The sequence below is a fragment of the Pezoporus flaviventris genome, unplaced genomic scaffold (assembly GCF_033815535.1).
Source record: "Pezoporus flaviventris isolate CSIRO_AGI_PZ_B2104156 unplaced genomic scaffold, CSIRO_AGI_Pfla_v1 ptg000007l, whole genome shotgun sequence".
NCBI lineage: Eukaryota > Metazoa > Chordata > Aves > Psittaciformes > Psittacidae > Pezoporus > Pezoporus flaviventris.
In genome coordinates this window covers 66,858,368-67,002,546 of record NW_026892555.1, presented here as the reverse complement: position 1 = coordinate 67,002,546, position 144,179 = coordinate 66,858,368, and the positions used below count along the sequence as shown (strand labels likewise).

The 144,179-nt window shown below is 41.1% G+C and overlaps 2 protein-coding genes across 2 annotated transcripts in view; both read right to left on the bottom strand.

The window, feature by feature from the left end:
* Positions 1 to 42,683, bottom strand: part of LOC133267105 (band 4.1-like protein 4B) — a 75,138-nt gene extending 32,455 nt beyond the window's left edge. The window contains exons 1-5 of the mRNA XM_061449077.1: positions 42,557 to 42,683; positions 27,326 to 27,451; positions 23,775 to 23,849; positions 16,027 to 16,094; positions 3,209 to 3,313 (exon numbers count right to left, since the gene is read on the bottom strand). Of these exons, the coding sequence (XP_061305061.1) occupies positions 3,209 to 3,313; positions 16,027 to 16,094; positions 23,775 to 23,849; positions 27,326 to 27,382 (305 nt within the window). The 5' untranslated portion in view covers positions 27,383 to 27,451; positions 42,557 to 42,683. The remainder of the gene's footprint in view (positions 1 to 3,208; positions 3,314 to 16,026; positions 16,095 to 23,774; positions 23,850 to 27,325; positions 27,452 to 42,556) is intronic.
* A 14,260-nt stretch (positions 42,684 to 56,943) lies between these two features.
* LOC133267104 (band 4.1-like protein 4B) lies at positions 56,944 to 140,129 on the bottom strand. The gene is made up of 16 exons (XM_061449076.1): positions 139,729 to 140,129; positions 89,511 to 89,615; positions 76,895 to 76,937; positions 74,606 to 74,684; positions 71,615 to 71,659; positions 70,753 to 70,805; positions 66,488 to 66,608; positions 65,777 to 65,864; positions 65,149 to 65,237; positions 64,380 to 64,449; positions 64,038 to 64,207; positions 63,841 to 63,950; positions 61,841 to 61,871; positions 61,318 to 61,351; positions 60,214 to 60,281; positions 56,944 to 57,469 (listed from the first exon to the last, which is right to left on the bottom strand). Exons 1-16 carry the CDS (start codon positions 140,008 to 140,010, stop codon positions 57,322 to 57,324), a joined length of 1,536 nt encoding a protein of 511 aa, XP_061305060.1. The 5' UTR covers positions 140,011 to 140,129; the 3' UTR covers positions 56,944 to 57,321.
* Positions 140,130 to 144,179: the final 4,050 nt, after the last annotated feature.

Sequence of the window (144,179 nt, the reverse complement as noted above, 5' to 3'; positions counted from 1 at the left end):
ACAGAAGCCTGCTATGCCTGCTTGACAGACACTTCCAGAACAGAACTGTATTTGGTTCAGTGCTACTTGAGGGCATCATGCCTGGGCAACACAGTACTTCAAAATTATGTGACATACACAGCCTTATGGCGTGTTGTTTGGTGTGACAGCAATGGTTTTCTATTGTGCTATAAAGCTATGGTGATTAATGTTATCTTTCCTATGTTTCACTTCTTATTTCCTTTGGGTAAGGGTACAATTCAGTCTCAAAGCATGTACAATACACTGGTTTTATGCTGGAAAGAAAATGCAAAACCTTTTGGACCTGTTCAATAGATATTTTATTAATGCAACAAGTCAGTGTTGGGCTATTGACCTAGTTAATCTCTCTTTCAGAAACATGTAGCTGGCATTTCCTCAGTCCTTTCTCCCCACTCTCAGCAGGAACGCACTGGCACCCTCCCCATCCTTGCTGGGTAAAGCTGCTCTGTTGCAAACAAGAAAGTGGAAAATTGTCAAGAACTTGCCAGTTCAGAAAGGCTTCTTAGCATCTGGGAACCAAAACTAAGGGTAAGAGTCTAGTCTTATCAGTCATCAAGATATTAGAATGCTAGCTATAAGACTGAGAATTGCCCTTCACTGTATTCCTTTCGCAATATTCCTTCACTGTTTTTTTGCATTTCCCTTGTTTGCATCCCAGAAACAAGATAATTTAAATTGAATAGAATTTGGGTCTAGAAAAAATTTAGAAAAAATCACAGCCTGTATTTTTAACTAGGGAGTCTTCAGCCCTATACATGGCCATAGCACAGGTGACATCTGTGGTTAGATGTGTTTATGTGCTGTTTCTCATGGTGAACACTGTACAACTGAAAATCTACATGAGGGCAAGACATGCTTAAAAATGGTTCCTCAAAAACTCAACAACCAAAATTGAGAATTCACTCCTGAACACATTATTTTTCTTTCTTTTTTTTTTTTAATATATAAATCCAATGTTTAAATGTCACTTCTCAATGTGTGTATAATAAACACCATTGCCTTTTCTGCATGAAACTGCTTCTAGTCTCCTTTCCCCACCTGCCTCCACCACAGTGATTGTCACTTCAGGTCTTGCCTGCCTGGATTCTGCTTTTCCCAGACACTGCTGAATTCTCCATGGTACTGTTACTCCCAATGGCTCCTGGCATCTTTTCCCTTCTCTTTGGGACAAACTCGCACTCATTTTCATTTACCCTCTCATCCTTTCCCCAGTACCATTCTGCAGGTGCCCAGCAGCTCTGGGGGACCAGATGACTGATCACATACAGGAAAGGGCTCAGTCTGGTCTGGAGTTTCTCTTTGTCCTTTAAGAACAGATTGGCTAAACACTTTCTCAGACAAGAATGATCTAGTAATAGCTGATTCTGCTATTACTTCAGGGATGATGCCTTGAGGTACTTATTTTCACTATTCTCTCCTATGGCCTGTGCCTCTCTTTTGGTTGTTACTTATTGGTAAACATGCCTTCTCCACCCCTAATATACCCTACATACACATGCCTGTCTACATAGAATAACCCTGTTCTCTTTGTTTTCCGTGTAGCAGTATTTGAGGACCAAGTTTAACAACCTGTTTAGGTTAAAACTTAAATCAAAAACTTCTCCAAGTGTTCTAGAAAACCTGTGACTATAGCTGCAAAAGGACATGAATTTCCTTACACATCAGTGTGCTCAAAGAATAGGATCAGCCCCTGCATCCTGTTCATTGCCTGCCATATGATGAGCATCAAATAATTGGTTCTCTCAGTGTCACAGCCTTTTCCTTTGCTGACTGCTATCTACCAGTCCCTCCATTATATAAAAATCTGAAAAAAATATCTTGAAATGCATGGGAGATTTCCTTCTCCTGGCTTGTAGAAAATGAGGTAGTAGAAGTGATGTCTCATTCAAGAAAAGCACACTGCTGTCTGGGCTGTGCTGGGCAGAGTGAGTGAGCCGGCTTCATTCAGGCCTTGGGAAACTGCTCCTACCAAATGCTGTCAAGTTCCTGTCACACATTATCTTCAGGATTAGCAAGCAGTGAGGAAGCCGGGTTCTCTTCCCAGCTTGAGTTGTCAACTCCCATCTCATTTTCAAACCATCCTGGCTGATGTGTCATTGTAAGACAGAGCATGCTATGTGGCTGCAGACCAAGCTGTGGCTGTGTGTTCCCATATGTCAGCTTTGGTCTCTCTGACAAATACCAATTTGGCTAATTGCTCATTTTCCTCCTAGTTTCAAATTGATTCATTTCTCTGTTTTTTCTCCTAAATAATTTTTTAGTTTTGGTGATGTAGATTGTTTCTTTTTTTTTTCCATAACAAAAGCCAGTGTTCTTAAGATTGAGACAGAAAATAATTACATATTGATATTTATTAGAATCCATCTGGAGAAAAGGAAGATGTTTGCTAATGTTTCTATATACTTAGGGACACTAGAATTTTAAATTGCTGGAGGGACTAACAGTTGCCATTCTGCATAGAACACACACGTATTTTTTTCTTTGTTATGGCACTTGTACTAATAAATCTGTTCTTGTACTAATAAATTTATGCTGACAATATTCCTTTTTTAAACCCTAGTTTCCGGTGGTGTTGTCTGTCCCTTCATATGAATGACCAAACAACAAACCTATTTCCACATCTCTTCAGTACTTCACACCTTTAGAGACTCTAAAATCAGTTGACTTATGTGCAAATGGATGCTAAAGCCCTATGGGCACAGATCACTCTTGCCAGGACTAACTGTAGCTCAGCATTTTTGCTTGTGACAAAATCACACAGAGGGAGAGAGGGTGCACTTTTCTGGGAGGGAATGCCTGGCAGCACAGCTTGACCATCCAGCAAAGGCAGTTTTCCTCATTTTGCAAATGGGGTTTCAGTGAAGCAGACGGAGCAGCTCGCTTTAGCTCACATGAGGTCTTTGACATTTCATGTGGGAAAAGTTTTTCAACTTGTAATCTGTAAACTCAGAGAAAGGCAGAGGGCCTGCAATTCTGAGGGTTAGCAACTTCTTAAGGACAGCAAATGCATTTCATATTAAAAGTCTGAGGATTCTCAGTGTTGAAAGGATTGGTATCAGTATAAGATCATTATCATGTAATTGCACTCATGCCTTTCAGAAGACATAGCTAGAACAGTAATTAACATCCCCCTGCATTTTCAGCTGTAGTAGGCAAAACCACAAAGATAGTGCTATGCGTTACTCACAAACTGTACTGCCTTGTTAACTTCCTCACACGAGAAACTTTAACCTCCTGCTTCTCTGTAGGGGCAGTTGATGGCGTAGTTTCAGGTCGCACTGGAGCTGGACTTCTAAAAATAACAAGAAAAATACATGTGGCACAGTCTTTATTTAAACTACTTCAGGCATATCAACAAAGTTCTAACTCATCAGCACATAAAAGTGGCAAGTGCCCAGTGAAGTTCATCCTTTCGTTCCATTTATAGTTCCCAGGCCAGTGTGCATGAACAGAAAAGGATGTGTGAACTCACCCTCCTGTGCATTGCATTCCATTTATAAAAGCAGCAACTGATTACAAATACAGAACCTATGTAAGAGACCATGTGGAAATGTCAATGTTTCCAGAACACAGCATTTTAATGACAGCCCAGCAATTCAGTTATGTCAGAAATGTTTTTGCAAAAAAAAATGCCTTTAACATTTGTATGAACTATTTCATGAATTGTGAAACCTGTTCTGATTAAAACAGTTTTTACGTTAAATTGAACATTATTGTGCTTTTGAAAGAGCAGCTCAATGGAAATAAACTAATCTGTTTGATCCAAGAAAAGAATACTTACTAGAAACATAGCAAAACTCAGGTGTGTTTCAGATGCTCGTCAATGTGAAATATCCTTGCAGAGCTCCAGCAAAGGATAGAAATGGGAATGAGGAGACCCACATAAAAGGATCTTCTCTTTAACCATTTATCAGTAGAGTTAACTAGGGCTTGAATAAAAATTGCATAAATACAAGACCTTCATGACCATTTCAACTGTAAACTTGAGTGGCATGAAGACACATTAAATGTATTAAATACTACTTTTATTTGAAGCAATACATTAGGATTAAATGCACTGTATATGTATTACAAATGCTATAAACATAATAAATATTCCAATCATTAAAGGAGTAACTTGGAAGTTTTGATTAATCATTTGTGAAATGGTATTCTGCCATCTAATCTGAAGTCAGACACAAAATTGGTACTTAAGTAGCCATACTGATTGCTGGTGGGGCTGCTTGTGCACTGAGGTACATTCCACAGCTGCCAGAAGTGGCACAGCATTGTCTCTAATATTATAAATTTGGGTTGGGTTTTTTGAGTCTACTTGCATCTTACTGGCCTTCTAAGACCATAACAAGATAAGCATATTTAATCTTCATAGTTGCAGTTCCCTCCAATGCCCATGTGGGTTTTAAGCTTCATTAACTCTCTGATAACTTCTGAACCTGGTGTCCAGCTACAACAGAACCTACTGGGATGGCACAGCCCTCAGGTTATATTTTTTAGTCTTTAGGGAGGTCACAGAACATAAGGTAGAGCAATGGGGAGTATGAAAGTAGAAAGGACATATATAAATCGTATACGTGACTCCACTAGTTCCACTTCTCATGAACAATTTTTGGCTATTTTTTTTCTGCACCTTGACAGCATTAATTTCAAAAAGTCAGCAAGATAGCAGCAAGATTCATATTTTGCCCCTTCCCAAATTCCAGTTCCAAGGTCAGTCATTTATAGTTCAGATTTGCAATAAAATTAATGCAGAACAATCGGGCCAGATTTTGAGACCTTTTGCTGAGTTTGTTAGGCTGGTAAATAAGGGGGGGATAAGAGAAGAAAAAAGACCAAACGATCTTGTTTTAGATTTGAAGCCAGTATATCTAATCTGGAAATCTGTGAAGCAACATCATGATGGAAGCTCACAATGTAATTTCATGAAGTCAGGCTTCAGAATGGATGATGGCTCTGTCTGTTGTTTTCTTAGACAACTTTTGCTCTGCCAAAGGTAGTTTTTGAGTACTGAAAAAAAATTACTAGTTCAATTTACCCAAGGTGACTTTCAATTCACATTCTGACATAAGCAGGATAAATAGATTAAAAGCCATTTAACAATTGGATCTGATGGTCAAATCCTCAAGGGGTGTGAATGTTGTAATGCCATTACTTTCAGCTCAAGTTTTCTGAAATACATTAGCTGAAATCCTTGCTCTGAATGAGGAGTCCTCACAATTCTCCAACACCTTTGTAAGAAGGTACTTAAAAATTTTAAACTTTTTCATCACCCCAGTGAAAGCAGGAACAAAACTAGTGGTATAAACTAAACTAAGTTGAGAAACGTTTCCTCAAAATGGTAGCAAATGATGCTCTATCAATGGGTTAGGAAACAGCAGAGTGTGGGACAGCAGAGCTGTGCCTTTCTCCTGGTATTTACCAGGCCTCTGGGAGAGACCCAAGCACCATTTAACTGCACATTTTGAGAAACTGCAGGTTAGCTAGGGTGTAAATTGAAGCTACCTCTGAATGAAAAGGAGTAGTGGTGATGCCTCCATCCAAGGAGGCCATTACCATGAGACGAAAAGCTAGTCTAGTCCCACCAACTGCAGAGCTGGATTTTTGTCCTCATTAAAACCTTGCTAGGTTAGCTCTTTCCACAACAGCCTAAAAATCCTGTGACAGCTCCTGTTTCATCTGTAAATGCTCTTCCTCAGTCTGAACATGTTCCAAACTGTTGCTACTGTCACATCAGCAACCAGATGCAAGCAGTGCCCAGCTTGATCAACTCAGAGCCTGATCTGTGCTTTAAAAATGGCAGACTTTTAATATCACACAAACTTGAAAAAGATCTCATTGATATTTTTGAAAAAGCAGCAACTATAAAGCAGAATAACATCCATTGTTATCTTTTGAATTCTACAGCCAGAATGTATTATCTTATATGGAAAAACTTCTTTTCTTGAAGAGAAGCCTTGCAATTATTTTGTCTACTTAAATAGAGTCATTACATGCAGATATCACCATTTGTAGTTTACAGTCCCATATAGACTATATAGCTTGAACAAAACCTGAAGTGTTGAAAGATCAGTGGGACTCAGACTTAAAAAGAAAATGAAATGTGCAGTATATTGCATTTCCTTTATAAGGTTCTGTTTCATTAATTCATAACAAGCTTTTTTCCCCATAATGGTATCCAACCACTACAGTGTAAAAATGAAGGTACCAAACCAAGACAGAGTTACTTCATGATCTGGCACCTTACATAAAAATCTGTCCCTTCCTGGTGAGAATGACAATAACAACCACAAATGTCAGCATACAGTGCCAGGTCATCAAAAACTGCCTGGGCATTGAGAGCCTCAGCATAGTCCTGAGCAGCAGCCAGCACACCTTACTTCACACCTACTTCAGCCAGTTTCACAAGCCTGCACAGAAACATAAACAAGTCCTAGAGAGAGATCCCCTCCAAACCCAAGGAATTTGGGTCTTTTTCTCAGAGTAGCAGCCAACAGGGCTACTGAAACCAAAACTGCTCACAAAAAACATACACTGTGGGACATTTCAAGTGACCACAGATGTCCACTGACTTAGCTTGAATGTTCCTTGGGGACATGATGTACATGCTTGCGCCGAGGGGCTCCTGGTGATGCACCCCACCCTCAACTCAGCTGTAATGGGGAGACTGGGTGCTATGCGTCTGCCTGCACCACCTCTTTGTGTACCGTGGCTTCTGTAGACTGACATGCCTCTTTGTCCCCTGCTAAGCTGGCTCTGGGCAGACCTCTGTACTTGTTTGAAATGTGGCAAGTGAACCATCTGGGAGCAAACAACTGTACACCTAATAAGCTGAAAGGGATAAAATGACTTCTCTTTCCCTGGAGAATCCAGTTCAGAATTTTAAAACCACTAACGTTTGCTGGGTGAACCCATTTTCTGCATTTGTCTTTAACAGGTTTTATCCTCTTTGCTTCTGTTTGTGCCTATTTTGCCACCTGGAACAATCTCTCTCCCTCCACCCTCCCAGACTAAGGTAAAGGGGTAGAGATTAAAAGCCCCATGATTTATAAGGATACAGCCATCTGCATGAAGACTGACCTTTAGGTGCTGATTCATGGGGGAACAAAAACAAACAAAAATGCCCACAAAAAAATGCTGGCTGATTTTTTGCTTCAGAACTTCCTTTGAGTGGGAATATGGTAGTGAAATCTTGGGAAGAAGGAAGACTATCTGATAGATTCATTGTCTTATGCATCAAAGACATAGCCTAACGTGCTAAGGGAACATACACAAGCATGCACAGCTTTTCTGTGTTCTAAGGATTTCACACTTCCTTCTTTTCCAAAGTTATGGCCATCTGAAGTTAAGACACAATAATTTGTGCTTTTTCACTTTGATAAAGTAGCTTTTCTCAGAAGACAGGTTAGCTCTCCAAAATGTTATTTGAACATTTGAAAGCTATTGTCATCATCAAACTTTCTGAAGAAAGGTTTTTTTTTTTTTTACCTTTTTTTTATATAGATTGCAGCTGTACATCAAAGCTCCTTGCTACAGAGCAGCAGCCTAATCCAAAATCAGTTTGTGCGCTTTCCTTACCCTCACTTGAGCTCTGTTTCTTTTAAAGCAAAAAATTCCCTCTTCTGCCTTGCCCTTACAATGAAAATGTATCTGCAGTCTAGATGAAAATGTGATGTTCCTGTGGTCCAACAGACAGATAATGATAATACAGAAAATGTTCTTCTCCCCCAACTCAGAATAATGTCGCAGGTCAACACCAGGTATCTAAGGTCAAACTGAGCTACAAATCCTACCTCTCCATACAGCAATCAGGGCAGCCACTGTAAATGCTGTGGCTTCCATTGAACCTAGGTGCAGTTTACAGGACACAAAGAAAGAAATGCACCTCAAGTGGGGTATTTCATCAGTTTAACCTTATCTGAAAGGTCTGAATATTGCTCCTTGTTCTGTAGTTCAGAGATTAATAGTACAATTACAAATAATTCTGCAGCATCTGACTTCAGGCAACAGGTCAAAGAGGTCTTCAATACTTGGAATGAAGTCAAAGAACATAACTACGTGTCCTATCTGCAATCTTTAATGCAAGCTGGCATGCAAAGGGTATGCAAGAGTTCAGCTTGAAGTTATGACTCTGATGCAGAAATTACTGGATGAAGTTCCTGTAAAAAGCCAGAGTAACAGATCCATTAGCCTTTCCACTGGATTGAGGCCAGGCTGATGTATATTTAGCTATTCATTTTGGTTTTGGAAATGCTGGTTGAAATTTTTCAGTTGGAGAATTAATGGTTTTTATTTTTTAGGGTAAAGATTAACTGAAAAAGCAGCTTTTTAAAAGCAATCAGTATTTGTTAGGAAGAAGCCAACTTAGATGTTTTAAGTTTTCCTAGAATATTTCACAATCCATTTAGAAGGAGATATTTAAATGTTATGTTTCAGACTCTGTCTCTTAGAGCGAAGTCCATTCTGATTCTAAGAAAACACAACCTGCTTGGATTCACTGAAGCTAATGTCAGGTAAAACTAAGCACATAATTTTTGATCATCATCAATTATGACCTGCCTAAAAGTTCATTTGCATATATCTATTCCTCCAGGGAACTGAAGTCTTTGGAAGAAACAAGCTGTCCAGAATCATGCAGGTGACATGCTTATTCTTAACCTCCAATTGCCAACATGGACATCTCCTACCACAGTTCTCATTGGACAGCTGGTACCAAACTTCAGCTCTATGATTCTTAGAAGCTACCTACCTGGAAACTGTCCATGGTTAAGGCCACAGACTCAAAGACCAGGTGTCAGTTTCAGTCTTTGTAAGAATTGCTGTCAGATACCATGTCCAATAGAGCTTTGTGGGACACAGCCATCTCTGTCAATCAAAATTTCTAATTAAAAATCAGTTCATGTTCCTTGAAGTCTTGACCAGCTGGTAAGCAGCTGTACAATAAATTCCACTTCTCTGAGAGATCTGCTACCACCTCAGGGTTCTACTTTTCCTTCTTAAAAAAAAAAAAAAGGAAAGTTGTTTTTTTTTCCTTAAAAAAATGTTGTCTTGAGGACTCCTGTGATTCCAAAGAGTCCTAAATCAGTGTCACTGATTGATAGAAAAAGTCAGTGCACGCAGTACATACTGTTGGATAATGTAGAAAAAAACTCCCTATGAATACACTTATATGCTGTTGAAAAGCTACCCTGACATTCAGTGGAAGCATATGTATAAAGACAGATACTGAGGGCTAGTTTCAGATCCAAAATGTGTCTTGATTAGGCAAACCAAAAGATGATAATTCAAATGCTAATACAATATGTGCAGGTGAGAAATGAAAGGGAAAAGCATAAGAATACAGACATTACTTTGAATGACACTCCTCCCTTTGTGATACATAAATGATACACGTAAGAATAATCATCACTTTGGTCAGGAAAGGTGTAGGATGTATTCACATAAACTGAAAGGCAGCCAAACTCAAAGCCTGGTGTACAGCAGATGCGTAAGCCTCAGCAAGGGAATCACATTGACAATTTGTATGAGCAAAGCTTACTCTGCATTGGGCATTCAGAAGAGTGCCTGCTATTAATTCTGATTCATCTGTACCCTGTATAACTTGATATAATACTTTCCACCCTTCTTTTCTGGTGTGCAGCATCATCAAGCTCTGTGAGATAACATTTAATTTTACATTACGTGTTGAGCAGCTCCTAATATAATTAGTCTTAATGTAATAGTGTAATTTGGTTTTGGATGGGAAGATTTACAAAGAAAATTAGAATAGATGAATGCACAAAGCTCCAGCTGGTGCTTATACCTACTCCCACAGAAGAAGAATATTGCTATTTGCAATCCTATGAAAGATGAGATAATTCGGATAACAAGGATCAACAAAGGGTGATGCAGCAGTTGGTTGAAACAGAAAGAAATCCACAGACAAATCCTGAACCATGTGGGATGTAAAGCATGCCAAAGCTGGTAGCAATCCAGAAGCGTGCTATACGGGAAAATAAATATTGCAGTCCATAAATGTACCACATGGTGCAAAACAGCAAGTGGCAACAGCAACAAGAACAGTAATAACTGACCAACCAACTTGAGGGCTTCAGTTGAAGAGGGCACTTGACTGAAAACTACTGGGCACCTGCTTCAGAAATGCAGGAATTTGTGTTTGCACAATTGATCAGTATTCTGCATAAAAGGCTGTATGACTTTCATCCTTGGAGGTTTTCAAAATCCAGATAGACAAAGCCATGGCTGATGTGATCTTGTGTTGGTGAAAGTCTTGCTTTGAGCAGAAGGCTGGACTAGATGACCTCCAGATATCCCTTCCAATCAACAGTTCTACAATAAATAACTAAAATTTCACAGAAACAATGTCAATTACTATTTACATTTTCCAAAACCCAACCTCAGAAGAGTGTATCTATTTTAACATCTGGATAGTCTTGTGTGTGTAACAGTAAATAGCTACTCACAAAATGAAGACTAACATTTAGTAAATGAAGAAGGTGTTAGTGTTTGCATGTACCAGCACTTGAAGACCTTCAGCCAGCTCACCTGAATCAGACATACATCATGTCTAAGCTTTTCTGAGCTTCAAATGACCATGAAGAAAAAAACACATCATGAACAATCCTGTTGACCGCTAATTCCTGTTTTACCAATTTAACTTCTGTTCCTTACCAAACTTTGTTTAACTTTAGGCATTTTTGATAACATTTCCACTTTCTGAGTTGTTCCAAGACGAACACTTGGCTTGCAAACAGGGTATTCCCAAGGACAGACACTATTTTGACTGGTTCAAAAGTATTAGCAGTTCCTGACATCTAGACTATTTTGGTCTAATACTTCACTCGCTGGAATCCCTGAAGAAGGCACAGCAGTGTTAATCTGGGGATTACATTCAGGTATATTTGAAGAAAAGAATAAAATAGGAAAGTGTAGACTTTGTATTAAATATAGTCAAACTCTGCATGTGTGAATCTGTGTGCACACGCACACGCACACGCATATACATGCTTTAGGCTTACCCAGATGGTCATAGCCAGAGGGAAAACAGACACTTCAAAGAGTCTTCAGGAGAAGTTTGTGTATAGGCAGTGGGAAAGTTATACAGATGGTGCTTCTGTCTGGCAAAGCTTTGAGGAATAATGGAAGGAACTATCTTGATGGGGTTCTGTGGTTAGCCATATATTTATTACATTAAACAAATGAAGCAGGCTCACAATTAAGTGGTAAACTTCCGGACAGAAAGTTCAAAAGGTTATCTTTCTAGCAGCACACCCCTTACTAAGAAATGGGTGAGGTTTACAAAAAGGTGAGGAGGTGACCATGTGATTCACATTCGCTTGATACGCTGCAGGAGAGAAACCTTTGCATCCCTCATCAGTAGACAGGCTGGATCTCTTGATCACAGGAAAGTGCAACTGGAGGTGATACAAAACGCAATTGTTATTTTTGTATTTCCTACAGTATTTTATACTTACTTCATTATACAAATGTTCTGGCAGGCAGCCTGAACCCTGATCTCTCAAGGCTAAAAGAACCAAATAAAAAAATCCCATCTGGAGGCAGGTGATGAGATCCTTACCAAAATTATACATAAGAACATGCAGTAATCTCAAACCTAAATTAAATTAGATATCTGATCAGTGAATTCTCCCCGAACACTTCTCCCTCAACACTTCCATCTGGACACCAACTCAGATACTTGGGTGTAAGGAAGTTTCTAACAGACATGGAGATACCTCTGTTAAATCCTCATAATCCCTTCTGGCCCATTCAGCACCATGACAGATTCTTCTCTTACAACACTAAAGAAGAAAATGTTCGTGTTAGAAAGGCTTTTCTAGCACTAGTGGAAGACAAATTCCTCTCCTTGGTCACAAAAAGGACTGATGTGATCACTGCTTCCCTTGCAGATTTGGGCCCTACATCCCAAAAGAAGTACCACTAAAAATCACTGCAAAATGACTGTCATTGTAAATTCCAAATGAGACCAATGTCCACACAAACATATTTTTACTATATGTCTTAGCAAAGCATGCCTCACTAAGCAAAGTAGTAACTGCAAACCAGCTGTATCTCTTCTTGACTAAATACAGGCAGTATAAAAACCAAAATAATGCAAATACATAAATAACTTTTTTTTTTTCAGGTATTTCTTATTCTGCAAACCAACATTAAGTTCTGCCTTGTCCAAAGTGCTTATGCCTCAGCTATATAGCTGGGCTGTACTTCTCTGTACATATTACTTGGATATTGATGAAGATGTGCGTGCTTTCAAGTCTGTTACAACAGAGCTGTAATAAAGCCATGTCTAACTCTTCTTGGTAGGACTCCTGTCTCTTATCAGGATAACTTGCAGCTCTCCTGCTTAATTCGCTTTTGAAATTCCCTTCCTATTAGTTGCTCTCATTTACTTTGATCATGTGCAGCCTGGATGGATCCAGCTTAGGTAACCAGATGACTTCTACTGTCACAGTGCAGGTCTGCTGCTCTGCTAGGGGTTATCAGCAAAGCAGCAGGGTCAGCAAGGGGAACGTACAACTGTGTCCCAATTCATATGCACTATATCGGTCTTCACTGAGGCTTAAGGAGAGTGTAAGCTAGGACAGTGTAGCATGTACTGGGTTACTGAGTCACTAGCTTTTTCTTCAATGAATGTGGGGACCAGCACTTGAAACAGTGTGAGAGAAAAAAAAAAACAACCCTATCCAGAGGAGGGAAAGGACATAAAGCAACATACAGCACTGCTTTCCAAACGCAGGAGGAGGGAGGACCGTACTCTTCTGTGGTCCCACATTCTCCCACAGCCTAATCTGGCATGTACAGGTGAGCTATTAACAGAAAGATCAGGAGACAACCTTACACTTCCAGCCTTTGCACCAAACAACAGAGCAGATTTCACAAGCTTTTCCCTCCTGAAAGCTAACAAAACAGTGCAATTTCAGCTTCAGCTGTGGTGTTTTTCCCCATATTTAAACTGATTTAGAGATAGAAGTATCTGCAGTTTGCCAACAGAGTCAGAAAACAGGTGAATAAACTGACTGACACATGGCAACTTCGCATAAACACAACATAATTCCGAGGCCATGCCCAACAAAATGACTGGAGACCTGCTTGCAGTGAAAGTGGCTGCACCACACATATATATGAGTAATTACTAGTTGAACCAGAACTAATTCTACAAAGAGCTATAGCAATTGTTAGCCAAATTGAGTCTGCCATGGCAGATGCTAAAATAATTGCTCAGGGGGATTACAGGCCATATCCAAGTAGTTAATTCATTGGAAGTGTAATCTTCAGAGTGGCAATGGATGAGCAGACAAAATGGTAGCAAAGAGAGCACAGATCTTTAATCAAACAAGCACTACTACCCTTCTTCCTCACCTTCTATTTCCCTATTTGTATGAAGAATTCATACTTCAGTTAATGATCAAAACTGCATATGTTTGCTTACTAGGTAGCCTGAGCAAACTTCCCAATGGCATGGGTTTGGAAAATATGGAGCATTTTGCTAATGCATTGTACAGTCATCAGTAATGAAACACATGAACTCATTGTCCCTGCTGTAAATCCCTTGCATAAAAAGGGTATTTATTGTTAAATAGCTCCAACAGACACTGGTTTCAACTGGTAAGATATTTCAGCAAGCAAACATCCTCAAATATTCACACAGGTGCTGTCCACAGGAATGTCTGCATGGGTTCTTGCAGGAATAAAAACTATATTCTACAGGGAGGGCTTTTGTACAAAGGATATTTGTGTATTTCTCAACTAAAGAAGAGAAAAAAATCCCAGGTGACTTGTCTGATCAGTATGAACTAACCCTTAGCTCTACTCAGATGCAATTCCTAGCAGAGCAAAGGCTTATTTGTGTCCATCCAAGTCCACAAAATAGAGGTTATAGAGGATGTTATTAGCAAAAAGGTCACATTCTGGCTGTCTGCAAGAGTGCATAAGTCCCTGCAGAAAGGAAAGCCACTTGGAGAGAGAGAATTGGTTAGACACTGAATTTACTTTGCATTATTCTCTGAGTTTTGAATGCACGCTGTTAAAATTGGTCTATCCCTGAGCACTGATTACTTGTATATTTGTACCTCCAGGACACAGACACAAAGCAATAAAACAATACCATATCATTTGGCAGAACTGACGGTAGAGGAAACAATGCTTGACATAAACCAGATAAAAATAAATATTAGACAAATATACACCAGTCTACTGCATACTGAGAACTCCAAAGTGGCTTTTATGAGTTTATAAGCTTGGATGTGTGCAAAAGAAAACAGTAACATCAGCTTTGCAGCCAGGTTGCCATCCTTACTCACGTTGAATAGTATTTCACTTCACAAAGCATACATTTACAGCTCAGCACGATGAAGCAGGAGAGGATCCGTTACCAAATGTGAAATAGAAAGCCTTTTCTACATATGTTATACAGAGGTTCAGCATAAGAATTTCAGAAGGTAAGGAAAACAAGTCTGCAGCCACTTTCCAAATCACACAGGGCTTTACAGTCTAGGTCCTCCTGAACTGCTTCTGGAAGTGACAGCAATCCAACAAAGGCTGTTGTGGCAAAGACAATACATGAAACCCATTTCTATTAAACAAAGAAATAGGTCACTGTGTAATGTATGTGATGAATTTTCTCAGTGGACATAAGAAAGTGTTGTAGATGCCTAGAAAGGGCAATTGCACAGGAGAAAAAAGGGTGATTGTAAATATCAAGTAGACTTTGCAGCCCCTTGGACAAATGGGAAAATCACAGCCTGTCAAGCTAGAAGTTACAGCTCTGTAGGGTGTCCTGAGATGAGAGACATACATGTGGGGAACTGGGAATCACAGCTGTACTGCAGGCAAGACAGGGACTGCCCTGGAAAGCAATATTGTTGCTCACATCTCCTCCTGCCTCAGCACCACCAGCCATCCTCACCATTATTCTCTAGGTAGATGCTTTCACTAAGCAAACATAGCAGTTCTGCTAGTCCAGTCTGATATGAATGGAATATTTCAATGAAATGGTTTTTGAACACTGTTAGTGATTTTTCACCTTATAGGAAAGATACACATTGGAAGAAAGGATGGAAAAACTTTCACAACTTTAACTGTTTCTTTTTGCGTTCAGAAGGATCTGTCAAATCTAATTCATTACAGCCCTCATCCAGACTTTTCTATAAGATACTTAAATGTCTGCTTTCAACTGCAAGAGTCACCACCAGAAAGTCATAAAATAAAATAATGGGATAACTAGGGTTCTAGTACATATGCATATTACATATACACGTATATATTGAATATGCGTATACATAGCATATACACTTGCATATTAGCTGATTAACAGCCAATGTGATTGCTTTGAATTCATAGTTCTCTTTCATTCAATCCTCCTCTCAGATTTGGATACTTAAGATGTCCAAAGTGGTGGTACTACCACACATACAGAGGCAGGCAATTTTCAAACACTCATGCTGTAACCTCCTCTCTAGTGACCTGATGAGAGACAGCACACTGTGCCATTCAAATAATGTTTACAATTAATATGCTTCTTTAAAATGGCCATTTCCAAAAAGGAAGACTTCTATCCACCATCATCAGAATAAAAGTACAATCCAAACTAGTCACTACTGCCTGCAAATGAGCCATCAGAAAAACACAAACACAAGGATATTCCAGTTTGGAGTATCTAGTGTGCTTCTGATACAGAAGTTATGAAAACTGACTTATTTTTACACAAGATTTTTAGGTCTGTCACTGGACCTGTTTTTTACTTTCAGCATTTATCAATTGTTTAAGTGTATACACTCCATCTAATTTTTAAAGCTGAGCTTTTATTAATTCTTCAACTATATGTGGTATACACATACCAAATAAGCACCCTTCTGACAGACAGGCCATTGCTTGGTGAACTTTTGGATGAGCAAGTTGACCTGTAACATCTGTTGGAGATACTGTGTGGAAAATGCCTCACTATATCATGCATTTATTTGATGTTTTCCCTATGGACAAGAAACAACAGACCTTACATTAGGGTCCTGCAGGCTGGAGGTCTTACTGGGATTTACAAAAGAGGACTCTTCTTTCACAGCCTGTTAAAAGAAGGAGCCAAAGTTTAGTAAGACATCCATATACTTAGGATAATACAACTGTTTATTAAAAATATACCCCTGTAAGCACCCCAGAAAACTGCAATACCCCAAATTACTACTCTGCCCACCTTTAGAAGGCACAGCAATGTTTTTTAACTCATCTCAACTTGATTTTCACTGTGAGATTCACTGCAATGATCTACAATGTACAATGTGCAGAGCAATAGTATTAGGAAGAGATTGGATAGGGTTAAAGAAGAAAGAAACCATTGGTTCCTCCAGAAAGCATTTGAGCAGAAGTAATAAAAATCAGCCCAGGCAAACATACTGTAGTCAAGTTGTTCTTTTAATTGGAGTAGAATAAATATTTAGGTAGTCTAATCAAAATCACGATGCCAACTTTTCATGCAGACTTAAAAAAATTAATTGAAAAATGGGATCCCCTCCATATAATCACACTGTACATACAAATCACAGAAAATCTCACCCATTATTGCTCTCTGCTAAATTACAGAGTCCTGTCTCTCACATAGCATTTGTCTATAGATTTGAAAATACTAGTATCGCAAAATGACTTACATGAAAATTACTTGTTTACACAGAAAACACCCAATTAAGGCAGGTGTTGGTAGATTATACTCTTCAACTGAGATGCAGGGTTCCACGGTCTATGTGTAAATGCCAGTGTCAGTGCAACAATGCACTCCTCTACAGAAAATACTGTCTGAAGACACATGAGTATCTCCAAATCAGTAATGGATTTGGCAGGCTCTGACATTTCCATCCTGATAAATGGTCCTACAACAGAGCGATTTTTCAATGTTGAATATCTGAACCGTAATAATTTGGGTCCATTGGTCCAGATCAAATTGAATTAAATGTGTCAGTCCCTCTTCAAATAAGACGAGACAGGTTCCTTCAAATCCATCAAATCCAAGTCAAAGGATTTTACAGGCATGTAAAAATAGTGTAAATTTGATGTGAGACCTTCCATTCAATAAACATTGATATATTCCATTTGAGGGTGCTTATAAGAAAAAGGAACAAAATCAAAGCTGAGTTTCTCCTATAACTTAGCAAAGAACTACAAATTATCAGTAGGAATACCCAGTGCTTGGGAAAACTTCCCAAGCTGTGATAGTTTTAGGTTCATTTCCCCCTTGTGCCAGAGAGAACAAAACCCTCATTGCCACTTCCCAGGTCATTATTTACCAGATCTTCAGCCACGGTGGGAAAAGGATGTTACAGCTTGTACACATAATTAACTGTATGGGCAATTAAACTGGAACCACTGGGAGCTTAGCAGAGAGTGAACTCTGTCTTGGGTCTACTGAAGCCCAGGCATGTATTTTAGATACAGGTTAGGGAGCAACTCTAATAGAGTTGTTGCACCTTATATATTGATGCCAAAACCACCAACAGCAAAGAGCGAACCCTCTGAACCTCACCAGCAGGTTTATCCTTCCCCTAGGGAGCTGGTTTACACAGAGGAAGCTAGTTTAGAGCTAGCTTAGAGGAGAATAGGATCAGCAGTTAGGCACTGGGGGAGCTCCACCCCAACAGTGTGCTTTTATATATCTGGGTTTAATCTCCATCAGCCAGAGGTTTCCTTAGTCCTAGGCAAATGTATTAATGAGTCAGACAAAAGTGGACATAATCACACCAGCACCACTTTTGTAACTCAGCCACCAAATGTTTTGCAGCTAAGGTTATCAGTGAATTAGCATCACACCATTAATAAGTTCAGGACCAGGACTGCAATTTTTCAAATGTTAATAAATTAATAACTTTAAGAAATTTAGCTCTGCTCTAGTAGCTTTGTCTAGCATTTTGTTTATTCCAAATCTAGTGCTTTCTTGAAAGGAAAAATGGGTTTTATGGAATTGAGAGAAAGCATAGAAAGTCATTCTTTGTTGGCATAGATGAGCACTGAAGTAATCTTCCTTTGTTCTACAGAAATTATAATGCTTTCTATAAAGCTGCTGGGTTTCGGAAAGCTGTAAACATGAATCTGGCTGTCAGAAACTTAATACGCAGTCTCTTCTTCCACACTGATGTCTTAACAATATTTTATTGTTAAGCCTGACAAGCTAGCTGCTTACTATGTGTCAAATGGGCTACTTTTTAATACCATAAATTTTACTTTATTCCAATTTTCACCGAATTAATTGAGCTGCATTTTAAGATGCACTTGAACACAACAATAGAAAAAAGAATATGGAGATCAAGGATGCAGTGCAGCAGCTGTGACCAGGAATGAAATTATTAGAATTCAACCTACTTAAACACTATAAGCCATGGACCTTATTAGCCAATTGAGAGGTCTTTGATTTATTAGTCCCTAATAGCTGACCCTTGTTTTCTTTCAGGTCCATGACTACATTACCATTCTCTTTTTCCTTCTCTGCATTGGAAGTCTAAGCCTGCATCTCAAGTAGTGGTGTATTCGGCATGTAAACGGCATGATCAGCATCCTCATGAACTTCTCTTAGTATTAATTTTCTCCATTATTATTCATGCTTTAGACAACATGAAAGACTCCTGTACACACAAGTAAGTGGTGCACATCAGTGAATGAGCAATCCAACTCTAAACTAAAGGGAGAGAGAGAGCATGCAAAAAAATGGAGTGGCCTGAACAGCCTCTGGTGATGAGGTGTGTACACCAGGTGACACAGCTGTGCATTAGGCAGATACATATTAATAAGGATGGGCTAATTCTCTTCACCCTATGCCTCTCCTCCATGTCTATGAATGAACAGACACAGGAAAATGTACCTGCAAATGCTTCTGCAAAGGGCTTCATCTATCAGGAACTGTACTTGCTGGCTTTTGGTTTGTTTTCAGAAGGAGGTCAGTAAATCATCAGGTGATAACATGTTTCTTTTGTTTTCCTCCTAACCCTGTAAATCACATTCACTAACTATACAAGGACTTCCTCAGCCTTACTGAAAAGATGTATCCTGGGCTGCATCAAAAGGAACGTGACCAGCAGGTTGAAGGATGTGATCCTGCCCCTCTACTCTGCTCTTGTGAGACCTCACCTGGAGTGTTGTGTGCAGTTCTGGTGTCCTCAGCATAAAAAGAACATGCAACTGTTGGAACAAGTCCAGAGAAGGGCCACGAGGATGATCAGGGGACTGGAGCACCTCCCCTATGAAGACAGGCTGAGAAAGTTGGGGCTGTTCAGCCTGGAGAACAGAAGGCTGCATGGAGACCTCATAGCAGCCTTCCAGTATCTGAAGGGTGGCTACAAGGATGCTGGGAAGGGACTCTTCATGAGGGACTGTGGCAATCGGACAAGGGGCAACGGGTTTAAAATGAAACAGCTTAGACATAAGGAAGAAGTTCTTTACTGTGAGGGCAGTGAAGCGCTGGAACAGGCTGCCCAAAGAAGTTGTGAATGCTCCATCCCTGGTGATGTTCAAGGACAGGCTGGACAGAGCCTTAGGCTGGTTTAGTGTGAGGCCTCCCTGCCCATGGCAGGGGGGTTGAAACTGGATGATCTTAAGGTCCTTTCCAACCCAAACCATTCTATGATTCTATGTGACTGTAAACCAAGAGTTACACCTGTACACAGCTCTCACAATATGATTCCCAGATGGTTTGCCTTCAGTTGAAAAAAAGCACACATGCTAGGGCCAAGATTTCAGTTTCTACTGCAGGATGCCGTCCATCAGTGACACAGGGGAGTTTAGTCAAGGCTAGCAGGAGATGCTTGGTGGGGAATGTACATGGAGAGCTGGGCAGAGGCTCTGTCACCCACAGAAAGCCCAGCAATAAGCCGTGTAAGGACATAGGCAAAACCATGGAGCTGTTCAGATCTCCCTACCTAAAGCAGATTCTTCCCTCACCCAGAGGATGCTGCTCTGAGAGGGAGATATTTGAGGGCATAGCAGACCTGGAAACTTCATTTATACAGAAGCAAATTAATTTAATAATTACCCAAAGAGAAACAAGCTGGATACCAGATTGCAAGCCAAACAAAATTAAAGGTTGATCCATATAATCCATCCACACAATATCATTCTCTTTTCTTATCTGCACTGGGCTCAGAGCAGAAGAAAAATTATTAACATTCTGATTTCATATGCCATTAACTTTCTGGATGGTGTCAGAAACAAAGGTAAAGCATTACTTTATCGTAGTAGAGACAAGAAACATGCCTGGACAGAAATGTCATTGCACAGGCTCTCTTCATAGATGATTGCTAAGAAACAGTAGTTTCACCAAAAGATGAAAAGAGGAGAAAAGCACTTAATACCAAATTGTATCCAGAGCTGCCTAAGAGACCTACCTTTGGGCTGCCAGGCTTATCCTGATAGTTTTCCGCCTGCTTGTCAGTTGACTCCTAAGCACCCATAACCCCCCTGGCTGCTTTCCTGGCAGCCTCGTCCTTTGGAGCCTTAGAAAGCAGATGGATGCTCCAGGGACCCTGCATCAGACCCTGCTGAGCTTTCCAGCAGGGCTGGGAACACTTTCTAGCCTGTAGGAGAAACTCCATGCATGAATTCATAAGCCCTGTTGGCTGGATTTGCCTGTCTAACCTGGCCTTGAACACTGCCAGGGACGGACCATTCACCATATCTTTGGGCAACCTGTTCCAGTGCCTCATGACCCTCACATTAAATCTAACCTGAACTTCCCCTGTTTGAACCCATTACCCCTTGTCCTGTTGCTACAGTCCCTGTTTGGAGATCTTTAAAGGTAAGGGAGCAATGGCTCTCACTGCAGTGGCCTCTAAATACTTCTCTATCCTGGTGGTTTCTGGATGCTAAGGAGGCCTGACGCATACCAGATTTTTCAGCTCTTCACCAATGTTTTGGTCATTTGTCAGCCAAGCAGATTGTTGGCTGATCCCATTAGATAATACAGGCTAAGCAACACATCATCAGGAAGAACGCTCTGCCAAGATAAACCTACCTTGGTGATTTAATATGTCAAATGTATCCTTTCAGGCAGAAAAGCATCATGGTTAAGTCTCTTGGAAACAGACTACTCTGTTTTTCTCCTGAACAGGGCCTGGCACCATGTGTCTCCTGGGCTGTGGCGGGGCTCCTATACATCACTGCAATTAACAGTACTTGTCTTATCATGTACTAGCACTTACAGACATGCCAGCTAGCAGACATAGCTGACATATCCACAATGCACTGTCACAGTCTTGTGACACCACTGCCACATTTGCCTCCAGTATCCTGGGGAATAAATTAAAGATTTCCCTTTTCCCACATTCTGTTTATCAAAATCCTCCCTCCCCTTCTGTACCTCAGGAAGACTGCTACATCATCTCCTCAGCTCCTTGCCTGAGTCTAAGGTATCCTTGCTGACACGCTTCTAATGAGCTGCCATGTATTGTATATTGATCACGCACATTCAAAATCTTGTGGTTTTATACATCTGACACCCTTCATTTCCTGTAGCCTCACAGAAAACCTGTTTCCCCGTGGCAACTGAACACAGAGAATTCGAAGCTGAGCCATTTTCAGATTCCATTGTTATGAGCAATTATAACTGATGCTGCTGTTCCAGTTGAGAGTTCCAGCGCAGTTGCTTCTTTTTACTTAGCCTGAAATCCGCCAGTGAGTTTATTGCTCATCCAAGTGGGTGACTAACAGCAACAGCTTTAGCAAGGAAGGCATCATGTACATAAGGAGCTGTGCAAGCTTCGCCCACAACCTGAACACCTCAGCTGTGACCTGTTATACTCACGTAATTCTGATCTCTGTGCAAAGACTGTCAAATTGTGCAGTAGCTCAGGGCTGTGAATAAGCACGGGTGGAGGGAGGGAGGAAAGGAGAAGGAGAGGGAAGCAAACAGCATCTAATTCATGATGGAAAGATGTTCAAATGTCGGAAAAAACTGATCCTGTCAAGGTGTTTAAGCCAACATCTAGTGAAAGCTAAGAATTCCTCTGGGCATCCAGAAGGATTTGTTTAAGTCCTATTATAAGAAAGATGGCATAAGATTATAAATCCTCAAGTGCCTTCACCTCACCTACTCTATTTTCATTCATGACCTGATTGAGGTTTGAATCCAGATCCCCGCCTGTAACTGAATAAAGCTCCAAAGACCCAGCTCATCTAAGGTGATTTTCTTCTCGAAACACATGACAAAAGCACCTGGACTTTGAAGTTGACAAGTCCTCACACTTGAATTTCTCCTTAAAGGAGACAGCACAATGAAAAAGGCAAAGAATCATGAAAAATGTAGATAAGACAGACCAGCACTGTGACTCACCTCACTTATGCACCCTTTCTACCATAAATAATGATTAGATCCCAGTCTCATTTGCATTTGCAGCCATGGCTTGCATCCCCATAGAGAGCACAGGCAGCAGGATGACACCTCTACCTGTGCATGTCCTGAGACATTTGCTGTACCACAGTGCAGTCCTTTCCTCAGGTAACTCCTGACAGCATAAGCACCTCGCACTTACGTATTTGCAATACGTGAAGCAAAATGACATGATCATGATCTGTCCTTGTTTCTAGGACAGGGAGGAAAAAAAGAGAGATGGCTATCTAACTGGCCTAAAAATTTGCATGTGTATAAGCCTGTGAAGAAAGTTAGTATGTGAAAGGAGCTAGATGACTGAAGGTTCCTTTGTTCATCGTAAATGTCCCTTTGTTTACTCAGAATCAAGGCAGAGGAATCAACTGCTCAAGAACCCAAGCCTGGCTGATAGAAGATACCCAAGAGTTTCCCTTGGGGTTGATAAAGTTTTATGCTCTTTGTAAATAACTCCAGATCTCCAAACTACCTTTAACCACCCATAACGTGCAGCAAGGAACAGCTCGGGTGGTAATGTTACCTCTATTTGTCTTCCATAAGCCACACTGCAGAAAGGTATCTTAAAATGAGCTTGGCCTTCCCTTGTCTGCAGAGAAAGATATGAGTAGTGCAAAAATCAGCTACAGAAGAAATCTGTGATAAACAGGATCTTGGTTTCTTGCCTGTGGTAACCTGCCAAACTTGAATTAATCCAAAGAAATTTTTGGTAACAGGTGGAGAACACAAACACCACTTTACAGAAGACAAACTTCTAGAACACAGCACACACTGCCCTGCCGAGATATCTGTACATTTGCTCAGGAGCCTGTGTTTAATTCTAAAGAGAATTAGAATCTGCCCTAGCCAAAGTGGATATAAATAGCAACCAAAACCTGCTAGCATCTCTTCTCCATCAGTTGGACCATGAACTGTTTGGCAAAAAGGACTCTTTGTGATACTAACAAGTCGTTTGCTCAATCACAGCATATCAGCACTGACTCATGCAAGCTGCAAAGGGTTTTAAATGCCAGGCAGAGCTGGTCTTTTGTATTCTGTCAGTTCCTCACTGCTGCTTTATACCACTCCCTCTCAAATGAAGAGTCTGAAATAAATGCAAAAAAAAAAAAAAAAGAAAGAAAAGAAAGAAAGAGAAAAGAATTAAAAAAAAAAAAAAGAAGAAGAAAAGATGTCAGTTGCTTCCCAGTGTTTAGTGCTCCCCTGGAGCTTAATTATGTGGGAACTGTGATACGCAGTCTGTCAGCTAGAAGGTGGCAGATCCCTCTGGCACAGTTTGAAAGGTGTGTTGTGAAACACTACTTGTTTGCTCCAGGCCTACAGGAATTGTACGGCATGCCCTGTGCAAACCACAGGTTCCCACAGTTCTGTATGGGTTCTTCATGTTTCTCACCTCTGGTATCTGTGGCAGCGTGCTCCTGGATTCAGCTTCCAGCACCCCCATGCGCACTGGAGTTTGATTCTCCATCTAGCAGAACGGCACATAAATATTTCCATCTTCACCAAATAAACAAACTCACTCATGTTAGTTTCCTGCTGCTCTATAACTCTCAACCACATGCAGGGCTCAGTGATCAGCACCATAAACTTACAAATTTTCAGTCTCTAAATCAGGGCTATAGCCATGGGAGATGGTGTATTGCCCCCTAGGAACGCAATAAAAAGCTCTTCAGCTTAATTCTGAAATGAAGCAGTGCAGAGACTATCTTCCAGAATATATTTTCAACAGTATTGCATAATTTCCCCTGTTTTTACTTTTTAACTCATAAGCACTGGAATCATTCATTTCTGTAGCTCTCTCTTGTGTTGGTGTCTAGCTGCCATAAAGATAAAGCTACAGAAAATTTCTGTCCCAGTTTGTATTTTTCACTTGCAAACGTTCACTCCATTCTCAGAATTAATGAGGAACAGCTTCTTCTTCTACTACACGCAGGAGGTGCCTTCATGAATTTGTCACATCCTGATGTTAGTAGCATATGGTATTGAAAATATTCCTACTGCTTAGGAATAGAGAGCTGTTACAAACATTTCAAGCAATAGTTTGTTAATTTTGGATGTGATTCTACAGTGCACCAGTATTTTTCTCATGCTTTTACACCCAGCTGTATAATGAAGATGCTCCATGAAGTTTCATAAATGATGACTTAGACCACAGATTTTGGGGGCCTTTAAAAGAAAATTTAATTTCAAATAGTGCATGCATAAGACAGATGTGGTTCTTTCTTCTTCCTTTACAAAACAAAGAGGAGCAAATCCCCATCTTTTTTGTGATACCCTGAAATAAAGGAAGATATATGCAGTACATGAGGAAAATCAGTCTGTCTTGCTTTACCGCTCAAGGAATATAGGCTGTGCCTTACAGAACATAGATATGCTTCTTGTCCTGGCTGCCTTGTAAGTTGAAATGTAACAGTACAGAAAATGAGAAATGAGAAATTGGAGTCTTAAGAATAAGGCCAGAGGCAGGACTTCTCTGGAATTTAATATGGAACTGGCATCAAAGGATAGAATTGGGCAGAGGATAGCACAGTTAGACCTCCAGGTATATCGGGCAGCAGGGTATGTCAGATAGGGTCAAAGAGGGGCAGGATCACAGCCCTGGAAGAATACATGGAGTTAAATGGCTGTCTTCAACAAAGCAACTATTTCTTATCTGCTCCCTCAAAGGATGCTGTGTCTCTGGGCAGTGTAATGCCATCCCAGCTTGCTTTTCCCAGAAGAGACTGAATTTCCACTGGGAAATGGCTTAGCTACTGGTATTCAGCTAGTTTGAGTTGATGTTTGGGGGTTTGGGGGGTATGATTTTATAGTATGCTGGTACAGTGGTTTATTAGGGCCTCCTGTAGCCCCTTTCTCTCCTCCCATATACTAGATGACAGATGGTGTATTTCTACTCATTCCTTCATAATGAATATTTCGTCTACCCTTACCAGTGCTTGTGTAGCCACAGCTTTTTATGGTAATGGCTGACCATTGCCTGGTTTTTGTCTACTTATTTTTGCAATGGGTAATCTCATAGCTGACAGGAGGGGAGCTCAAGCACAGAAGAACTCATCTCTAAGTGCACAGGCAATTTTGTGTCTAAGCAGGGAGCTGAATGAGGATTTCCAAGATTAAGGTGGCATCCTTATTTACTGGCTGTAACTCTTAAGCCATACTTTGTTACAGCACTGAAAGCTTCAGGGATTTCAAACTGAACCGTATGCCATTATTTTTCCACAATACATGCTACCCTGCAACAGTCCTTTTTCCCCCTCCTTCAGCCTGAATTCATAGGACTTTTCTCATTGATGCCAATCCTACAGACACCTACTCAATCCAATCTGACTGCTAAAGCCTTGTGCAAAAAAATACAGGTAAAATGGAAAAAAGGTAAGTTCAGCTTGCTCTGAAACTTAGTTACAACAGAGCAGCAGCTAAAGCATACAGTTACAGCATGCATGAAAAAGCAACCCAAGATTTTCTCCCTTGGAAAGCCTCAGAGTGTAAAATTATAGAATCATAGAATGATTAGGATTGGAAAGGACCTTTAGATCATCTAGTTCCAACCCCCCTGCCATGGCAGGCAGGTGAACTGAGAGATGCATACGTTAAGCACAGTTCCTATCTTGCCTTAGTAATGCTGTATTCTGAATGCAGCAGCACACACTGCTTCCAGTCTTTAACTATCCAGTCAAACATGACCATTAAGCATATTCAGTAGAAAATACAAATGTGAGAAATATACCATGACATCCTGTAGAAAAGACACACAGGAAAAAAACAGAGGGCAAACCCAAGGGCAAACATGCTGCATAAACCACAGTTGAAATAACACAGAATTCAGAGAGGTGAGAGAACTGCTTTAAGGAAAAACTGAAAGAAAAACCCCAACTTCCTTCCCCACATGCTGTCAGATTTACGGTTTCTGCTCTTGAAATCTAGGGCAGTCAGGATAACAAATTTTGATACTTCCCTAGGTCTAGCTAGACCAGATGTAATCTGGCTCTCAGATGAAAGATCTGCTAGGGAACAACAAATACACAAAGATGATTGTTAACAAAATCCTTTGCAGGGCAAGTTGACCTGTTCTGTTGTTATGAAAAGAAACAAAGCGATGGAAATACCAACACAGTTTGCATTCAAGGAGAATAGCATGCACAAGGATACCACAGGAACTTTGAATAGGAGTCATACCAGTCTTTCTACTTCTCCTTTTGTTCCTAAAGCATTCTATTTGGCTTTATTTTTGGCACCAATGGCATTATCTTTTGTCCACAAATAACACTTGAAAAGAATCATATATTTTAGGTTTCACTTGGATTTACCTCTGGTTTGAAAATTAACTTTTTACAGTCATGCCATCTAGCATCAATTTTAAGCTGCATGACATCATTACAAGACTAGTGGTGTTTTTGAAACAGGATGTATTTGATGTAACCTCTGACCAAATACTGAAAATAGCAGCCTAAAATTCAGTCAAATGCACAAAACCAAGTAGGAAAAGAATAGACTAGCTAACATTTCACATTCAGACAGCTAAAATTAATCCCCTAAAATAAAGGTTGCATCTGGATGCACAGATACTATCTTTAGAACACCCTTAACCACAGGTTCCATGAGTGGTGGGTAGCCTCAGAAAACTCCAGAGATTACTGTTTCTCAGATACAGAGTAAATAAAAGCTACAGTGACAAAATCAAAACATGGAGATTTCCTGGGGCCTTCTCTCCTATTTTCTCAGCCTCTCTCAACCGTGTTAATCATGTCAGCTAGGACAAATTTCCTACTTCCATCGTATCAATCATTTTGAGTGCCCTGAAGAAACTGAAAAGCAGCTAGAGAGAGCTAGGTCAATGTGGATACTTGAGATAAAATAAGGTGCTTCCTCAGGAATTACGTGATTTTGGAAAATTAGTGTAAGCTATGCCAAAACTAGAAAAGAAAAACATTAAACACAGATTACCTGGGTGCCTACTCTAAAAGCAGCTTCCACTTGAGCTTTAAGGATGTTGCACTTCATATGGTCAGGTACAGATGAAGGTGAAACAGGGGCATGAAGAGTCTTTTCAGGTACTTTCTTGTCTTCGCCCTGTATTTAATATAAAAGACAAGCACAGTGACATATAATCGAGAGATAAGAAAATGGTCAAAGGTCAGATTTTTTACTTGTAACAACTTGATTCAGCAATGCTGGTTAAAACTTCTGTGTTCGTACCCGGATATGTCTTAGAAGAAAATGTTTTGAAAATATTTAATGACTTTATATTATTTTCAAGACGTGAAAAGCCTCAGGGAAGCCTGAGCAATAAAAGCAAGAAAGAGATGTGCAGATACATGGAAAAAGCTCAGCCAGGTACTAGTTCTCCAAACCTGTGATGACACTGAGGAAGCAAAACACTGTCTCAAAATATCCCACAGCAGGCAGAAGAAGGAGAGGTTCACAACACCCAACTCTAGTGAATACTGGTTTGTTATACTACCCTAAGAATGTGAAGGGGCTTTGCAAATTTAACCAGAGGGATCTGAAGGGATCTCCATGTAATTGCAAGCCAAGCAAAATCTCCTTCATCAGAAAGAAAAGAAAAATCCAGGGAATTTAAACACTGTTGCTGCTGTTTCCACTTGATGTCAACCCTTTACATATGCAGTGATCCAGATCAGAAATCTAAGCCCTCAGGATGGCTGGTTTAGTGACCTGTTCAAACATGACTTAAAGGTTTTGTGCCTACAACAAACTACATCCAGCAGCAATGTCAGCATGAATAAACTTCCCATGCAGAAAAAAAGAACACAAAAATAAAGGGGAAAAAAAAAAAAGGACAATGTAAGACTAATATATAAACAAACTGGGTATGAATGAGATCAGGATTGTAAATGTGAACTCTTAATCAAACTGCAATATCATATATTTTTAAAGAAGAATTGGGCAATGGCATAGCAGCCATTGCAAACTTCCCTATTCTTCCTGGAAGAGAGACATGGATTACAGCCTAGATTATACATTCATTTTCCACTCTCATTGCTGCAAAGATTGAGTGGCCGTGTACACCCAGATAGAATAGATATGTAATGCTGTCATTCAGATTTTGTACGAAATTGGTATAAGGCATCAGTAAACCAGGGCCAGCACATCCCTGAGGTTCACCTCTGACAAAGTATTTCAAGACAGACCTGGTCATTTTTTAGCCACTGAAATTACCATAGGGTTGGCCCTTTAACTTCAAAACCTGCAAACACTGGGGAGGGAAAGAGCCAGACCTCTGTGGAGCTCTATTGAGACTACAAGGTATTTCTCACATGTAAGCAAAGTTGGCCTAGCAGACTTCTGTATCCAAAATGCCACAGCTGGCAGGTATGATTTTGAGCAGCCAAACAACTGTTAAAGGCCTGCTCATCATGGGATTTTTTTTTTTCTCTAGCAAATTCCTAACAATTTTTACATATTTATTTGCCGAGCTACCTTTACCAGTTTTAGTGGGAGATATTTTGGGACTTTTCATTCTCCCCACCTTCCTCCTAAGTGAAAAAGAAAATACTTTAAAAGTGACAGCATCTAGCTGGAGCAACTCATGGAACTGTAGCCATCTATTCAGTCTTGAATGTAATTGTAGTTCTGGCAAGCATATAAAAAAACCCCAACATGAAATATTTGTTTGCCATAAGTGTCTTTTCTGCAGTACTCATGAAGCTGAGAAGTGGAGATACTCAGAAGGACAAAATTAACTGTAAAGAAAGCACAACTTTTCCTTCACCGGTAGTCTTGGTAGCCACAGTGTACTATTACATACTTTCAAAGGGCTGCTATTATTGTCGACTTTTAAGCACATTGATTTTTAACACCACAAAGAACAACATACTAAACAGTGGCATTTCAAAAGGCCATTGCAAAATTTCACCTTTGTTTTACACTGGATGCTAATTAAATATCATTTCAGTCAAGCAAGATTAAGTAAACTGTATTTTACCAGCTAAATCAAGACAACTGGTGCTTGTTTAGGTCACAAGCTTGTTGTGTAACACAAAGTTCCAAAGTCCCATACATCTGTTATTCAGATGGATATGGATATTTTCAGTTCCCTGACTAACTTCCCCACATTGACCAAGAGCAAGATAAAAGCCCTTGTGTGTGCCCTGCAACAGGGAACCCTCAAAAGGTCTCAATGTCCCGCTGTATTCAGGATTATACCAGATAAGTCCATGTAATGGAGACTGTCCCCAGGGTGGGATCTGATGTGCAAGTCTCCAGCTGAGATTCTCAGAACTTGAGATGTCCAAACACTGATGTTCACTGACCTGGCTGAGAAGGGAAAGCTGCTGCTGCTGCTGCTAGTGGCTGCAGGCTTCTTAGAAGCCATTCCTGGCCATTCAGGTCTGCTTTAGCTCTTGTTTGGGTCACACTTTGAAGGTTTTACCTTCAATCAAGCAAAATTTGCTTTGCTTGCAGCCCACGAGGACCAGTAGCACCTTTAGTGACTGATCACACATGAAGAACAGACACTGCTGCAACCACTCCTTGGCCTCGTCCTGTTCACCAGATGTTGATCCAGCAGCTGAAGGCCACCACCTTCCTTGCCTCAGTGAAAATGCTGACTGCACACAAGCCCCATATGGGGGATCCAGACCTCCTTTAGCTTCTAAACATCTGTGAAAGGCTTCTTTGCCAGCCTGCCTTGGCAGGGACACTTTTCTGCCACAGTGCAGCACATCCTGAATCATTACTGAATTCTGCTTTCATATAGCTGATTAGCTGAGACTAGTACACATACAGTGTGTAATATGTGTAATTAGACATACAGTGTGTAATACAGTCAGTGGCAATGAAAATCCAAACTGGAAGTGAAAACTCAAATCACAGACTACAAAAAGAAGAAAGTAGCATCTTTGTACTGCAGACTATCAGTACTTGTAAGCATCTATATCAGTTCCTATTGTCCTTAATGCCACTAATCTTTACATAGAATTCTGTTCATCCCCAGGTTTAACTCCTCAAGTATAACTGCAATCAAGAAGGCAAAAGAAAAACCATACATCACCTTCTATGGCTCGTTTCACTAGTTTATAAGAAAATCAAAGATCTAAACCCTACCTGCGTTAGGAAATTCTATATACTAATCCTGCAAGAATGAAAGCTTTAATCTACTTTATTTATTGTATAATAAAGAGATCTTATATTTCCAGAATCCTTATTGCTTGCAGTGATAAGTGAAGCATAAGGATAGCAGCTGGGTATTCAAATTCTGTACCAGGTTTGCAGTTATTAAAATTTCATTTTCATTTATAAACTAAGAGCATTCTTAGTCATTAGTGGAAGTCATTAGAAAACTAAACATGGCATAATATTATTGAAACTTCCAATTATATCATTTCTTATTATGCAATTCCAAAGAATCTGAGATGTTCCTTTCAAGTGAATGTCTGGGAGTCAAACGAAAAGAAGTCATCTTCTTGCTTAAAATTGCAATCTATACCCATCTGAAAAGGTTTAAAAATGCAGAAAACCCCATTAAGTTAAGATATTTGATAACATTTCAATTTTCCATCTACACTTCTGCTGTTGCTAAAAAATAGCAATGTATTCACATCACTTTCACCACTGATGGAGAACTTTATTCTTCCAGAGAAGGAGAACACTGAAGAATTGCACTTAACTGGGTTTGATAGAAGTGGTTTGAACAAGCTCAGATATATACATGCATGAAAGTAGATGTCTTTTTTTCTTTCTATAATTGAGGTCTTAGGTTTGCTCTTCTCCTCTCAAACATTTACTTTAAATTCAATTACATCTGCTGATACGAGAACAGAAGGCAGATTTGTAGAGTCTTAGATAATGATGACACTGGCTTTGGTTTGCAAAGCTAACTGAATATTAAGTACACATACAGAATATAAAAATAGTTGCAAGAAACACAGCAAAACTACTCCTGTACTTAACATTTCAATTCTCTCTGCTTTAAAAGATTCATGCTTTGTTCCACATCACACTTTATACCAAGAGCAAGATGCATGATCTTTTGCCTCTGTGAATTTATCAATAGTCTCTTCTCAGTCAAACAGTATGTGTAGAATACACATTTAGCTGGAGACACCTGAAGAATAGAATCGATACTTTGTTTAGGAATGTCCACCTATTCTTTGTTGTTAGTCATCACTACTAGCAGAGGTAAAATTTTAATGAAGACAACCCAGATGTATAGGTTCTGAATGCACATTAGCTCTGTGAGGTCTAACCCTTTGGTCTCCTGGGATGCAACTGCATCTGCAAATGTGCATGAAAATCTACAGACTCCTTTGCCCCCTTTCCATCAGTAACTTTATTGATTTTTTTCTTTCCCCATGCAATAGCTAACACAAATTATGAACAGACATCACAATGGCAAGGCCCATATGATTATGTGTTATTCTTATTTGAGGCAAAGCGTGCAAGCAGAAGCTGCATCTTTTAGTAGAAAAATACATTTGGCAATAAACCAACAAGTAAAAGAACCCCTCGTTAAGCTGTCAGACACACAAGACCTTCCTCTGGTCAACTATCAGTTGGTCTAATGAATGATATAACTCCCAATAAATCTTGCTATGCTTCTATCCTTGCAGCAAACCTCTTTAATGCCTGGTATCAAATTTATTTTATTAAATGCTATTGCTCAGTGTTATTAGATCCTGCATCTGTCAGTGCAAAGCTTCATGATAGCCTTACTCAGTCATGGTAGCCATGTTTCCCAGGGTATACCCTCTGATCAGCATATCCCATGAAAGAGTCTCAAATATACAAACAAAGTGATTGGTTTTGTGTTCTTTTTTTTTTAAACCACAGATGATTTTTGGAGCTGCAGCAGCTTTAGGCTTTGTAGGTGTGCATGGGGCACGTAGTTCCACAGCTTTCTTGAAAGTGGTTTCATTTGCAAGCTGTCAGTAACGTAACTGGGTAGCCCTGTAACATGGTACTACCATGCCAACAAAAGGCCGTAAGCTTTGAACAGAGCTTGGAGTCATTGAGGCTCATCAGGCTCATTCTGAACCTTTCTTGATCTGCCCGCAGCTTTGTTTTACTAGTGTTAGCTGTAACAGCAATAATTTTATATAGAAAACAGTAACTCAAGCAGTTATTTTTTGTAGAATAAATATATATAACTGTAACACGATGTAGTATAAAGCTACACAAAGCTAGTATAACATGGGTTTTAAGAGGTGGAGACACAGGAGGTGGTGTAGAGGAGTGCAGGCATGGGGTGATAGGACAAGGGGTGCAGGCTGGCACTGAAGACCCCACAGCAGTAAACAACTTGCCAATGGCCAGTTAGAGAAGTGCAGACCTGAACCTGGACAAAACTGGTTTTAGAGGCAATGAAGAGAGCAAAGACATAGTATAATTATGTAAAAGCCACAATGTATAATGTGTTTGGGTGCAATATGAAGATGCAGATCGATGAAGAATCATAGAATCATAGGATAGTCTGGGTTGGAAGGGACCATCAAATGCAATTGCAACCCTCCTGTAATGAGCAGGGACATCTTCAGCTAGATCAGGTTGCCCAGAACCATATCCAGCATGGCCTTGAATGCCTACATTCAAGAAAGAAGGTTTAAAAGCATGTTTGCAAACATACAAAAGGACCCAAAGTGGATCCTAGAGTGAAGAAGAAACCGTGAAGATGACTTGATGGAACACTGGAACCAGCTGCTCAGGGAAGTAGTTGTTGAGTCACCTTCCCTGAAGGTATTTTAAACATGGCACTTAGGGATATGGTTTAGTGGTGAATTTGGCAGTGCTAGATTAATGGTTGGACTTTATGATCTTAAAGGTCTTTTCCAACCTAAATGATTTTATGATTCTGTGACCATCATAACACCCCGAGACCTCACCAGAACGAAATCACCAACCTTAGAACCCAAGGGTACATGAGAAGGGTGAGCACAACATCAGGAAAACGGGAAGAAAAAATCTGAACTGTATTCTTTCTTTTTATGTAATGATTACATCTGGACTAACTACTAGACTCCCCATATTTCAGAAATGCGAACAATACATTTGTGGCTATGCATACACACATGGAGCAAAGCGGGTGGGCGAACATATGTTTCTAATGAAAGGCTTGCAAGAAAGAAAATCAGAAATACATCCACAGCTACAACACTTAGGCTTGTCTCTCCTGGAGATGAAGGCTAACCGAAGGATATGAAATGCATGTTGAAACTGGCTTATCATCCAGTAGGTGGACAGACACGTCCACTGTACCAAACAGCTCTGGAAAGGAGATTGGACACATCTATTCATCATTCCCATGAGACGAAGTTTGCTGTAGCAGACAATCAAATTAATTAACTGCTGAATCTAATTTACCCAATTTCTTGCTAATTCTCCTATGGGTTGATTATTAAGCCTGACAAATGCCAGCCCCAAAGCACTCTGCTCGAAAAAAAATAATAATTAGCAACAGGAAGAGAGGGAGTGAAAGTTGGGACTCCAAAATAGATGTGCAAACCCTTGCTTTACTTTCAGAAATAGAGCAAATGAAGCAGCTTCGGAACTGGTTCACTGGTTTTGTTTAAGCATAATATTTCAGATGTAAAACTAGAGAATAAAAAGCACTTAGTAGAATAGAAATCAATGGAGTGGGGCAGGAGAGCTGGTAATCTTTAAGTTTTTTGCCAGAAACTAGACACTCAGACCACCCATTAAAATCTGTTTGCTGCTGGACTGAGTAGCCAGTTAACTACCATAACCAAAGGAGCTTCAAAGGCCAGTGAAAAATGCTTGTCCCAGATCAGGGCTGTTCAATCATATTTAACCTGCCCCACTACCTTTGTGCTGGGTGATGCTCCACAGCATTTCAGCTCAGGGTTAGCCCAATATTTACAGCACCTCCCTCTTTCATTGGAGCAGCCATCTGCTGAGGCAACTCCATGCAGTCTCTGCTCAAAGCTCTGCTGTTTGTTTACTTTAGCTTTATGAGTTGTGTCCACATTTCACTAGGATCTAGGTTAGAGAATGGTGCTTGAAGAAGAAACCACAAGCAAGGGGCCAAAAGAACTTGAGAACGATTTGTTGGTCACAACCCACAACCTCTGACATGAGCACTTTATTGCTGAGGTGCTTTTCGGTGGAGATTCTGGGCCTGTTTCAAGAGCACATACAATTTTCAGATGGCTCAAAATGGCAATTTTGATAAATGTTGAGAGATTGGCCTCCTTTGCATTCACTTGGTAACCTCTATCCATGCGATTGCTGTCCAGCATTTAAAACCAAACCCGCTATGACTGCCATAAGAGATATTTTCATCAGACAGACTGTGTCTCTACACTTGCCTTCTGCTGAGCTTTTGCCAGAAACAGAAGCATTTAGCAGCTCCTGGTGCTCATTGCAAGAGCTTTCCACCAGCTAAACTTTGACTGATGGCTGCAGCAGACACAGGCTGTGTTTAGTGTGCAGCTGCGCTTGTTGTGAAGTACAGACTTGCTACGATACTGGGTTCTGCTAATTAGTCCTTATATAAATAGTCTAGTTGATTGTGGACAAGATTCTGGAGCTGTCAGGACAAGCCAAAGAAAACCATTAATTATAGAAGAGCTGAGCTCTCCCTCTACAGATTTTCAGAGGAGTGTGAGAGGATCAGAGGTCAGGCTTTGCCAGTCAGAAGTCACAGGGGCTCTATTGGTACTACTTGCATAGTGGCGTGGAATACAGGACCAAAGAGTTTTAAGCTTTCATTTACAGAAAAAAGAGACCATAAATCTACTCATTATGAGATCACAAGGGTACCACTGAGATCACCTGTTCAGATCTTTTGTGCAACACAGGTCAGACTGGTTTAACCACTTGTGCACTGTGGTCAACATGGAGAGAGACCTCTCACTTCACCTCAGCCCTTTCGATACACCAAACTGAGCTGTCAAGAAGCTCAATAGTGTAGGGCTGTCCTTTAAAGCATGTTTTGGGCACTGCACCTAAGTGAATGCTCTCAGCTGGGGTTCAGATAGAGTATCAGTAATTACAACTGAACTACAGTGTTCCTCTTGTAAGACCTGGATATTCACTGGATGAGTCTGTGAGATGGAGAATTTTCCTTTGGCAAACTATGTCAACGCTTAATTAGCTCGGCCTATAGAAACCTGTACCTACCGGATAAGAGTATTTCGAGAAGAACAACCTGAGAAATGACCATGGGAAACCGATGGCTTCTTTTCCATTTCACCTCAGTTTGTCTACTTTCTGATTTAGCTTTTATCCCCACTCAGACCAACCAGTCGGACAAAATGACAGCTCCTCATAGCTGATAAGCAAACAGATTTTGGACAATGTCTGAAGTATTCCATCTTCATCTGTTAATTCAGAAGTCTCCAAAAGTCATGACATAGGTCATTGTCTCATGACCACATTCATGAGGTATAAGGACCGCAGCCCTTAGCTGAAGTACAATACCACCCCCTGACAATCCTGAACATGGTTCTTGAATCAAATGTTCATGACAAAAAAATCTACATTACTGATTAACTTCAATTAACTAAAATGTTGAAAAAAAAAAAAGTCAAAATTTGTTTTTTTTTTATTAGAAACACCTGACTCACTGATTTTCAGCCTTGACTTCCATCTCCTGGGTTCTCTCATCCAGAGAAAGAAAGAATACGCTATATAGATACACAGTCCCTTTGTGTATGTATTTTTGATACACTTTTCTGCATCCTATTTAATTACCTAATGCTCATTTAAATAATATCAATAACAAATGGCTGTTTGTAAAACCAAGGCAAAGTAACCTGAGTTCTCCCTTGAACTGACAGAAAACTCAACACATTTCTTTCAACAGATCTGCACACTCACTGGGGGCCAAACCCACCTCATTTAAAGCCAGAGGCAATGCTCCCGTTGACCTCACTGGGCCCAGCTCAGGACTGATGTGGTTGCAAACCAAAGGTCCAGGCTTCTGTGGCTCTATTGAGATTCAGCTCAAGGCACACCCCACAACAGAGGCACAGTAGGTTTTGCCTCACGTGGACTGAAGGAGCCATTGACCTGCTGGCCTCTGATCTCTGCCAGAGGCAGTGGGACATGGCTGTTTTGCCACCCCTGCAAAAACTCACTCACAAAACACCCACTACCATCAGATGCCAGGGGGTGTTTAAAGCATAATATGGGCTCCTCATGTAGAAAAACAAGGTTTTCAATTTTTTTTTTCTATCACTTAAAGTGTTGTTTCTTCTTTACACCTCTGGGCTGCCTAGATGACTAACTCTTCACAACTGAACTAAAACTACACCAATAACATTGTTGCAGCAGCTTCTGAAATTTTAAAAGGCAAAGGCGAAGGAAATGCTCAATCTAAAAACCAAACCCCAATCCAACCAGGAGATGGTGAGAGGTGATTAAAAAGCAAGCCAGTTGCAGATGAATGTTGATTTGAGTTGAAGGTGAAAAAGCAGCAGCTTTTGAGTATGAAGTGACAACAGGGCTCTCTGGCATATATATGTAAAAGTATATATGTATGTGCTATACCTTGTTCATGCTGACGTGCAGGGCTGGCCATGGTCCAACTACCTTCACACTGTCCGTTTCTATTTTCTTCAGATGAGAGGTTTCATCATAAAAAAGGGGAAGTCCTGAGCTCAGTTCTAAAAAGATGCCCAAAGGAAAGAAAGAAAAAGAAACAGTCTGAAGGGAAGCTACAGAAGAACTGCAGAGCAAGACACTCAACTGCATTTGAAGAGACAGAAGTCAGCAAACCACGTGCCCTATAAGACCCTCTAAAATGCTTCAGAATTATGCCTGTTGGGTCATTTTGCCTTTTTCTATTTAGCAAACAATCCCTCCCCCTCCTCCTTCTCGCCCATCCCTTCATTTCAGCAGGGCTTTTGCAGCTTTGGGCTAGACACTTCTCTCCTTACCTCCCCCTCACCACCCCCCCTGTACTCTAAAACTCAGTTGACACCAGAGGGATTATTTATGCAGCCAAGGTGCCACTCTCGGAACATGTGATGTGTAAAGAGATCAGAGTATAGCTTTTGGCTTCTCTCAGACATCTTTACTTACACGCCAGCCTCTTTAAGACTGTTGTCAGGAATTTGCTGTACTTTGTCAACAGAGATTTTGAGCAAGCCACTGACACAGAAAGACAAGGAAAAGTATTTCTTGAGACAGCCCTGAAAGGTCTCTGCCAACATCTCACGGATGGTGTGGCATATATATCTGTATATCTGCAAGTACTCTGAGAAAAATGAGCTTCAGCATGCCATGATTTGACTGATCTCTGCATCCTCCTGTATTTCTTTTTACCATGGATTCGAGGTAATAACAGTTGGGAACAGTGCGATCTCTGGAGTCTGATTCAAAGCCCACTGAAATCAATAAAAGCCTTGCACTGACTGCAGTTTAGGCTGGATCAGGTTCTCAAGCTGTCCTAAGAATATTAAATATTACCCATTCAAGATCTAATTCTACAGCTGTTTAAATATACATTAAGAGCTTTGCTGACTAAAGACAAGCTGCTAAAACCAGATTATAGGAACATAAGAAAAAAGCCAGTTTTGGCATTATGAAACATTATCAGACCCTGAGGCAATAATATCCTAGAAGGGGTTACAGTATCAGCATTGACCTCCCATTGGTTGTCTCTTATCACAAGTTAGTGATGCAAGAATTTGGCATTTCTCACATCACAGCTGCTTCTGCAGATATGACACTGTGAAACTGCGCGATGATATCTGGGAATAAATCACCACAGCCATAAAATAAGACATGAAGATGTGTTATCTGGGGTTCTTCTGTGTGTTTGAGTGGTCTGGGGGTTCTTTTTGTTTGGATAAGGTTTTTCTAGAAACAGACATTTTATTTTCCTGTCAAGAAAGAACAGAGGGGAAAAGTGCCTTATTTAAATTATTTTACTCAAGTTTGCTACGCTTTAAAACTGATTTTTAAACTGTATATTTGTTTGAAGGGAGAGCTCTGGAAAACAAGGCAGCCACTGCAGCCTTCTAACGCAACCTTGAAAACAGATTGAAAAAGCAAAAAAGGCAAAAATTTGAAGTCCTACATTAAAAAAGGCACACGTTTCCTGAGTCAGCATTAAGTCTTGGCAAAACCAGGCTTTCATTTTAAGAACGGATCTGGCAGCACTGGGGTCTTTTAAATCACTGTTTTCAGCCTGAAATTCAGTCTGTATTACATCATTCTCTGCTCAGGGTTACACAAGGACTTTTGTAGTGAGCAGTTCAGGAGTAAAGGAGGCCTATTTTTAAGTGATAACCTGCAAGCTCAGCCCAGAGTTCCAGAGGCAAGCTGGGCTCCCTCTTCTCGTTCATCACTTTCCATCATAAAAATTCAGCAAGCTACATTGCATACTTGTTGGCATCTGCTTTCAGTGATAGCCTCAGCTGCTGCCAGTGGATCTGCTCATGTGCATTTGGTAACCCATGCACGACGTTGCCATGCCGATTAGGCTTAGCAAGCAGCTCAACCCCTGTGTGCGGTGGCAATGGTGCTATAAGGCTAAGTGCTGTTGAATACAGCAGTCCTTGGGACCGGGATTCTGTGAATACACCAGGGCAAGATCTGCTGCATAAAAGACATGATCTCTGGATATTAGCTTTGAGGTGAAGGGCAGCATTGCAAATACAATCATCAGGCTGAATGCAGGAAAACAACATCTTCTGCTGAACTGCCTTCATAAACACACACGTCAGATTTGTTTCACTGGGTTTCACTTCCTCCAGTAATTGAAGCAGACAAATTACTTGGAATGTGAAAAATTGGGCAGGTCTGGCCGGGGTTTGTTTTTTGTAACAAAATCCCAGGCTGTGTGTTTGCTGAGAAACAAGCACCAGTATTTAAAGGGAACCTTGGTTGGGCATGCTGTCGTTTCCCTCTCTCCTGCCCATGTTCTGTGAATTGCACTGGAATTTTGGCATTTATCAGAGTAAGTGGAGTAAAGGCATATGCTTTCTCCCTCTGTTGACACGATGCCAGGTACATGTTGACGGGTCGCTCCATGGTCCACTTGAGAATTTAAAGCCACCTCAGAGACGAGTCCAGTCTGTAGGAGCTGGAAGAAGTCACAAACTGCCTCTGATCCCTTGGAAAACCACAAGGAAGGCAAACTGAAGCGCCGGTGTGCATGGCCTCTCCTCTGTCCGCCTCATGAGGAAGTCTCCACTAGGATAGTGTATTCCCCCATGCTCTCCAGGCATTTCCACTTGGTCACAAGCACCTTGTCCCCGAGACCGTCCCCAGGTTAGTGACCATTTACTTCCTAGAAATGCTTTTACAGCAGTGGCCTTTCCTTACAGCCTGGAGACAGACATCTGCCCCCCACGTCCCCATGTTCCTGACACAGACCCCTGACAGTGCCTCCTCCCTGCCTGAGCTCTTCTTGTCCCACACTCTGCCGCGTGTGCTGCCCTAGATAACAGACTGACAGACAGCATGCTCCTGTCTCGGCACACAGACCGCAAGCCTTTTCCACATGCTCTCTACAAGACAGTTTTCTCAGTTGAAACAGCATGAGCAGCATTTTAATGACTCCATTAAAAACAAACCGAACCAAAGCAAGCCCCCTGAGCACCAACCTTGAAAAGGCACCTAGACCTCTCACCTCAAGCTGCAAATGAGTAACTTTGACTGTTCTAAGGGAAGCGTTCCTGCCCACACTGCCACAACTCTAACAGAGTAAACATGCGAGGTCTAACTGCAGACTGGCCTTTCAAGGAAAATTATGTTTGTGCCTCTGGCTGGGCCTCCTCAGGGGATCAGTAATGGGTTGCTGTGGGGCAGCATGCCTGCATTAAGGCAAACCGGTGTGCGGTATGTACAGCTGCCTGAAGAGCTCAGCTGGACACAGCCAGCATGCCTGCTCCAGATTCCCCTTGGAGGTGCCCCGTTCTTTTCCCCTGCCTTAGAGAAACCAGGAATTGGCATTCGCTGCTAGTGGCATTAGGCCATGTCAGGAACCAGCACCGATTCCCTTTTCTCTAATCAAATAGCTAGCATGAAACAGCCTTAAGCTGACAAAACAGAGAGAAAGGTAAATCTATCTCCAGGAATATGTGTTCCATGGAAGTCTTGTCTTGGTTGTGGAAATCCCATTCAGAACGTTGCAGCTGCTGGACAGGCTGGAGAGGCTGTGCCCCAGGAGGGCTGTGGGATCTGGCGGAGACAGCTTGTCCTTCCCATTCCTGGGGGACACAGCTTCTCAGCCCCACATCTCATCTTGAAGGTTAACACTCACTAGGCACAAAGAGAAGCACAGAATCCTAGAATGGTTTGGGCTGGAAAGGACCTCAAAACTCATTTAGTTCCAAACCTCTGCCATGGGCAGGGACACCTTCCACTAGACCAGGCTGATCAAAGCCACATCCAGCCTGGCCTTAAACACTGCCAGGGACGGGCAGCCATACCTTCTCAGGGCAACCTGTTCCTGGGCAAACCTGCTCCTGATGTTTTGCTCTTACGCTTTTCTAAGCTGTTTCTAAGGTTATTTCAGCAATAAGGAGGAGCAGGAAAGCAGTGCGGCCTAAAAGGAGGCACAGAGCTGGAATAAACACATTGTGCTGTGGTTTTGGTGTTGCTTCAAATCACCTTCTGCTCTACAGGTGAGCCCAGCTCGGCAGGGCAGTGGGGTGGTGGAGACTGGCCCTGCTGCAGCACTGCTGGGGCAGAAGCTGAGTCCCCAGGGGCTGACATGGGGCTGTGGGCCACAGGCAGGATGGGGGAGCCCATTGGAGGGGGATAGGGTGATGGGGTCTGCAGTGTCCTCAGGGCTGGAACACTCAGCAGCAGCAGAGCTGGCTCTGACCCAATTTCCTGGTGTGCTTCACTCTAATTTGGGAAAGAAAAAACACGGGTTGGCAGACCCTACAGAAAGGTCACCGCCTCCCGCTGCACCGGGCTGACAGCCGGTGAGGCTGTCCAGATCAGCCCCGCCAGCATCCCTCCATCGCCAGCACTCAGATACACCTCAGGGCACCCCATGAGCAGCTGGCTGAGGCCCAGCAGGTACCAGCAGGATGGCCTGTGCCACCCTCTGCAGTCGGGTCACTGCAGACCATGGCCAAGATACCCATTGGCAGTTCTGGAGCATCCAGTTGCCCATCCAGGGCCTCTGTGGCAGCATGAAGTGGGGGTGCCACACCAGCCCTTGGCACTTCCCAGCACGAATGTATGCCAGCAGTGAGTGTTCAATCAAGGAAAGAGGTGGGACGGCCTAAAGTCACTGTCAACCAGCACTGTCCATTACAAGATCCTGGTTTCAGGCATTTGGAAGTTGTCAGATTAACAACCCAGGCCGAAAGTTTCCATAACAGATGACCGTCTCAGGGTGATTTGCAATTATAAAGGCAAGAACTGGGGGAAGAATTTATCATGCCCATGAAGCAAGGAAAATAATAGATCATACCTTGTTTGCTCATCTGAAATTCCTACACAGCTTCAGCATCTCACACACTGCAGAGGCAGAGATTATAAATTTGGAGAGCAAGAGGTAGAATTGCTCAATGGCAGGGCTGTTTCTCTTTTTGTGTAAACCTATGAATATTTGGACAAGCTATGCAGCCTTAAAAAAGCCTGTACATGTTTAGCGATGGAGACTTACAACCAAACTCTCCAAGGTTACATCAGGCACAGAAAGGCTTTTCTCCTCTTTGCTTTCTACAAGCCAAGACTTTCTCCACCAAACAAGCAAGCACACTCCAGTCATGATAGGTGAGGCTGAGTGGGAATTGTTCCCATTACACAAACTAAGAGCAAGATGCTGGCTGCCCAGCACTGTGAAGTTTCTGTTGTGTGTGCCCAGACACGAAAGCAAAAGTCAGATCCAGATAATGAGGGCTGAGGGACAGCTGGGCAGATCAGCAAAACAGAATGGCAGATGAGGGTAGGTTTGAGAAACTGCGCAAATAAATAGTAACAATGAAAAGACAGCCTGTGCCAAGTGGCTAGAGACTCAGTATCCGTGACTAATTGGGTGTTAGTTCAGCTATGGAACACCAAACTAACACCAATCCCACAGCCCTGTAGCAAAGCCAGGAAATTGCAAAAATCCTGTCTCGTTTGCACTCACTTACAAAGCTAGAAAATAATAACAAGAAGCATATTCTTCAAGAGGGAAAACTGAAACACCGTGTCCTTTTCCTTCCGTTTCCTTTGCCTCCTTGCCAGAGACAAATCACAGCAGCACAGTTACTGAAAGGGCATTTACTGCAGTGGACTTACTGTTTGGGTTTGGAACTGCAGAAACAATGTCTTTGCTCTCTGGAGCAAGGGGGCCGTAGTTTGCGAGGTGGTGGTGATGACGGTGGTGGTGGTGGTGCCTTGCAGGCATTTTTGCAGTATACGGTGTTCCTCCGTTCTCCTCGATGTTGAACTGATGCAGATCACTGTTGTTCAAGGGATAGCTACAAAGTAAATTCAGTTCAGATTAGAGCAGTAAGCAGTAGGACAAATGGTACTTTTGGACAGCGTGCAAACATTCTTGGGTAAAAAAAATGCTTAGATTTTTTGGAAATAAAATTTTTAATGACTTATATCCCAAATCCTTCGCTTTCTGTTAACAGGGGACTCATAAGGTGAGGAAAAAGGATGCCTCTTCTTGTTTGGTATGATTTTATTAATATAAGAAATAGTTTTGATTTTACACACTATACAACCTCTGCTAGACTCCTATGCCGAGCCATATGGCTGATGGAATATGATCCTCAAAAACATCAAAATTTGTCCTGCTGGAATTTGCAACTTTAGGAAAGTGGGATAGGAAAGTGGACAGGCAGTAAACAAGTTTCTTTAAAGTGAAATTGACAGAAGAGCAGATCAAGGAACAGTCCCAGAACAACATTACGTGCCTGAGAAAGTTCGGGCCTCCAAATTCATGGTGCAAATAGCTGTATGAAAAATCTGTGACTTGGGAAAAATGTAGAAAGTTCCCATGGGAAATAACAGGTTTTAGAGGTAACAACATGCAAAGTAGTGCATGGCCAAAAAGGAGTTATACATGTTCTGGCAAACTAGGAGGGTTTTTTTTTTTGTGTATGTTTAGTCAGACAAACTGTTGTCAGCCTACAACATCCAGAGAAACGGAGACATGCTGAAATCTTAATTCATCATACCTAACTCAGAAGCGTCAAATGACACTGTTGATTTCCCTCTATGGTTTTAACTGCTGTTGTTTCAACTTATTGTTTGAAATGATGATAAATTTCCGGAAATGACATTTTGTCTCCATACCAGCAAACAAAAAAGACTGAGATAACTCTATACAGACACTGCAAATGACTTGATTGCTTTTTCCTCAGAGGAATGCTTACATTTTTTATAAGGTTTTAACTTATCCTACAGTATTACATCAGACAGTAGTTGTAGTAAATCAATTCATTCCAAGAAAAGATGGATCTTCTGCCCATTCAAAAACTTCTAAAGAAATTATATCTTCAGCTTTTATTACTAACAGCAGCTGAAAACCTGATGGTATGGAATAAACCCAAACAGAATAATTAAGGAAACAATGAATAAATTATCCCTAGCTATTTGTTACATATGCTCTCTGCAGATTACTTACTGATTCAAAGCAAAATTAACCAGTCATCTGCAAACAAACACATCTGTATATTCTCCAAAGATATGCTGAAGCATGCCACTTGGTACATCATTAATAACTGCTGTCTTCTTAGTAACAGCTTCTGACAACATGAGGCTTCTGACTGGGTAGTAATTGAATAACACTTTTATGCTGGCTACCTTTTGAAAGCAGGAGGTGGGGAAGGGAACGTTGTGTATATTAATCTTGGCAGGTTCCCTGCACATAGCAACAACAGCCAATAAAGGCAATTCTGATGCCTTATTTGCCTTAAGGAAACAATACAAATAGGTGTCTAATCCACAGGGGACAGCTTTGGTGAGTTCAGATAATCCAGGACTGGTCTGTCTTTGAAACTGCACGACATCTTCACTGTTATAATCAAAACAAGCAAGTGCCTACTGGAGGAAGATGGTACAGGCTAATGAGATCACACACTAATTGTAGCAGCTCTCCTGCGCTCTCCCTCTGAGCACCTCGGATTGAAGTGACGTTTTTTGACTGAGAGGATAGCCGGTTTCATTCACACAGTTAAAAACCCTTATTGGAAATAGGATCAGTTTTGAGTCAGAGCCTCAGCACATCCTTTTTTCAGCCTATGATTAAATATTTCTCAAGACCCAGACCCTCATGTGCTGGAGGGTTGCTTTCCTTTTACCCACTGGCAGGCTGGGTTAGCAGATTTTCAACTGGTCTTTTCAAAATGAAGGCAATCACATCAAATCCTTACACTGACTCCTCATATTGCTATGGGCATGAGGTAGCTTCCATGTTAAAATGGAAATAAGTTGAGCAACGGAATGAGACAAAACCCCTTTGGCATGAGGTCAAACATGCACTGAATTCTCTGGATGTATTTCTTGACTGTTCAGAGAGGAGCGCTCACACCATATAAAATCCAGGGAGACCATTACTTCAATGAAGTAAAGAGCTAGCCCAGAAAAGCGGATGTTCCACTATACACTGAAATCCTTGAGGGCAGTAAGTTGCAAAGCTCCAGTCAGGCTGTCAATACCCAGGCAGTGCGCTCTGATGTGAAATCCCATATGGAAACTTCTGGCCCATTTAAAAAGATGCAGTCATCTGTACTCTTCCACGGCTGAGAGCAGCTAACAGATATTGAGGCAAACTCACCTCAGGAGTCAGTCAACTCTTGCACTTCAGATGGATGATATAATTTAGGGGCACATTGGACATCTTAGTGCAGTTTCTACAAGGGTTATTTCTTGCTACATCATTATTATCATACATCATATCTGGTTTTCACTTATTTTTCTGTGCTTCCACTGTCTTAAATCTAGAGACTTGAGATTTTCCCCTCAAAGCATCTTTTTGCCATTAACTTTTCTTTCTATTGCTTGCTTCTGACTTACCTGAAAAGGTAACATGCTCATGCACTCTCCCCAAACCACTGATGCAAATAAATCACAGCTTTCAATGAACCAACTTTCTGACTGCATCCTAAATCCTCTAGGTTTTCATACTTGCTCCCTAGACATTAAGTAATGCTCTCAGATTATATGCATACATAAGACAGTTATCACTTTTCATCTTACCTCTTGTATTTGTCTTTTGGCCCTCCTAGTATGTCAGTGCTACACCTTTGTTTTACCTTTTAATAGCAATTGGCTGTCCTGCAGGTTTCCTCTATCCTTAACCTGTGTATTTTTCCCAACAAACTCCAGCTCTGCTCCCTGTACAACCAACCCCTGTCCTTTAAGGAATATGAGGCACGGCCGCACAGGCTATTATGTAAAGGAAGAAAACATTTCTTCTTTTTCTGTTCCTCCTGCTGGCAAAGCACTCCTTAGGATTCTGTTACCAAAGGCTGAACCTTCAAAAAGCCACTGAAAGTTCACAAGACACTTTGTATTGCCTTTAGCCTCAACCTCCCTTAATTACTTTCTTCTGACCAAAAAACGCAGCATTTTGAGGAACAGGGCAAATAATATGCATTTTCTGACTAATTTTTCCATGTTCTTTTACATTTCATTACATTCACCTTACATTACTAGTCCTTTACCCTAATTTTATACTCCTTGCCCTTTGCTTTAATAGCTATTTTCAATTGACAGTCTTGTATTTCCTATGCTCCAGCTATCTACTGCCTCCCCAGAGTATGTCTAGTGTACAAGTGTTAAGAGATCATAGAAAAATGAGGAACAAAAAGGTGTTTGAAGGTCTGAATTATCCACCTTTCACCTAAAAACCAAACTAAGCAGGCCAATGTTACCCTAACTTATTGGCTGAACTGAGCCTTCAACACCTTCACTAGCAGAGACTCCATGACCTCCCTGCACAGTCAATTTCAGTGTCTCGCCATGCCTACACTTACTTTGCTTATCCTGTCTCTTTTACTGCAATTTAAGCCTGCTATTTCCTCTCTCATCCATCACAGACACAGTGAACAGGTTATTTCTTGCTACAGACCAGTGTTTTTGTAAAAGGCTCTTCACATCTCGCTTCAGAGTCTGAAGAGCTCTGATTTCTTCAATCATCCCTCACAGGTCACACATTTCCTACAGCTCTGATACATCTTGTCATCCCCATCTGCCCAACTGGCTCCTGCTCCAGTATGTGGTGCTCAGAGCTGGGTACCCCATTTCAGCTGGGGCTTTGTAAGTACATTGCGAAGAGGAAGGGTTGCTTCCCATGTCCTGTGGGACCTGATCCTGTTTATGCACTGGAACTTCGACATTTACTGTTTCCTAAATAGCCTGGGGTCATGGATTCATGTTCATCTTCTGATCCCGAAGAACACCAGATCCCTTTTTAAACTGGCCAGGTTTTCACTCCCCACAGCCTCAGCTATGAAGCAGATTACCCCTACCAGCACAAACATATAATCCCTCCTGAGCTGTGTCCTAAACTTTCTCATCTGCTAAGATCATAACCCATTCAGGACTTTTCTCTCAGCCACAACAGGCCTGGGGTGAGAAGACTTCCCATTTTGGTGTAACCTGTGAGTGACAAGAGATTTTTTAGACAAAGTAATTGCCTTTCCATGCCATCCTCCCAACTGCCATTCTCATTCTCCTGTCCTGTAGAACATAACTGTGTAGCCCTGCATAAACATCTTCCACCTGCATCCCAGAGATGGCTTACTCCTGCACCCTGTCCATATCCCCTTCTTGAACACTTCCTGCACGCACCTCCCACCTGCCTGAAGTTACACTTGGAGAACAAATGGTGGGGCTCTCTTCTCTCCCCTTCTGGTGGGGCAACAGCAGAAAGCAGGCTCTAACTACTGCTCCTCTTGGATGGCTCTGCATTGAGTTTAGACCCTCCCTGCTGTAGCTGAACAGTGGTTTAAAAAACATCCCAGGCTTCTAGGTCTGGTTGTGATAAATAACCTTCCACAATCACCATACCCACCTCTATTCTTTGCTTTGAACACTGCTTCTGCACCAAACCACTGCAATTTTCTGATATTTAGAAACCCTCAAGCTTTACACAAACATCTTCACAACCCCTCTCAATCCTCCTTCATCCGCAGCTCAGAGCAAGCCTCATGGTGATTTGTGCTGCTTTCAGCAGCTCAAATCCACACAACAGGCTTCCTGCTGAATGCACTGGGAGGCTCCTTGCAACTGTATCATTCCCTAATAGGAGATATTTCACCCACCACCATATCATAACGATACCTTCTCCAACATCAAAATGGGTGTTAGGTGTGCTCCCAAATGGCTATCAGTGAAACGGCTAAAGTATGTGTTAACGTGTATGTGTACACATCAATGTGTGTGATTGGAGAGACTCTCAGAAGTCTAAAGAAAGCAACCACTGCATGTGAAGCTTCAATGTGGCAGCTGGGGGATGAGATTCAACAGCTATGTTAAGCCAAACATTCATTTTTGTGCTTAGTCTCACCCTTTAAGGGAGGGAAGACTCTGGGTTTATTCCCATACTTCAAAAGAAGCTTAAACCACCCAAACAACCCCAACCGAACTTTTAGCCAAACTTGCTTTAAATGCGTTTAGAATCTCTCACACACCTTTGTGTTGCTAAAGGACACAAGGTAACACAGAGAGCCTAGGAATTCACATACTCGGGAAATTTCCCTGTGGAGAGGAATGAAGAGGAAACAAGGGGATAGGAGGGTGGTATTCTGTGTGAGAATTAATTAATAGCCACAACCATCGGATTGAGGCAAAAGACTGAGAAGAGCCAGCAGCCAGTTCACTTATGTAAGAAGGGAATGCAGACCATAGCAGGAAGACTGCTTATAAAAGAGAGAGGATGAAGTTTCGTTTTTGCAGCCAAGGACTGGGACACATAAAAGCAATGAGTTCCTAAGGAGGACTTGGATCACTAAAAGCAAACCTATGCCATTTTTTCTCTCCACACTACATAGCCAAGACCCCTCTGCTGGCCAGAACTGGCTTCCTAAACTGCGAGAAGTGTAACTGAAGCTGAGCTGTTACGTTTCCATGCTCTGACACCACCAGATGACCAGAGCTGGCCCATTTGCTTCCTTTAGGGAAGGCCTGGGAATATGTGTTTCAGCTGCCTCTCCCTGCTGCCAGGGGTAATCAGCAGTTCTCATCCATTCCTAGGGATACCTCAAGAAAGCGGAGTGGGCAGCCAGCAGTCTTCTCCCAGACAGACAACCTAACCTTGGAAAGAAAGAGAAAATGGCCATGCGGAAATAAGTGTTCAGAAATGGTGACAGAGGCAGGGAGAATTTCTCATGTAGGAAAGAAAAGCAGCAGCTTCCTGCAGTACAGGGTGCTGAACCGAGTTTTGAAGCAGGACGAATCTGGAATTCTCCACAAGAAGAACAGAGCCTGCGGCAAAGCATGATCTAATAAAATACCGAGAAACAAATCCTGGCTCGACAAAGCCATTGTCCTCGCAGATTTCACCTTCTCTACATAAAGATCGTCCAAAACATGCTGCCTTGCAAAACGGTCTCACAAAATATGCCCAGGAGGAACTAAACTTGCTTTTCTTCGTTTACAAATGGTTTTAATTAATCATAATGCTAGCTAATTCTATTTAATCACCTGTCAAAAAATTTCATTGTCCCCGATGTCCTTGCAGATGAGAAAAACTCTGAAAAGCAGAGAGAAAATTTCCTAAAACAGATTAAATCCTCCCCTAAGTCAGTGCTGCTTTCCCCTTTCAGTCACAGGCAGACAACGTATGCCTGTCATTGGGAAACAAAAAAGCTTGGAGAAAGATAACTCAGGTTAAAACAGGAGCAAACCAAGCGAGGCCACCGAGACAGCCTGTAGCTGATCTTGGGCTGTTAACCATGCTACAGCCTTTCGTACCACTTAACCCACCAGGTAACTCAGGTCCTGTGAGCTAAGCACATCCCTATCTTTCTCCTTTCCTCAATATCACATACCTGCCAAAGCATGTAAACAGAGATGCAGGCATGGGCCTGAGGCTTAGCTAATAAAGGAGAACATAAGAAACCATGGGATGTGATAGAAATTGCTGCTGGATATAACAGATGAAAGCGTAAGCACCTAATAAATGTTACAGAGCATGCCCTGAAGGATTGCCCGATTTCGCAGGAGAGCTACGTAAGAAATGGACAAAGAGCACTAAAGGGGAGTATCAAGGACATTTTTGGTGAGAACAACCATCCAAGGCCAGCACTACTTAGGAACCCATAACAGTAACACCCCATGAGGGCCAAACTACCTAGGTAGCCTTAGGAAATTTGGGCTTGGACTTACAGAATGGGGAGCAATGCAGGGGAAAAAGCAGGGATAACTCTGAGGAGATAAAGGAAGTGAATGTTCTTCCTGGTATGCATCAGGGAAGAACAGGCCACCCATAAGCAAGCTGCTGGTCAGCATGCTTGGCTGGTCAAGCTGGGTTCAACTGTAGTCTAAGCTATCTTCTTAACTGTTCTCCAATTTTCTCTGGGGGTGTATGCAGACAGGACTGAACTCTCAGCGCTGCGCTAGGCTTGTGTGCTGCTATATGTGTCTGCTGGTAAAGGCACTCATCTCCACCCATTTTGTCCGTGTGGCTGGATGAATGTGTGCTCTACGTGCATTTACATCTCCGGAATACATGCTAACCACCTCTACAGGCTGAGCTTAGAAACCAGGAACTACAGCAGCCTCACATTTTGCAGATCAGGAAGGTTAGCTTTAAAGCCAGTTCACTGGATTTGGCTTCCCTTAACAATAAGCTCCCATCCTACAAAAATCTCCTTTCAGTCTTTGTCCCTGCAAAGCTAAAGTATCTGGAAAAAAACCCATGTTTTTAAAGGAATTAATCAAACTGTAGAAGTTTCATACTTCTAAATTATCTAAATTCTGAATATTGCTAATGCCCTACAAATAAATACATGGTCTTCTGAATTTCAGTAATTGGCTGTAACTTTAAAGCCCAGCATGCCTACCTGAACATACCTGACAATAGTGCCACACCAGTGACTTCAGCTTAGGTTATAGGTTTTTGCCCTTTTAACATGCTACCAGTGAAGCCAGTTAGCTGCTCAGAAGGCAGCATGAACAGGTAAGACAAAAGTCAATCATTCAGCACAGCAAAGTGTTTCTTATTCACAAATCTGCAACTTGTCCCATCTCTGCTTTCACTGCAACAGTTGGGCAACTCACCTGAGTTACAGCAAGAAACTGTTCACATCTTAGAAGTGATTTTCAGACATTTTTTAAAGTCAGAAATGGGGAATGAGAGAGACACATTAAATACAACAGTAGAATCTGAAAATGAATGATAAGAAAAGGCTCCCTCCTGGGCTCAAACTTTTGATAGAGAAGCAGCATCCAGTTTTACATTCAAGTTCCTTGATGCCTTGCTTCAGATCAGCCTTGATTATTGATTCAGTGAGTTTCAGGTGCTGAAGACACAGACGCTGAACTCTCAAAGCTCTGTTGCCTCCTTCATTCCTCTTCTCCATTCCCATGGTCTCTAGCAGACTTCATTGTTTTTTCTTTTCCAGTTCCTCCCATTGCACATTCCAATGTAAAGCTCTGCTTCTCATAAACCCTTTTGTTTCCCTGGTCCATTTCTATCCTGAGCTTTTCCTTCCTGTCTGATTCCTGCACACCTACTGATGAGAAAGACTTGGCTCGAGGACACAACCATGCTGGCCCTGCTGTCTGCCAGTGAGGCCTCAAAACTCAGGGGCTTGGCCCCTGCAGACGAAACAAAACACAGCCACTGTGTTATCTGTTTAGCTACTCAGCTCATTGCTACCTCAATATACAATTTAGAGAGCACTGGAGACTTATTAGTGCTTTGTATTTCTACTTCTCTAAGGTTCTCAAAACTGCAGAAATTAATAATGGCAAGGAAACCACTGTGGTTATAATTCCAGCACAGACTGTTACAGGTTTAGTGAGGAAAAAAAAGTAATTTATAAATAATTAGCTTCTTATATGGAGTTTAATTGTATTAGATCAGTGCTTCCTACTACTAATTAAGTATGGACGTTTCTTTCATTTTCTTCAGGGCACAGAAAGTAAAAGATATTTTTCACTGGCTCATTCAAAAAAAAAGCATTTCTTTTTTTATAATCCACCAACATATGACATCATTAAGGCAGGAACTCCATGTTTTTCCAAACTGTTCCTGTAATGAAACATCTTTTCTTGCTTAATCCAATACATCTTCACCTTTGATATGATGAGCTGCAGGTTTTGCTGTTTGATAGTTGAAAGTTGAAGGTCGTATCACTAGTGCTAGAAAGTAGGAAGAAGAAAAAGGGGAAAGGAAAAACCAAGCCTATTACAAACTAAAAAGACAGAAAGTACCAAAAAAAAAATAAATCCAAAGTGGAAATGTAATTGCGGTGGCAACTTGAAAACAGAACCCGAAGGGCATTTCCACTGGTTCCCCAATAGCCTTAGCTTAACGTCTATCTTAGTTTTAAATTGGCATATTTCTCAGTTCTCAGAAGGTGTGATGACTAAAACAGTCATCATAAATGCTGCTTCTGCTAGAGAGAAAACAAACTAGATTTCTTCTGGAAGACACATGCAACAGATCATGGAAGAGAAGATGCCACCAAACCAAAAGCAGCCCCACAGAGTTAAGAGAAAGCCAGTATTCCAGAAACACAAACCAAAGAAGTAACACTGGGTCTAAGATATCAGGCTGGTGGAACTTCTCATCTTCATCAATCTGTGTGCCAAGACTGCCAAGATTGTATCTGAAAAAAACAATTAAAACACCACCACCATCTTTAGGAAATGTGGATGGGAAATACAGATTAAAAAAGAAAAAATAAATAAAAAAACAATACTTTTTCCTCCTGTTCAAAATTGGAGGCATAATGCATTCAGAAATTAAAAGCAGTATGAAAGTTATTACAGACATGCTTGCATTTTCTGTAGCATGCACCTACTAATACACGCAGTGGGCAGTGCACAGAGAGGCTCGACTTGTGAACTTCATAAACTAAATCTAGATTAATGCTTGTGCAACCGACTGTTTGAAAGTAAGTTGTTTTGCTTTAAAGGAGTCATGAAACAGTCATTAGCAGTTGAGAGCAGCATTTAGTCTGCAGAAGCTTTATTACTGAAAGTGACTCATATCAAGGGAGGTCTCCAGCTGATTCAAGTTTTCACCTGTTCTTTGCGACGCAGCAGCAACAAAAGCAACAGCACATATAATCAGAAAGGAAGCCGATTTGGCCAAGCACTTCAAGGAACAACAAACAGTACATGGAAAACAAGTGAAGCCAAACAAGGTCTTCATCATTTCCACAGGCTGCTTTGCAATGTACTGCAAGAGGCAGGTAGAAAAGCGTGGTCCATCCCTTTACGCGTTATTTCTTATCTACTTTGACTAGCACTGGTTTTGTCCAAAAGCTTCATCTTTCTACATGTGTGGTGCCAGCTGAGCAAGGATGACTGGTTTTCCTGCAGGCCCCTTGACACTAAAACTAGGGAGCATGCACAAGCACATGGTATTTTTCTAAGCATTGCAGTATGACTATAGAGAAAAGTATTTATTCTGAAACAGCTCAAAACCTTGATCCTCACACCGCAGCACAAGTTTGGCTAGGGTGCAGAGGCCTGACCAGCAAAATGCTAGTTCAAGCTGGCTCTCAAAGCAGATTTTGTCAGGACTTGCACAGTCTTGACAAAAAAAGGCAGGGTCGCGGTGGATCAGCCCTCGGCACACAATCTGAGATCAATTTAGAAAACATACAGTTCCTACTTTATATCCATTAATGCTACCTGATCTACAGCAACTCTGGTTCCAACAGTCTCTTTGGCTACCATTAGCAATGCTACAATGACAGCATCCCTCAATGTCCTTGGTTCTCCTTCACATAGCATGAGGAAAACCACTCATCACCAACAGTCTTTTGAGAGATCTGGTATGTCAGGTTGGATGGATGAGTGTCAAAACTTCTCTTCTTTGAGCTAGCCAGCCTGCTCGATACCCAACCGGAATGACTTGTGGAAAACCTCCTCTGAAAACAGATAATTGTGGTGTGGAATTGTCTTCCTCTTCCCTCTCAGAGGGCTCCATCCAGCCAACTTCAATGCCTGAGGAGCAAGTGATATACTCAGTTTCACTCTTCCCCATCTTAGGCATTTCCCAGCTCATTCTTTGCCAGCAGCTCAAGTTCCATTCTCAAAATTACTTGCAAGCTCTAACACTCTTTCTGTTGTAGGCTGAAGGCATCTTCTGCAACACTCATCCAGAAGGAAGGCATTTTACATCAAAAGGCTGTAATATATGCTTTGTTCCCATCCACAATGTGAGAAAGCAATCCTCGTTTTGGTCAATCTGCATGTGGGTTCACTGATTAAAGGGTCTGGAAGGACTTGTCAATTCTTCTCCTGAAGCGTGCAATCCCCTGCTGCCAGCTTTGGAAATGCATTACAAAACCCAATCCCTTTGTTCACTTTGCTTGTGACTCACGTCAGCGAAAAATAGCTGAAAATTAAAGAAAAAGCCCACACTAAAACAATTAACCAAAAGTGCCATCACTTTCGGTGTTGTATTTCAGTACTCAATACTAGTCATCAGTCTGCATGCCAGGGTCTGGTTGGGACTGAAGAGCAACACATTTCAGCCCAAGTTACAGAAGTGGTATTGCCACCTTTCTGATTCCCCTAACAGATCTTGGGGACAGGTCACACGATTACAGAGTTATTACAGAGCAAAAGTAACTCCCCAGTAAATCTGAATCTACGGAGTGGAGAGCTAGGCCTGAGCTCTGCTGGGGAAGAATTGGTTTCCAGCTTCACTGAATGCAGGAGGAAGGTATGCAGAGAGACCATCAGAAGATACCCTCAACCAAGAAGTATGAAGCAACTCTCCAGCGAGTGGAAGAATGCTGCCGATTACACGCTAGACTTCAGATCAGTGTAATTACCCAGATGACTAATAACACCCTCCATCCCATTGCGAGGATAGAGTTTATTACCTGTAATCAGATTACAGAAGGGTTTCCAAGTGTGTGCTGGACTTGTAAAAAGACAGTATCAACCATGCACAATGAACACACTTCAGAATGGGATGGAGAAAGTTTGCACACAGGGTTCAACAGGTACGCTGAGAATGTGCTTCCTTTGGTTTCAGAAGGTGGTAGGTACCTCCTTCAAGCAGTCTGAAGGTCTTTTTTTAAAACAAAACCAACTTCCCTGTGTATTTAGAACACGTGTGTTGAGTTTCCTGTATCCAGCATGACTGCATAACATTCTCTTTGGTAAACTGTCTGGCACTTTCTCATGAGTAATTCCCAGTTAAAAATCACTCAATATAACATATAAACACTCACATACCGTGGCTCTTAAGTCCCTGGTATTGAGTTTGTGCATCTATAAACACCAATGCCTCCCTGTAGCAGCATGAATTTAGGATGCAGTATCAATTTATATTGCCAGGACTTCCCCAGTGTTTTGACTTCTAAACAAAAGGTGCTACTACATTTAACAGTGGAGTTAACCAAACATTTTCCACCTTTCTCCTCTCTCCCCACGTAATCTGGTTTTCACCTGCAGTGCTCTACATTGCTTCAAAGACAAAACTTAAGAATCCTAACACCACTAAGCCTGTATTAGTCACCTGTTAGAAACAATACTTTGTCAGTAATAAGTGTGCTAATTTTAGAAAACCCAGTGTGCTTTCAAATTTAAAACAACTTATTTGTATTACCCTGTTCAGATGGATACTATCCATATCCACCTTTGCTCAGGTATGGTAAGCTGCACAGGCTTACTGCACATAGCAGTGCTGGGGTCAGAGAAGAAGCAGGTAGATATACTCCTCCTCTTCCCAACTGTATCCCAGCCCATTTGCTGCAAGAAGCCAACTAAGACTAGAGCGAGGAAGGACAGAGAAATTGATCTCTTCTTACCTATCTGACTGCTCAGTGATTTTGCTAGTACAGAGACTTCTGCACACAGCAAGTAGGATGTGGGATGAAAAAATGACAGTGCAGAGTGTATGAGCTCCTCTTCCAGAGAAGCAGAGTAACAAGTGCTTCCCTTGAGGTGCCACACACAAACTGCAGAACACACGAGTCCCGCAGGTTGTTCTTCACCAGTGGGCAGACTCCTGAATGCGGCATTTTAATACTCAAGTATCAGTTAGGCCTTGTGCTGTCTTTTCTTGACATCTGTCAGGGAGATCTCTCATTCAGTGCACCTTTAGCAATAAGCCAAACCACAGATAACAGCACATGATAAGAAGAAACACTGACAACAGACCACAGAGAAGCCAATGCAGTTATACGACAAGAACAATACTGTATTACGAACGTAGGAGTGTGAATCACGAAGCAACAATGCTCCACTTTAATGTGTGTATTCAAGGAAAAAAAAAAAGCCTCCTCCAGAGGGCATTCAGAGTGGCAGCTAAGCTAGGCTCCAACAGCGCCAGCAAAGTTTCTCTTCCTTCCTTCCTTCCCCACATAAGCCACTGCTGAAACACAGGAAAAGCAGACTAGGGAAACTGAATTCAGCCTCTGTGATTACCCACCTCAGGCCTTACCCTGGCATCAACACATCTTACTGGCACAATTGCTTCATTGATTTCCCCTCTACAGACTGCACTGAAAATGCTGATCCAGCATAACATTACTGATTCCAGGGCAAAACAGGTACAAGCATAAACTCTATCATATCTACCCACCCTCCCCCCATATCCTTCAAAATTAAATAATGCATCATAACCAGAACAAGATTGAAAGTTTTTATTTGTACTTAGCACAAACAGGAAAGATCAAAACAAATATTAAAAGACAGCATTTGTAAACAAATATATTTCACAAAAAGTTAAACACTATCAAATTTGCTGTGAAAACAAATTCAGTTATAGCCATTTATAAACGTGTATTTATCAAAATCAAGTAAAAAACTACTTCATTTTTAAAATATCCCAAATGAAGATTTATTCCAACAACTTCAGACAGACCACAGAGGCAAGGCCTAATTAAAAGAGATGCACAAGTGAACATGGCACTATGATTTCCAGTTTAAAAATACGATAAAAAAAAATAATCGGCAAGTGATCAAAATACCAGCCAAGCCTATTTAAAGACCTAGGTTTGTAAAATGTACATTCAACTTTGCAAACATCTAACTTTATAAAACAGAGTTATTTCACCAGATTGTCCTCATCTTGAAGTGTACCCATTATGAGCTGTGTTTCTGAATCCACTCAGAGAAGTTATCAGTAGGTAGTTTTATGTGATTGTATAGTTCATTTCCATAATCACATTACAAATAAGAAGACAGCAGCACCCTTTCAGCAAGGATCCATTTTTAACATTCTTGCCTTTATAGCAGCAGGTATGGTTTTGGGGAATGCTATCAATATAATCAGTAAGCCAAAAAAGGAATATACACACTCCATGAAGTTTGTGATAGTGTTCTTTCTCCAGACTTGTTTTTAAGTTAGGCAAGCACCTCTATTTTTGCCGCAGAACACAAAAGATTAAAAGCAAAAGATACCCAAACCTATGACTACCTCAGCAGGCTCCCTTTGTTGGTGGTCCACAAGCCGGTTTGATTGCCAGTGCGAATTCTGTTTTTCCCTCCCTCCAAACTCCTATTTGAGAAACTTTGTAGTTGACATGCAAACTTCACCTATTAATTTGACTCAAAAAACCCCAAGATGATATAAAATAACTAAGGCACAAATGGCTGATCTTCACCAGCAGGCAGAGTGTCACAGATTCCAAAGTATGGTGGAATGTAAATCCCCAGAAATATTTCTGGTCTTGGGGCACTGGAAATTCTCACCAGCTTTCACAAAAGGTTTTTCAAGATTTTTTTTTTACAAAGATATGGAAAATACTTTTCCCAAGGATGTCCATGAACACTAAACAAGGATGGATGTACATACAAAGACACACACATTATGCACAATACACTTTGAACGTACTGCAGACAGACAAGGACCATGGAATGCAATGATCGTCTGAGATGGCAGGTGAAATGAAGATGGCTGTTTTTCAGAGTGTCGTCATGAGTTTATCTTGGTACACCATGCTTTGGACGCCTCCTAAATTCTTCTGGTTCTGTTCCTGGATATATCGTAAATTGCTGTCCTCTCCACTTGTGGGGGGTTTCCAATATGGCCTGTCATCATGATAGGGTGGCCTGTACCATTTGCACAGTTATTGGTTAGTGAGAGATGGAAGTAAACTTATGAGTGCTATACAGCTACATGAGTTCATCCAGCAAGTGCTAAGCGTGCATATAGTGGGATCGGTAGCTAACAGCAAGGGAGAGAATTGCTGACAGACCTACAGGCCTGATGCAGAAGCCACTGAAGCAATGGGAATCTTTTAGCTGATTTCAAAAGGCTTTGAATCAGAGCTCAGTCCTTAAAAACCTTCTGTTTTCAAGTCTTATAGACAAGTGTCGTGCATCACTGCTCCTGAATCTCAGAGGGATGGCGGGGCGGGAGGAGGAGGCTATAGGAAAACTAAATGCTAACAACAATCTAGTAAAATAAACCGTATCATGCAAAAAGTTGAGCTCATGAAAATATATCCCTAAGGTCTAAAAAGTTTAAAAAAACATTCTACTAAGAATAAAAATTGCTCTTCTGTAGATATTGCTCCTCACTCAGCACTGATGCAGTTAATCACACAGAGGCAGCCTGTGAGCTACACAGTCGCATTTTGTTAAGAGTCCATAGTAAGTACCAGTATTTATCTGTGACTGTGGTGAAACTAGCACGAAGTACTAAGAGGAAAAATATTTTTTCCCTTATTTGTTCATTATTTATTGCTGCTTGGAGATATCAACCTCAACCACTCCTACAGTGCCTCCTAATCATTTGTGTGCGTGTGTGTGTGCTGGGATAAATAACTAACTAAACAAAATCTGAACAATATGTAGGAAGCCACAGTACTTGGGATTCCCTTATTACCAAACTGCAGTTGCACTTCTTATTCTGGTAATGTTTGTTGTTTGTTATGATAGCAGATATACATGCAGGTTTAGAGTTTACCTTTTTTTAGATATCCTAACGTTATATAATGACAAATGTTAACTGGAATGAATTTTCTCAGAAGACTGAATATTAAGTTAACTGCAAATAAATAATTTCACTGAAAGGATCTTACTAACACGACAGACACAATTCCACATATTTCACAAATCAATCAACAAAAAACCCCATATATAACAACATATATTGCACATGTATTTCCATTTCAGCCATTGGCCCATTCTATCTGCATGCCCAGCAGAAAGAAAGAATGTCATGAATCTGTGATTTGTTCTGAAGTTCATAATTGAATGGATTAAGCTTTCTCAAATCAAGCTATCCAGAATGTTAAACATCCAACCCTTCCACTCTGACCCCAAGTTAGAATAACTTAAAGCTTCTGCTTTAACCACATATTTAAATGCTTCTACCTGACTGGGACAAAAAAACTGAGCACCTTTTCCACCAAGCTTGCATGACTGAGCTCTTAAGTATGTTTTTTAGCCTTACAAGCCTAGCTATAAAAAAGCCATTGTTCATATTTCATTGACCTTTATTTTTGCCCAGGCAGTGGAGGGGCTGAAGGGGAGAATGTCTACACACGTTACAATACATTACTGTGCTTGTTTCAATATCACTCTGCTCCAGGGTGAACTATTTGGCTATAAAATGTTACTGACTTGTATCCTAAGTGAAGAAATCTTCAGAAAAAATTCAGCAAAACCTCAAAATGATTGATAAAATCATTAACCTCTCTGCAATCACTCTTCTGTAATGTGAAATTCTACATTTTAAACCATGCACAATTAGAAGGACAAACAAACCCTGAACAGGAAGAATCCTGAACATGAAGCACAGGCAAAGTTAATTACCCAATTTAAAGTCTTCTGTTTGCAGCAAAAATTTCGTAGCTGCTTTACTGCTCTACGCTAGGAATTTTTAGATGAAAACGAGTATGTCTGCTTCTCTGCCTAGTAAGTATTTCTAATAACATATTTGCCTTTTCCTGCATTGTCAAGACTCAAACTTGGACTAAATTGTCTTTTCAACCATTTTACATATAGAGAGAAAAATGTAAGATGAATAGGAATGAAGATTAGGGTATTGGTATTTTTCAGTCAAGAGTGATTATTTGTCTAAACCACTGAGTAGCCTAAAAAGGTTAATTTGTATTAGGATGAAATAGCAGCTGCTTTTTATCACATGTACATGCACAGACACATATCTACCAGCAGGTGCATGCCTTCACTGTGCATTCCACCAAGCTGCTTCTAACTCAGACTGAATTTCTTCCAAAATTTATTTTCACAGAATTTTTCTCCTTACTAGTTACAAAATAAAAAGTATGCAAGAAGATAGCACAAACCACATATAGGAGTATTTTTGTGAAACAGTTCCCAAAACTCCATAACGTAATTTCACTAATTATCTGCAAAGTGCTTGATACATTGTTCCACATACATGCTATTTTTCCACATACATTTCTGTAAAAGGTGAGAAAAAGTGCTGCAATGCGAGAATCTGTCCACTCATAACTTAATCTTACCCTAAAATTAGTTTCTTCTTTGTCTTAGACAGTTAAATACTGATCAAATTACAAATAGTTTTATTGATGCTACTGAGCACCTTCCCATCCAACATACATACTCTCTACAGAAATACACTGAAGTTGTATTTCAAGTTCGGAATTAAAAATCAAGGAAAAATTAATCCATCAAGGAGCTTAGGCCACTCCAAAGCAAAATCTAAATAGAAGTTATTTAATACTGCCTCTATGTCACGTAAGTCTAACTTCTTTGCTTTTCATGTGCAGAAAACTGCCCAGTACATCCACCAAAGCTTCATGCCAACAGATTAAGATAACAAAAGAAGTAATCATCTCATTCACAAACTGAAGATTGCTTACCTTACATTCACAGGTGTATGTGGATGCCAGTGTGGCTGAGCAGGAAGTATATTAGGATGATACGGGGGCTGCAAGTGAAAACATTGAACCCAGTGAATGAAATCATATAAAAACTACCTACTAACATTTACTTTTTATTTTCCTGGGGCCATGAGGAACATGCTCCCTGGGGGCCCTAGGAACCCCCTGTTTCAGACCTTCTCCCATGCCATTAAACATATGAGACTTCTTGGTGATGAGCTTTCTTGTTAGGCCACACTCATGGGAAAATGCAAAAAAAATTGCCTTTCTATTTGCGAGACAACCTGGCACATATAGAGCTTCTCATAGAAAGCACATCAAAAGAATGTCAGCTTTAATAAAAGGTGGAGAGTGAGAAAGGTTACAAGAATAATAGCCGTCTTCAGAAGGTCAGTTATCTTTGGTGACAGTGTTACTCTCTCATATCCACAGGATCTTGAGGAGAAACAGTGAAACAAAATCACTAGTGAGGCTTTTAATAAAAACAAGTATAAAGACTAAGTTCTGATGCACACACTCAGTTTGGATGAAAGCACAGCCTGCTTTCTTGGTAGCAATGACTGCTAGTATCATAAATGAAAACTGGGCAAGGTTTTTCCCTGAAGTGTATGAAGGAGCTTGTTAAAAAACAAACAACAAACCAACAAACAAACATTTGACCAGCAATGAACTCCTTAAGTGTTGTGATGGGGCAGATAATTGAAACTGAGTTTGTTGGCAGGGATCATCCAGTGAGAGGCTGTCCTAGACAAAAGCTTGCTCACAGAGCAGTCTCCTGGGGTCTATCATATTCACTGTCTCAAGGGCTTTAACCTGTGATTTCACAGAAAGGGAAGGGAAAAGAGTGTGGCAAATGAAGTGTATTCAGCTTGCAGAGCATCCAAGAACACAGGGGAATAGGGAAGAGTCCCTCCACTTTCCCTGTAACTCCCAATGTGATGCTGTTAATTTCTGAACCTCTTCAGAGAATCCCACCCCAGAGTAAGGAAACGGAAGCAAAACAGCTGTGGTAATTATAGAGAGCAAAAAAATTTACTTCTAAATAATAAAATGACAATATTCTCAACAATTGTTATCTCTTACCTGGTAGTTATGGACTTCAGGAGTATTTTTAGCACTAAGGGAGGAAGAAAATTAGCTTTTATATAATCAATACATCTATGCCAACATTTCCTATAGTTCAGGGTTCTATTCTTCAGGGAGGTATTACAGTGAAGTAAAATTAGTATTCATAAGGACACCAATATTTTATTCTAATATACACTACAGAAAATAGAGTGCAAGAAAAAGGGGTGCATTTTTTTTTCTTCATTTTACGTTTGTGAAGCAGGAACAAACAATGCTAGATAAGTTAGCTCAATAGCAATGAGCAGAAAGGAAATATGTTTTACTTTAGTCTGATCTCAAACACCAAAAGAAAACTAAAAAAATGAAAGTACTTAAAGTCTCACAGGCAGTCCCCAAGAAGAATCTGGTGCGGTATAATGAGAGATCCCAAAGCAATTCATTCATCCCACACCACAGAATTTAACAAATCCTAATGCAGACATGGTCTTCAGAATCCTTTTTGCCTGACAACAGCAATAGAGAGAACTTGAGCACTCACCACAGTTGTGCTGCTTTCACAGGATTGTTTGCTTAAAAAGAAATAAAACAAAAAGTCTTAAGTTGTATGAAGTATCAGTCATTCTGCAGCTATTGTGATTGGGATGTTATACTACAGTTTAAGCCAATCCTCATAAAGACATATTTTCACAAATGCATCAATCACAACTACCGCCCTGTGCTTTGTACCATTCCAGTGTGAGTACATGAGTATGAGGCAGGCACAAGCCCCTGTTTCTGCAAGAGGCAAAGCCCATAAAAAAATGGGCAGATCAAGTTCTGCACAACCAGGATGCTACTTCTCCACTTTGCTGTAGCTACCATGTCAGTAACACTGAGTTCCTTGAAAATCTGAAGCAACTCCTCGCAGGAATTTTGCATCTTACTGAAGCCAGAGTATTCCTGAGGCTGGTAATAGCCTGTGTCTTATTACAGTGAATGACAGTAGCCAAAAAAGCCCATCAGTTGGGAATACAGGAAGGCACCGAGCAACCCTGAGCAACAAGGTCTTGGCTTGTGCTTTGGACAGGCTGGAAAGAACAGTGAAAAAGGCAGCTGAGTAACTGGGATAGATAATTTTTTTCCTGACAAACAGCATATATTTCAAGAGCACTGAAAAACTGCTGAGTGATACAGCTGAAAATCCAAGCCCCTGCTGAATACAGAAAGTGGATGATAAACTTCAGGAGGCACTGTAGAAGTCTCAAAGAGACTGAGCTAGGACAGAATCCAATGCTTGTGGGTTGCTACTAGGTAAGGAGTCAGCCATCTAAAGGCAGTTTTGGCATTAACTTAAATCATGTCGCTGAGCACTCTGGAGGGAGATCATCTGGGGGTTTGTCTTCTGACAAAGACAGTTCTGCCTGGCTGCTATGCACAGAGAACTAAACCAAGCATAAGCCATACTTTCACTCTTCCCCCCCACCTCCCAGACATAAGTGCACAAGTACTGAGACACAACGTATAAACTGTAGGTCTGACAGATGCTGGTACTGTAAAAATAAAATTGCAATAATCCATACTTCCACTTATGAAATCACCCCCACTTACCATATAACTGATTATCATGTATCGCATAACAGTATCTCACAAATTTAATGAATTTGCACTGCCATAAAAAACTGAGGGTACTAAAGGTGGGAGGAGGAGGTTACAGCCCCTAGGAAGGATGCCTGCTTGCTACCCTTTCCCCCCTGTACATGAGAAATAAAAGTGCGCACCCATAATATCACAAGGATTTCTCATGGCACTGAGGTTCATATTCTAGGAATGCAACGGAATGCAAAGACATCCTTAGAGAATGTAGGTCACTGTCGTGGTTGCATCCTACAGCAACTACAGCCTCAACCCCAAGTAATACAGAATTTAGAGGCAGTTGTCTTGCACTGCTCCTTCCTCAGTTTTTTTACAAGGAATGGAAATCTCAGTTTCACTTCTGAAGGAAAAATGACAGAAACCACAAGGGAAATCAGTTCCTTGTCATTCCATTAAAATTCAGCACATTTCAAGTCCCAGAGAAAGCTATTTAAGGTCAGAGTCTGGATAGGTGAATAACAAGCCATCACAGTCAGGAAAGCAGCAAAAACTGCATGAGACTGCTGTCTGGCTAGGTAAGCAAGTCAGCAAGGCTTTTGGATGCTGCTCTACTCTACAGAACAAATGTGCTTCTTCAAAGAAAATGTTACATGCTTTCCTTCATTGAGTGTGATGCAACTTTTCTTTCCTGCTCACTGGAGCAACAAAAGAAACCATAGGTACCTCCCTGTCCATAGATTTGGGATGGAAGAATTGAGTGCAGACAGAGATTAAAACCAGCAGATACGAACCATGGACTCTACTTCAGAGAAAAAAAACCACACATGTACATCCTGATTTTTTAGGTGATCTGACATGTTTTTTCTTTTTATACTGTGGTACAGATTTTACTATTTTAATATGACATTTATACAATAACAGGACACCTGCATGACCAGTTCAGTGAGCACATGTACAAACACTTACCCTTAAAAGTTGAATGCCTTCGAGAAGGGTATCGCTTGCTGGGCCTCCTTTCAAATGTACTAGTTCTGCGTAACCTTGTCCCATGTGTTGCTTGATACTCTGTCCTCCCACTTCAAATACAGGAAAAAACAAAGTTTACCACTGCCTTTTGCTGCTTTGTATAAACTCAAATGTATTGCTGTTACTTTGCTAAATACCTGAATCTGAAGCGTGATCCCAGCCTTATGAAGTCAGACCTATTAGATTTGCTATTTGCTGGGGCTCGCAATCTGAAGAAAGCATGGTGTTCCACTGCACACTTCCACAAATGTTTGCACGTTTTGGCACTGTCTAACCGGAAAACAAATGTGTGCTCTTGCTCTCTGCCCTAAATGCAGAAACAAAAGCTTCGGAAGTTGGCATGCATGATATTAGTTATTATCCTTGGTAGGAGAAATACAGCCTGGGCCAACAGTGTGCTGAACCTCTCTTTTATTCTTACCAGCCTGAGCACACACCACACTCTGTTGGATCAGGCCTAATTAAGGGAAGAAAGTTACCTGTTCATCATCTTCTACAACCACAAGCGTTAGCTTGCTCTTTTTAAAGTCCATTTTTGTGATTTTAGGCCTAAACACAAAAAAGCAAAAAGAAAATTAACATGAAAATGTCATTCTGTAATATAGGACCGTTCCCCAAAATGTATGAGGGATATGAAATTCTGGAACACTTCAGGAACTGCAGTGAAAGTTTGATTTCCTGGAAATGTTAATATTTTACAACAGATGTTTTATATTTAGTCAGGAGAAGAAAAGGCTCAGGGGGGACCTTATCGCTCTCTACAACTACCTAAAAGGAGGATGGAGAGAGAAGGTGGCTGGTCTCTTCTCCCAGGTAATAAGCCACAGGACAAGAGGTAACAGCCTCAAGCTGTGCCAGGAGAGGTTTAGATTGGATATTAGGAACGATTTCTTCACAGACAGGGTTGGTCAGGCATTGGAACAGGTTGCCTAGGGAAGTGGTGGAATCACTGCTCCTGGGAGCACTCAGAAACTGTGTAGATGAGGTGCTCAGTGACACGGTTTATTGATGGACTTGGCAGTCCTGGGGTAATGGCTGGACTTGATCTTAAAGGTCTTTTCCAACCTAGCTGACTCTGGGACTTGAAAGTGGTATTTCTAACCAAGCCAATCTACCTTCAGATTTAACCTTGATGTTTCAACCTTGCAGACTCAATCTACATTACAAAGTATAGTCAAGATGCCACTATGCAAAGGAGAGACATTGCAGCATTTTAGCAGAAAGGAACATAACACAAAAACAGATTACCAAAAGAATAAGCCTATTTTGTTGGCTCCTTCAAAGATCAATATGCCTGTTGGTGTCAGTCCAAGAGCGTATTCACAACCATCTCTTCCCTGCGAGCAAGCACAGAATCAATAATCAATATGCCATTAGGAGAGTAAATCTGACTAGAGTAGTATCTCAAAATCAATAGGTTTGCATATTTTTTTAACATTACAGAGCAGGAGAATATACATTTGTACTGGGTGCAAACTAGCAGGTTTTGGCAACAAAAGGCTGCAGGGTGCCCTGCATGGGAGAGGGCTATGTGCTGCCCCAGATGGCTCTAATGCCCATGGAAACAGCCCCGCACTGGTACTGCACCCAGGGGAGCCCACACCTCAGCTCACCTATGTTGAAGAGCAAGCAGTAGCTGCCAGGGGAAGGAGACAAAGAGGTTAAAAATCAAGGGACATGGGAAAAGGCATGTGGAAAGGGATACTCTGGGGGACATGTGTGCTACAGACACATTCTTGGGAGAAGCCCTGCAGGAGGGAGGTGCTTCTGAGGGACCATGGGCCATGGAGCAACCCACACCACCACAAGGATATCCCTGAGGGGCTGACCCACACCTGAGGGACCCCACATTAATAAAGAATCACATGGATCTTACCTTAACTACATGCATATCTACACCATACATTTCTAGCCATTTAGCTTTGTTCAAGTAGCACAATTCAGCCTGTGCTGGACTCTTTCCCCTAAGAACATAAGATTTATTTATACTTTATGGTATGAAATTTTTGTCAATTTAAAATCTTTTAAATTTTTTTCCCCTAATCTTTTTCTTCAGGACCCCAATCTTAATGACACTGAATGATATTTCAAGCTTATCTTATGTTTTTACCCTTTTCTCTCCAAATGAAAAGCAAATCAGAGGGATGAAAATTGAAAAAGGTCTCAAATTGACAATACGGCTGAAAGCACAGGTAAGACAGAATCACCAAAATCTATTATACTTACTAACAAAAGACATGAAAAAGAATTTACTATTACCCTGAATACAAAACTTTGTGTGCGTATGTGTGACAGAAGGAGAAAGAGAACAATTTCCAGCATAAACAGCAAAAAGACCTGACTGCTTAACCTGTTATGAAATTATCTAAACGAAAATGAAAAGAATTAAAGCTCACCCACCAACCTTCCCTAAATTACCACTTGCCATTTCTAAGGGAGGGGAGGGCTCAAAGTCTGTTTACAATACTTTTCATGTGACAAACATTGTCACTGTTTCACATCTATTGAAGGCGTTCTTGCGGACATATCTGACTTTAGAAGAAAACCTCCTGTTGCTAGAGACTCCACTCCCACACAGGTACCCTACCTGCACTCTTTCCACTTCTGAAAAATGTCAAATTCCATTGCTTCGGTCTGGTTTGGTGCAAACCTGAATTCAGACACAAGTTCTGGTGTGTGCTCTGGGTGCTCACACTCTCCCAGCTCAGCTGTAATTAATCAATTGAAAAGGGAAAAACATAAAGATCATGAGATGACCAGAAACATTTAAGTCCATAACCTCCACACAGGCAATAATGGTTGTAAGTTTCTAAGTATGTTGTAGAAGAATGCACTTGTGCTGATGTTGTAAGTTAACCTCCTCCCTGCAAACTCTGGACTCGGCACAAGTCAGACAAATCCATTTTCAGGAGCACTGTAAGGTTATGGTAAAGAATTCTGACACTCAAGAATCCAGAACTAAACCATCTTAACTAAAGCTGCTTCTTTGAGTTTTGAAGCATTTAAAGGAAATGAAGTTTCCATCAAAAGCAAAAATCAATGTACTACTGTTTCAAAAGAGGTTACTTTGAAATTTCTTCTCATTGTGTATTTTTCATTCCAAAACACTTCCCATTCCACGGAACGCTTAGTTATGTTACTGCTCGTGTCAGAACACAAAGATAATACTTAGTCTTAAGAAACCAGTGCTAAAGTTCTGGGGTTCTTTTTAAAACCACAGAGGTGCTACAATATTCAGATTAAGTAGTTTTTAAGGAAAACCACTAGCATAATTGAGGTGTCACTTTCTCCTTAGCCACTCAAGGCCTGGTATCTTCTTTTCCAGGAGCAGAACACTTGCAAACTCTACTGAGCTCAGCAGAAGATGCATGTGCTGGGCATTTCAGTGACTGAAACCCTTGTCTTGCCTGCAACCTGCTTTGCTCCTGGCACCTTTTAGCCATACAAAGAGGCTACAATGTCATCGCCTCAGCATGGAGGCACAAACATCAGCAGCAATATATGATTCAGCAGTACAACCTGTCACCCCCTGACATATGATGTGATTCCAAAGCAGGGCTTTGTCAGTCTGTGTTTCTTGACTACTATTACTACTACTACCACCAAAAGAAATTAAAAAACAAACAAACAAACAAACAAAAAAACGAAAAAAGGGAAGAGAAAAGAAAAAGTTAAAAAAAAAAAAGGGAAAAGAAAAAACAGGAAGGAAAGAAAAAAAAAGGGGGGGGGGGCAAGTATAAGAGAGAGAAATAAACTCCCTTGAAGAAAACAGTTTTATTGCTTCAGGGCAGTATTAGACATAACATTAGAAAACTAATTCACTGTCAGTCTTCAAAAATACCTAGCAGGATATATTAGAACATAGGAAGTTACATGGTGAGTTACATTATTCTTATCTATATGCCTTCTTTAACAGAGTTATCTCAGCTCTGCTGCTGTTTCATCTAAGTGGGAAGCCTATTTAACACGTGTTGCAAAAAATTACTGGCAGTCCAGTCTCCAGACTGTAAGAGGGAGCCACAACACACACATTAGCAAGGAGGACTTCAGGGAGAAAAAAAAGTAAGAATTTGAAGTTGGATGTGTTGACAACCATCTAGGAAAAACATGGGAGATTTCTCTACTAGTTAATTGAGAGAGAAGGCGGGGAATGAAAGCTGACTGTGCCATAAAGAGGATGTGTAAGGACGAGAAGAATCATGAGTGTGTAGGACAAAAGATACACAGAGAAGCTAGGGCAGAAGTATTAGGTACAAGAAAAATATCACCCTTGTTTCCCAAAGGCTGCAGTCACTGTTTATTCACTTTCAGGCAAACAAACTATGTCATCATTTTGAACTCTAAGAAATAGGTCTTAAGAGTAAGAGCCAGCAAGTCTCACCAGCTCCCCATAGAGCGGAAGAAGGGGGAAAGCACAGGCTCAGTACAAGGATGCTCTCACTTGTGGAATTACGTTCCCTGAATGGCTCAGCAGCACTAACATTTTTCAACACAGGGCACAGCAGAGGACCCACCTCTTCATTTTAGGTTTTATGACAAAGTATTACGCTTTGGCATGCTCTCCTCTGCTGCTTTTATTTTGGAGGTGGTGGTGGTGGTGATGGGTTGTTATATAATGCATTTATATACATTATCCATGTTCTTTAATAAATAACTGCATAAACTGGGGAAATATTTAAAAGGAAGTTTCTGAGAAAGGTTTTGAAACCCCCCAAAACACACTTATCTGTTTATATTGTTCATGCATCACCATGTTTATATTGCTCATTCTTTTACACAGAAAGAAGAAAAAGGTTTCACTATCCCAAGAAGACGGCTTACAATTAGAACTGAATACTGGAGATCTGAGAGAATGTTTTCCTTCTGAGTTTAATGCAGTTTCATAAGTACACCTGGTTGAATACGAAAGCCAAGCAAGACTAATGAGGTAGTTAAAGAGTTATTCTAAGAGTGACGATTCAAGTTTTGATTACAAGCTTTCTGCAGATAATCCCTAGGTGAAGTACAGGATTATGTATCTGCTTCACAAGTCACCCCTACTGCAAATCAACGTTACTTGCTACAGAATTTCCTCATGGGCCTGGAAACAAACTAACAATTTATATTTGAAAGATGATTCACACCAAACACCAGCCTTGGAACCTATTGTTTGAAACAAAGAAAGAATTACTGTAATGGAACAACTTTGTTGATAAAGAACATGTATGAAGTTTAAAGCTGTCCTGTGAAGAGAACAGGCTTTTGTTTCAGAGGCCTTAGTGTAGCAGTTTCTAAATAGCCATTTGTAACTTTTCTTCACTCTTAGGAAAGGCTCACTAAGGAACAAGATTAGATTTTACACGGTAAATGTAACCTTCTGAGGAGGGAGTAATCATTTGACATTTCTTAAAACTCTTCTGCTTAATTAAATTCCCAATGTCAGTAAAATATGCTAAATGTTATGTCATAGAATCATAGAATATCAAATGCTACTTATAGTGTATGTCAGCAGAGATATTAAATTAATTACAATAATGAAAGAATTTTGGAGAAACTTATTGTGATGATGTCAAAATTGTAGGAAATGAAGAAAAAAAAAAAAGGCAGAAACGTATAAAAAGTGTGTTCCCACAGAGAGCGTCAAGGAGAGTTAGCTTTGGTACCTAGCTGGGGACATTATAAACATGATGGATAGCTGCAGTATTACATTTACACGGTAATCACGGGTGTCAGTTACTATCTAAAATGTAGAGGCATCAACCTATTGCCTTTTGCTTGGTTCTACTTGCTTAGACCAGGGGTAAGGTTACTGCTGTTTTTATCTGTGAAAATGGAAAATAGAAGTAACAAATTAAATATGAGCGCCAGACTTTTCCCATCTTAAAAAGACACAGAGCTTGCCTGCAGTAGTTCTTTGCACACCTAACCATCAGAGCTGTGGCAGACTGGAGCAGAAAAATAATCCACTGCCTCAAGATTTATACCTGCTGCTGTTTGGAAGTGAATTCCCAGTTTTGATTGTCAAGTCCACCTAGCATCACTGAGTTATCTCCATTGCTGTATTAAAGTAAAAGGCTCTACCTAAGCACTCCATGCACCACTGCCAACCACCAGATGAAGGAGAAAGAGCATTTTTCATTGCAATTAATTTTGCTGCTGCTATGCCTACAGTGGTCCAGTTCACTGTACTTTCTTTTAGGAGCAGGAAGCCCATGTTCAAAACTACACCCACAGGGACCCGCCTAGTGCAAAGCTCTACAACTGCCTGAAAGGAGGATGGAGAGAGGATGTGGCTGATCTCTTTCCCTAAATAACAAGTAACAGGACAAGTGGTAATGGCCTCAAGCTTCACGAGGGGATGTTTAGATTGGATATTAACAAAAACTTCTTCACAGAGAGGGTGGTCAGGTATTGGAACTGGCTGCCCAGGGAGGTGGTGGAATCACTGTTCAAAACCCATGTAGATGAGGCTCTCAGTGACATGGCTTACTGGTGGACATGGCAGTCCTGGAGTAATGGTTGGACTTAAAGGTCTTTTCCAGCCTAGCTGATTCTATGAAGCATGGGCTGAAGGGCCACCTGGCTCTTCAGGCTGAGCCAGCAGTACTGTGAACACACTACACCTTCTCACTCAGTGGGCAACTATTTGAGGTCTTTCTTCCCTGGTCGCCATGGAACATTTTGCCCATCCACTCCTTTAAGGTTTCTTCCCTTTGGCAAGTGTGCCAGTGTTGGCCAGTGGAGTACAGAAGTTATGAACGGGGGGAAGGCACGGAAGTGATCTCCTAACATTCTTCTCCTCAGCTAAAGGAATGGCATTTATATATGATGAATGAGAAAGCACTAGTAACAAAGAGTGAAAAGAGACCATACCTTGAAGACACAGAGCTGCGAGTTCAACAGCAGTTTCATATGGGCATTTCAGTCTTGAAAAGAAAAAAATAAGGTATAAAAATCATGTTGCCTTTCTCAGTGAATTCTTCTTGCAATAAAGCTAAAAAGTAGCTTAATGTAAGAAATGGAAACATTAACTTCCATGAACTACTAATGTTATGAAACATCTAAAATTATTTTTACTTGTATATGATTACTTCCTAATTTGGTACATTCTAGTTAACACTGAACACATGATACACTCCACCATAAAACAAGCTTGAACTAATAGAGACAACATTAAACTGACTAAGGGACCAATTTTGCTTCCACACTGTATTTTAGAACATGGCTTTGAGGTTTTTTGATTTTGTAATTAAAAAAAAAAAAAAAAAGGAAAATAGAGCAGGTGTGAATTTATTGGCCAGGGTGAGACTATAAACACACAAAGTACTTTTGCAGGGTTGACCTGTAGAGAAAGTGTTGCACTTCATCTTTTCCTCCCATGTTTTACCTACCATGCTGAAAAATATGGCAAGCACAAGTTACATTTTCAAGTCATAATAATAATCAGGACAGTCTTTGCTCTTTATGTGTTTCCATCACCTGGTTGATCCATTAAAGGTCTTTACCCATTCTATTTGTCAATAATATAATCATGATGCACACAAAGTCATCTATCTCTGTATTCTAAAGCAAAAAAAACCCATGCACGCGGAACTGTAAATCATGCTTATAATCTGTGCACAAATACCATACAGAATTAAAAGGATCACACAGTTAAAGTAAAATTTTAAATCACCGAGCGATTAGCTATAATAAATACGTTAAATTACAGTTGCAAGAGCAAAGAGGTACTTACTTCCCTGAAAGAATGTCTTGCCGGAGCTGTAATACAAACAGGTACCTGACAAATAAAAATTCAGAAAGTCAGAAGTATATATAATGTCATCTTTCTAGCCCCCATGGCTCTTAAGAAAAAGGGCCTTTGGGATCACCCAGATACACCCTGCAACCTTCAAACTTCCCCTAGCTTTCATTAAAATCAGAAAGAAGAGAACATTTCTCATCTGCTGGCTGTGTTCAGGACATTGTCCAAAGCCTTGCTGTTTACTGATGTGCTCTGTTTGAGCATACACCACAGCAACCTAAACGTAACTGATATTCTGACATTCTCTTGATCTGAGTCCTTCCCAATTCAAGGAAGAATTGAACTACAGGATCTAGAGTCAAAGGCATGAAGACTTCAGGTCTACCTTCTCAAACACAGAACATGGGAGAGTCCACATTACCAAAAAGAAAAAGCCCAGGTTGAATTATAATTTAAAATAGCAGAAAACTTCTGAATAAAAGAAACCTGAACTCCATAGAGTCCACACATTTATTTAGGAGGCCAAGTAGGAATTTACAGCCTTCAAACTGTAGTAGTAGTTTAAGCTGTTGCTAATTTTCAGTTATAGGCACATTTCATGTTTCACAGTCACTCAGAGTTAGGGTCTGAGGTATGCAGAAGCACCCCAGGTCATGCAAGAGCTCTGTTCAGGACAAGGTGGCACAGGCAGGCTCTGCACTGCTTTGGACACTGTGGGGTGAGGCTTGCCATGATGCGTGATGCAAGAGAAGCAAGTACAAAGCACTACTGAGTGTCAACCCAGTAAATGTGAATGTAAGTAAACCTCTGCTACCTTTACAAAGGAGCCAGAAAGACAAAGTGTTTTTCATCACAGAGGATGTGCTGTGAATGTGAGGAAGGACGAATAGTTGGAATCAGACAGGGAAATAGAAATGAAAAGGAAGATGAAAAAGACTTCTCATGACACACTAAAGCAGAATTAGATTTATCCACGTTAGCTCTGTCACAGCTCTGATTCACATACTTGGCTAATACCTGACATGCCAATCAAACCTGGGTATTTGCATGCATAGATTAAACATAGACAAGTGTATTTCCTGTTCCTATTGTTTTCCTCTGATGATTCACAATCTCATGAACTCTTCTAAATTTGAAAGAAAAAATCTGGGCAGTTCTTCTGCCTGTGTCAGTTGGCCTGTAAAGCACCATGGCTTCGCTCTGGTTGGTATGGTTTACTCTTGCTCTTTTTCTGCACACAGACTGACAAGCATCAGAATCTCAATTGCTGATATTCCAAATCAGCAAATTCTCCATGACACACATTCCTCTGTTGTTTTTCTAACTGACCTACCTAAACAGGTCCCATAAAGGTGACAGAAGATGTCTTCCAAATGGATTTAAACTGTGTTGTTGAATTGTTAAAAGACAGAATGAGTGATGGGTTTCAACTCTGTGCTTATTATGAGAATGTGACATTGACATCTTCACTACAAACTGGAGTCTATTTTGAACTTCCACCTCCAACCAGGTCAGTTCATGATTACTGTTAATGGTATTTTTTCCTCCTGCTCTTACTCCCATTTGAATTCTGAGTCTATAGTTTTTAATCCTCACTTTTTACTCAACATGCTAAATGGAAAATCTGATCCAGCTAGTGTAAAGATTCTTCAAAAAACCCAGCAACATTCAAAATTATTCTCCCCTACAAAAAAGAAAAATACAACTATTTGTTCACCATAAAATCAATTTCTAGCTCATTTTCATTTTCCTTACCTAGTTTCACAGACATCTTCTGTCAAGCTTATGATTAAATAAAATTGTTCATAACACTGAAAATTTAGCTGACTAAAGTGTTTTTCTAATTAAAATAATCTTCTGAACTGTCATATTTCAGCAACAATTAGATCACAAAGCATCAGAGGTTAATACTTTCAGAGGAAATGTCTTACTCGATCACAGCAATGATCACATAGCTCAGAAACCCACATCTTCCAGTGACTAGGATCATATGCTTCAGAGGATTAAGCAAGAAATCTTGCAGTAGACAGTAATGGAATAATGCGACCACAGGGGAAATGTAATACTTGTCAGACATGCACCCTGATGTATGAAGACTTACATCGATTTTCAGAAAATATATATTATTCCTACTAATTTAACCACATTTTCTCATTACAGATGCCCTCAAATCATCCAGATTTTTTGATTCCCTTAAGATCTTGTATTTAATCACTTAAGTGGCAAGGAGTTCTATAGGTTAATTATACATTGTATAGGAATATGTCCTTTTATCGAATTAACACTGCTGCACTAAATTGATAGTGGATATTAAATCCTCCATGTCAGTATCATAAGGTAGTGACAATTAGCTCTTTCATCTTGTCTCAGGCAGTGAAAAAAACCTCACCATGGTCAACACAGCAGATAGGAGACAGTAAACTTATGTCTGCAAGTGTAAGTTTAATGTAAACATCACATGCACATGAACTACAACAATCAACAGTCTTTAAGCACCTTAGGCTGATTGGGAGTACACTGACTATTGCCAAGCAAATTAGAAGACATAGAAAATGCCCTATGGTGAGAAACAGACAGAAAAAAAAAAGATAGAATAACATTATAATAGTTAATTACTATACAAAGAAGACACAAAGTAGGCAGATACAAAAGGTAAGTAAAATCCTTTTCCTCCAGCTGCTCCTTTCTCAGTTTTCAGAATATCCTCCAGCTCGCACCCAGGTGCTATGAACCCAGCAAGGTGTAGTTTTTACACCCCTGAAAACAGCCCACCAGGCTGAAACAAAAGATCTCCAGGTATCCTAAGGCAACTTTATACAATTGCAGTCTTTCGCACCACAGAGAACACGTGGGGAAGTGGAAGAGATTCAGTCAATCAGCTGTTAACCAAGAACTCAAGCTGCCTATTCCCATAATTCTGTGGCCTTTGTACCATTATTAAATCATCCCCAATTCTCAGAGCAAAGGGGACAAAGTTCCTACCTTGTAAACTCCTCATGAAGGTTGTTTGGTTCTGATGAATAGTACTTTATTCGAAAATGCAACGTGTATGGAGGTCCAACTGTGTATGCAGAGATTTTAAACAGGGGAAAACAAAAAGTTTACACTAGTTGCGCATCTCCTAAGACAGGCCAACAACCACCACCCCACAACCCAAGAAACCCAAAGCGAGCTGTGTTTTTCACATTCTTTGAAGAAGCCAATATTTCATGGTTTTAAATTGTAAAATGCATGCAGTAAAAAAAAAAAAAAAATAGATTACCACCATACTTTATGATACTCTAATAATTAGATTAATCCAGCAACAGCCCATTTGGCAAACACATTTTTGTTCAAAGAGGTGCGCCCACAGCAAGTTCCAGGTACACTGCCTATTGCTGGAGGCAGAGGGAGATGGAAGGGAGAGGAAGGAAAAGGGTGATGCTTCTTATCAGGCACAAACACAACTCCAAAAAACACCTGACCCAATAGATCAGATTTTGACTGGTACAAGTGAATGAGAAAGGGTTAGATAAATACTGTGGAAAGTGCTGGAGAGGGCTCTGAAAGGCACTCATGAACACAGAAAGCTAACATATTCCACAAACTGGTGTTGGGAGAATTGTTTTCTAATATCAGAAGGTGAATGCTAGGTCTGACTTTCTATGTAACACAGATAACAAAATCAGACACTATGAGACTATGACCAATATTTCCTTATCTGCCTAGGCATCATCTTCCAGACCAACAGCCTGCTGGTACATTAAGTGGTAGAAAAGTAACTTTCTTTCACACCTTTCTAAGGTCTTCTGTAACACCACATCAACACAGTATGTATGTGCATATCAACCATCCACTCTACTAAAAACATGTGCAGCTAAACCTGTAATTATTAGAGCTTTGACACTGTCTCCAGCAATAGCTCCTAGAAGACAGGTTATAGTACCCTCAGCTGACAGGCACTACTGGTAAGGTCTGCATCAGTGAAATAATGACTCTTACCTGCCCACTGCTGGGAAAAAAAGAGCAGTGAGCACATCCATCATGAAAGAGGAACTCTCCTCAAAGCACCTGCTGAATGCAAGGTAAAGAAGAGTATCCTGTTGTGAGGCAGACCTTTACAACACCCATCAAATTGCTTCCCTCTTTGGCATTCCTCAGGGCATGGCTTGGCCAATTTCTTTTCAAAATAGGCCCTTCACAGATTAAACAGACCAAACAGTGCAACTAAACTGGTTGAAGGTGTTACAGAATCATTGATTTTCCACATTTTAAGGCAGATCAAGAAAAGGACACAGCTGTAACAGAAAGTGCACCTGCAAATCCCTTAGTCACTTCAGGTAAAGCAGCCTGTGATGTGATGAAAAGATGAGAGAAAGCCAACCACCAAAACCTTACCTACAGCAGCTATCTTTACCATCTATTCTAGCAGAATAATAGCCACACACTGTGGGTTGAAAGCAAACTGTCCTAAAGGCCTTTGAAGAACTCCACCATTTACAAAAATCATCTAGATATTTGGATACTTATCGGAAAGAAGGGCAAAGCACCAATGAAGCAATCAAGACCCATTTCTGTGAGATCCTTCAAGAGGGTCAACAATTTCCTTTCAAAACACTATATTTTAATCTCACAGAAATGGTATTTTAATCTCACGTAAGATTATCTATGCCTGTCTATGGCTGTGGCCAACTGCAGTATATTAACAAAACATGTTACTGCTGATGCTGTACTGTATCCAAGCCTGTAACCAGGTTATTAGAAATCCAAAAGCAACTTGCCCACCTTAGCCAATTTCCACAAAGTACTCAGTGGCCAAACCGAACCCCACCACCCACTTGATGAAACAGAAGGTATTTCTGCTGGTTTTATTCATGATACAAAAAAAGAGGTTAACCATTATACAACAAAATATTTTCCATTACTCAGTCTTTGAATAAAAGTAATAAAATAACAATCAGAAAATTTGTTCCAGATCAGTAGCAGTGACAGAAAACATGATCGGTGTCCAGGCAACCTGATTTCACAGATCAGGCTGAAATTACCTGACAACCTACTCTGTCTCAGACAAACAGCACATGTTTAACAAGGGCTGCTGAAGGCTGGTCTATCGCTTATGCGTGCTCTTGCATTTAGCATGATATAGTCAGCCAATTAGCCATTAAATCTATTTCCTAAGAAATATTTATTCCATTAAAGGCCATGTTTAAACATTCACAATCATGTTCAAATACTCTAAGTTCATATTCTCAAGGAAGTAACAAAATAAACAAGCAGAGACATGCTACTTACTTTTTATTTGCTTCTTAATGAATTTTGATTGGTCCAACCAGTGCTGAAAAAAGAAAATCCACATTTAAGCAGTTCCATTTAAAGATTTTGTTGACATGACAAACTAATTACATCAAAATCTAACAGATAAAAATATCTTTTAGGAGGAAATATTGCTATATTTATTTACTAAACTTCTATACGTTTGCACAAGTGTTCCTTTTCACATTTACCAACTTACTTTCTTTGACGGGGGAAAGCTTGATTTACAAATGCATCAGTATTGCCAGGGAAGTTTCACTCTTCCAGAGAGGAAACCTCAAAAACCAAAACCGCAAAGCGGTGGTGTATGGAAAATACCCTTCCATGCTAGGTTTAACATCTGTTATGGAAGTGCCCTTGTGGACACCAGGCCAAACCCCTGGGTTTCATTCTCTTTTCAACTCTTCTGTTTGATGAAGATCCTACACTGTCCTGCCTTCCATTGCCCCATGGCCAAGTTTTTTCAAGATAAGATGAATACTGAACCCTCACTAAAAGCATCTGGGAAACACTGATGCATACCCAACACCTCTTTTTGAACTAATCAAAAGATCTTCAATAGATACATCTTTGATGACAAAAATGTATGCTTCCCAGCAAAGTTTACGCACTCCCTTGTCAGTGCAAGTTGTATCTACAGAAGAGTAACGATGAACAATCTCTGGTGCAAACTTAGCTTAAACCTTTGACTGTCTCTGCACAATGTCCTACACAAGGCTGCAGTCTGATTTAAAGCAACCCTATGTAAATGCTCCAGTCACATAAGGTAATAAACCAGTATTTGGAATTCCTCAAAATAAATATTTTGCTATATTAATCTTAAAATAATAAACTAGGTACTATGGCATAAAATCTTAAGGGAAAAAACCCTGCCTCCCTACTAAAGCATTCATGCTTTCAGAAAAAAGGGAATCTTTAAATGACTACTTATCATTCCACTAACACCACAGCTAAATAAATGTGAAAAAGTATTTGTTGGACAGTAATGCTGGTATCTGTCCTAAGCCAAAGCAAAAAGTTACTTATCACAGGCATAGAGAAGGGTATAGATCAAAAGTCTGATAACTTATGACCTCTGAAGTAAATAAATCTCACAAAAAGGAGAAAGAGAAAAAGAAATAACACTTATTCTGAAGGTGCTTTTATTTGCATGAGACTTGCTAGACTCCCTTAAGTGAGGCTGCCAAGGAATCCATCCTTACAATCTGAGAAATCTCCACCAGAATGGAAATAAAACATTACAGCAGCTCATACAAATACATTCCTCGGAGTTACAAGTAATTTATTCAGACTCTACTTTACTCTTTTATGAAGAATTACACCAGTAAACACAGCAGTTCACAGAAGCTTTGTGAAATTTCAAATTTTTGATAGTAATATTGAAACTTCAGTGTATTTTTTTTGGTGGGTTTTGGTTTGTTTGTTTGGGCTTTTTTTTTAACTGAAATTATACTTTCTGTTACTTTCATACCTCCAGGGCAGATTACTCTTTTGTGCTTCCAACACCTAGCTACAAAAATGTCTTTCACCCCAATATTTATTTTGGCTAAAGATAAACCACTCGCAAAGACAAATGTACCGACTCCATTAAAAGTTTGGCTTCATATTAAATCAAATCAAACATAAATAACATCTATACTACAGGCAAAAATCCTCCATCTGTGGCTCATTACTACCATGTTCAGAAATGAGCACCACACAGCCTGAACTAAAATAATTCCCACCGAAATAACAGCTGACAGTCCCAATCCTGGTATGTGGTATTCTAGGTGTACTAAAACTCAAATACACCAAGTGTCAAACTGGTTATCTGTAAGTGTAAATACTTCAAAGAAGGCTTAAAAATATCTCACAAGACTCTAGGAACTACTTGCGCAGACCATTAAACAAGGCTACAACCAAGACAGGGAACCATCATTCACTCTCCATAACCAAGCAGCCAGAGGCAGACTGCTCCAGGAGATAAAGCACAGCAAGCATTAAATTCATCCCTCTTCAGAGGCAAGAATGAGCTACCATTTTACCCTCATCCCACATTGCACATCACAGATGCATGTGATATGGCCACCACACAGATTACAAAATAAAAATTGAGGTAGGACATGGACCAGCAGTATTACTGGCCCAGAGTTACCAGTCCTGGCAGTTTTCATGCAGATTTGTCAATTTTTAAAGTCAGATATTATGTGCAACAGCACAAAAAAAGCCAAAAAAAAAAAAAAGGTTTGGGCTTGACTACATACTGCTTGCTGACTCAAGAATAGGAAAGTGAAAGCAATGAATTCTTAAGTCTCACTAGGAAGTTGAAAAGAGGAGACTTTTTCTCTCCCAGCATCTGTCTCTGTAGCTCTATCTAAGCAACTGTACAACATTTCAGGATCCAAACTCAAAGAAACTTAACTACGGATCTCAAAGAGTAGGACAGAGGCTGACACAGTAATTTCAACTATACAGTGTCACATTCCCTATATCCAGTCTGGACTCAGAAGCATCCAAGGAGGAGGAAAATGATTAATTGGTTTAGGACTGTGTTATGATAGCAAGTGTATCTAAGCTACTTGGACCACACTAAGGGGAAAAAAGCAAACCAAAACAAACCCCAGTCAAACTGCAGGTAATCAAGATTCTGTGATTACTTTAGAACAGAACTGAACAAAACAGAACAGGACAGTACAAATAGTTCAGTTGGAAGGGACCTACCACAATCATCTGGTCCAAACGCCTGACTACTTTATGTTATCAAGGGCAGTATCCAAATGCCTTTTAAATACAGACAGGCTTGAGGCATCAACCTCTCTAGGAAGCCTGTTCCAGTGTTTGACTACCCTCTCAGTAAATAAACGCTTCCTAATGTTCAAACTGAACTCTGACTGATACAGCTCTGAACCATTCCCATATGTCCTATCACTGGATACCAGTGAGAAGAGCTCAGCACCTCCCTTTCCACTTCCCCTCCTCAGGAAGCTGCAAAAAACAATGAGGTTACTCCTTTAATTCTGTCAGATAAACAGGAAGTTCAAATGCTGGATTATATTCTATTTATTCCTGCTTAATGCCAATGTAATTTCTTTCCTTTGCCAAATGAATAGTTTCCTATGGTATTAGCTGACATAAACCAGTAGTTACTTGTTGGGATTCATGTGCTGAAAACACACCCCAATCAATTCCACATGAGAGAAACGCCATTTAAAAAAAAGATTTCTTAAAATAGTGGAAGCACGTTATGTATCTCAGCATGCTCTCCTGTTGATCACTCACTTTATCTAACTGAAGGAGAAAAACTAAGTACCTCAACCCTCCGTAAGTGATAGCAACCAGTATTTTCTCAGAATAGTCACACAGCAAGGGAAAGATGTATTTGTGTCAAGATACAGCAGATAAACTATAGTTTCTGGTCTACGTAAGGACCAGAGTGACTGCCAAACGAAGACTGAAAAGGGGAGTACCACAGGTTGACACAAACCCTTCACACACCTGAGCTTTGCAAATTCCATCGTCTCTCTACTTGCTTCCTAAAAGAATGAAAAATCCTTGTCTTGTTCTATAGAGCCCTCAAAGGTGACCTGAAAAGGAAAAAAATTGTGTTTGACCCTTTTTGGTTGGTTTGCTTTGCTAGTTTAAACTGCACGAAGAATGTCCTGAATAAACTGTTTTCCTTACGCTCATTCAGTAAGAGAATGCCCATTCTTACTGGAAGTTTCATTTGCTTTCTGAAAAACACTGCTTAAATGCTTTCTCAATCCTTACCTGGAGGTACAGGAGGGAGAACCGTGCTAAATGCTCAGGTTTGGAAAAGAAGGTGTACTCAACAAAAGCTGGCACCTTTAAAACTGAAAGTCAATTATCCCTTCAACTGTCTTCTTGCTGTCTGATTTCCCAGGCACCTGAGCCCTCCCAAGCTGTCTGCCATTAGGCACACAGCTTTCTAAAGCAGAGAGGATAAAAATGTATGTAACGCGTGGGAGGAAGGAATCACCAAAACAAAGTCAATAAAAACCCTACCCACCAACCACAGACTGGGACGTTTGCAATAAAGTTACAAAGGAGAAAAATCCCTTTCCTCTTTTCTCCTGAAGGTCACCTTTTAAATAATATTATGATAGAAGCAGAAAACCAAATGAGAATTGGGGTCATGCAGAAACTCAGAGACTACACAAGCATATACTTAGAAATGGTATAAGCTCCCAGGAGTTCACAGCTTAAAACGATGAGGAGATTGTTCATTACACTCATCTAAGTTTCTTTGATCCCTCCTGGAAAGCTATGTTCCTCTTGAAAATGTAGATGCAGAGAAGAACTGCTTTTAGATAAATTGCTCAGATACAGCTGAAGATGTAATGAACACCAGGGGTGATACTGGCTAGTATTTTCAATAGGAAGTAGGATGATGGGGCACAATACAACTGCATGGGGTTACTACACACACAATACAACTGCAGAGAGAGAGCAAGAGAGTGCTGGGGCAAAGGAAGGCATTTTTGAACTGGCTGGAGGAACTATTTAAAAACAGATTCTGTGATACTAGCATGGACAACTACAGTACTCCCAAATTCCAGGCTGAGCCCCAAGGGAGAGGGGAGAAGAGCACCACCTGGGTTCCACTGGGCTGCTGCACCAGGGTGACAGGAGGAGACTCTCACAGCACCACTAAGGTCCTCGGGATCTGGAGGTGGGGGTGTTCAGCCTGAGGACAAGAAGCCTACCCAAAAGGTGTACTGAAGATGAAGCCAGACTCTCCATGGTAGTACACAATGAATACCAACAGATCAAGCAAAGAAGCTGAGAGACAGCTTTTGCTTTGGTGTGCTGGTTTGATTTTGGGTGGCCACCAGATGCCCACCAAAGCTGCTCTATCATTCCCCTCCTCAACTGGACGAGGGAGCAACATGATGACAGACATATCACTCTGACCAATTACCATCACAGGCAAAACACACTAAACTCAGGGAAATTAATTTAACACTACCAATCAAATTGGAGTAGGGTAACAAGAACTAAGTACAAATCTTATTTTTCCTTCCACCCCTCCCTTTTTCCCAGGCTCAAATTCATTGCAAATTGTTCCACCTCCTTCCCCCGAGTAATGGGGTCTGTGATCAGTTCATCACACATCGTTTCTACCACTCCCTCCTCCTCAAGGGAGGACTCCTTACACTCCTCCCCTGCTCCAGTATCTCTCTCCCACGGTAGACAGCTCTCCATCAACTTCTCGAAGGTGAATCCTTCCCACAGGCTGCAGTTCTTCATAAACTGCTCCAGTGTGGGTCCCTTCTATGGGTGCAATCTTTCAGGAACAGGCTGCTACAAGTGTGGGTCCCTTCCACGGGGTGTAGTCCTTCAGGAACAGACTGCTCCAGTGTGGGTTCCCCGCAGGGTCACAAATCCTGCAGCAAACCTGTTCCAGCATGAGCTTGTTTCTCCATGAGGCCACAGGTCCTGCTTCAGCACAAGCTTCCCATGGGGTCACAGCCTCCTTTGGGCATGACCCTGTTCCGGTGTGAGGTCCTCCAGGGACTGCAGGGGGATATCTGCTTCACCAGGCATCTCCATGGTTGCAGGGGAGTATCTGCTCTTCCATGGACCTCCATGGGCTGCAGGGGCACAGCCTGCCTCACCATGGTCTGCACCACAGGGGGAATCTCTGCTCCGGTGCCTGGAAGTCTTCCCCTCCTTCTGAACTGACCTTGGTGTCTGCAGAACTGCTTCTCTCATGTATTCTCACTGCTTTCTCTCAGCAGCTGTTACACAGCAGTTTTTTCCCTTTTAAGTCACTGGAAGCATCACCAACACTGCTGATGGGCTCAGCTTTAGCCAGCAGTGGGTCTCTTTTGGAGCTTTTTCAACTGGCTCTGTCCACCACGGGCACATTCTGGCATCTGCCAAAAGTAACCTCCACAGCCCTCTCACTTCAGCTTACGCTCTGGCCATGAACAAAGACAAAAGAAAATAGCAAAAGCTCTTTGTTGTATTGGATAGACTGAAGACTTGACTTCTTAGAAGAGAGGTGGAGAAGCATCACTGAGACAGTACTGCAACCACCTGCCTTGCACAACTGCTTCTCAAGTCTGTGCCAGAGAAATAGTCTCCAACCTCCCCTGAAATAGCAAGTGCTACTGGAAGATGAAAACCTGGAGATGCTCTGGGAATTCTTGGTGTATTGGAGTCTCTCACCACATGTTCCTAAACTGCAATACATCCTTGGACAGCCACAGCTGGAAGCAGTCACTGATCACATGTTCTGCATTGCTGTGGAGGCAGTCACATTGCCTCTGTCCAGTTACTGAACTGGCATTTCATATCACTACCACTATTAGTAACTGAAGCACCGAGTACCACAGGATATTGTTACCTGTACAGCTCTTGGGACCCTCCAGCTGTGACAGGTATTTGTTGTTATAGGCTACAACCCACAGACACAGGTCCTGCAACAACCACAGGCCCAAAAAGCTCATCATCCAGAGGAACAAGAGAGATTTAGGGAGGGGAAAGAGAATCACAGATGAATTTCATGGTTTTTTTTTCATGGGGAAATTGGGTATTTCTACTAGAAGCAGAAAAGGAAACAGTTTGCATTATCAAAATATTAACCAGTACCGCTTTCTCCCAACATTCAACGTCTACGGGGGTGTGATATAATAGGCATCACAGAAACATGGTGGGATGGCTCCTACGACTGGAGTGTTGGAATGGAAGATTACAGGTTCTTTAGAAAAGACAGGCCTGGCAGGTGGGGAGGGGGAGTTGCCCTTTATGTTAGGGATAGGCTGGAGAGTATGGAACTCTGTCTGGGGACAGATGAGCAGTCAACAGAGAGTTTGTGGGTCAGGATTAAAGGGAATATAGCTATGGGAGGCATTACTGTGGGGATCTGTTACAGAACGCCTGATCAAGGAGAGCCTGCGGATGAAGCACTCCATAGACAGATAGGAAAAGCCTCACGCTCGCAGGCCCTTGTTCCCATGGGTGACTTCAACCACCCTGACATCTGTTGGAAGGACAGTACGGCCCGGCACAAGCAATCCAGGAGGTTCCTCGATTGTGTAGAAGACAACTTCCTTCTGCAAGTAATAGAGGAGCCAACGAGGAGAGGTGCCATGCTTGACCTTGTGCTCACCAACAGGTAAGGGCTCAGTGGAAATGTGATGCTCCAGGGCAGCCTTGGATGCTGCGATCATGAGATGCTCGAATTTGAGATCCTCAGGACAGTGAGAAGAGCGTGCAGCAAGCTCACTGCCCTGGACTTCAAAAGAGCAGACTTTGGCCTCTTCAGGAACCTGCTTAGTAAGGTTCCATGGGATACAGCCCTAGAGGGCAGGGGGGCCCAAGACTCTTGGTTGATATTCAAGGATCACCTGCTACAAGCTCAGGAGTGTTGCATCCCAACCAGAAGGAAGTGCAGCAGGAGGGCCAGGAGACCTCCTTGGGTGGATAAGGAGCTGCTGAGGAAAATTCAAATGAAAAAAGAGGCTTATAATAAGTGGAGGCAAGGACAGGTGGCATGGGAAGAGTACAGGGGTGTTTGTCTGGGAAGCTAGGGACAAGGTTAGGAAAGCTAAGGCCCAGTTAGAATTAAACTTGGCTAGGGGTATTAAGGATAACAGGAAGGGATTCTACAGGTACATAGCAAATAAAAAACAGACTAGGGAGAATGTAGGCCCCCTCAAGAAGCTCTCGGGAGAACTGGCTACACAGGATTTGGAGGAGGCTGAGGTTCTGAATGACTTCTTTGCCTCGGTCTTCACTGGCAAAGGCTCTGACAAAACCACCCAAGTCTTGGAAGGCAGATGCAGGGACTGTGAGAATGAAGACCTTGGGCCCACTGTAGGAGAGGATCTGGTTCAAAACCATCTTAAAAATCTGAATGTGCACAAGTCCATGGGTCCTGATGAGATCCATCCGCGGGTCCTGAAGGAGCTGGTGAATGAAGTTGTGAAGCCACTGGCCGTCATATTTGAGAAATCATGGCAGTCAGGTGAAGTTCCCGATGACTGGAAAAAGGGAAATATAACCCCCATTTTCAAGAAGGGGAAAATGGATGACCCAGGGAATTATAGACCAGTCAGTCTCACCTCTGTGCCTGGCAAAATCTTGGAGCAGATTCTCCTGGATGGCATGCTAAGGCACACGAAAATCAACAAGGTGCTTGGTGACAGCCAGCATGGCTTCACTAAGGGGAAATCCTGCCTGACCAATTTGGTGGCCTTCTATGATGGGGCTACAGAACTGATGGACAGGGGTAGAGCAGTTGATGTCATCTACCTGGACTTGTGTAAAGTGTTCAACACTGTCCCACACAACATCCTTGTCTCTAAGTTGGAGAGACATCAATTTGATAGGTGGACCACTCGGTGGATAAAGAACTGGCTGCATGGCTGCACACAAAGAGTTGTGGTCAATGGCTCAATGTCCAGCTGGAGACCAGTAACGAGTGGTGTCCCTCAGGGATCGGTGTTGGGACCGGTCTTGTTCAACATCTTTGTCGGTGACATGGACAGTGGGATTGAGTGCGCCCTCAGCAAGTTTGCTGATGACACCAAGCTGTGTGGTTCGGTTGATACGCTGGAGGGAAGGAATGCCATCCAGAGGGACCTTGACACGCTTGTGAGGTGGGCTGGTGCCAACCTCATGAAGTTTAACCATGCCAAGTGCAAGGTCCTACACCTGGGTCGGAGCAATCCCAGGCACAGCTACAGGCTGGGCAGAGAAGAGATTCAGAGCAGCCCTGTGGAGAAGGACTTGGGGGTGTTGGTCGATGAGAAAATGAACATGAGCAGGCAGTGTGCGCCTGCAGCCCAGAAAGCCAACCGTATCCTGGGCTGCATCAAAAGGAGCGTGACCAGCAGGTCAAAGGAGGTGATCCTGCCCCTCTACTCTGCTCTTGTGAGACCTCACCTGGAGTATTGTGTGCAGTTCTGGTGTCCTCAACATAAAAAGGACATGGAACTGTTGGAACAAGTCCAGAGGAGGGCCACGAGGATGATCAGGGGACTGGAGCACCTCCTGTATGAAGACAGGCTGAGGAAGTTGGGGCTGTTCAGCCTGGAGAAGAGAAGGCTGCGTGGAGACCTCATAGCAGCCTTCCAGTATCTGAAGGGGGCCTATAGGGATGCTGGGGAGGGACTCTTCATTAGAGACTGTAGTGACAGGACAAGGGGTAATGGGTTAAAGCTTCAACAGGGGAAGTTTAGATTAGATATAAGGATGAAATTCTTTCCTGTTAGGGTGGTGAGGCACTGGAATGTCCAGCGAGGCTGTGAATGCTCCATCCCTGGCAGTGTTCAAGACCAGGTTGGATGAGGCCTTGGGTGATATGATTTAGTGTGAGGTGTCCCTGCCCACGGCAGGGGGGTTGGAACTAGATGATCTTAAGGTCCTTTCCAACCCTAACTATTCTGTTTCTATGATTCTATGTATTGAACAGTGAGGCTTGTCCTATTTTGTTCTGCCTAATGAGCCCTTGTTGTTACAATATTAAGCAGTACATAAGCAGAAAGACTCCCAGATATCACACTAAGGCTGACTGGTTTGAGTTGCACATTTTTCCATATCCCTCACACCCTTAAGAAGTCACAGCACCAGTATCAAAAGCAGCCACATGAAAAGCTCTTGATCTGAATGACAATGAGCCTTGACAAATGACAAAGAAAATTCAGATTCAGCAGATGCAGTCATGAAGCAACAAGCTCCTACAGGGCCTTGACCCAATCAATACCTGCTGAAACATCCAGGACTCTAGTTCTCACTGTACTACTATATTATGGATATTATAAAACATACACAAATATAGAAATTAAAAAAAAAATGATGCAAACAATGAAAGAACCACCACTAGAACAGCTGCAGAACCAAGTCTCAGTTTTGTCTGAGTCTGTTAGAAAAAAAGAGTTGTTCCAAAGCTATTATAATGTGACTACAGTACAGTTTTATCCCTCACTATAACCTATAAATTGTGATCAGTCAAGAAGCTGAACATCAGCAGGCAATATATCTGTGTTGCTTTTTAAACCGCACTTATGAATAAAGGTTTTCTACTAGATCAGTTCTTCTGCACAGTAATAATACTTAACAATCCATGTCACCCAGAGTATTTCTACTTCTGGAGTTAATATCAGATAACTTAAAATACAACAGTACACAAAGCTTTGCTTTAGAATAACTACTTGATGACTGTCTACATTCTTCTATTCATAGATATCTTCAAAGAGCACTCTGCTGCAGAGTTCACTGAATTAGGCTTTACAGCATTTTCTGCCTTGCTGCTCAAATCCTGCTTTTCACAACTTTATGGATTTTGGTTGTACTGAAAAACTTTTTGGGGGGTATTAAAAAGAAGCCGTTCAAAGTTTTTTTTCTTTTTTGAAACAGATCAGCTCTAATAATGATTTTATTTTTTTTTTTGTTCGAAATCACAGTATCAACACTGCTTGTCCCATCTCTGACAAAGTTACAGGACTGCAGGAAACAGTGCACTCAAAGGCTGCTGGCCTGGAAGCACACAGAAGTAATTTCCACCATTCAAAGACTATTTTCTCCTCTCTTATTTATAATGGGGGCTTAAATATGTTTAGCACTTAACAAAACATATCAAAGAGAAAGGCTCAGAGCCTCAAAGAGTTTACAGAACTTTAAGCTCCCAGTCCACTTTGTGGCTGGGCTGGCACTAAGCAGAAGCACACAGAAGCTACACATTAATAGCTACGCAAATGAAATGAGTAGATCACAAGTTCAAAACAGACCAAGGAAGGATATTAAAATACGGAACCTTTTTTTGCACAGGGTGCTGGGGAACATAAAAGCCTGTGCCTTAAAGCTCTTGAAGCTCTACTCTCTGACCAGCTTGAGTCAGACAAAAAAAAACCCAAACCCACAACCTAAATGAGAGTTTTCAGCCTCACACCAGAGGTGAAGAACTGCCCTAAACACACCTCTTAATCCAGGTAGCCATAACGCTGCTATTAAAGCTCTCCAACCATCACTGGCTTTTTTAGCACCCCCAGAGGCTGTTCATGGCACTTATCCCTCTTGTAACTGTAGACACAATGCTTTACTCCCCATCCCATGAAGAGGAAAGAAATAGCATAGAAAGCTAAAACACTTCCACATTTTGCCCTGAACACCAGGAATACAACTACCTATGGAAAACATACTTGCTCACATCTCTGCTTCATCTCTTACTATTCAAAAGAGCCCTTCAGTTTTGCAAATATAGAAGAAAAAGAGCATTCTCTGCTACCTCATCCAGGTCTTCTGTTTCTCATCTGCCCTCTTTCTTGCTGGGAAAGAATGCTTCACTCTCCCTTTCTGCTTCCCTTCTTTCGAAACATTATGGAACTCCTTGCTAGGTAACTTCTAACTATCAAGTTTTAAATGATTTGACAATCAGTAATAATATAATCCATTTTGCTATTCTGAGGAAGCTCTGCTCTATTAGCTATGTCTTTTATTAGATGCAATTTATGTAATAAATTTTATCAGCAACATATAGACTATCTACCTAAAAACCCCAATCCCATTATGGACATACTACAAACATCAGTTTCCAGTGATAAGTACATACCCTTAAATTAACTGGGGTATTAGGATAATGTTTAAATAGGTAATACTTGTTTTCCCCAAAAGCACAGATTCCCTTTCTCAATAGGCAAATCATTATATTTAAACAACAAACAGAAGACTTGTCCAAAGTCATTAGTAAATCAGATGATCACGCAAGCTGATAAAACACTAATCTGACCTGATCACATTGCCCCAAGCTTGCTAGAGAATAAAGCTGAGAATTCTGAGAGTATAAAGGTAGAACCTAACTACATTCAACAAGATGTCAATATAGTGGCTATATTTTGTGACTATCTTGTTGTAATAGCACTAAATACATCTGTCACCTGTTGCTTTATGGAACAAATTATTTACTGACCAGATAACCTAAAAGCAAATGCTTATTTTTCAAGTCTGCATATTCTTTGCTCACAACCCAGGTTGCTGTCATAGCAATACCTCAGCACATAAGAAGAAAGGAAAAGATTAAGTAGACAGAAATAAAGTTTAACCACAAGGTTGCAGTCTTTCAACCTTATCTTCTTAATATATCTATCTACCTGCATCTGTAAATACAGTCCTTTCTTTTCCTCATTTTACCTGTAGATGCTGGAGGTCACTGGACAGGGGAAAAGAAGGAAACATTTTCTCTATTTCAAGTACAACTAAATGAAACTAAACTCTACAAAGTAAAATAATCTCTATATGGAACAGCAAAGATAAGAGTTACAAGACACCCTTGCTTGCAAGAGAGATGTAAACTTTTTTTACTATCATAAGCCTACTAAACATAAAACATTTTTCTTTACCCATAATTATTGTTTTTTCACTTATGTGCAATCATGCCATGTGCAATCATGTCATGTACATATCATATAAAGTGCCACATGACTCATTTAGCGGATTTGGATATATGTGCAAGAACCAAACATGGTATCAGCTGTTTCAGCAGTATGTTCCCTAATGCCTACATCTCTCCATGCAACAGCACCAGTGAAACATTTATAACAGGCAACATAACCTGCCACAGAACACAAAAATAACCTGAAGTTATACTCACTGTAACCTGGGAAGCATCCATGAATTGTAGGCCAAAGTAATCAGTTTCCACAAGGTCCAAATGATATACAATCTGGTCAAACAACTCCTGTCCTTTTGCATTTTTCTGTAACAGAAAACAAAGGTTTTGGAGGTTTTTTTGTCAGTAGGTGTGGGTTTGTTTGTTTGGCTGGGTTTCTTTAAGTTCAAATAGGGAAGAGGAGATGCACAATAGAAAACAATATCTAAATAGAATTACTAATTATTCTAAAGAATTGTGCTGACATTTATTTTCTTCAAGAAAGACACAGCGACACATGGTTCCTATCTGCAGCTATTCCAATAGCATTAGACTTCACTCTCAAAGAAAACTGTCAAAGCTCACTGTAACTCAAAAGTACTGGAGAGAAAAGAAAGGCTTATATCCTGTAAGTTACAGAGCCGGCATTTTAAACCTCAGAAAGCCAAATTCTCCAGGAAAAGCTTGCTTGACATCTGCCCAAAATCTGCAGCCATGCAGTGCCACACCACCATTCCAGCTGCAACACAAATTCTGGACAGCTTGAATACCTGAGCAGCACTTTGAGGAAAATTAATGGAATTTGATAAGAATCTTTCAGTAATGTTGCTACCTGCAATAACTTTTACAACCTTTAAACAGAGAAACAAAAAAGGAAAAAAGAAAAAAGTCTACAATTCTTAATTGGCATGCCATCTGAAACTCACAGGCATGGAAACAAAACTAACCCCAGTCATGGGCTACAGAACTAGTAGAAAAGTTTGCTGATCCTAAAGGTAGCCTGTATTGGCTTGTATACTTGTTCTGAGGTTAAGTCAAGAATTTAGATACCCGGTGCTTCAACTTCAACCACTATAAGAGGCAAAGCTTGGAGGTTACAGGTGGGTAGGATTAAGAGGGAATAACAAAACAAGTTTTCATGCAAACCCTGTTGAGTTACTTAGGGAAGGAAGTTTTCAAGTTCCTGAGCACAAAACCCCCTAAAAATACATGAGATGATGATAAATCTCAGTAAAGAGACCAAAGCTACAGGCATATTTTATATAGGAAAGTACAGATCCGGAAACACTTTTGTGCCTGCTGTCCCTCATGCACCTTTGAGGTGTTTTTTTTTTGAAAGCTCTAAAATATTAGGCATTCACACTTCATCCCAAAATGCAGCAAAATTCATTGATTTCAGCTGAAGAACTGAACAGCATTCAGTTCCATTAGTCTGGTCTTCTGCACAAAAGCAGCATCAATCATAAGATGCAGAACTGCTGTCCAGGACTCCAAGCTGTCTAAAATCTGTCTTCTTCAGCAAAGGCAAGATAAAGAGTTTAATCTTACTCTATTTTTCAAAAAAGACCAAGCAAGCTTAGGTGTATATATCAAATTTTGAGGGATTTTGGTGGGTTTTTGTTTGGGTTTTTTGTTCTCTTGTTTGTTTTATACTAAGAAAGCAGAAGCACAGAAGTCAAATCTTATCAAATTTCAGGAGCAGTATTAGGGGCTCCATTAAAACAAGCTGCAATATACCTTAAATCAATCACTAATTTATCATTGTAAGGTACCGCTTGATTGATCTGGGAGGGCAAGAGACAAGTAATAGACATTCTTAAAGAAAGTGAGAATACAACAGCTCCTTATAGCAATAAATTCTTAAGAAACTATCATCTTTAGATGTACAGTTAACTGCTATAAACCAAAGTTTGCTAAAAAGTATTCAGAACACATTTTCTGATATGCAGTCAATAACACAACAGCATTTAAACTCACTCTGCTCAAAGGAGGAGAAAACCCTTCAAAGCAATAAAAAAGAAATAGCAAGACATGAGAAATACATAAAACTAGGAACAACTGATTTGATCTCTCTATGATCAAATGATCATGATCTATGATCTCTCTACTTCTGGTTGCTTGCTTTATGGCATTAACTATCAGTATGTTTATCTTCGACTGCCACACACCCAATAGAAACCAGAAGGAGCACACTCCACCTTCTGTACTCAAATACTAGTTAATGTTCAACATGTGTGTTACACAGAGAATAGCTCTGTACGGCATGGCTAGGCCATAAAATGCAATATTACATACACAGTTTACAGGAGATTATAACATTTAACTTGTCGCTAAATGAGCTTTCCCAGCAGCTCATACTGCTTAGACGATAAAGCAAACTGCTGACAAAAAACTTTCTTTGAAATGTTACACTAAAAGGGGAGATAAAAGTGACTAATGCCTTTCCTCTACTAACAGTAAGGGATGACCTGTTCTCCTTCATTCTGCCTCTTCACTGTGTGACAAGCTAGGGAGTCAAACTGAGAAATGATAACTTGGTACCTGTGCATCGAATTAAATGCTATATAACTGCATTTAATATAACTGGTATAGGCAAAATAGAAGGGTTTTTCCTCAGGAATTGCATATGGATGAATAAAAGTGGTCCCTAATAGAAAAAATGTCCTTATTATAAGAAACTTCTGATCTTCACGGTCTCTTCCTCCTAGATAACAAAGAAGATAAAAAAACGGTTCCTCTTTCAAAATCTGGTACCATATAAAGAACGTGAAACTGATTTCATACAAGAAAATTCTCTGAGTTGGTCTAATCTGTTGGAATTTAACAAATCACAGTTTCTCTACAGACCTTCAAACTGTGCACATTTTTTGAAGAGACAGCTGAAAATACCCAGCTTTAAACTATTTTACAGTCATACCTTGCTAGACAGATGGTTCAGAACTGTCAGATGAAAAAGACAAGTGTAACTTAGCTATTAAAAAAAGGGAGTAGATGGCAACAAACAATATATGTCTACTTCTCTGGGTAACCTGTTCCAGTGCCTCACCACCCTCACAGTAAAGAACTTCTTGTATTTAATCAATCTGTAATCTAAGAAAAGGTGTTTCATGTCAGTCACCCTGTACTGCCTGATAGTTGTGCTAGTTTCCTTCACTCTGTAACCTAGAAACCTTTCTTAAATACCCCCTCCCCTCACCCTTTCCCCATCAGATTTTCTTTGGGACCATGAAGCATCAAAGAAAATTCTTACATTTAAGGAGAACTTATTGCAGGGTCCTCCAACAAGGACCCAAATCGGCATCAGTATAAAGCACCACACAGAGTCACAGCGACAGCTGCATGGCCCACATTTCAAGTGGGCTAAATTTTTAGCTGTCAAAGACTTCCAGTCTCAGGGAATCTGTGGAAATTCTTGTCAGCTAAAACCTGACAAAACAAAGATTAACTTCTCTAATCAGAAACTCTTCCAGACTTGACATGTGAATAGGCAACTGGTTTTAACATGCTTTTGGTGGGCATGAAGGGCAAATTCATTAGCCAGGGACATCTTATACCAACTGGCTCTGTCTAAACAGGCTGATCATTGTTGATTTTAGCTATTCCAGAGTTGTTTGACAGCTTTTTGCCAAAGGGCATGAAAAGGAGACATACAAGGCAGAAATGTCCCATTTTAGAGCAGCTAGAGTGCAAGAATGCTATCGACCACTCTCAAAGCACACACAGCAAAGCTGGAGAGCTTCTCCATACATCTTCCCCAAACGGAAGTATATGTGGCAACCAAGCACAGTGCATTACGTGAACCCAAGTGGAGTGGCTGTATTTATCGAGTCATACTAGAGAGCTGAGGTCACAGTATTACAAACTAACTATTAGCAGATTTCAGAAACAGGTGAAGTTGTGCTTGTTAAAACAACTTGTCAAATATGCCAGGAGGTACACGAAATAGCCTGCAAGTTGACAAATGATAGAAAAAAAAAAAAATAAAAGAAAATAAACTACTGCCAAGAAAAAGGTCAAAGCCAATTAACTGTAATGTGTCCCAAACTGAACAGGGAATAGCAGGATGTAGCAGGAACGAGTAGGTAGCGTAGCTTTAGATTCTTTTTCTAAAGAAAACACAGGATCATGTATTCTGCAATACATAAAATATTTTTTCAGAGTGGGCTGCTATGATCTCATGGCCACAAACACCAGGTTTTAGATTCTAGTAAGTTACTAAAGGAGCATTTGTAGCTAGCGATTCTCTGCTCCACAACTGCTCTGACACATCAGCATTTCCTCTCCCAGGCATTTCCTGGAACATGGTCGCTAAGTATATTCTGCTCAGTCCTCTTAAACCTGAACTGTTATTAACTCATTTTTCAAACCTCTAACTAAGGCTTTATGTGCTGGCCATATTGCTTAGTAGCAAGAATTTGCCCTGCTTTTTAAGAGTCATTGGCAAAGTTGTTTCCCAGCATTTCAGATATACTACAGGCTAAACATGATTAAAGCCACCCGGGCTTCTAACTAGTCTCAACTCCTGGTGCTTGTTACCAGCTGTCCTTGCTGAGGTACTCAACTTTTTTTGCCTCAGTCTTCAGCAGCACATGGTCTAGTCACATGGCAAAGGCAGGGACTGGGAGAACGAAGAACCATCTGCTATAAAAGATGAGGTTTGAGACCACATCAGGAACTTGAGGGTACACAAGTCCAGGGGACCTGATGAGATGCACTCATGGGTCCTTGGGGAACTGGCAGATGAAGTGGCTAAGCCACTATCCGTTGTATTTGAGAAGCTGTGGAAGTCCGGTGGAGTCCCCGCTGACTGGAAGAAGGGAAACCTCCATTTTTTAAAAATGGAAAAAGGAAGATGCAGGGAGCTACAAGGTGGTCAGTCTTCCCTCAGTGCCTGGCAAGATCATGGAACATGTCCTGAAAACTATGCTAAGGCATGTGGAAAATAAGGAGGTGATCAGTGACAGCCAACATGGCTTCACTAAGGAAATCATGCCCTTAGTGAAAAATTTGGTGGCCTTCCATGGCAGGGTGACAGAGTTGGTGGATAAAGGAAGAGCAACTGATGTCATCTACCTGGCCTTGTGCAAGGCATTTGACACTGTCTTACGAGACATCCTTGTCTCTAAACTGATTTGATGGATGGACCACTCTGTGGACAAGAAATTGGCTGGATGGTTCACCCAAAGAGTTGTTGTCAGTGTCTTGATATCTGGTTGGAGACCAGTAATGAGTTCCCTCAGGGGTCAGTGTTGGGACTGATCCTGTTCAACATCTTTGTCAGTGACAGAGACAGAGGGATTAAGTGCACCCTCAGCAAGTTTGCTGATGACATCAAGCTGTGCGGTGCAGTTGACACACTGGAGGGAAGGAATGCCATCCAGTAGGACCTTGACACACTTGAGAACCTCAAGAGGCTCAAGAAGGCCGAGTGCACCTGGGCTGGGGCAATCCCAAGCACAAATGGCTTAAGAGCAGCCCTGAGAAGAAGGACTTGTCGAAGGTGGCTGATGAGAAGCTCAACCTGAGCCAGCAGTGTGTGCTCACAGCCCAAAAAGCCAACCATACCCTAGGCTGCACCAAAAGAATCGCGACCAGCAGGCTGACAGAGGTGCTTTTTCCCCTCTGCTCCTCTCTGGTGAGACTCCACGTGCAGTACTGCATTCAATTCTGGGGCCCCCAACACAAGAACGATGTGGACCTGCTCTACCAAGTCCAGTGGAAGCCACCAAGATGATCAGGGGGCTTGAGCACCTGCCCTGTAGAGACAGCCTGAGAGAGTTGGGGCTGCTCAGCCTAGAGAAGAAAAGGCGCTGGGGAGAACTTACAGCAGCCTTCCAGTACCTAAAGGAGGCCTACAAGAAATCTGGAGAGGGACTTTTTACAAGTGCCTGTAGGGACAGGACAAGGGGGAATTGCTCTAAACTGAAGGAGGGTAGATTTAGGCTAGATATTAGGAAGAAGTTCTTCACTATAAGGGTGGTAAGGCACTGGCAGAGGTTGCCCAGAGAAGCTGTGGACACCCCATCCCTGGCAGTGTTCAAGGCCAGGTTGGGCAGAGCCTTGGGTGACATGGTCTAGTGTGAGGCACCCCTGCCCATGCAGCAGTGTTGGAACTAGATGATCTTTAAAGCCCCTTCCAAGCCAAAACATTTCTATGATGCTTCAATTCTTTAACTTGCTTTCTTCTAGTCAGTTTCTCAAACACAGCCACCTGTGGTGAAATAAAAGAGCATTTGCAGAATTTTAAGCACAAAAATGCAACAAAATTCTATATTCCTATAAAGCTGCTCATTAGGACCCTTGGGAAGAGGGTTGTACAGACACCACCCTCTGCATCCTCTAAGCTTAGTCATTAGGGGGTATGTGACTACAGTGAAATCATCCTTTGGATCATGACTCTTGCAGGCACACTGGAGTCAGCACAACTGAAAAGAGATTCATATTATACATCACAGTTGCTAGGATATCTAACAGCTTCAGCCAATTACATGTATTTGAGGCCATGGCTGGGCTTACAAAAGCTGCACTGAAAACCATGCAGTCCATCCCAGCAACACTGCTATAGGTAGCACCATCAAAGATGGTAACACTTTTCAAGTTCCAGTTTCCATGCCTCCATCTAGAGATGGCACTTTGCAGAGGGCACACTGCTCTCTGCAAACTAACCATGATGTTGGTGCCTATTCCACCCTCCTCCCAGAGGACCCAATGAACAGATTCATAATATTGTGGAGACAGTTGCATTTCTTGAAATTATGCAAATATTGCTTTATTTCAATATAAAATAAATTCAGTGATTAGACTGAAAGAAAAGCAAGTTATTTCTTAACATATCATACTTCTATGAGGCTGGCTAACTTGCTCAAGCTATGCAAAGATGTTAGGTTATTTTCTTACCAGTCAACCATTGACTCAAGTTTTCAGTTCTGGCTCCAAGCCCCCTTGAAAATGTGACACTGTTCAAATATTGCTTCAGAGCCTGCTACTGCATGCAAATTATGTTTAAATGTAGTACAGACCACAGAAACAAGCAGCATTCCTGAACGTGCTCAGAAGAAAATGCAACTGATGATGCGTATAAACTTTTAGCTGAAGGAGAACAAAATTCATTCTAACCCTTTCGAGAAATTAGCTAAAAATGAGAGAAAAAAAAATAGCCTTAACCTCCCCCTGCAAAAAAACTCCAAACAGAAAATGCCAAACACACACAGCACCAAACCCTCAGACATACATCAGAAGACAAAAAAATCCACTGAATGTCATTTACTTATTATAACCTTGAAAGCATAAACATTTCACTGCCAGTCATTTTTGTCAAGTCCCTAAACAAAAATTGTGATTTCCTGAGCAAAGAAGCTTATAAGCAAAATTAAAGAACCCTTCAAAAACTGACAAAATACCAAAGCAAAAAACCTCCCCAACCAACAAACCAAGCCACTCTCAAAGTTTATGATAAAAATAACTCTTAAATACTAGGACTCTTACCAGTCACATCCCATCAAGGAGACAGGGGAACCTCAAGAAACAGCACAGTACTATTTAAGTACATTGTCTCTGTGAGTGGTACATAAAGCAAGCGAGCTAGGTTTCTGCAACTAAGATGACAATGAGAATTTGCACAGAGAAATTATTACAGTTATAAGAAAAAGAAGTAATCACCAAACACTGGGTATAATAAACCTCACTATTGCTGCACAGCAGCATTTCCCAACAGCACTCATACTCTCATGTCTCCATCAATTACTGGCAAGAAGAATCAGTGTTTGCTCCCTGGTAGAAGCAGCTGGAAATAGCAATTAATGATTGCAAAAGACAAGTAGCACTTCTGCCTCTTTTCACAGGACAGCAAGGATTGAAGGTAGAAAGTCTATAGAACTGGCAGGGAAGAGAAATCTGAACAAGAATAAATAGATCAGCATATTTTATATGTACCAGCCAAAGCACTACATAAACCCAAATGGCACTCGGTTTCTAGTTAGATCATAATATCATTACCGTGTTAGCATGACATTAGCCAAGTCTCTTGTGTTAGCCTAAGCTTTCTGCCTGCTATGTAAGGGCAGACACTTGTGAATATATAAAAAAAAAAAAAAGACTGAAGGGTGGGGAAGAACAGTATGCTATTTTCAAGCTCTGCAACAGGAATGAAAAAAACATTTCTAATTACTCTTAGAGCACAAACTCATTGAGATGAATCGAAGATTGGAAGAGCAGCACAGCATCACAGAGAATACAGAAAATATAGCAAAGAGGGAATTACTTTACAAGCAGAACAATAATTAAAGAGCCCAAACCCATGCCTAATAAACTGTTGGAAAGATGTCGTATGTATGGCACTACTTAAAACAGTCAAGAAAGTCAGGTGAGATTTGAAGGGTGAGTATAAAGGTTTTTTTGCCAGTTCACGCATCCCTGCTTCCACTCACTTCCTTCCTCACCTCCAAAATACATTCTCCCTCCTCCTCAAGTGGGCAAACACAAACGGACTAACTGTGTAAAATGAGATGTACAATGCTAACTTTTATTGAAATCTGTTCTTGCAGTTGTTTTCAACACACATACTTTAGGTAATCGTGCCTTACAGTACAGCCCTTCAAGAACTAATTATAGTAGCATACCTAGAGCATCAGAAGTCCATTTAACTGGTTAAAAGAGGAGCATGAAACCACCATGTCTCAAGATCTATGTTATCTGGAAAGGAGAATTTCACCACTGTGTGAGTTTTTCAGGGAAGAAGTTGGAGCTGGTTCCAGCCATCTCCACAATAGACTCACTGGCCACAGGTGGTGGCGGGAAGAAAGCGGATACAAAAGTCAGGAGTGAAAGGAATAGATTTCAGCCTGGGAAGGAGCTGTCTTTATCTTGACCCACGAGCTTTGTTATTCCTGTTTTTACCTCTCCGTATCTTCCCCATCCTGCAGACGGGGAGGATGAATGAGGGGCTGAGTGGGAGCCTGCTGGCTAAGGCTAACCCACCCTAGTGGGTAAATCCTTATGCAGGGCAGTTTTACATTTTGATCATGTCAGTGGTCATCCAAAGGGCACACTGTTTTGAAGAGCCTTTAACCTCCCCAAAAGCCGCATGAAGGGCAAGCAGATACTGTGACGGGTGCCCTATAAGTGAATTACTCTTGGCAACATTACAATAAGCACCTACATTTTTGTTTTATGGGACTCGGATAAAGGTGAGAGTTCCTGTTTACTGTCCCTATCACCCACATGTACTGCTGGCATCACAGACCTCTTTCAAGAGAAAAGCACTGTCAACACTTCTAAATGGGATCCTCAGGCAACAGATAAAAACGACCATAAGCCACAGAACAAAGCAGTAAAAAAATCTTTACTGGTAATTTTATGTTCTTGAAGTGGGTCCAGACTTTTGTTATTTCAGATACAGACAGCTTACCCATCACACTTTGACACTCAGGGGCATAATAAAAGAAATGGTTATTTGTATGGAAAGAAGATTCTTTTTCACCCCTAGACTGCCAGCTCCCTCTCCTGACCTGCTTGGAATACTACATGCCCCTCAGGTTCAAGCACACAGTTGAAGAAATAAAAAGTATCCTAGAATGAGGAGAACAAAAACCTATGTTGAGACTTCTTAACCTACACGATTTCACTGAAAATATAATTTACAGTTCTGCATCCCCAGAGGAAGAGGTAGAATGCCATAAAGCTAAGCTATGGGTTTCCTGAAGTGGCAGCCGCCTCTAAGAGATGATACCATCAAACACATGACACAGAAAGCTACTCTTCCCTCAAGTGACTTGACCATTGCCCTCCTGCACCTGTGTAACAGTGGGATATAGGTGCCATTTTGCTAGAGAGATAAAGAAGATTCTAGGTAATGACTTTAAATATGAGAAATAACACAGAACACTGGCATAAGCTAAGCTGACCTAAGAGAATGAGAAGAAAGAGGCAAATGCTATCAGAAGAGAATCACAAGGGAGTTTAGCAAAGACTCTCCATTATCTTATGCTAATGGCAATACCAAAGTTTCAAAGGACATTTTTGCTTTGTTATATGCATGCATTTGAATGCTCCATGAGAGAGGTTTTAAATAGATGCAATTGTATAAACAGAATTTTCCATACGGACACATGTCTTTCATATACATTTTGAATGTATGTGTACTTGACTCAACTCTTCATAATTTTTTTAACTTGTTTTTAAATAGGACACTATGACTGTCTACAACAAAACAGTTTACTGATAAGGCTCTACTGGCAACCTTCCTCTAGCACAGACTTCTCTAAGACCAGCAGTACTGCCTAGTCAGAAATACAAGCTAGAAGTAACCTCTGGCTTATATAAAGGAAAGCCCTGTCTCTACTACCCCAGCCAACCAAGTTACAGGTTCTGTTTCTGACCCATACCCAAGAGATTTGCCAGTGTAGCTGTACAGCTATGTATGTAGGCAGTAAAGAACTGCCTACAGGGAAAAGTTCCAGCAGTGTAGCATCACTGTTTATTTAAGCTAACAATTCTTTCAGACTCCCTCCCAACATAAACCCTTACAGGCCACACTGTACAGCCTGGTATGTGACCTGCCACACCAAAAGCTGTTTCTCAAAAGTTGGGTACTGGGGCAAGAAAGAGGGCACAGAGCTGCGCTGGGGCCAGAGGGCAAAACCTAGGAGGGCTGCTCTAAGAACTGGTATCTTACACTATACCTTATAGATCATCACTTTGAACGCACAGAACAAGATCCACATCACCACCACCACCTGCTGACCTGTAAAACCAAAAGGGTGCAGACTCCTCTAGAAAAATCACATCATGTATGCTGCAGGAAATTTACTTTTAGCTGTGTCTAGATAGAATTAAGAGTTCTTTAGAACCACTCCTCTCCTCCAGCATAATAATGTATACTGCTTATGTTCACATAATTCACAATTGTTTCTGTGGTGGGGTTTTTCTTGTTTCTTTGTTTTGGCTGTTTTTTTTTGTTTGTTTGTTTTTCACTTAAATACATACTATTTGTGGCACTTTTCAAGGCAGAAAATTAATTCCACATGCATGCTAACATTAGAATTAACTCCCTGTTCCCTTACCTGGCACAAAGTCTTACAAAGTGCTAAACCTTCCATATATATCATATTAATTATTGATCACCCCGACAGTTACAGCCAGTAAACAAAGTTCAAAGATCTCAAACACAGAAGCAGTGACCACAAAGGGAGAAGCTGAGGACAAAGCTCTAAGGAGGTAGATCCTCAGAAGCTCTATGGATTTAAAATGCAAAGACAAACTCTTTCAGAAGTTACCTATTTATTCAGACAACCAACAGACTTCAGCACTCTCCACTCTTTGTTCTTTTATACACTAAGTCATAGGATCTCTCCAAAGAATCAACTCCAATTACTTGCTTCTCTCTGAAGAGAACCAGAAATGGAGAGATTCAAAAAAGTCAGTAAAAACCTCTTCTACTGCAGGTTTATAATGAGCAATTTAAAGAAAACAGAGAAAGACCAGAGAAGCTTGCCACTGAAAATATTTTATTTAGTGGGCAGCCAGGAAGACATAATTCTTTTAAAACACAAACATAATTAGCCAAGTAGATGCAATTAAGGAAAATCACTACAAATTACATTTATTTCTAGAAAGGCAGAAGATGCAACAGGAACAGCCCTGTGGATAAAATAAATAAATGAAATAAAAAAACAAACAGAACCCCAAAACCAAGCAAACACCCCCCCCCAAAAAAAAAAACACCAAACCCTCACTAGTATAAGTTAAAAAAGTTGTATTTCAAGCTTAGAGAAACCACCTCTCAGATGATGCCACTGTTTAGTTAAACAAACCCCTAATGCCATACCTACGTTTATTGTATTGAAAAGCCCAGCACTCTAATCTCCTCATTGCCACAACGGAATTATACACATTCTCATCATGCTGCAGACCCCAGCTTCTTGCTCTAAGTGTTCATCTCTGAAGGGGAAATGGACAACTTACTGCACTGAAATAGGCATGGCAGCATAACATGCTGTTTATCTTCATTCTGAAGAATGAACTAGGACTGATGTGTCTGGAGTTTGGTTTTTTTATTAAAGAAAAGAAAAACAACCCACATTTAAGTTAGAAGTTCTGAGTGTCAACATGAAAAGCAGAAAGACTGGGTTATGGCTAAAATTGATTACTTATATTTCATGCCAACCCACAGATCAGCCTATCAAGATAAAGGAAGAGGCTAAGAAGATAAAGGCAATGGTTACTAACCAAACCTCTGACCCCATTGTTAATATGCAGAAAATCACAGTATTGATCAGAATCTGGAAAAGTGACATTTTCAAAAGAGACAGACAGACAAGTAACAGGAACCACAGATCTGCACAAGTGTCAGACGTCTCCTCTGTCAGGTTCCCTGCAAGCTGCAATTTTTGCTCTCTGCTTGGAGGGAATATTGTATGCCAGCACTTCCTTTGGATGCACTCTGAAAGACTGCAGATAAAAAGCAAAAATACAAGACCCAAGGTACATGCTACATGTCCATACATTCCAAAAAATAGACAGGTTAGCAACAGTTAGAAGGCTACCCTGCATATGGTTTGATTTGAAAATCCATTTGCATCAGGCTGCAGTTTTCAGTAATTTTCTGGAAGGTTTCAGTTTTGTCTTTCACTTTGAAGTTTGGCTGCCCTGCCTGTCTCCCATTAAACAGATTCCGGCCATTTACATGTCAAGAGAAATAAAGACTGCAGTGGAAATTAACCCCAAGCACAATAAAGGAGTAAAGTATATCTGCTTTTCAGCTCACTTATTTTAGCTGTGTATTAATAGATACTCAGCAGAAGCTTACACTGTTGATTCAGACCCCCACACAACACAGAAAAACTTCACTATTGCACAGTGATTGCCAGAGATTCAGTAGAACTCGTTAAGCTGGTGAGGATCCCAGTTTACTGTTAATGGAGCATTCCTTGTGGCTGGCTCTTTCCACCTGGGCATTTCACCTCAACACAAGTTTTGCTACGCTTGACATCTTTGGCAAAAGTCTTTTTCTCAGAGTCTGGACCTCAAGACAGATCAGATCAAACGCTTCAAATCAGCCAGTCACACATGGCTAAACTGCAACCGTCTCAGTTGTTTAAAGTGGTAACTTGGTCTTTTAGCCAAACATTGTTTTTTTTTTCCTAATTCAGGGAAACAAATGGCAAGAATTCTTTAATCACAGTATGAAAATCATGCTCGGCCTGGTAAAGTCCATATCCAAAGGCCACTGAAACATGAAGCCACTTCACAGCATAGCTTTTAGTAGGGCGGTTAATGAACTAGTTAAAAATGAAATCACTTGTGGTAGCCCCAGCAAATGCTGTAGCACCAGTTCTTTGCAGTTGAAGGCCAGCCTCCGTGTAGGTATTAACAAAAACCTTTGTGTATAAAGCAAACAAAATCAACAAGGAGCCTTCCATCTCAGCAGATTTTTATTTCACAATAAAAGTGAACACAAGAGCAGAGAATCCTCACAAACTCACAATACTTCAACGGTATATTCAATTAAACTTACACCACCCACATTAATACCAAGCATACTGACCAACAGAAAAGTGACTAAGTCACTGGAGGACCAGATTTTGCTGTCCTAATTCCCTCTTCTATCACTAATTATAGAATTATAGCATACCAGGTTGGAAGGGATCTCAAGGATCATCTGATCTGACTTTTCTTGCCAAAAGCACGGTCTAGACAAGATGGCCCAGCACCCTGTCCAGCTGAACCTTAAAAGTGTCCAATGTTGGGGAGTACTCCACTTCCCTGGGGAGGTTAACAGAAAACAGAGTTTCCCATTTCCAGACTTGCAGACTTGGACAGAGTCAAAAGCAAACTCCAGTTCTTCTGTGGAAGCAAAGTTATGCAAGCCAAACTCTGATTATAGTGGCAATTTTGCTGCCTAACGGCTTTTAAACGACACTGACAACTCAGCTGACTTCAAAGTCAGACACATGTAGCCAGCAGAGCCTTTAACTGCAACCGAATACAACACTGTACCAATGACGCAGGAAGAACAAGTGTCAGCTCACTTGTTCAGTTGTGTCAATTCAGAAAGAGACAGCATGTGATGAAGTTTATTCAGGCTGAGCAGCAAAGCACATATGACTGTTGATACAGCCAGAGAGTGCAGATTAAGAGAGACTCAGCTCTTCGTTTCACTGTACAGAAAATACCATATGTTGGAGGAAAACAAGCGACTAAAACTGAATGCTCAATCACTCGCCAGTCACACACAAACGAAGATCTTAAATTATACCCTCCTTTTAAGTCCTGGATGAAAGACCAGCAAAAGTTATTTATCTCAACTGTTGGGCTTCAACATGGTTTCCCACAACATCTTTTCATCCTCACTGGGACATTAGATAGGTGGATTACTGCGGATAGCTGGATCACTGACCTCAAAGGGTAGCAATTCATGGTTTGTACATTACCTGAACACCGGATGTAAAGGGATCTGCTTTGGAACCTGTCTTATTTAACACCATCTACTATACGAAGGAAGAGATGGAACACATGCTTATTGACTTTCTGGAAGACACCGAGCTGGGGTGCACTGGTGACTTGCGTGAAGGTAACGTACAAGGATGCCGACAAACCAGACATCTGGAAAAGGCTGCAATGGTGTTATGAGGCTGGACCATACACCCCCTTAGATTGAGAGAAGTACAGGAAGATCACTACCATGATGGACAAAACAGACTCAACCTGGGGAAGATTAATTTAATTCATTGCAATTAATAACAGTAGGATAGTGAAAAATAAAAACAGAACTAACACCACCACCTCCCCACACACCTTCTTCCCAGGCTCAGCTCATTCCTGATTCTTCTACTTCCTCCCTCCTCAAGTAGCACTGGGGAACAGGGGTAGCAATCAGTCTGTAATGCTTCCTCTCTGTTGCTCCTTCCTCCCCATGCTGCTCCCCTGCTCCAGCATGGGGTTCTTCCCATGGGATAAAGCTCTTCATGGACTTCTTCACGAAGTTCTTCATGAACTGCTCCCGCACGAGACCCTTCTCTTTCAAGAACAGACTGCTCCAGCATGGGCTCCTCTCTCCATGGGGCCACGTGTCCTGACAGGAGCCTGCTCCAGCATGGGCTTCCCACAGGGTCACAGCCTACTTTGGGCAACCCCCTGCTGCAGTGTGGAGTCCTCCATGGACTGCAGGGGAATATCTACTCCACCATGGACCTGGAGCATCTCCTCCCCTCCTTCCTCAGTGACCTTGGTGTCAGCAGAGCTGTTTCTCTCACATACTCTCACTGCTTTCTCTCAGTTGCCATTATGCAGTTTTTACCCTTTCTAAAATAAGTTATCACAGAGGTGCTGCCAAAATTGCTGATGGGCTCAGTGGCAGCTGCGTCTTTAGGCCAGCTGGAACTGGCTCCATCCGCCATGGGGACAGCTTCTGTCATTTTCAGTCAAAAACCACCCCTGCAGCACCCCCAACACCAAAACCTTGCCATGTAAGCCCAATACAAATGCCTATCCTCCCCTGCAGACCCTGCAGTTTTGACCTCAGTATCTAGGCTTCTCACACATCACATGCAGATTACTAGGCCTTCAGGAGGAGATTCAAAATAGCCAGTGTTCAGGGGGAGGGTGGAGGGAAGGAAGTCACCTCAGTCACTCTTACTGTCCTAGCTCAAGAAGGTTATCTTAGATCTGACACATTCATTGCTACTGAAAGGCAATACTCTACTCACAATACAGATGACTGAACTCATGTCCTCAATGAATAAAACCTCTTTCACTCAGAGAAACAGGATGGCTCCTTTGTCTGTCTCTCTCATCCTCCCCCTCAACCCCCAACATTCAGAGGAGAAAATAACTCTGTTATTCAGTAACTGTGGGCATTCCACTAAGAATTTTTTTTATAATATATTTACTGATACAAGCACTATCAACCCACCAAAACACAGGTTATTTTGATGCAAGAGCACTCCATCTTTCCTGCTCAGAGATTCTACATAAAGTGAAGTGCTAAGACTGCATCAGCCACAGTGCCAGTGGAGAGCACGCACGTGTGTGCAAGCAACACCAAATGCTTTCCAGCTTCATTTGCCCAACATCGAGGGGCTGTGCAATCTCATGCATCTGAAATTGTCCCTGTCCAGCCTGTTGTTCTCTCATTCCCAATGAATCCATTTTCCCTGGTGAATCATAAAAACACAGATTTTACAAACCACAAGGTGACAAATACTTAACACTTTAAGAGCATTTTTAAAGCTTTATGTTACTGTAAATGTAAACTTAGATATAGATTTATTATCTCCCAATCCATGAGTCATAGATTTTCCCACTTCCCCCCACCCCCTAATTTAAGCTTCCTCCAAGTGAATAGACATAAGATTGACAGTATGTTGGTAACAAGCCTTTCTTGACTTTGTGTGTAACTCATACTGAATTAATGCAGTTTTGTTTACAATGCAGCATTTAGAAGCAAAGCATTTTCTCATGTTATGTTCCAGCTGTCTTCTAGCTTTCATCACTGTTAAAGCTGCTGGTTGTTTTGAATTTTCAGGATAAACCACGGACTAGGGCGAATATTAAACTGTAGGAATTTGCTGAAGCAAAAGGATAATGGTAAGCATAAAACTCTAGCTTAAACAATCATATCTGTTATTCTAATCCATAATGTCTAGTCAAGTGCTTGAAAAATGGAAGCCTTGAAAAAAGCAAGCACTGAAAAAAAAAAAAGAAATCCATACACTAGGTTCAATGGTCACAAGATCAGAAATGTGCGTGTCTAACCCAACACAGCCAATGCTTAAAACACCATCTTCCAGAGAACTGCCAGTTACCTTCAAGAGCCTGGAAGGGATATATGGATGAAGGACTGAGTATAGCTTGTTTACCTTTTCAATACTAACCACAGAAGGCTGGGAAAGCATCCCTCTAAGGTAACTGACATTCCACTTCCCCCATGGAGAAGTTGTGCTACAAGCAATTTATTCTGGAGTAACTTCTGCACCTTGGAAAGAGGAAGTTCTCAGGAAGTTGAGCACTCATTTCAGAATAGAATGTCTGCAAGGTAACCACTGCAGAGCAACTCTGCTAGAACTACTATGGCTATGTACCTGATGCTCGTAAATCTTAATACTAAAACCCAGATTAAACACTTTCATTTCCCGCTGCAAAATGAGACTGATTCAAAAAACAAAAAAAGGTTCAAAGGCATTGCTCAAAATAAGGAAATCCCTGAATACAACCCATCAGGATGATTAAGAACTGAGTGTGGAAAGTAGAGCAGTAGGTGTTTTTCACTAGAGTTGTTTACATCATAGGTAGAGATGAGAATTTACGCAAACGACTTCCTCATTTTGGAAGCTATCAGCAGTTATGCTGCACTACTTACACAAAACTTCATAGGGAAGCTAGAACTGCCTTATTTACATGTCAGAACAAGCTGGCACACATGTAACACTATGTACTGGAACAGACATCATCACACCGTATTTTTATCATGATCTAAAACCACATCTTAATTTTTTTTAACAGCTCTAGATGGCATCTGTATTTTTTGCACTTTCAGCTATTGATCCTGTATTCTTTTTCCAGCATCTTGATAAACTAATTAAATCTTACTTGAATGTCTTCAGACAGAGTAGGGGCTAAGAGCCAAATAACCTTTTGTTCATGTAATGTTACAATATTAATACAAAAGGAGTATTTTTGTCTGCATTAAGCATAGCAGGCAGATAAGCTACCTGGCAAAGAAAGCATACAATACCAGGAGTATGTATCTAACATCTCACATGCTACTGATACAGAAACTGAAGAATCAGTCATTGCTGTGAAGCAGAGAAAGGCTTTAACTGAAAGAAGTGAAGGCTGACAACTAATGTGGACCATGTAAGAATCAAGAGAAGACAGCAATAAAACTGAGAAGAAGGGAACAAGAACCAGAGAAGCAAGTGTAAGTTTTGACATATATGAGGTACATTTGAGGAATGCAACCTGGGGAGGAGACAATGTGGAGAAAGACAGGAAGCCAGCTGGTCATCTTCACCTAGCCTGGAACCCATAGGTTATTGCTAGTATTAATACATCAAACACCTTTCTTGATTAGATGGCAAACGCAATTTACTGAGTCTTACAAGATCTGTTTAAGGTAACTAATTCATCTTGCCACCTGATCCTGCAATGCCCAGTACAGCTATGGCTTCATGGTACCTGGTTGGACACCACTAACGTGATCTAGTACCTCATACCATTGGCCCTGTGCTGCTGTAAAACTTGAGAGGAGACATTCTAACTTTTGCCTAAACACAGTTGTAATTTAAAGCTACTTAAGAGCTTCTTTCATTATAGAACCAAATGTAAAAGCCCAATCTGGAGGCCCCAGAGGGGGGAAGAAAACGGCAGTAAAAAACCAAAGCAGACAAGATATTTATGAACAGATATATTAAAACTGATAAAAGTTTTCCAAAACTAACAAAATTCTTGCATGCGTATATAATTGTACTAGAGAACAGATTGCAAGACAAGAATTAAGGTACAGGAGGAAAATGAATTGGGCAATCAGTTGGCAGAAGGCCCTGAATCAACAAACAGCCTATACTCAAAGGATTACCCAAGCAACACATTGCCCAGATGAACAACTCCAGAAAACTGTGCCACAAATTCTGTGCCTCAAAGTAAGCGAAAGCAAGCAGAGGTATCACATAACCCGCTACTCTGGAACGGCTTTCAAACACAAACTCGTAAGTAACTCAGATTTTTTGCTTCATGTTCACAGCACATACCCACCATGGGAAAGTTGGATTTCATGATTAGCACAAAATTACCATCTGTTCCAGACAAAAAAATACCAGGTGTAGAGGTATGGCATATTACTCCTGAAAGATAATAATTAAGCAGCAACTAAGATTTAGGTAGGGGGATAATCAGTGTTGTACTACTCAGAATAAAAGATTATTTCATATTAAACATACTAAGCACAGAGATTTGGATTATTATACTGCTGCAGCAAGCCAATGTTTATACTCATAAACTCGGTCTTTTCGTGTGAATATACATATTCTTTACTAATTCTTGAAGACACAGACAGGAATTACTAAACATACTCTTACGAATTTCACAAGCTCTCTACTGCTTTCAAGTTTCTCGCTGCCTATTATGCTGAACTTGAATTGGCATCCATCACTGACAGAGAAAGCCCTTGTGACAGAGATGCTGATTTAGTAAAACACAAGGAACTTAAGACAGAGCTGCTTCTGAGGAATTCCAAGCTCTCCAGAGTAGTCAAACATGTGCACAGGTGCACATGTGAAGGCACCCATGCACACTTAAATCTCACTTTCTCAGTCCTATTTCTGTCAAGAAGTTGATTTAAAGCAGCAAAGCCTACTAGGATACTAAGGATTCCATTAATAGAAGGATATTTCTTAACATTATGAGGACAATAAAACAAAAACCCCCAACACTCTGAAAAACAACATACAAAAAGAAACCCAAACAAATAAAAAAACCCTTGCCTAGTAGATCTGCCAGTCCCTTGGTAGGAAGAAAAACCAGACTGCAATCCTGGAGGCAAAAAGATTACCACATTCCCCTAGGAAAAGCCCAAAAGACTAATGGTGCCAATGCTGAACAAAACATTCTTGTTCAAAGGGATACAACAGTGTTGATTTTTCTTTCCCCACCTCTCCCTCTCTGTACACTGGAGGTACATTAATTAACTGGAAAGCATGCTGCTAGAGCATGTCAAAGCATCTCCACTGAATTGAGAGAGGTTTCACATCTATACATATAAAACCCTAAGCAAAACAGAAGAAAACCAAACTAAGATAATGTGAAATTATCAAAGGACACGAGGTTCCAATATATCCTTTGTCTTGCAGATCCAGACACAGTAAGGATGGATGTAAAGACAGACAAGCCAGCTCTACCCTTTAAGGGTAGAGATCTCACGGCTTCTCTGAATAACCTCCTCTAATGCAACACTATATTCTCAGGGAAGAAATTTTTTGTAACGTCCAGTGTGAACCTCTCAAGCTGAAAACAGGTCTTTGGTCTTGCTACATCACCTGCCATTACGAAGACATGCTTGCCTCCTCACCTTTATAACTGCTCTCCAAATAGCTGCAGGCTGGTATTTCATCACCCCTTAGCCTACCCTACACCAGACAGAATTTACTCCCCTCAGCCTCCCCTTGGAGGTCTCGCAGACCACTGTGGTCATCATTCACAGAAACACCTACAGTTTTTTGACGTTTATTTTAAATTAGTTGGCCCAAAGCGAATGTTCCTGGTGTAGGCTTATCAGTGCCAAGTACAGAAGAACAATAATTTCCCTTGATCTGCTGGCCACACTCCTAATACAGCACGATACCAGATTTATTGACAGTGACAGAACACTACCGGTTCATATTCAACTTGGTTTCAACAATAGCCTCCAGCCCTTTAGAGTAAAGGTGCCACTTAGCCCATCATTTCCCAGCCTGTACTGATTGACAGTATTGTTATGCCTCAGGTGCACAACTTTGCACAACAAGCCTGTATCTTTTAAGAGTTTTCCCTGACTTTCTTGCAGATGGGTGCAGCATTAGCCTTTTCTCATGAAGCCTCTGATGTCCTAATCCTTACGTCTCTCATGATCTCTTGGGATTTCTGCTTTGCTATACTCCATGTCAGCCGCTCCTACTAATTTAGTGTCATTTGCAAATATGTCATATCCAAATCACTACGTATTGAAAAACACAGACCCCGGAATCAACCCTTGTCACACTGCACTCATGTCAGCTGCCAGCTGGATGTCGAACAATTGATAATAGTCTGGCTGATTTTCAACCCATTAAGCAAATTGTTCAGCCAGCCCATACTACCCTCAACTTCTAAATGTGCATGCAATTGCAGACAGTTTCCAAAACTTCAGTTAACTCGAAACATAATATTATTCACTATTCTTCTATCATTTATATAGCCAGCCATTTTGCCATAGAAGGCAATGAGATTGGGTAAGCTCACTCTTGTTAAATGTACACTATCAGGTAGTAATTTCTTGACCATATATTATGAAATGGAACCCAAGTGGAGACCTTCAGCACTTTGTTATGAAGAAATTCCCAATTGGGAATTCCCAGTCCTTTTCCACAAGAGTAGAATGGCTAATAAAAATACTGCACTGACTAGCGGCCAACAGGACGATGTTGGCAGTAGACAGCGTTTTCTGGTGCAAAGAAGAAGTGGTATTTTCTACAGAAAGCTGGAATAACTAATTTGAAAATAAAAATGAACAAGTCATGAGGTATTTCTTGGCTTGCAGACACCCCACAAAGTTCAGCTCAGAATGAACCAAGGTGGGAATCTTTCTGCTCTATTACAGATGGAGGGATGCACACGCAACTATACCTCAGCAGCATGCGCCTCAAAAATGCCTGCTGGCTTGCTCCTTCCAGAAGCGCAGAGTGCTGCTGGACCCCGCACTCGCACAGCCACACTCTCGGGCAGGAAGCAGTTAGAAGTTTTGTACTGTTAATCCCAACTAACCTTCCATACACCTTTTTTTTTTTTTTTCAGGAATTCCTACTATGGAAAGGGAAAAAAAATCATGTATTTCTTTTCCTTTATCAATCTAGGATACCAGAAAAGCACAGCTGCTTCTATAACCAATTCTTCTACAAGAGAAGTTATCACTGAAGTGGAAAAGAGCAATAACCAAAGAAAATCCTTGCAATAACACAGTGGCACTTCAGCAAGATAAATACAAAGAGAAAAGCTCCCAAAACGTAAATTGGTCCCCTCCAAGAAGGCAGTTTGAGTAAGTCCTTCTACAGTAATGGATCCTATCTGTACTCATTACTAGTAAGCAAATCCCCACTAAAAAGAACAAAGAAAAAAATCCCTCTGATGTACAAATCAGGTGCCACAGTCCCTTAGAACAAAGGTCCTGGTCAAACAATTCTTGAATTATTTATTTATTCTCAGTATATGTTAAAGGGGGGTTGATTTGTCTAGGAAATGTTACGGCAAATAGTATGAAGACAAGTATTTACCAGCTAGGAGCCTATTGATAGATACTTCTTCCATCCTACTACTTAAATAAAAAGTCAGAAAGTCTTAACTGCTACTTTCTCTAACCTGCGACCCATATCAGAATAGGAGAGGACTGTCCTCCTTCCATAGTCAGGATGGGTTCTTTCCACAAATTCTCAGCATTTGAGGTTTACACAAGTAAAATACTTGGCTTTTCTTTACAGGAGAACCACATAATAGATGCTACATTACTCCCTCTCCTTGCACTAAGGGCATTTCAAGTATGTTACTTCCTAGCGAAGCCTGTTCTTTCCATTCCAACAGAGCAATTAAACTAGAGGTTGAAAGGAAAGCCACAGTTAAAGTATAGTTCTAGCCCAATAGGTTCCAAACATAAATTTCCCTAAATGCTCTCATAAACAACTTGGAGATACATGATCCAATATACAACAAGGTGGGGACTCGTCTGGTTGACCAACTGCACTCACAACACAGCAGCTAAATAATCAGCAGAAGAGCATTTTAAGTTATTTCCTGGATCTGATTATTTCCAACAGTTGTAATTAGTGGTTTGGATGACAGAATGGGTATGCTTTTAAACATTTATAGACGGCATTAAGATCGCAGCTCAGGTAACTTAGGCAAAAATGTCCAAATTAAACAATTCTGCATCATGCTTTTTTTTAAAGATTGCACTAAGAAGTCAAAGGGGTGCAAGTAAAGTACCAACCAAAAGAGGTCTGAACACACAAAACCCCCACATCAAATATAAGATACTACAAAGGAAATAAACTAATGAAGCAGAGGAGAATGAGGTGATCACAGTGGATTAGAAACTGCATACGGTCAATGCTAGACCATTTCCTAAAGAATTAAGTCCCACTTCTAGGAGGATTGTTATCCTGGACAATCAATGAGGTCTGGAAAGCAATTATAGTTCCTTGGTGCTAATAGCAAATCACAACCTCAGTTTGGGGCTTCAACTTAAGCTTAAACTGCTGACAGAGAAAGATAAAGCACCCAAGAGAGAACTGCAGGAATAACGGTTTTAGCAAATACAGCTTATAAAGAACAAGTAACAAGGCTGTTTTGGATGCTTGTCTCAAAAATGAAAAGGCTACTCTGCCCACCACCCAAGAACCCAGAGCCCAACCACAACAGTCTAAATGTACACTCTCTCAAAACACACAAGTGTGTTAGGAAGACAGCAGTCAGCAATGTTTTGCACGGAACAATGAAGTTTAAACTTGCATCTGAAATTATTTAGATTAGACTAAACTTTTCATAGTTAAAACATTAAAAAAAAAACAAACAAGATACCAAAGGATGTTTTGGGATCTCTTGCCTTTGACAATTTGCAAAAACAAGACTGACAAATAGTTCAAAGAGATGTGACTCTGCCCTAGTATCTTGGGCAAACAAACACCACCACTTGCATTTCTGTGGTACAAAATGCCTTTGCAGTATTAAGTCCCCGGTATCTTTAGAGTGGGTTTGTTCTGTAATTAATAACTGTCCATGTTAAGAACAGAATCGGAATGGTTAAGGTTGGAATGGACCCCTGGAGGTCAACTGGTCCAACCCCTCTGCTCAAGTAGGGCCAACTATAGCAGCTTGTCCAAGACTGTGCAAACTGCTTCCGAGTATCTCCATGGATAGATTTCATCTCCCTGAACAACCTGTTCCGGTGCTTGGTCACCCTCAGTAAAAAGCCTCTTCCTGATGTTCAGGCAGACCTTCCAGTGCTTCAGCTTGTGAGCACTACCTCTGGTCCTGCCACTGGGCACCAGTGCAAACAGCCTGGCTCCATCTTCCTTGCACCCTCATCTAAGATGCTCCACACCACCACCCCCACACACCTCCCCCCAGCATGTACAGCTGCCTGGGGTTATTCCTCCCTAGACGCAGGACTTGGCCCTTGCCTTTGCTGAGGAACAGGCAGGTAAGACTTCTAACCAAATAATAAGCCAGCCTATGACTACTTAGCAAAGATAAAGGATTAAACAGTTTCTAGATTCTGTCTCCCTACCACTGCTGAAAGAAGAACCTGGGAGAGGGGACATGCACTCCTTCCGTGCTTTAGTGCAAGAATTAGAAGTCACAAAATGCAAGGAAGGTCCTGACAGAACAGTTCAAACCACTGAAGTTTCACCCACACACACCTGAGAATGGACACTGCCACACAGCATTAAGGCATATTTTAAAAGGAGAAAAGACTGAAACACTCTTTTCCTCTTGTTTATTCCTCCTTTTAATTTCTACTTCGTAATTTTTGCTCTTTTTCATCCTTTTTAGTAGCTTAGCTTTATGGTAAATATAACTTTCCTTCTATAAGTTATATTTTTCTTTCCAAGAGACTGAAGTCAGCAATCTGTTTCCCAACCGTCTCATTTTATACATTATCCATTCTCTATTTTCTTCTGTATTTTTCATCTTGCACCAAATCTTTCTTCTGTTCACTGCATCATTTCAACAACTCTTAATATTGCTCTTCAGAGCTATAAACTCCTTACAGATCAAATTTGCCTTGCTACAACTTACACTTCGAGATCTTGTCAAGCCTGTTCTTCAAGGCGCACACACCTTCAAGCTAAATGAAATATATTTAAATGAAGTCTGAAATTACTACTTGATAAACAGCACTGCACTTGTACAGTGTCTCAGCTGTGACTCATCTCTACCGGGGGCTAATATATATGCATGCCAAAATCAAAACAAATGCTATCAAGATTAAAAAGAAACACACATACACAGAGGCTGGTATTTACAAGGCAACCCAAAGGAACGTGCACCCAACTGAAATGAAGTGAAAAATCTGGGCACACACCACCACCCTCCAAGGCACATAACCTTCAGCTACACTTCAGGTTCAAAGGAAGAACAAATAAACAATGCAAAGAAAAAAATCCATGCAACAACAAACAGAATCAGCCCTGAAAGCAGACTTCTGATTTTAAACCCTAAATTTTGCTATTGTTTCAGTCCCTTATTTTTCCATTTTGTTAAGCAGCTGTCTGTGAAGTTCTGAGATGAAAACAATGTAGAGCACAGGCAGAGGTCTAGACTGCTTTCAATTAAGCCTGCACAAAGTCCAAATAATTTCATTGGGAACATAGTTTATAAACAGCTGTATTTGTTCCCAATGCTATTCCTAGTAATAGTGTTCTTTATTCTGGGTCACTTTGCATGTCTGCCAGCTTCCAAGCACGGAAGCAAATTCTCAGTTATCACTCTGCTGTTTCAACATCCAAAACTCAGATGGAGAGATGTGGGTTTGCAATAATTCTTTCCACATTAGTTTCTCCTGTGTATTACACTCTGCTAAGAGCAAGCTATGACTGGTAGCAGCCTGCTTTATTCCAGGTTATTTAATAGCATTAGTTTATATTTCCTCCAACATGAGGAACATTTCTTGATAATACACATCAGATAATCCTGGAATGTGGGTTCAGCTTTCACCTGAAGCACTGCTGCTTTATTACAAGCAAGCAGGACTCTTTCTACACACTCAAAATGCCCTAATTTACTGAAACTTCTAACTTCCCTGCTATCTGGGGTTTTAGCACCTTGACTTGCAACTGTTCCATATCCTTCCAATTTATTTGGGGGGGGGGGGGGGGGGGGGGGAGGAATAATTATCTGTTCTAGCTATGTTATTGTTCCTAAGGCTCTAATTGTCTCAGTAATTTGCTCTCATACATGAAAGACCCACCAAAAGTCATTAAACTGTTGGTTTTCTTAAATGCTATCAGCTTTCAGGAACAGATTTACTACATTCAGAAAGTCAAACTGACATGTAAATATTTACATGGAATAAAAGTAAGGGTCCTTTATTCTAAGAGAGTACTTCAAGGAAATTCACCAAAATGAGTTTTCTTTAAAATTACATAAAGAAAAACCTCCTGCTGGCATGTGCATCATTTCGCAGCAGAGAAAGAGAACAATCAGGAATCAAAGCAGGTGTCACTAGTAAGAGCTGCAGTGCAAATGTCTTTTTCAAATTGCACACATACTCACAAGAGCAAACAACATTCCAGCCTCATTCAAGTTTAAATTAAGATTCAGAATACCTAAGGGCTGGTATGAAAGCATCCATTAATTCAGCCTTTTTTTTAAGGGGAGGAGGGGTAAAACAGCATCTCTCATTTATTTAAGCAGCTATTCCAAGAAAACTGTTTATCTTCCGAAGGGAATGTTAATTCCTCTATCTTTTCATTTAGCAACTGAACAACAAGTCACACATACCTGTATTACATAACAGGATTAGGGCATGCATTCCAAAAAATAAAACTATTTTTGGATGCTTTCTGCAAAATTTTATTTATACAGTAATAGATTAAAGAGAGATGGATGTGTTTTTATGACGAGCTCCTTTGCAGCAGATCAGAGCACAAGTGAACAGCAAATATGCTGGAGATTTGCCAAGGTACAACAGACCAGCACTATTAATCTGTGACTTCGCCTGAAACGTAGCAAAACCCACCCTCTAAGCACATATGCAGTTATGTACTGTATCTCTACATCTCATTATCACAGGCAAGAATGGTACCTATGCAAATTATAAAATTTCTTGTCAAAGGCCATTTGTGATGGCCAGACAAGGTTACAGAGATATCTGCAACCAATACATCAATTTTGTGTGGGTTTTTTCCGCCCTCCATACACAAACATTTAGCCAGGAAGTCCACAGCACAATCAGCATAACAATCGTTATGTGCTTCTGTTATGTCCTGGATGACTAATTACCATACAATAGATTACATTTGACATGAAGAGGCATATATCAAAGGTTCAAATTGCAAAATTTAGCTGCAGTTTCCATGTTTATCAGAAGCCAGGCAGGGGATAAGACAATCAAAACCTAATTTTGGTTTCAATGCCCAGCAACATTCCTCTGTTGTGTATCTGTGCTCACCACAGCCCTCTCTCATTCTTGGGAAAGAGTAGGATATGGTGCTGCCTTGTACACAGGAAAAAAGCTTCCCCACCATTACCTCTCTTCAGCAACTGGATCTCCAGAAAGAAACCACGTCTGTGAGAATTCCTCGTCTCACAGGTAAGCACCTCAGACTCCTCACACAGTATCCTGCTATTCACTGTCTGTGGAAACTGCTCACCTATGCAGAGCTCTAGAACTTCCTAATCACCCCAGGTATGTGTGGCTTCTATACAAAGGTGGCTTAATCTCTACTGTCCTGTTTCCCTTGCTAATGCCTCATCTCCGCACCAACCACACTAAAGAAATGGGGGCAGAGAAGGAATGCAAGCCAAGTAAGACTACCACAGAGTCCAAATAACCACAGGTTGTGCAAGAACTGTTCCCTCACATTCTCCTACTCTCTTCCTACTTGTGGCAACAAACAGCAAATCTCAAAGTCTGCAAGATAAGAATCAGTTGGGTCTTAGGTACCTAAATAAGAACAAAAGAACTGGGCTCCTGCTGAATTATTCTGGGGGAAGGAACATCTAGGCTGAAGCAGCAGCCCTGCAGACATCCAATACACAAACACTTTTTAACGCTGACACAAGCTGCCAGGATCTCTTTTTGAAGGGGAAAAGAGCACCTCTGCTAGCTAGCAGTCTCCTTGGACAAAACAGGAACAAAGTCCTCATCTGCCCATCCAACAAAACTAATGGACCTAAAAATCTCCCAGGCATAAAAGTGACTTGAAGAAGAATGAGTACAACTAACATTCTGGTTTAACTGAAATAAACCCAACATGCTAAGCAACTGGAAAGTGTAGGAAAAGGAGACAGAAAGATCACAGCAGCACACTAATTCAAGCAGACAGTGGCTTACCTAGCTCTTCATACCACACTGATTTCAGGGAGCAAACTTTGAGAATGAGCAACTGAAGACATTACATGAGCAGGGGTCAAAAATGGCTTACTATATAGGCTGTAATACTGTCAAGACAAAAATTGCTGAAGATACAGTACTAGAGCTAGCATAAAACATCCCTCCTATAAAATTTCAAATAGTGAAATATAAGGGATGAGCTCAGTTGAAAAAGCATTCACTTTTATGAGTAATTCAATCCTGCAAAAAAGTTTCTATTGCACAGTATACCAGCCTTGCTCTTTTAACAAACCAGTTTCCAAAATGGAAAATGGTGAATCTGAGGAGCAACTAAACGCTGCTGACTGTGAGACTTGCACTGACTCTCTTTTTTTTCAAATCCCCACTCCCTGAAACCATACTTAAAAGAAGTAGGCATAAAGAAGACTAAGACAATAAAGGCAGTCTGAAGCTTGACACCTACTTCAGAGCACAAAGCATGGTATTTTTTGTACAGAGAAACAGATCTATACCAAATATGAACTACAGAATAAAAATTCATCATGCTGGCTGCATATCATCTGCCAAGATAGTCCATCAGATCTGTGTTTGCTCTGGCCAGGTGAAAGGCCTATTGACATATTACTGTTTGCACGGCCTACTTGTCTCCTGACAAGGGTGGAGCACTGGAGTAAGCAGGTCCCAGCTTGCTGGCACCACAATAAACTCAGAAATACTAATCTTACTCTGCTTCGGTCCATACTTTTAGTGGTATCTTCCCAAGTTTCAAGCACAGAGGTGTGGGGTCCAGCAGCTCTCAGGGACCAAGTACTAGAACAAAACACGGTTTCAAGGAAGGGAATGCAATCGCATATAGGCCATATACATTATGCTGCTGAACAAAAAGAGCTCAATCTCAGTATGTCCTACTGCATATCATCAAAAAATGGATCCATGCAGGCAAAAATACCTGATTACGAACTACTGCAATTCACTGCTATTAGCAATGACATACTTTCACCACATGCCCCTATTTAAATAGCACTCCTAAGGCCACTCACATTTAGTACCAAGACTGCCAGTATACCACTACCATTTTTCCTTCAGTGTATTTTTTCTCCCTGCATCCTACTTCCTTACCTCACACCCTTTCAGAAAACAAAAATCATCATGCAACAGTTAAACATCCTTCCACTGTCACAAGTAGCTATCTTATATTTTCAGTATGAACACTGGCCTTATACTCATTTCTAAGGCTCATTTACAATTCGGCTAGGTCAGTTCTTTACTAGTTCATTTGCTTTCAATAGGGGCTTCACATTCAATTCACGTGACAAATTACTCCAGAAAGCACACATACGAATGGTTTCCTCAAGCCTGGCATTTTTAGAGTTCAGAGCCTTTTAAATTGCCAATGTTTTAATTACTATATAACAGTATATACATGCTGATTACTTTGGAAGACCCGTGCAAAGTAGACAAGTATTCAACTTCAGTACACAAATACTGCCACCACCAAGAAGGATGTTTTAGCTACTGAACAGAGTTCTTACTGTTGATTTGCTTCATCTTTGATGCATTTTCCTGACAAAAAGCTTCTAACAACATGAACTAAAAGAACATAATCCCTAAAACATCAGGAATAAAACCAACTCTGTTCACCTGAATCTGTTCCCATCAACTTCCTTTATCTGAAAATCAGCACTCATGCTAAATGGACACATGCTAAATGGACAATACAAATGACAGCATTTAATGATTGGCGTTTTCTGGATAAGCTGTGTCTACTTTTCCAGATCACTCTGGAAGCGTATCTTTTAAAGTAATGATGTTATTCAGGTATTACTTCCTGCTTTACTTCTTGGCTATTTTGGGCTGCCATAATTTTCATTTTGGAAGAAGGATGGCACAGTCATCCCAGTTTCTCAACAAAATAACATCAGAATTTGTACTTCAGCTTTTCTGGACTTTTAAATTGTACAAAGCGCTTGTGAAAACCTTTATTACTAGACATCATGATTACTGAAAGAGGGAAGGGATAGGAAGAAGAATCAGAACGGAAGTATGTTACAAATGTGTACCTTGCTTGAATTCATTATTAGCAAAGTGCAGCATTCAGTGAAGTTAGTTGAAAAGCTGGAGACCTGCTTCATTCTATGCCACTGGCAGAAGTTCACCAAGGTGATGACTATCAACAAAGCGAGCTTGTGGTCTGGAGCCTTTAAAGGTGCGCACATACTGCAGTCAGCCACCAGTCACATTCTTACTGCCTTTGCCCTTCCTCTCACTTTTACTGCTCTTTTATTCATGTGACATTTTAAATAAACACAAGGTTCCCAACCTTTACACCACACCTTCCACAGCAGAGGCTCATTAGTTTCCAGAAACTTTTTGTCAACCCCGATTATAAAAACTAATGTTTTAATGTAAAAATTAAGAACAAATCCATCACTAGAAAATGCAGGCATGACAGTTCAAATTATATAAAGATCTTCCGGCTGGCTGTTAACAGAAGCTCCGTAATAAAGGCAATCAGAAATTACCTGTCTACTGCTTGACCATAGGAGATACTTATACTAATGACAGCAGTTAAGTTTTCCCCTAGCAAAGATTCTTTTTATTTCAGGAATGTAAATCTAGCTTTGACCACAAACCTTTTCTGTCTTGCTCCACTTCTCTCCCCAAACTGAACAAACTCTACACTGGAATAACAAAGGCACCATTCTTCCCCCCCCCCTTTTTTATAAATAAACTCATCATTTAACTTCCCAAGTTCAAGTTTGGTTTTACACCAATGACAGTTTTCACAACATTGTGCTAAGTACTTGTGCCAGTTTATTTATGGACTGGCTTAGAAGGAAGTTTTTATCACTCTGTAGATCTTTAGGTCCCAGAGCTGTAGTTGGAATTTCCTTTGCACAAAGCAAATACAGAATGCACCAACATACAATTAAGTTAGGAAGTCAGGAACCAGTCACTAAAAATTCATGTGAAGAGTACGACAGCTTCAGGAAGAGAATGTAGATAACAAAATCAGTTAAGTGTCATGTGTTTGGCTTGTCATCATAGCCCATCCCCAAATGAGTCATGGCAACTCAAAACAGAGATCATTTGATAGTCACAAAGCATACATAATGAAGTTTTATTGAACAACAGGTAGCTGTACTTTAGCATTATTAGAGCAAAACCACCAAGGTACTGCATTCTGTGAGTGTAAGATCACTGAGGAATGCAGTAGATTTTATTCAAGAATACCAAGTGGTTATGTATTTAAAAAAGCCTTTCCCGACTCACATAATCTCATATTTGCACCTATTCTATGCAAGTTAGCGAACACTTTCAAATTCTTAAGAGTGTCAACACTGGGCAACCTCAGGTTGATTTTATTTTTCTCCTAAAAGCATGCAGCAAATTGAAGACATGTTTTTCTGTCAAGACTGCTGCATGAGCATACAAATTCAATGTGTCAAAAAGAATGACAACTATGGCGAGTTGCATGGTTCGTAACATTCTTTCTTACTATTACAAACAAATTACGACAAATTACACAGGCTTGGAGCAGAGTTAATGCAATCTCTGCCTTTAAGACAAATACATGAGTTCATCTTTGTTTAGAAAAATGCACATCGAATGGCTTGATATAAGCTGTTCATTTTCTAACTTCAGTGTTTTGCCATTAATTTTTTCATGTGTTAATGCTTAACATTCCATTTAACTAAATCCAAGTTATCATTAAGGTCGTAAAACCCAGTTTAACCCACCTTTTGACTTATTTTGTCACCAAGCTTCAACACATGGTCTTACTCACTAGAAGGCTGAAGCAGAACAACTTGTCAAATCTTTTCCCCCAGGTTGAACAAACTGTACACCAAAGCGCCAAACTCCAGAGCATCATAAAGATCTCTACTAGTTGACTGCCTGAGTAATACTTTATTTGCTAGGTCTTCACAGAAGCCAGTTTACAACATTTCTCCTCATCTAATAAAAACAAATACAATAGTCCTACTTCGCTTAAAGTATTGTCTAAAATCACATTAGCAGTCTGAGGTTGGCAGCATCATTCTCCTGTCTTTGTTCTTAAAAGACACTTTATAGATGATAGTCATAAGGTATGCCTTCCCCAGAAACGAAATTTCCTCCACAGAAATGAGATTTTCTCCATGGGTTTAGCTTTTGAAAGGTCCACATTCATCAAAACCAAGATCCCAGATAAAGTTAAGGCATAAGTGGCAAACACTTCTTCAACACCCTGTCAAAAACATGCTTTATATCATAAAAAGCACAAATTTTAGCCTTGAAATTTTCCTAACAAAAGATGTAGTTCAAACCAAAAATATCAAGAGTATGTTTCTGGAGATGGGGCAAGGTAACTACTGTTTCACTGACTCATTCCCCATGGTACTTATGCAAGTATACATTTAGTCCACCAGGCTGGAAAGAAATACGCTATGGGCATGGCACATAGATTATTTTAAGTTCAGAGAATGAAACTCAAAGCGCACAGAACCGGTGTGAGCAGTACAATTATTAGGGAAGACAGGTTAGCTCTGTTAAGAGGCACATTAAGACAAAAAAAATAAAATAAAATCCAGCTACCACACCACATTGATGTACAGTCTTGAATATATTGGCCAATGCAGTTGAACCTGATGGGAACAGATTATCACAGTAAAATAGCCGTCTCCTGTGTCAGCAGCATGAAATCCGGAGAAAGCTGCAGTGATCACCTGGCAGATTCTCAGAGGTATGCATATCAAAAGAGTAGAACATCCACAGCTTTTAAACACTGCCCAGGAGCATGCAGAAGAAGAGCAAACTAGAGGTGACACCAACACAAATAAAAAGCAGATACCCGTCCCCCATCTTTATCAGCGAGGGAAAATAATACTTTCCAGGTAGACCAGCCTAAAAAGCAGCTCTATTTAAATGGCATCTTTGAAAGAACACAATCTGAACTCCTTCTTTTGAGCATATTCTCTAGGTTTCATTCAGTCTGTTACCTACATACAAATCCACTTACAATTCAGGTTACACATGCCATGCTGATAATCAACTTAAGACTCAAATGACAGCTGAAATCTTGATCATAATTTACTGTGACAGCCCATGCCAAAAGTATCAAAAATAGGAAAGGGTCTAGTCTGAATGAGATACCAGCTTGACTCTGAAGGATGATCAGCTTAGAGACAGAAGGAGAGAAGGAATATAAGAAAGGAAGAGGTGGGTTTTCCTCTCCTTGCCTTCCTTAACATAAGGTTCAATTAACCATATTCAATGCCACAGCACTACAAGAACGGCACATTTCTGACCAAGACCGTCCTTGAGAAAGCATGTAAAGTTGGTAAATTAAAATACTGGAAGCAACACTAATTTTACTGTTTTCTACTCTGTGGCTTGTTACCCAATCCAGGAAGTACCAGTAAAGCTTTTACACTTGGCACCTAGCACACCCAACTCAAGGCAATAGAGTTTCATATTTAAATGCAGAAGCTTAAAAGCAGCATCAGCAATAAGTAGAGAAAGCTTTTCTTTCTAGAGGAAAAGCAGCCCAGCTATAGGGTTTTAGCAACTCTTTAGGGCCAATACAGCTTGATCAAAACCAAGTACATTGAGACTGAGATAAATCCTTCTTATAATTAGACACATGGTTATTGCAAACCACATACAAGCTTATATAGGTATACACATATATATAAACAAAGTTTTAAACACAAAAATAACACAGTAGACTGATTTGTCATCTCTATCACAACTGCAGATAGCCCTCATGCTGCTAGTTTATCTCAACTACATACTCTGAAGACAGCAGTTAGAGCGAAACCGATTTGACAGAAATCTGCCAATTCTCAAATACACACTTCACTGAGGCTGGCAAAGTTGTAAATGAAGTATACAAAAGCATTTTAGGTGATGCAGAAGATACGAGTACTGCACTTAAATTTTGCCTATTTTTATTTATTGTACACTGACAGAATGACCTAGTAATTCATTTATTTAGACAAGTCACGAACTACACAAATTCACATGAGGACTTGGTTTCCTTCCCCTCTCAGAATCAGCAGAAATGTTTAAAAAAAGTCTCAGGTGATCAGAGGGCTTAACCGCACTAATTTGGAATTGCCTCCCCACCCTCCACCCTGCTAACCTAAAGCACTTGGGCTGGGGAATATAAAATCAAATTTTATCTACTGGTTTGAAAAGTTTATGACAAATGTTTTTCTGTGATTACAAGTGTGTCACAAGTCACTAATATATACCTAGAATACCTATAATCTGTCTAGATTAGCTGTAGCCCAGACAGAAATGTATTTTAGTAAATTATCAGCTTTGTCTACATTTTAGCACTGTTCTTAGCCAAATTCACAGCCAGCTTCATGCAAAAAGCTGTAAATTTTTAATTTAGGCTTATTGGGTGTTCCACAAGGAAAGCTCATCTTTTCCACCCTACAAGGTTATCACAAGACAATCATCTCAATCCAATAAAGAATGTCAAAGCAAAAGGAACTTTGTACTGTAACACTGCAATACCCTTAGTCAACTTCCAGTATTTGTGCAAGGTGAAATCGCGCTTCCAGAACAAAGTCCAGATAAAAAGACACTACAGCTAAACTAATTTCCTCAATCTCACGCAGTCAAAAGGCTTTGCATCTACAGACTGTGTTATGTTTCTGTAGTTTATCAACTCGATTTTTGTTGCAGACAGGGTTTCATATCCCATTTTGGCCAGTATAAAACTCAGTTTGCTGCAGAAGTACATTTGTGGTAGCTTCTGGGGGTCTTCCAGACAAAAATCCCTACAGAGGAATTCTGTGAATGCAGAAGGAGCAGTCCAGAATCATACCAAGAAGCCTCCTAGGGCAAGCAACTGCTGCTCCCAGCTTCTCACAGAACCACAGCAAATGCTCCACTCCCACAACATCTGCCATACTACAGCCATAGAGTGCCTGTAAACTAAAACAGTAAGCTCATGGCAACACAAGTGCAAAGGATTTGGTGACTCTGCTGGTGAAGCACGCTAGAAGAGTGGACTCTTCCTTAATAGGGTGGAAGCCCAAACAGGCAATCTTACTGCAGGACTTTAATAGATCAGTACCCTCTAAAATCCTCCAGTTCCCATGACTCAGCTAGAGATCACCATTTCCTCCACAACACAAAACATACACTTTTATCTTGGTCACTGCACTGCAGAATTTCAAGGTTGAAACTCACATCTGGTTATTCAACAGACAGGCTGAGATACAGGCGCACACAGAGCCTTCTGTCACTTTAGTCACAAAGCAGGACAGCTAAAGGCAATAATATCTTAGGCAATCTTCAGTAATCTTTTTGCAGCAGTTTATCAAAGCTTCAAGTCTTTCTGTCCAGATGGGGATTACATTGTCACCTTACTACCCAGACAGTATAACACCTTCAAAGATGCTTTGGGAGCATCAGAAGAGGAGCAGCAAATGCCTTCAGCTTAAAATAAGTAAATAATAATAAACAAAAATTAAGCAAATCTTGAAGTGGAAACCTTCACCCATGAAGCCTAAAACTAGCACCTCTGAGCAACCTAGTCAGGATGCATTCACCCTTTAGCTTCCCAGACCAGGACCCCAAGTTATGTCACTCACCCTGCAGCTGCAGTGCAACATCCCTGACTGAAAATGGATGCAGGCATGCATGTACACAAAGAAGCACCAGATGGACTGGGAACTCTGTTTTCTCAAGCATTTTGAAAATTGGATTTATTCCACAAGCCATCAGAAGAACACAGCTAGCTGGTAAAAAGAAAGAAAATCCTGAAGCAAAACCATAAACTGTTTTTCTCTGTCCCCACCCCCCCCCCAAAAAAAAAAAGGAGGGGGGGGGAAAAAGGCATGTTAATTCAAATGTTTAAAATAGTTGTCATTCTAGTTGAAACCTGTCTTTCTATTGTAACTTGTGGATTTGGAGCTGAAAGCATATTTTCCACTGAAACTCTTTCAACATTATTCAGAACTGTCCATTTGTGCTTACGACATAAATAATCTTCCACCTGCTTCTTAAAAAATGTTAGTTTAGATCATGTTCCTAAATAAAGTTTCTTTCCATAAAAGTAATAATTTAAAGCTTGTAAAGCTTGTGAAGTTAATTTGGAAAAGACAACACGAAGTCAAACTCATCTACAGTCTCTCAGAAACAAAACTGAGAGTTACAAGCATCAATTCAATTTATATCTTTCAATTTTACTCACAATCAAGAATTACTGGATTTGTACTAGCAGTAAGACTCAATTCTAGAATATCTACAAATAAGGATTTACAATTAAACCACTTGAATTTTATGGATCCCTGACAGGTTAGGAATCCAAACTCTGCTCAATGTAATGTGATTTCCACTCAACAGCGTAGATTTTCTCCTCACTTGCAAACAGCCTCAAAGGAAAAAGGAGTGTAGAAGTACTTCTTCACAGGACACTCACATCAAGTACTGGCCATAAGAAGAACTTTTCAGTCCTGGTTCTATTTGAATCCCCACAGATGAAACCTAGATAAAGGTGCCCTTCTCTAAAATTCCTAGAATCTTTCTAATTTCAGTATCAGCTTTGTTGTTCTTATCAGTTCTGGCTCCCTGTTACATTACAAAAATAAACGAGAGATGGCTGGGTCTCGTCAGCAATGAATTAAAGAACAGCAGCATAATTTATATCACTCATCATGATTTCAAGAAAATGAAGTCTTCTAAACAAGTCTAACTTCTTGCTCCATAAGACTATGCTTTTATTTGATTGTGTAATAAGGCACCTTAGAATATGTTTCTGTATGATATCTGACTTTGGCACAGATGACCTCCTGCAGATCTAGTTTGAACTACTTGCCACAATTTCTACAACTGCTGCAACAACTAAGCATTTCTTCTCCACTTCAGACTAATCTGTCTGACTTCAGTGGGGCAGACAAGTAGCACTCACATGATCAAACCATAGAGCACAAGGTACATGAATCAAACCATTCCTAAAGTGATTATTTATACCCTCAAGGACCAACTCAACAATACATGGGCTTTTAAAGCACTTTCACTTTAAAGAGCCCCCATGCCCTCCATCAGGTTTTTCCGTACTACTTATGCCATACCTTTAACATTTCTGACATGCAATGCTGCAAAAGCTTTTTTTTTTTTCTTTTTTTACAGTGAAACATCCCTGGATCTGATCCCTGACCTGGCTTTCATCACAGTCCCACAAACAGCTGAAAGGGCAGGTATCTGCCTGCAGCTCCAGGACTGGAACAGGAAGCCAAAAATTCTCTGAACTCCTATTGATCATGAAATACCTGTACTCTCAAAACACAGGCTATGAGACAGTCCAACAAAAACAAGGACAAGTATTCCTAAAATAGACGTGTATCGTCCATAACAGGCAGATTTAAAAGAAAAAAGAAAAAAAACTAGGAAGGGAAGGAAGGAAAGCAGCCACCAGCACTGTCAATGCAATCCTGAAGAGCTCTGCTCACAGTCACTCTTCTTTTTCTGGGAGGGAACTACTAAGATCTCCCCTGCTGAATGTCACAAATCTTGCACAGTAGCAGGAGACGATGCGTCTTGTTGGTTGCACATACCGATTTGCATCTCTTGGGGACAGAGAACTCCACCAATACACTGTAGCTGAATTCAGTGAAATCACAGGTCACACACAGAGGAACAAGTTCACTCAGACTCACCAGGCCCAAGACAGCGCCCTGGATTTCAGCGGCACTGTAAGAACTCTGGTGTAACAACAGAAAAACAGCTGACCGTGAGCTCCTGGTGTAATGCTACACCAAGAAAGTGAGCCATGAATACTTAACAAGAGGAAATCAAATAAAGGGCAATGCCATTTCATACAGCATTCAGCAAGCCACTATAACATTGCTGTGCGCAGCTTAGTCTGCACATTACGCACAAAGTCAGAAGAAAAGCTACAAAGAATAGTTTTAGTCTGAAAAGCATCTGGAAATAAGTTTTGCTTTTATCTATTTAGACAATCAAAGATAAGACTAAGAGGTGGCTTGCATGTGAACTTCACATATCTTCATGTAGAGAGTATTTTTTTCTCATAATCCCAGGACTTTTCATCACATGGCTGCTTAAGAACCACGACAAGGGATACCAGGAACCACAAAAATACCAGATACATTAAAACACCTGTTATCACTCTGAAGAGTCCACACAGAACCTGAACTGCTTTCACTAAAGACACTTAAAGGCAAACAAAATAAGATCCAAGGAAAGAACTGATGCTAAAAAGTGACAGGCTTAAAACATGTTCTGCAAGAAATTCTAGAGACTGACCAGGGAAGTAGGCCAGATTAAGTGTTTACAATGATCCTTTCTGACCTGAAACAAATCTACAGTTCAGAACCTATTCACTTATAAACCAGCCATATGACTCTTTAAGAGTGATAGTCCACATGATATCTTGGGAGGATAGGCAGTTGACTTCCATTTATCATCATCATAACAGCCTTAACATGAGATGTTAAAAGGAGGAACAAATGTGAACAGAGACAGCTGGAACCTCTGCTAGCTGTTTACCCAAAACAAATTTTCTTATACAGTAAATGCAGTAGCTTTATTGGAAGTAGTGATGAAGCTCCCAGGACTTTGGGAAGGGAAGATACAAAGAGGTAACAATAGGCACATAAGAGATTTTCCGTAAATCCTTCATTCTAACAATTCTCTTCGAAAACTAACTGCATGTAAAAAAAAAAAAAAACAACAGGAAGTCCTGTTAGCATGAATAAGTTTGTATTCATTTATTCAGGCGATAGGAAAACTCACTCCTGCCCTACTCCAGCACAGAAGTACACAAAGAAAATTAAAAATCCTAGCTACCTCAAACATCAATCCTGCTGCTGTCTGCCATAGGAACCAACAGCCTCACAAGAGCTTCTGAGATACAAAAGTCACTTTGAAGAACACTATAAATTCATTTAGTTCTGAAACCAAAGCTGCATGCTTGCCTCCTAGCACTAACTATGGTGCCTGTTTCTGCACTTACAACCTATCCTTTAGTGATGAAACCACTCCAAATTTATTAGCACTGAAGGTTATGTCCCCATATAGGGCAGAAACAGAATTTTCCAGAGCACATATTTCCTCATCAACCCTCCACCCAGCCTCTCACTCCATGGTTTGTCTATCAAAGAGCTTACTTGTACTCCAGCTGTACAGATTACCCAAGTTTGGAATTTCAGAGAACATACAAAGCAAACAAAGCAGGTGACAGTCTTGGAAGTAGACTAAGTGGTCACATCTTGCCTCTCTGGAACTGCACTGAACTCATATTTTGCCTTCAGGGACATTTTTTCAGCACCACAAACTTGCTGGATTGCACTGGATCAGACAAGTACCTGGCTGTTTGCTTCCAATGAGTGCTTTCACTTTATTGTACAAGACCACAGAAACAAAAGAACATCTTCATTCTCCATCTCACCTGTACCAGCTCTGCAATGCACAGACTACTGCATCACCTTAGGAAACTGCAAACCTTCTGTATCAGTTTGTAAGACTCACAAAAGGAAAACTGGGAGAAAAGCTTTCTTCCCAGAAATGTACTGGGACTTGGAGTCTGACCCAAAACTCCTGCAGGAAAGCAGGCAGCACTGCTCAGAGAGCTGCCCTCTGCAATGAGGGCTCCCAAACCCGGGACTTTTCATGGGATCTATATTTAGTAGCTCCCACAAGTCATTTAGCACTGCCCTAGTCTTGACAGCCTTATCCTGTTAATGAGGTTAGTACATATGCAATAACAAGGAATTTGTACTCTTTAAATATTGCCCTACTTTCTTTGCAACCAAACCGTTCATTTGCCCTGTAGCTTGCCAAAACCAGCTTTTTTAAACACCCTGCTGAAGATTTTGATATTACTTTAAAACTGTATCTGCCTTAAATTAAGAAATAACTTTTAATTCGAGTAAACAGTAAGATGCCTTGGAAATCCTGAAAGCAGAAGAGAGTTCATTTTGAGGGCTATCCTTCAAGACAGAACTTGCACTTCCATTTGCCCACTTTCAACAGCTCCTGAAAGTCACAATGAAGCCATAGAGGTTCTTCAAACTATTTTCTCTTCCAGCACTGAGCTTACTGAAATAGCTGGGAAAGTTCTCCACTCCTAGAATTACACAAATGCCAAGAAACTGACAGCTGTAACAGAAAAATCTGCTTTCTGAAACAAACTTCTGATTAACAATATTTTGTATTTATGAAAGACCCCATCTTTTTGCTTTGGCAATTTTTCAGGTTATGATCACGCTGGAAATGTCATCAGATGATTCCTTTTCCTAATTTACAGACAAACACTCATACTTTGTAAATTTCTCATGCATCAGAAAGCCTTTACTATCAGATAAATTTATAATGTGAATTGCATATCAACATAAACAGGAAAAATGCAATTGTTAACAATGCCAACAAAAGAAGGGATGGCTCTGAGAATTCAAGGGGAAAAAGAAGTGAAGGCAGACAGTAACCTCAGCTTACTTCAAATTCTAAATTTAAGACTACTATACAAGTATTTGTTGTGCAGATTATTTCTTCATAGACTGACCTCCTAAAATATTTTAAGTACCTTTCATGAACTACCAAAATCTATCAGTTAAAAAAAAGTTTCTCCTCCAAGTGCCTACTGTTTACAACAAACAGTTTGAGTACTGTGGGAAGTGTTTTGATGGTCCAAAGGCTCCCCTATTTTCACACCTGAAAACAAGGGTTTCATTCCCTATTTTACAAGTTTTGCAACAGTTCATCATCCAATAGACAAAAGCCAACCGTAAAATATCATCTTAGGAGAGGAGGGAAGTGAAGGGAGACAGAGCAGACATACAGGCAGATGACAGGTTTAGCAATGAACTTAGAGGAAAGAGAAAAGTGCTACAGTCAACATTTAATGGCTTCACTGGCCTCTGTGAAAGGAATCGGCAATCTCTGCTGTCTTAGTTAGCAGTAAAGAAAACTCATCAAAATTAACATCTTCTAATTAACTGGAAGTCAAGAGCAGAACTCCAACACGCCGCTGAGAGCTGTGCACAGAATGAATTTTGCAAGGCTGACCCTGAGCACATGCAGAGTAAACCCTACAGCTACACGTTCCCAACCACAGCTCACAGTGTGGCCTTGGCAGATGAGACTCAGGCTCAGGAGCTGTCATGGAGCAGGCCTGGGAACACTCCTCCTCAGGGAAAGGGCATTTTGGTAACAAAGAGGAAAGCATCCTGCCACCCTCTCTTCATTGCTGAACAGCAGGGAAAGAAAAAGAAAAAAATCTAAATCAAGCCCAATACATGAATTAGAAAGAAGAGGGAGGAGAAGAAACAAAGTCTTTCCACTGCTGCTTTATAAAACCAGCTCTTTCCTCCACAGAGCTATAACACGATGCTTTAATTCACATAGGTATACATCTGCATCCAAAGATCACAACATGAGATAAAGTAAGTGGATACTGCCCACTGGTCTTTGCACTTCCAGGGTGTTGCCTACGATATGACCTATTTTGAAGAATAACACTGCTCTTCACTTATCTGCTTAATTCAAACAGATAACAGACTCATCATTCATCATCTCTCAAAGCAAAGCACTCATGGAAGGTTCATTATTCAGAAAGAATTTCTACTCAGTAAGTAGCCTGAATATAAAACCTACATACTGAGGATTTGCATCTTTGCTGAATAGTGATCTTTGTTGCAACACAACGATTGCACAGAGTACTGGTGTTTTCAGATCTGCTTATAAAAACTGAAGTTTTGGGGTTTGGTCTTTTTATATAAATGTAAGCCCTCAATTTTAAATCATACCATATCACAGCTCTGGGAACCACTAACAAGGTATGAAAGAGATTTATTTAAATGACAGCCGCAATCAATTCTGGATGGGAGCAAGGGAGAAGGAAAACCTTAATAGAACTGCTCCTTGTTTCTGAAAATGAGGAAAACCTTCACTTGCACAAAGCAGGTAACATCAGAACATTCAGCAATTTCATTCAACACTAACAAAAAAGATGTGATGCAATTAGAGTGTTTATTTTCTCCATCAATGAGGATTTGTTCACACCCTAGAATAATGCTAAAGCTTAACACAGCCAACTGAAATTCCTTATCATCTAACTTACAAGACCTCACGTAGTGAAACATACACAGTAAGAAACTCTGAACATAAAAATGGGAAGTGATTTTCTTGCTTAGTCTCAATTTAGGCAGAAAAATAAATTGGAGTTTTCCCAGCCAAGACTGATAAGCTACAAAATTCCTCTCAAGTCTACATTTATGTACATATATGTGTGTGTGTGTGTATATATATATATATATATATATAAACTCCAACAAAAACAACACGCAAGATCAATTACTAGTACTACAAAGAACTACTGTGAAAAGCATTATCTTCAATCAACCACAACACAATTCATCCTTGGATAAGTTATTCCATGAAGTAATGTTGCAGTTTACAATAATTTAATTACAGGTTACAATCCCTAAGTTATAGCACCATGCTTTTCTAATCATATATTTGATACTAGTATGTTCACATGAGTTCTTCTACAGAAAAGACCTATACTCTGTACATATTTGTGTAGAGTTACTTGTATTTCACAAACATTTAATTGAATCTATTAGGATTTCCAGTCTCTATTATATAAACTGTACCACAGCTATTAAAATAATAACATACAGTAGCATCTCAATTCAATGTGCTTATCAGTACTAAAAAAAGACAGCATTTGGTCTTTTGTTTGAATAAACTAACTGTGGTTCCATAACAACAAGGAAGGGAAATAACCTGAATCTGTACAAACCAAAACCAGATAATATAAATTAATCCTTAATATTTTTTCATGCTTCATAGCTGGAGTCTGACTCTGGAACTTCAACAACTATTTCAAAATAATCTCACTGCTATATAGCTAATGGTCTGGGACATATTTAAATTGATGCATAGAAATAAATGGAAATAGCAAGTCAAATGAAGAGCAGATGGTCATTCTAAACACTTCAATACCTTCCAAACCTTGTATTTCTAATGCGGAAAGAAAAGAACATCTAATAAAAGAATAGAAGAACCACAGTCTACATTGGAAAACAAATACTAAAAAACCCCATGTGTTTCTTAAGTGACTTAAAATACTAACCCAGCAACACTGTACGTACAGTTAACAGCTGTCAACTTCATCCTTCTACAAAAAATAAAGAAATTATTTGTACTTATATTTTACTTTGCAAAGGGTCTACGAATTCAACTTCTTCTCCCAACTTCCTTTCCACACCATCTGAGTCTTCAGGTCCAGTTTTGTTGTCTCATATGAAAACATCCAATTTTAAAGCGAGGAGGTTTAACCTTTAACTGAATTTTTCCACCAGTCGTTACCAACGTTCCCCGAATATCTGCCCTACAACTGGGAATGGTCAGGACAAGTGGTCACCTGCATCACCTGTGCCCTGACAGACAGGGCACTCGGCTAGTTAAGCTCACTAAATGAGCTGCTGAACTAGCCATAGACCCCTGGCCACAGCTGGGAAATTTAACTGAATGGGGAAGGAACAGGACTTCAGAGAACCACAGAAATTACTTAAACTGATAGGAGGGAATGGGACAGAGAACTATGCTTGAGGCCCAGTCCAGAAGGAAGCAGACCTCTAGTGCTCTTTGAAGTGTCTCCCAGAAGAGATCCTCCATGGTGAACTGCTTCACAGCTTACGTAGCTGCTCCTGGTAGGCAAAGAAAACTGCTTTTATAGACTGGGAAAAACAGAGCAGGGTAAAATAACCCCACAAAACTAAAAGAAATCTATTCTTATTTATATATATATAATAATAATAGTAACCCAATTCAGTAGGTATCATGCTAGTAATACAGACCATACCCACACACAGAAAAAGTATAGAAAATTGCTCAGGGAGAAGAATGCAAAGGAGAAGGGTAAGTGGAAATGGTTGGGAATTTAAAAAACTGAAGCCCTGAACTGGTAAATGGACCTATGCTTGGAGGAGAGACACTAAATGAAACCAGACTCTTGGAGAAAGTTACAGGAAAAAAAGATATTTAAAGAGGCGCCTCAAGTAGAAGCACAAGGAAGCACATGAAGAAAAGGATGCAGAGAGAAGCAAGAGTAGAGACATCTGTCTCCTCATAATTTCAGAAAGGAGGGACAGACAATATACCTCCAAAAATACTAGTCCTCTGTTCGCTCTTCTATATGGGCTGCATTTCCAAAATCTCTTTGCTCCTATTTCCCATCTTACAGGATCTTTTTACATACCCATTCTTCTTCCTTTTCAGGACCACTATTATGAGCCTGAAACTACAGTTTTGCTGTAGAACACAACCACTGGGAAAAAAAAAAAAAAACGAAAAAAACCCAACATAATAGGTGTTCACTGTTGATAAAAAAAAAAAAAAAAATAAAAAAAGCTATTTTCTAGCTATTCTGAAAGTTTCTTTCTTATAGAGCATCTCCATTCAAATCCATGGTGGTCTTCAGAGTTTCCCCAGCATTTATAATCTCATAGTTACACCTACTGCAAACAGCTGCTACCAAACTGCATTTCTGTGCTGACAATAAGAGGCCCAGACACACTGAGGTTGCACGTGATACTTTCCTAAGCATAGCTGTATTCTAGTCCATTGTAAAAAGGCTTCCAAAAGAATGCATCCAACAACCTTACCTTCTCCTCATCTCTTCAGACACATAAGTTCTCCATCAGAGAATTAGAGCCAGGTGCTGATACTTTTGTCTTTGCTATATACTACAGCCATCATTGGCTTTCTCCCCCTCACTGGTTGCCAACTCTCTGTAGCAGCAGTCCTAGTCCTGTTACCCTGTCAATCTGTATATTGCACTAAGAAATGGTTTTGGTTTCCATAAATAACTAATGGAACTAATATATGCCAAAACAAAACACTGTCCATTGTCTCCCTCTTGTACAACGTAGTGTTGAAATGTCTTTTATCTGCTGTAGACTTATTTGGGATGTTTCGTGAGTACATGAAGGGACTAAAATTCCCTCTTCTCTCTTAGGAACCTAGTACTACATTTCTGAAGCACAGGTGGGGTCACAAGTGCATACCCCATCTCATTCCTATTTCTCTGGGGCTGTGTATGTCCCTGATTCTATATGTGATTCTACTATGAATACTCTTCATAGCAATGCATCAATGTACATGGATAACATAATTAAAGGCTACTGCCAGAAGACAAGACATCTGAGTTGTAGCTGCAGTTACTTGATCTGAGCTGCAAGGTAATGAAAAAGCATTTCAACATGAGCTGCAGAAGCAAAAATACCCAACCCCTTCTAAAAATGGAGCTTGATCTGTTATGAAGCGGACTACAGGTGCTAGTGCCCACAGGACTTCACTGGCATAAGAGGCATTTCCATTGCTGCAAATATGCTTTTAACGCTTTCCAGCAAGAACTCTAATTTCATGTTGTTGAAAGGTAGTTTCTGCAAAAAGAAGGCATATTATCAATTTTGTAAGTGACAAAAGCTTTAAAAATTAATAAAAAGTCTTGTTCTCCATCTCATGGAATTTATCTATCTGGGTGGAAGTTAACTCCTCAATTAGGAGGCTCCAGAGAATTACTTGAATCCAGGTGTCTACATATGTATTAGTGCATTTCTCTAGAGCTAATATTCTTGAAATGCTATTAGGAAGTCATGTGTGATGTAAAAGAGAGAAAAAAATGAGTTGTACTTCTCTCCCAATATTTATAACTTTATCAAATAAAATACATTAACCAATAATTGTAAGATGGAGATGACTACTCAAGAGTTAATTTTTCATTTACCTTTGATGTAAGCATAGAGGCCAGATAACAATTTTTTTTTTATTTTCATGTTACTCCAACGAGAAAAAAATACAACAAAAAGATGACCAGAGATGAGAAAAGAGTAGGGAAGAATATTTACTATCCCTATCCTGAAGGGTTTCCATAGCAGCTGAAACAATTATTAAAAAAAAATACACCAAAAGGAAGGCAAAGAAATAGCACGAAAGCTATCCATCTGAAAACAATTCATAGATTTGAACAGTTATAGTTTACTTGTTCATTAGTTTAATCATTAAACATCACTCTTTGAATACATCACACAGGTCTTTGCAATGACATTCATAATAGCACAGAAATTTATCAGAGCAAGGAGATTTTTAGAAAAGAGTATAACAAGCAACACATTGACTGCTGTAGCTTCATGTCACAGAAAATGTAAGGTAATCTGTATTTGCTTCGCAGGATGAGGATTTCCCAATAGAGTAAGCTTACCATTGCTCCTTTTTATCCCACTTACATTACACAAACCCAGGAACACCTTACCTGTGTTCATTCCCCTCCTGCCTTCCCCCACCTTAGCACAGAATACTGTTTTCAGTGGCATTAAGAAAAGGGACATTAATTCCTGCTGTTCTGGATACTCCCACTAAATAGCCATCTTTCATATCCTCCCTTTAAGCTTTCATAAGATGCACTGAATTAAAAATCAGAGACTCCAGTTTTAGAAATGCCAACAACCATGTCTGAAAGTCAACAAAGATTTGACTTTTGGGCCTCATCTGAAAGCCATCTATAGTCTGTTCGATTTACGTATTAAGTAGCAAGCATCATCATCGCTTCGTAAATGTCAATGATCTTTCCCTGCATTCTTTATGTAAGAAGACAGCATCGCCCATAACCAGTTTGTCTTTCATTAAAGTTATGAATCCTCCAGAAAACAGAGGCAGCATCACTTTGACAGCAGTGAGCAAGCGGCCTTCCATCTACCTACAGCTGAGTTACAAACCCTAAACAAGTAACAGCCTCCTATGTAAGTGAAGATGCAACATAAAAGATACTGAATAGGTTCTCAGTGGTAAAAAGACATACATGGATATCTGTGTGAGAGGGAGGAAAGGATGGCTTGCAATGCAAGTATTCTTCTCCTTGCATCAATTTTTATAACCAGATTTTAAATGTGCAGACATGTGACATCACGTCAAGAGGAAGTAATGGCACCATTTATGCTCCCCTTCCCATGGGAAATCACCCCACAGCAACAGAACCGGTCAACTGCCATTCACTCCTACACAACAGATCCAACCTTAATAGCATCTCACATTCAATAACAGGGCCCTGAGGAGTTCATGGGTTTAAAAAGCCATCCAGTGCATTATCCCTTTTAGAAAGGATACTTTCAAAGTACACAATTCTTGCCTTACGAGTGAACAAAAAAAGCATCAGTCATTAAGCAATCTTTGAAATTTCATGCAAGAAGCTGAGTATAGAAACCACTGTCCACGGGTATCTACAGTGCTCAGAATAATTTTATGCTGACATTTGTAAAGGGACAGCTGGATGGAAAACAAGTTTAGGGAAACCAGAGTACACCTACAAGTGAAAGCTCTGCAGGACAGCAGGCTAGCAGATGGGGTAGTCTGGGGGCAGAGGACGTACAGTAAAACGAATGAAGTACATATCCCCAGAAGGAAGTGGGCATGGAAAGGCAAATAGAGAAGAAAGGTGACAGTGGTCACGATATTGCTATGCAGGCTAAGGAAGAACAAGCTAAGGAAGGATTCCTTAGAAGGGAAGATAGATTAGAAGGGTAGATCTTTATTTCTGTTATCAGCATGAGCAGACAAGAGCATACTAGATGTGCAGTTTCCAATACAGACACTATCTTACAAATGAAAATGTTAGCCCCAAACACAGCTACCAACTTACTGATGTAGGATTTATTTTTCCAACACCACCATCAGCCATATAAGAAAACACTGTGGCAGAGCATGCTACATTTAACCTGGGCAAAAGTTCCAAGGATTTAGCTTTACTTGAATGCTTAATAAAACAAAACAGGACAACAAAAACGCCTAAAACGTGGGTTTTCTTCCTACACATTTTTCCATCAGTCTCATCTTTTCTGTCACTCTTCCAAACAAACAGACCCTGTAGTCTTTGAAATCTAATAACCTTTTCAATGACTACTAAGTGAAGTGCTAGATAGCAGCCTAAAAAGTTGCAGTTTCAAGAGTATCATGTCCTAGTATCATCAAGTTCCTTTTTCCACTGGTAAGACAACCTGGATGTAATGTCAGTGGGTAGTAAAAAGAGCACATTTTACAGATGCCAGTATCTCCTGAAAAGTGCTTGCACACACAATCAGCAGCACAGTAAAGTCCTCTGCAATTATCTCCATACTTTACTTCATGGGTAAACTGCTCACTGCTGATGAAGCTCACATTCCCTCCCTTTCTGTAAGATTTGAGCTGAAATGGAGAGAAACCATCATACACTATTTATTTTTTAATGGAAAAGATGCTACTTGATTCATTCAGCTTAACTGGTCCTGTAACACCACTTCAGAGCATTTGAAGCACGTTCTGTTCCAGGCCATAAAATCTAGAGCTGCAAAGCTCAGAGAAACTTTACTGATGAACTGCTATAAATGGTGCAACGCCTCTTTCAGTTTTTCTGACTCTCAGTGTGGGTGTTACTTTCTGTGAAAGAAAGGGAAAAAGCATGAAGAACAGATATGTAATTCAACAGAACAGTATTTAATCCTGAAAATATTAACAGCTATTACGTGCTACAGAGCCCTCCACCAGTCTAGATATTTCAGTGGAAAAAAAAATACCAACTTCTTACCCCATCTTCAGACAAATGAACTACAGCCACCACATGTGCAGCTAACACTCTGCAAACACTAGCAGCTTAGGCTTCATTTGGAGGTCAAATTCAAGCAAGACCAAGCAGATGCTCTCATCTACTTTCAACCCTCAAGGACTACAAAGACTGCCATCACCTCATTTTCTGGTGCTTCAGAACCACAGATAATCTTAAACAGGCTCTACAGCAAAAGCTGAACTCTTGATAAATAAGAAGGAGCATAACCTCAAGCAAAATATTTACTGAACTTACCTACAAAGACTTCTATAAGCAAATCCTTAGCATGCTGATAGCATCCATCATGTCATTTTAAGAAAATTATTTGTGCCAGGATGTTAGAAGGACTGCAGCAAGTTACAAAGGAGATGTGATGAGAGGAAACATACTAGCATCTCCAGTACCTGTAAATGCACAGTCTAGTCTGTAAGGTAAGAGAGGCCAGATAATTCTACAGCAAGCATCTCTAGATGGCTCTATTCACATACTTCTACATTCACTTGTAAGAGTCTTACTCCATCTTTTCAGTTTCTTTTAAACAGAAATCACAGGGTTGCCAAATCCCGTTTTAGTGAAATGATGCCAATATACACAATTATTAATATGAAAGGCACCTAACAAGATTCAAAAAGTGCTATAACAAAAACAGCTATCTCCTTTACACTACTGGAGAATAAATTAACTTGGAATTCATTAGACTGTGATGCTCATTATTAGTAAGTTTCTCCAGCTGTTTTTGCAGACCAGCCTTAATGGCTGGTGATTATTTGGGTTGGAATGGAAAGAAGATTACGCGTTTTTTAATTATGATAAACTTCCATCCTATTTCACGGGAAGCGTGGTTTTCAAGAGGGAGTGGAAGAGTCAGAAAGAAAGGACGCGTATCAAGTATTTAGCAGCTGTGGCGAATGAATGTCTGGCAGAACGCAAACACTTGCATATTAGTAATATACACCGTGCAACTTCCTGTGAGAGAGACAAGAGGATACACAACGGGTTCCGGGGATGCCAACACACCTACAAATGCGGCCCAAGTTCACCAAGCAGGCCGGCACCGGCCCTTCCTCATTCCTCCAGCAGGGCAGCAGGAGGGGGAAAAGTTCAGCACCGGCACCATTCGCGCACCCGCCCGGACCGCGGACCCAGCCCCCCGCCGCCTGAGGCGCTGACGGCCCGGCCGCCCCAGAGCAGCAGGGGTTACCCGGGACCGCGGCGCTGCACTCGTGCGGCCCTCCTCTCACGGGGAGGACACCTGCCCGGGACAGGGGCAGCACCCCGGGCACCCCGCAGGCCGATGGAAGTGCGGCTCTTCGCCGCAGCCCCCCCGGCCAGCCCCTCTCTCTTCCCACCGGCAGAGGGGCTGGAGAGAAAGAAGAGACGAAGAGGCGGCGCCCCGGCCGCCCCCTGCCGCGGTGGGCTCAGCGCGGTCTCGCCTCACAGCTGGCCTCGCCCCGCTGCGCTCTCCCCGCCGGCGCCACAAGTGCTGCGGGGCTGGGGCCGCCACAGCCGGCTGCGGAAGCTAAAGGCACCGCTCCTTCTCAGTACCCGTCCCCGGCACCCCCCAAGGCCGGCGGTGCCGCCGAGCGGGATATGCGGGCAATCCCCTCTTCCCCAGTCAGGGACGCACACAGGTAGCGCCCGCACCACAGGGGCGATCCCTCCCGGAGCGGCACCGCTGAAGGCATCGCCGCAGGGGGCTGTTTACTGGCTGCGGAGGGGGAGGAGAGCAGGTGCCCACCTCCACGCTCGCTCTGGGGAAAAGGAAGAGGGAGGCAGGCAGCTTTAGCCGGCAGGAAGGGGGGGGCGAGCAGAGCGGCGGTCATGGCGGGGAGACTAGGCGCGCACCTGGGAGCAGGTGCAGACAGGCGGGCCAGGACGCCCGCGGAGGAGAAGAAGAAACTAGCGAGGCTTCCCCGGAGAACGGCGCGTGTTGTGCAGCCGGCGGGGGGCACTCGCAGGTGCCTGTCACCAGGAAGGGGGGGGACGATGCGGAGGAGGGGAGAGGGGAGATGCAAGCGCCGTTCCGCAAGCTGGGGAGGAGAGCGCACGTTACTCACCGGCAGCTCCACGCTGACTTCGGTCCCGTCCAGGAGAAGGACGCGGCACTGCAGCACCAGCTTATTGCCGCCGGCCGCTGGGATGTGGACGGGGGCTCCGGCGCTGTGCGCGACCCCTCCGGGGTGCGGCGAGGAGGGGAAGCCTCCCGAGCCGACGGCGGCTGCTCCCCGCAGCCCCCCGTCCCGCTCGTCCCCCTCGCCGCCGAGCCCTCCGCGCCCGGCTCCTCGCCCGTAGCGCTGCATCGACCGCCGGCCAAAGGTCCTGCGCAGGAACCGCAGCATCCTGGGGGCGCCCTGCCCGGCCGCTCACACCCCCGAGCCCGCAGCTCAGCGCCCGGCCCGCGGCGCCTCCCAGGGCAACGCAGCAGCGCCGCCCGCCGGGAGCCAGCCCGCGCCGCCCGCCGGCCGCCCCGCCCTCTGCAGCGCCGCCCGCCACCGGCACGGCAGGGCGGGACGCGCTGCGGCCCCTCCTGCCGCCGCTGAGGTGGGGAACCCGAGCGGCGGGCAGGGGGAGCTACTGAGGCGGCAGCCGGGAGCCCACCTGTAGTGGTAGTGGTGGCGGTGGGGCGGCCGGGGCGCTCTCTCTTGACCCGCCAGGTCCCGGCGCCTCTGACCCGCTCGCAGCCGGCCGCAGCACCGCAGCGCAGAGAGAGCAGTGCCGAGGCGCGCCGCTCCTCCAGCAACTGCCCCGGCGGTGCGGTAGTCGGAACGATCACGCTGGCTGTTGGGGCGATGGCTGCCCCTCGCCGCCGCCCCCGGGCTGATCAGGCGTGCAGCTGGGACTGCCGCCTCCTGGTGCCGGCTCCGCTCCGGGGGGCGGCCCACCGGGACCTGCCGCCCAACCGCGCACTCGGGGGCCGGGGGCGGCCCGTCCTTTGCGTCGCGCTTTCTGCTTTGCGCCCGCCCTGCCTTCCCTCCCTCCGTCTGCCGCTTCCGCCCCTTCGGACGGGCGAGAGAGGGGACGGGGGAGGTTAATAGCGAAATAACGACAAGCGGGGATGGAGAAGTAACAATCCCGGGGGAGGCCGAAGCTGCGCGTTCCGCAGGGAGAGGGAGGAGGACACCGCACCGCTTCTCCCACCATCGCCGATGGTGCTGCTGCCTGTAGCCCTTGAGCGCAAACGCGTCTGCCTGATGTGTGAAAAAGCTCCCGCATTTGCCTTTGCAGTCAACGTGGTCTGGTGATTTGAGGAAACATACGAGATTGTGATCCCGTGGTAAAGCGGGCCAGCCAGACCTTCTTGGGGTTTCGCTCCCTTTAGTTTCTGCAGCTGTGAGGAAGCAGTAAGTGTTTATTTAAGCGTCATAGCAACTCCATAGGTACAAACACTCTCACGCAGTCGCTCTTCCAGTAAGTTAAATATTTAGTTATTCTGGCTCGGGCAGGAGCACTTTTGTTTAGTTGCCATATATAAAATACTGGACGTGAATGGACACAATCAGTAGGACTAATTATGGCACCCTATGGTCAGATATGATCTAAGGGGCTTTGAGCTAAAATTCCTGCTTCTAAAGTTTGGTGGGTTCCTTTTTATTCTGCTGTGGGTTTACTAACCTTGCTTCCAGCCTGGTTTACACAAGCATTTCCTATTAGGTATTCAGAAAGCCTGCCAAAATGTCTCAGCTTGACATTTTTTTTTTTTTACTGAGACTTGGTAGTGTTAGGTAACTACCTGCTGCTTCTGCATCCTTTTCCATGTTTCTCCAATGCACTAGATCAGGTCTTGAGTGTCTCATCAGCTGAGACTGTCACTAAACTGCATGGTCTTTGGCAAAGATGCATACCCAGCCCTTTTGCACTGTGCAGCTGCATAAAAGAGCTTTTCTAGAAACAGAGTGGAAAGGTGCTGATCTTTGCCTGCTAGTGTTCACATCAAGAGCCCACTTATTTTGGGCTTTTTCCTATTTTTTTTTTTTCTTTGCATTAGGAGCAGAATTAGGATTTCTTTCAGATCCTGTGCAGCATACCTTGGGATTCTGTCACTGCCTTGAATACTGGGAAGATTTCAAGGCCAGGCTGGATGGGGCTTGGAGCAACCTGGTCTAGCGGAAGGTGTCCCTGCCCATGCTAGGGGGTTGGAACTGGATGATCTCTAAGATCCCTTCCAGCCCAAACCGTTCTATGATTCTCTGAAGACATCACAGTCCCATGAAGCTCATTTGCATACCATAAGCAGCACAAATGATTTTAAGGGTTAGAAATTCAGCAGCAATACTGTTTTCTCTTGACAAAGCAACAGCAATCCTTGTGCAAAGGAGAGTGGGGTTGGAAGGGAGGTGGGCATCAGTCAGGTCTGGCCTGGCAGAAAACTGAGCAAGTCTTTGCAATGCTAAAAAGCTTATTTACTCAGCTGTAAAGCTGTAAAGAGACTTCAGCTGTTTGAATCTTTCAGCTTTTGTCATGAAAATAAAAGTCTGGTATTTCTAAATACATAAACCTAGGCTTGCTTGACTTGCATTAGCAGCACACAGAGTACAGGCCATAGTGGTCATACCCCAGAGGCAGTGCTGTGTTTACAGAACTGCCATAGAGATGCTGAGGTCCCATTGAATCTCGTAGTAAGAATATGAGATAATGCTCATGGTAAAGGATCTTCCCGAAGGAGCTGGTGGTGGGAGGACATAAAGCTTGCTCTTCAGTACCCAGCCTCTTCTGGAGTAAAACAATTCCACCAGTATTTTGTCTCATGTTAACAGCAGAGCTATCTTTAGCCCTGAAACAAGAGGCTTGAGCAACTGTGGGTACTGGGGATGTCATGATACATTTATTGCAAGATGAGAGGTATTTAAACTAGTATTTACATTTGGATTGTACTTATACATTCCACCCATCTACATCCTCTCTCCATTTTCAGGTGGGCAAACCCTAAAGTGGTTTGGTTTGCTGGTGCCTCTGCCCTGCAGTCCCTCCTCAGAGTGCCTACTACTTGCTTGCTTTTCTATAAGAAGCACAAGCAAAAACTGCTGTGATCCTTAGCTGTACTGTAGTTAAGGGCATTACTTTTAAATCTTTATCAAAATATCTCTCCATTTAAACATCTACATCTGATGGAGTATTTGATTGCTGCCACGGGAAAGGTGGTGAACTAGTTGTACTGACCAGTATCATAGTTCTAGTAGCAACCCTTGCAGGCAACCAGCCTTAGCAGTGGTTTTGCCATAGTGCTAAGCAGTGTGTAAATGGGAGAGTATTTATCAAAATCCTTTCTGACATTTGAGTAGCGACAGCAAGATGGGGGATCTGGAAGCATTGGAGATAGTATTGCTGGTCATGGCTAAATAACAAAATAAAAGCATAATAAGCCCTTTATTCTTGCCCTTTCAGTTCAGAGTTTTGGTTTTGTTCAAATCTTGTCTGATTGCTGTTTGAATCCTAATGGTGGCAGCAACCCGAATGGGGATGGGGAGCAAACTGCTAACAGTCCCATAAATGTCTGTGTTAATAAAACTGGGGAGGGGAAAGAAACTTGAAAGAAATACATTCACTCAGACTTTAGGATATGAATTTTCTGGGTTTTGTTTTCTAAACTTATAATAATTAAACTGTTTTGTCAAAAAAAAAGGGGATTCAGGAGTTCAGCATGAGCATTCATTGGATTATATTCATGTAGCAGTTGGCAGTTTTATCTGTTCATTTTCCCCAAAAGCATGTCAGTTATATGAGCAAGCTTAATGCCTCTGTTTTGCAGGATTGCTTTATATAAAGATCAAGAATAAAATGCAAAGGTAATTCTGAGTTACATAGCTAAGGATCATTTGCACTTCTATGCCATCTTTCAGCTAGAGAGAGCCCAAAGCACTTTCATTTAAAAAGAAAGAGAACGATATGTAGAACTATTTCACCAACACTGAAATGTGGTGGCTGTTTAGCAGCAGAAAAAAAAATAATACTAAGAATCCCTCTTATATAATTGTCATGAAAGTATGAATTTGGATAGTCAGAATGTTGTTATGCAAATAGTATGGCTGTGATGCTGTGACTAGTGGATGTATTCCTGCAAAAAGTACCACACAATCATAGGCTGGGTTTTCCTTCATGCTGCATCAACTATCTATCTCCCCAATGCATTACAAAAGAACTGCCTTAGCATAGAAACTTAATATTTCTCCATTTGGAAGAATACCGTTGTTACAGTAGGCGTGAATTTTGGCAGCTATTGCTGGTCATGACAATCCTTATGTTCCGGGGACAAAAATTCTTTCTGTCAGAATAAATAAGAAAAGTGGCTCATTCCAAGACTAAGTTTGTCCTCTCAAAGAGCTCTTCTAGTATATCCAGAGAGGTTTATTGGTAAGGATGTAAGAGCAAAAACCTTTCCATTAGAAAATCTACAGAAATAAAAAGTTTCTTGCTGAGTGAACACTTTGCAATGCCTACAATAAGCAGGTTCAATATGATTTAATCAGATGTTCTTTTCTTTAGTGAGGATTTTATCAGATTTGTACTGACC

Excerpts from the sequence above, each read along its gene's own strand:
- LOC133267104 (XM_061449076.1), bottom strand. The coding sequence starts at position 140,010 with ATGCTGCGGTTCCTGCGCAGGACCTTTGGCCGGCGGTCGATGCAGCGC. Across the intron at positions 70,806-71,614 it reads CAAGACATTCTTTCAGGGAA|ACTGAAATGCCCATATGAAA; the intron begins GTAAGTACCTCT and ends TTTCTTTTCAAG. Across the intron at positions 64,450-65,148 it reads AAAATAGGCTTATTCTTTTG|GCCTAAAATCACAAAAATGG; the intron begins GTAATCTGTTTT and ends TTTTGTGTTTAG.